We start from the raw sequence: 144,179 nt of genomic DNA on the forward strand, positions 1-144,179 counted from the left end.
ACAGACATTACAAAAATTGTGGAATTGTCTCATTTAAAGCCTAATTTTCATCTTAAACCTCTATATTTTTGTTTCAAAACTGTCCTGTGAAGCCATCTGAGCATTAATTGTAAAGTATGTTTATTAAAATGAATTATCTGTACCTTCCATTCATCTTGGTTTCTTATGCTTGTGATACTTTTTCAAGTGTGCCAGGTAGTGTATCAAAGAGGTTCATGCAGAGCCTTTTGGGATTCTTAGCTCCATCTCTCACAAATTACTTTGCCTTTGGTTTTCTCTCATTTCTGCTCTAAACTTGTTCCATATCAGTTGCTTGATCCATATAATTTCTTTTACATTTCTGTACCTCTCTAGAGGTATAGCAAGTCCAGTAATAAGAAACATGCCATTGCTTCATTTTCAGCATGGTGGTGCATGCAGTGTCCTCCATGCATCCCAGTTCCTGCTTATTTTGAACATTGCTTTATGCTTAAATCTTTACTTTATGTAGATTTTAAGTTTTTCCAAGTCTCATAGTCTTGTACCTTTCTCCTAGTACTATGCATTTGCTTATCTTTGTTACACTGATTTTTTTCTTTAAACTATAGAAAGGACTTCACTAGTTTCTGCAAACCCACATTTCTCTTCCATGCAGCAAGGTAGGGTGAATTATCCATTCATACAGCCATGCATTAGCCAACTCGCATCTTTGTCAACAATCTTTTTTGATATGCTGGTGATTTTCTTACTTTCATGATGCGTATTATTTTATGCCTCCATTTTCACTAAGATTATTTCCTAGTTGCAGTACTATAACCTGAACCTTTTCCATACTGCTACTCAATGAAATTTAGCACCTTTGATCCTTCAAACCCTTTACTTGCAAATGTAGCATTTGCTCACCTCATCCTCTTTTGTATCTGAAATTTCTTTAAATGTCTTGGTTCCTTTTTTGTTTCCAGTTATATGGGCATTATGTACATTCTCTCCTTCCATTCATATTCTTTCCCATTCTTTGCTCACAGTATCCTCATTTAAGATTCATAGAATTTTTCACAGATTATGCTTGCAACTTGAGTTACTTGATAACCATGGTTTATTTTTTCAAAACACTTAACCAGGGTGTGTGAAATACATTCCACATTCCCAAAACAACTTGCTTGTTCTTGAAACTTGTCTTACAGCTTACTCAAGTAACTTTCCCAACATTTTTGGTGTGGAATGTTATAAACAGCCTATTCCTTTAATTCTTTTATGAACTTTTTGTAGTCCATAAGTAGCTGTTGTGCATGCAAACACGTTTTGAACTCATTTTTGTAGCGGTTGCTAGATCCACACCACTATACCTTTCTTTTCTTTCAAACTATTTGCCATTTCCCGCATTAGCAAGGTAGCATTAAGAACAGAGGACTGGGCCTTTGAGGGAATATCCTCACCTGGCCCCCTTCTCTGTTCGTTCTTTTGGAAAATTAAAAAAAAAAAAAAAAAGAAAAAAAAAAAAAAAAAAAAAAATAAAAAAAAAAAAAAAAAAAAAAAAAAAAAAATAAAAAAAAAAAAAAAAGAAAAAAAAAAAAAAAATAAAAAAAAAAAAAAAAAAAAAGGAAAATATCCTATAAAACTGAAATGATGCCTTAGTGTTGTATGAAGTTGCTACATAAACTCTTATAATCCCATTTATTGCTTCTCAAGCTGTCATCACTAGATGTTTATAGTAACATACATAGCCAGCACTGATATATTTAACTGTTTTTAAGCCTTCTTTGTGACATTGTTATTTTTTTAAGTATTCTAGATTCTCCTTTCCTCTCTCCTCTCCTCTTCTCTCTCTCTCTTTTACCAAATACATGTTATATGTTAGATGAAGTTGATTATAATGGACTGAGGTTTGTCTCTTATTTATGAGAAATACAATTGTTAGATGGTTGATTCCTTTTGTACTCAGATATTAAGTACGTGTGCAAGTGTAATTGAAAGAAGCGTGTATGGTCGGATTTTTTATCTGGATATCCCCAACCAACCTAGGAGTGTTTTTTGGTTAGATATTTGGGTCTTTAACCATTCTTTGGGTTAAACCCTGAATTTCAATTTCCAGTCCCATACTCTTGGGTAAAATGTCTTTTCAACACTTAGGCATAGAGTGACAAGTAAATCATTCCATATTTAGTAACCTTGGAGTTTGGATGGCCTTTTTCACTACTTCATTGTCATTACCTGCGGCTGTAGCACATTTGTCGCACTGACCAATAAATATCACTCAGAAATTCTGTTTGTATTCCTTTGATTTTATACGAATTGTAAACAAATTACATTAAAGTTGTGTCTAATTAAAAGCTGTTTCATGCCTTGTGCTGTATAATCCATGTGTAACATAAATGATAAGTTTTGTATCACTTTGTGCTTTTCTTCAAACCTGTGCCTCCCACAGTTTGCTTAGTTTCTTTTCTTCTTTCTTCTTTCAAACTGTTCGCCATTTCCCGCATTAGCGAGGTAGCATTAAGAACAGAGGACTGGGCCTTTGAGGGAATACCCTCACCTGGCCCAATTCTCTGTTCCTTTTTTTTTTGGGGGGGGGGGGGGATTTAATTTCTTGCTTTCTTATAATTTCATTAACTCACATCATTTAATCCCATTGCACAGTTTCATAAGTGAACAGACATTACAAAAATTGTGGAATTGTCTCATTTAAAGCCTAATTTTCATCTTAAACCTCTATATTTTTGTTTCAAAACTGCTTTCTTATAATTTCATTAACTCACATCATTTAATCCCATTGCACAGTTTCATAAGTGAACAGACATTACAAAAATTGTGGAATTGTCTCATTTAAAGCCTAATTTTCATCTTAAACCTCTATATTTTTGTTTCAAAACTGTCCTGTGAAGCCATCTGAGCATTAATTGTAAAGTATGTTTATTAAAATGAATTATCTGTACCTTCCATTCATCTTGGTTTCTTATGCTTGTGATACTTTTTCAAGTGTGCCAGTTAGTGTATAAAAGAGGTTCATGCAGAGCCTTTTGGGATTCTTAGCTCCATCTCTCACAAATTACTTTGCCTTTGGTTTTCTCTCATTTCTGCTCTAAACTTGTTCCATATCAGTTGCTTGATCCATATAATTTCTTTTACATTTCTGTACCTCTCTAGAGGTATAGCAAGTCCAGTAATAAGAAACATGCCATTGCTTCATTTTCAGCATGGTGGTGCATGCAGTGTCCTCCATGCATCCCAGTTCCTGCTTATTTTGAACATTGCTTTATGCTTAAATCTTTACTTTATGTAGATTTTAAGTTTTTCCAAGTCTCATAGTCTTGTACCTTTCTCCTAGTACTATGCATTTGCTTATCTTTGTTACACTGATTTTTTTCTTTAAACTATAGAAAGGACTTCACTAGTTTCTGCAAACCCACATTTCTCTTCCATGCAGCAAGGTAGGGTGAATTATCCATTCATACAGCCATGCATTAGCCAACTCGCATCTTTGTCAACAATCTTTTTTGATATGCTGGTGATTTTCTTACTTTCATGATGCGTATTATTTTATGCCTCCATTTTCACTAAGATTATTTCCTAGTTGCAGTACTATAACCTGAACCTTTTCCATACTGCTACTCAATGAAATTTAGCACCTTTGATCCTTCAAACCCTTTACTTGCAAATGTAGCATTTGCTCACCTCATCCTCTTTTGTATCTGAAATTTCTTTAAATGTCTTGGTTCCTTTTTTGTTTCCAGTTATATGGGCATTATGTACATTCTCTCCTTCCATTCATATTCTTTCCCATTCTTTGCTCACAGTATCCTCATTTAAGATTCATAGAATTTTTCACAGATTATGCTTGCAACTTGAGTTACTTGATAACCATGGTTTATTTTTTCAAAACACTTAACCAGGGTGTGTGAAATACATTCCACATTCCCAAAACAACTTGCTTGTTCTTGAAACTTGTCTTACAGCTTACTCAAGTAACTTTCCCAACATTTTTGGTGTGGAATGTTATAAACAGCCTATTCCTTTAATTCTTTTATGAACTTTTTGTAGTCCATAAGTAGCTGTTGTGCATGCAAACACGTTTTGAACTCATTTTTGTAGCGGTTGCTAGATCCACACCACTATACCTTTCTTTTCTTTCAAACTATTTGCCATTTCCCGCATTAGCAAGGTAGCATTAAGAACAGAGGACTGGGCCTTTGAGGGAATATCCTCACCTGGCCCCCTTCTCTGTTCGTTCTTTTGGAAAATTAAAAAAAAAAAAAAAAGGGGAGGATTTCCAGCCCCACGCTCCCTCCCGTTTTAGTCGCCTTCTACGACACAGGGAATACGTGGGAAGTATTCTTTCTCCCCTATCCACACCACTATACCTACCCTGAAATATATTTGAATCTGATTTTAATCCAGGTGATTCTTACAATATCAAGCCATAACCAAGTTCTTATGAAAAATGATCATGTACATAGTATGCCATGACCATTAGACAAAGTCAATCCATCATGCAAATTCTTTGGTACCTAAAACCTCAATTAAACCTTTACAGTTAGTAACTGGGAAAGATTTGTATAGATCATGTTGCATTGTAAGCTTCTGTACTTAATTATATATTTGTCTCATTTTCAATATGATAAGTAATAGATCTTGAAGGTACAGTGATCATTTGCTAGTTTGTCACGATTTCAATATAATAAGTGATAGATCTTGAACATACAATGAATCGATCTCTAGTCAGGTCTTTATTAGATGCAATTTCCTAACCTACATCATCATTTTTAACTTTTGAAGTATTAACCAACTCAAACATACTCTGGTTTTGTACCATAGTCATAATTACCTATTCTAAGTATTTTGATACTTCTCATACGTTTATGTACAGATTCATTGAGGATTAATTTTTATATATACTTTTATTTGAATAGGGGCAGACAGTGTGAATTGGGTGCATGGGTATATATGTATGTGTCTGTGTGTGTATATATATGTGTACACTGAGATGTATAGGTATGTATATTTGCGTGTGTGTGTGTGTACATTGTGTATGGGGGTGGGTTGGGCCATTTCTTTCGTCTGTTTCCTTGCGCTACCTCGCAAACGCGGGAGACAGCAACAAAGCAAAATAAAAGAATATACTTTTTGCTCTAATTCGTACATATGCTATACTAAGGTTATTATTATTCACTTGCTTATATAAATCATCAGTAATGAGCCTTGTGTTTGTGATTGTCTTTCACCACTTGTATCACACCACAATTTAAACCTATATGTATAAGTATGTACACTGTTGTCCCTAAATATTTCCCAGAACATTTCACCCATGACCCAACATTATTTTATTCACTTCTGGTGCCTCTTTGTGCTCTTTATACAGTTTTGCCGACTTATCCTGAACTTAAAAATGTGGTTACTACTATATGTTCCTGACTTTTTGAAGCTTTCACTAAATAATAGTTATTTTCATGTGTATCACATCCTTGTGTTCACTTCTTGCATAATCCATAGATGATTGGTGATCAACATTTCCATTTGTATAATTGTGGTTTTCCCAACTAAAATAATGTTCACTTGTGCTAAGAAGTGTTCATTAATATTTACCCAGCTGTCACTCTTCTTACTCATTGTAAACCTAAAAAATTTTCCTTCCAAAACTGTTTTCATTTTGTAAGGTATACTTGCTCATGTTAGCTTCATAGAAATATATCTATACCCAGCTGACTTCACACACACAAAAGGGTAACCTGGTCCTACCCTTGTTGACATGAATAGTAATCAGTTTTCGTAGGTGAAGAGCAACACAATTGCTCGTTATCATGCATCAAGAATTTGTTTACAGTCATTACAATACCCACACCTAGTTGTATATATCTAATACTGTGATATTATTCATCTCCACAGGTACTCTTATTATTGGAATATGATTGTAAGCCATTGAAGAACAGAGACTAAAGTTATTTCAAGATGGATCGCAGTCCGGCATCCCCTTCAATGACCCAAGTTACGTTTGATCAATCATTTTTAAAAAATGAAATCACTATCTCTATGTACACATACAATGCTAACGAACTTCAGTTGCAAGTTACACCGTGTAAAAAGTCACCTTTGGCAAGGCTCTAAGCTTGGGAGACGAGCCATCAAAGAATTTCTCACTCCAAGGAGTCTTGCTTGTCCTTGCTACCGGAACTGTCTTGGCTGCAGGAACCTTAAAGGCCTTGGATTACACCATGATTCTTATAGAAATACTATTAGAGTAGTTGTAATAAACATGGTAGTCAAGTTTTTAATTTGACTTGGGGGGGGGGGGGGGGGGTGAATTGTGGTTGTGTGTTGCGTTTGCCTATTAACTGGTCGGCTGAGGCATAGGAGGTGACCTGTGAGCCTTGCATCCCGATTGTGGGGTCCTTTAGAAAGCCGGACATCGTGGCTTCTAAAAGCACAGAGGCTGTCGTGATTGACACACGTCTCGGGTTCATTTCGCACTTTCAGCTGAACACCAACGTAAGTGCAGATAATACGGCACCTGGGAAGTCCTTCAGGGCGTACGGGATCTCACTGTGCTTGCGACATGTGCCACATTGGCTTGGCGCATGGTGCCAAGAAAGTGCAAGTACTCTCAGAGGATTAGGGCTTACTTACCGGGACCTAGAGGTGTGCTCAGTAAAAGCCCTAACCTGGACCCCACTCCCTTCACAGGATGTGGTCCAAGAGCACAGATTGACAATCGGGCCTGCCTTGTCTATCTGATGTCGGCCATCGGGCTGGTGGAAGTGGTTCCCCCTATGTACACATGTGGTGAGCGGGATTAGACTGTTCTCCCGAAGCTACATGGGCAGGTACCAGTTCCTGAGGGCGGGTTGTAGCAAAGAGTGGACGGACGCCTTGGCATGGTTCGTCTGCTATGACAGGCCGCAATGGAAGGTGAGCGGTGCTTGGGTGTCTATTTAGAACCATCGTCTACCTGCCGCCTCTGTACTTATTTCTAACTATGCTATCAGCATTTTATTCTACCGTCTTCCTCTTGGTGTCTCCATACATTCCTTCATTCATTTAACAACTTCCTTCACTATCAACACGTAGTGAGTCAGTTACTGACCCCCTAAAATCCAAAGAAAATATGCAGAGTAGCTAGTTTTTCCAGCACCTCCCAACACTAACTGGGAATCTATGAAGAGAATGAGCTGAGGTCGAGTGTAGAGCATACTTGCATTTAGAGTGTGATGAGGTAGAGTATAGATCATTTCTCTATTTGGAGGATGTGTTGAGGAATTGCAGAGCATTTCTGCAAGTAGGTGAGCTGAGGTCGAATGGGGCATCTCTACATATAAACTCGAGAGGGGTTAATATGTCTGATACAACGTGTATTTACACGCTAGTATGATTTCCAGCTTTTCTTAAAACCTGTGCGAGGTCCTGGAAACGCCAATATTACCGCTAACGTCATCACCTCTTGTCCCTAAGTTGCTCTCATACAAGAAAACTGCATCAGGCCAATGTCAAGTATTACATGCCGTTACAAGAAGAGCTTCATTCCAAAAACTGTGTACAGGAATAATCGTGAGTGCCACCACCCTTGTGTTTAAGACTAACCTTCCCTTTTACATAGCCACATTGCCTATATTACTTCTGTTTGCAGTCTTCGGCTTCAGGTAAGTCCATATACGGATATTATAATCATTAGTGATACAAAAATTCCTAAGATATGTAATTTATTGTAATACAAAATATGATGGAGTGAAAAAGATTTTGTGTGATCGGGGCCTGAACATGCAGGAGGGTGAAAGGAGGGCAAGGAATAGAGTGAATTGGAGCGATGTGGTATACCGGGGTTGACGCGATGTCAGTGGATTGAATCGGGGCATGTGAAGCGTCTGGGGTAAACCATGGAAAGCTGTGTAGGTATGTATATTTTGCGTGTGTGGACGTATGTATATACATGTGTATGGGGGTGGGTTGGGCCATTTCTTTCGTCTGTTTCCTTGCGCTACCTCGCAAACGCGGGAGACAGCGACAAAGCAAAAAAAAAAAAAAAAAAAAAAATATGAAACCATTGTTTAGACTTCATAATATATAGTATTATAGTAATCGTTTTGGTTAGAGTATGCAACAAAGAATTGATTAGATGTTTACATTATAATTGTTGAATCGCAATATATATATATATATATATATATATATATATATATATATATATATATATATATATATATATTTATTTATTTAAGGTAATATCGGTTCGTGGATTTCCTGAAGAGATGACGCATGCGCCATATTGAGCCATGACGTCACGCATTCCAGTGTGACATTGGCAGGTGGAGCATCGTTGTCTAACGGTGTCGGGAAGTTTATTGTATTTACACCTGATTTTGCGGAGAGACTGGTCTTATTACTTTAAGTAAGTTAGCAAATTGCAATACTGTGGACAATAGGCAACATGTAATGAAGTGTAAAAGAAGTGTGTATCAAAGAAATCCAGAAACAACTAAGAAAGTAATATTTCATTATTTCACAATGTGATCACGGTAGACACCTGAGGCAAGCTTGGACAAGAAGTCCTGCATACAGTAAAGAATACTTTTATGTATGTATGATGGAGATGTAACCGGACTCCGCCGGCTCGAAGTGACACCGCAAGTGGAATTACGTTACCATAATTCTCTGTCGGTGTCAATTCTTATTCTATCAACCCTCCTTACACACATTGGTCTCACACTTAATTTTCAACACATTCACCGAGTCCTGTACATTTATGTGTAGGGCCCACGCCTCACATCCGACGGGACTACAGCAGCATCAAACATGCCTATGAGTACAGGTCCGGCGCTTCCTGTATGTTGAGAGGGGACGGCCCCCGGGGTTCCACGTTGTATGGCAGCTTGGAGAGAGAGTAGAAATGTTCTCCAAAAACCCAGATTTTTTTTTCGGGGCTTCCTAGAGCTAGCGATTTAGGGGTCGGGGGGCGGGCGAGTCTGAAGGGTGGAGAGACCCCCAGAAGACAGCTGAGGACCCCAAAGTATATCATTGTCACTAACGCGGCAAACCGCCTGACAACCAAATGTTTATCAGTTTAAATATCCTTCATGTTGAGGTGGTGTTGCGGTCACGTGATGCTATCTATACATGATGCTATGGCTCCTGCCTGACGTTGACCAGACCAGTGGTGGCTTACTGTAGCACTTAACGAATTTTGTGGATGGTGGTTCGAATCGCGCATAGGGTTGTAAAAAATATGTGATAGCAATAGTTAATCTAATAACACAGTGGTTACTTCAGTAGAATAGTATTTTCAGAGGCCCTTTCAACAAATCTTGATAAATTTATGAACTGGTTGGACAATTATATATATTGCAGAATTTTTAATGGTCATCAGTTATTCTTTTTGATTGATTGATATTCATGAAACCATTTTTGTTAATTCTGTATTTTATTTGTGTCATAACTGTTTACGGGATCTGTGAGTATTGTTTCTCCCTGATGGACATTATTTTATATATTTCATATATGTTGGTTCTCGACTCAAAAATGGTAAACATTAGTAAAATGTAAAATCACAACATATGTGTGCCATTTCTGGCCCCTGTTATCCCGTGTGTGTCTGTAGTTTATTGAACTCTGAATGTGTGTGGTGTAAAATGTTAGGAATCATTTTATATCAAATAATATGAAAGATTTACTTGTAAGTATCGGTTATGGGAGTCATTCCCTTCGCTATCAGCTGTGACGACTTGAGTCTTTTAACAGTTTACGTTTTTCATGCAGTTTTAACACTACACGGCCAAATCTTTCTTTATGTCCATGAAAATTAATAGAAACAATTATAGAATTGTTCTTAAAAAACTAGATATGTCTGGGAAGTTTTGTTAATCAAATAAAGTATAATGGCAGGTTGTCTCAAGAATGTTAGTTCAAAGAAAACGGTTTTATACCTTATAACAGGGTAACTCGTATAAGTGAATTGTGTCGTGTGTTAAAGAGCCACATATTTAGGAAGTGTTTAGGAAGATTTATCCTTGTTATGCGACAGTCGTAAAGGTTTTTTGGTTGACGTTTAAAGCCATAATTTCCATACAAGTTGATAGGCCTAATGCCCATGCAACCATCTTGTATGTTTACTTGAATACAAGTATACAAGATGTATTTTTATGGAATTTCGTTGTTGCATATGACTGGTTATAGGCAGAGATATATTTCGTACTTTTTAAAAAGAACGTGTTGCTTATGAATAGAGGTGTTGACGTAAATTATTTTAGATATTCAATCTTTTGTGCAGATTTTATGGGTAAACAGAGCGGGAGCCATCAGTCTTGTGTCCCGTGGCAGGCATACACCTGGCCAGTTTAACAGGAAGTCCATCAAACATTGTTTGGATCGCGTACGGTATTGATTCTTAATGAAGAGTACATGTGGCTATGAATTAGATCCAACAACATACTGACGTCTGATGAGAGGAGCAGCACCGAGTTCGGAACCAGATGCCTTGCCTAGCAAACATCTGGCCAGTTTAACTAAAGTTGGTGATTGATACTGCCCAAACAAATTGAGATATTGATATCGTCCAGAATAGCGGTGTAATTGAATCAGTTTAGAATAGCATGTCACTGATACCAGAGTAGCGGTGTGCTTGATACCAACCACAGTAGCTGTGATTGATACTGTCAATAGTTGCTGCGTAATTAATACCATCCAGAGTAGCTTTGTGTTTGATACCAGAGTAGCAGTGTGATTGATATCATCCAGATAAGCAGTGTGATTGATATCCAGAGCAGCAGTGTGACTGGTACCGGTCAAGAGTAGCATTGTGATAGATACCAGAGTAGCAGTTTGATTAATAATGTCCATAGTTGTGATGCGATTGTTACCATCCAGAGTGGTGGTGTGATTAATACCATCCACAGTAGTGGGTATGATGGGATAATGTGTAAGAAGACAGTAACAGTTTTTCACGTAAGGATATATCCTGCAGGATGGTGGTGGCTACATTAGGTGAGGCTCGGGTTCCTGCGCCACTTCCACGCATCCTGAAGGACTATACCAAAGCTGCCATCCGCACCCAGCCCAAGGACCTCCTTGCTTGGTCTGCCGCTTACTTCAGGTGCCATCATCTTGATGCAATCAATGATATCCATATTTAGTAATATTTTTTCATACTTAATCACCGTTTCCCCCATTTGCGAGATGGCGCCAACAGAAAAAGAAAGGCCACATCTGCTCATACATTCTCTATGTCATATGTAATGCATCGAAACCACAGCTCCCTGTGGACAACCAGGACCCACAAACCTTTCTATGGTTTACCCCGGATGCTTCTTAATAATAATCGGTTTTATTCTTATTATTAATATCATCATCATGAAGGATCCGAGTAAATTATGAAGCAGGGGTTAGCAATGCTGTTTCGTGTGGAGCAGGGTAGAGCCAGGAATGGATGAAGGCAAGCATGAATATGTACATAAGTATATACGTATATGTCTGTATGTGTGTATGTTATGTATGTGGATATATGTGAGTATGGGCGTTTATGTATATATAGATATATGTATACGAGTGGATGGGCTATTCGCCTGTTTCCTGGAGCTTCTTCGCTGAAGTGGGAAACGGCGATAAAGTATAATAAAATAGTTCAAAAATTTTACTTTTACTTGAGTAATGTTTCTTTGATGGATCATTAGACTTAAATTTTTGAATTTTATTTACCATCATATCTTTTACAACACACATGAATCTAAGAGCCCATATACAGACACAGGGCATGTGCGTGTAATGACACACCAAGAATGGGTGTCTTTCACAAGAGCCTTCACTTGGTAAACTGTCACACACTTGATTCACAGCATGCAGAGGTATGGCCAATTAATCATCAGATGATTGACATGACCATTAAGGGACAGGTCAAAGGTTAAGCAGTCATAATGGATGGTAGTACTAACATGCTCCATGGGTTAAGTTGAATAATGATAAGGGAAAAACATCAAAGAAATGGTAAATAGCAGACAACTTGAGTGCGTAAAGACGTCAACTAACCCTGGCATGGACTGTCATCTGTGACAGACCATTCTCGGGTGTGCTATTACTGGTGCAGGCTGGCTGTCTGAATATATGAACTGGTTCAGGTGAATGTGTATGTCTTGTTAAGGTTTGAGGGTTAATGTTTAATACTCCTAGCTGTATATGACTTACATTTTCATGGAACCTGTGCCACTGGTTACCATAACCATAAATACCCAAACATGAGTTGGATAGCAGTATATCTAACAAAAATATATTTTCATCTTTAAAACTACCAAAAATGAATTATGGTGAGTGGCACAGATAAACTTTACATTTAATTTGGCTTTCAGCTTACGTAAGAATAGTTTATGTATATCATTTGCTATATGATTCCCAATATGACATTCATCCTGTGGCTGCATTACTGATAGGTGCATGAGTAAGGGCACCGCACCGCCCGTGAAGGACCGTCTGGAGTTTCCCATCCCTGAGGCAGAGGGTGGCATGTCACCAGGCGTCCTCCGCGTCTTCCACCGCCAGGTTACCTTCTCTTTCACAAAACCACTTTGCATCTTAAACACATCAATTCTGTCTCATTAACTTTCAAGAAGTTCTGCATGCCAATAAATTTGTCTCACGATGACACAATGGTCACTGTGAACATAATTTCCTTAATTAGTACAACCAGACAAAATTTTCAAGTACCTGAGTATATTCCGTATTCATATTTTGTTTGACCTTTTGTTACTATACATGTGTAATAGTTTTCATTCTGCTCAGCTTAAGGGTGTAAGTGGGGGAGTGACATGGCGTCAGGTGGAGGAACTGTGTGCAGCCCTGGGTGTGGCGCAGGACCAGGCTCGAGATGCCTGGCGGCGAGCGGGCGGCAGCGCTGATGGTACCATTGAATGGCATGCTGTCCTCTCCCACCTGGCTGCTGTCTTCACCAGTGTAGGTACACCAGTTAACTACCAAATTTTTACCAGGTACACAATCACTTTACCACCAAAATATTCACCATGTCTACAGTAGGTACATATTAGCAGGAAGAGAAATCATGGCAGTCATGAGGTAGAGGATTCCTGTAGCTGTGAAATGTAAATAGCATTTTACTATGAAATGGCATCCATGGGTTGGGTGAGGCCTGCCCAATATGACACAGGTTATGGTGAATGTCCCCAAGATGATGGCAGAGGGCAAGGGGTCAAATTATTTAAGCATGAAGATTTGGAACAATTCTTTGAAGGAATATCTGCAATTTTCTCGCTTATTAATTCATATCAATATCAACCCTTCGATACAAAAACACTTTCCTTATGAAAGATGTTTCTTTCAACCATTACTACCTCATTAGTAAAAGACAAACTGAAAACTGGCAATCCTACCTCAACACAATAAACCACAAAACCTACAACATCCAACTCTGGTACATGTTAAGGAAGATCTAAGCATAACTGTACCTGTTCACTCCTTACCAATTCGTGACATCCCTTCTCCCAAAGAACACACAAACATACTCATGAGACTACTAAAATATAAAAAAAGACACACAAACAAAACAAGATTCATGAAAAACCTACATGAAATCCATTGAGAAACAACTGCCCCCCCTACACTTCACTGCCAGACACAAGCAGAGCAATTAACACAGAGAACTCTCCTGGAACATGCCCTGACAACATATCAGATTAACATAAAACACTATGGACTGTTTACAATCCAAATATCTAAAATCACTTGGCTAAACAGCAACATTTTAAACACCTGGAAACTTGCCAACAATTCTACAGTGTCCCTCGACATCCTCATACAAATGCTTGACACCACCCTCCGAAACAACGATAAAAGTGGCTGGCCAGGTTTACAGCTGATCGCAGTAGCAGTCACTCACAACAGCTTCACCTCTAAAACAATTGAACTCTACAAGGGAGTTCCCCCAAGGAGCAATTCTTTTCCTAACCCTCTTTGTACTCTTGCTACACAACCTTCCGTTACCTCTAGCAACATTTAACATAAAGATTCTTTCATATGCAGATGCTTAAAGGCACATCACAACACCCTGTCATCAGATTAGCAGCATCAAACATACAATACTACATTAAACTAACAGAACAATGGCTCATCCAGAATAGTTTTTGCTTCTCCAAAGTCTTCAATCACTGACAAAAATCCAGCTCACACCCTCCATTTTACATGAACATCACTCCGACCGATCAAAACATCAACCATTTTAGGCATCACATACAACACACATGACATGATTCCCCACACAAATAAAATCAGCACAGAAGCAACATGCAAGGCAAATGCCCTCACAACACTAACTGGCACCAAATTTGGACAAGAGTCCCCGAAGATCCTATACAAGCTATTCATTCACTTCACCTCACCTACCAGGTCTTCCATCCTCTTAAAAGCAAATATAAAACCAACTGTAACCACACAAAATAGTGCACTCAGAAAGATGATAAAAGATTATTCTTCCCAAAACAATCCCATCCCATCATGGTTACCACCCAGTTCTATGCAACAGCACTATACCTCTCTCACCCAAAGCACTCTATAACTAACCACCAATCCCTAGAAGAAAAGCTTATCCCTGATTCACACTTCAGCAACCTTTACTCACAGATACCCTACTCTAACAAAAATAACACTCGCAAACACACACACACTAAAATTACCCAACAAGCACTAATCAAACACTCCCAGCTCCATCTTAAACTCCAATTCACTATATACACACTTATCAGAAGGCCACTTCCTCAAACAAACACAAGTCATACTTTCCTTCCTTCATTCTGGACATCACCCACCCAGACAACTCTACAAACCTCATTTCATCACACCCCAAGACCCTACAGGCACACAATGTAACTACGACACTAAAGACACCAAGCACTCGCTACTGAACTCCCCTCCACACTCTGCACATCCCCTCCCTCGCACACATGAGGGGGGAGGGGGTTGTTATTTCATGTGTGGCGAGGTGGTGATGGGAATGAATAAAGGGAGACAGTATGAATTATGTACGTGTATATATGTATATGTCTGTGTGTATATATATATATGTATACGGTGAGATGTATAGGAATGTATATTTGCGTGTGTGGACGTGTATGTATATACGTGTGTGTGGGTGGATTGGGCCATTCTTTCGTCTGTTTCCTTGCGCTACCTCGCTAACACAGGAGACGGCGACAAAGCAAAATAATATATATATAATATCCACATCCACAAACAGGCCCTCGCAGACCTTTTTATAGTTTACCCTGACACTTCACATGCCCTGGTGCAGTCCACTGACAGTACATGCACCCCTGTATACTACATCGTTCCAATTCACTCTATCCCATGCACGCCTTTCATCCTCCAGCATGCTGAGGCTATGATTACTCATAATCTTCTTCACCCTATCCTTCAATCTTCAATTTTGTCTCCCCATTCTCCTGGTTCCCTCCACTTCTGACAATCCTCTCTGTCAACCTTTCCTCATTCATTGTCTCCTTATCTCCAAACCATTTCAGCTAAAATATATGTATGTATGAATTTGCCGATTACATATTTCTGAATAATTACAGACAATGGTGGAAGCCCTGCAGCTGGTGATGATGGCTGTGACAGAGGAGCCAGTTAGCCAGAGAGTTTCATGTGCCACTCTCCTTGATCACTACCACCGACTCTTTAAACACAGCAACACTACATCTGAAGACCAATATAATGAGGCAGTCAGTTACCTCAATGATATTGCTAACTATCAGGATGGATACTTAACCCCAAGTGACCTCACACGCTCTTCCTGTCCTTCCCTCCAGTAGCATACATATCAAAATTACATGTGAAATATATTCCAATAACCTCATTAGTCTTATCAAAGGGTGACCAAAAGCAGTGTTTTTAAATGAAGTCTGAAAACTTGATCAAAATCTTCACATTTGTATTTTCAACAAGCAGGATACATTATACTACCAAATAACATGAGAAATATATTCCAATGACTAAATAAATCATATCAAAAGGTAAACTAATTTGTGTTTGTGCATGACCCACAACAATTCAAATCCTATATATGTATTTACACAACCAGTTTTTTTAACAGATTTTGTCTATCTGTATCTCTTATGCCCACTCCTTTTGGGAATCCCTCAAGAGGGTGGCCACAGCAAAAGAGTTACCATAACTGTGAATTCCAGTGACACTTCTTAGCCTTAGTGCCTCACCTTTAACAGGCAACTGCGTTTTCTGAGGCTCCTACCTAATGTTCCAACTTACATTTATCTAATGCTCCCACCTAACGTTCCTACCTACTATATCTGCCTATTGTTACTGTCTAATTTTCTTTGAGAATAATCAAATATCCAATTTTCAGTATTTTTCTCATTCCTTCTTGCTATTAATTAATAAATGGTTACCACGCTAATTATATATATACATGAAGGCAGCATGTATGAATACGTGCATGTGTATATACGTATATGTCTGTGTATGTATGTTGAAATGTATAGGTATGTGCGTGTGTGGGCGTTTATGTATATACGTGTGTATGTGGGTGGGTTGGGCCATTCTTTCGTCTGTTTCCTTGTGATACCTCGCTAACGCAAGTGACAGCGACAAAGTATAATAAATAAAAAAAATAACATGTGTCAGAGGTGGAGGGAACAAGGAGAAGTGGGAGACCAAATTGGAGGTGGAAGGATGGAGTGAAAAAGATTTTGAGTGATCGGGGCCTGAACATGCAGGAGGGTGAAAGGCGTGCAAGGAATAGAGTGAATTGGAACGATGTGGTATACCAGGGTTGACGTGCTGTCAATGGATTGAACCAGGGTATGTGAAGCGTCTGGGGTAAACCATGGAAAGTTCAGTGGGGCCTGGATGTGGAAAGGGAGTTGTGGTTTCGGTGCATTATTACATGACAGCTAGAGACTGAGTGTGAACGAATGGGGCCTTTGTTGTCTTTTCCTAACGCTACCTCGCACACATGAGGGGGAGGGGGTTGTTATTTCATGTGTGGCGAGGTGGCGATGGGAATGAATAATGGCAGACAGTATGAATTATGTACATGTGTATATATATGTCTGTGTGTGTATATATGTGTATACGTTGAATGTATAGGTATGTATATTTGCGTGTGTGGACGTGTATGTATATAAATGTGTATGTGGGTGGGTTGGGCCATTCTTTCGTCTGTTTCCTTGTGCTACCTCGCTAACACGGGAGACCGACAAAGCAAAATAAATAAAATAATAAATATATACCTTCTGCTTTCTCAACCACGCTCTTTTTATTACCACACATCTCTTACCCTTTCTTTATTTAATCAAATTGGAATTTGATACAAAAAATAAAACACTTACTCATGATCATGATGAATGGAATTTACTGGGATATTCAAAACATAGTGAAGGAAAATCCACTGGAGACTCCTGATGTGAGCAGAAAGCTGGAAGTCTAGCCCAACCACAAAGGAGAGCTTTGTACAAGAGATGTGATCCATGTGCTATTATATACACTTGTTATGATGTCTGCCAAATGGCACACACTTTCACCTAACAACTGTTATGAACTTATCAATAAAGGATGAGATAAATGTAAAAATGATACAAATGATTAAGATTACAGTTGATTCTGCTAACAAAGGCAAAAAATTTCACCAGAATGAATTATACAACTGTCCATAGGACAGTATTAGTCCTACCTAACATTCCCTAAGCAGCACTGCCCATAATGTTTTCAACTCCCCCCAAAACCAAAGCTAAAAAATATATGTCAACCCTCCCTCAGTTCCTGTCCTTTCATCACAATCATTACGTTACAATGGTTTTGTCACCTTTCCTTACAAAGCTTCAATACATTGTCTCTGCACACGCTTTACCTCCCAAACCAACACAAATCTACAAACCTACCTATCTTATTGAATCCCCTTTGCACTCAGATTCTGAAACCTAAATGTGAATTTCAGCATTAACAAATGAAATAATAATCAATATATCCCATTGACAATAAACCAAATTCTATACAGAAACCCCTTCTAACTTTGTATGTAACCTTAATGTAAAAAGCCAGACACTAATGTCTTTGCACTGTTAACTTTCAAGAAACAAAATTCTGAATTACAGTAAAATAAACATGCAAGTACAAGGTATCTGGCCTTTCACTAGTATACTTGCTGTCAGAAACATTCATGCATAGGTGAAGTATTACTCCTGAAAAAAAAAGAGAAAAAATAAAAACTGTAACTAAACCTAAGCAAGTGTAGCCCTATAAACATAACAGCCCATGCAACTAGCTAATTTGCTCAAATTGAGAAGGAAATCTTAGGACGAGCATTATTTTTTCCGAGGATGATCTTTTGCTCCTCACGTGTCCGCTTTTCCTGCTCTCTCTTTATCCTCTGCCGCTCCTCATCAATCTTCCGCTGCTCCTCCACCATCTGCAGCTGCTGCTCAGCCTGGTAAATGATAAATCATCAGGACTGTCAAACCTAATCAGACTCTAATCACATACTGATATAAATTTTAATAAGAACCCAAACACAGCTTAAGATGCAATTTATTGTCATTAATGAATATACATTACTGCTTTTCTTGACTTCAAAATTGCACGATAAATCTTACGTGCTTCACCCAATTCTCTGTAGGTACTGCCCTGATACACAAGTGGATTGACTGAAATGTGCTGACTACAAAGATAACACAATTCTTATTACTTCATTTATAAACATAAATACATATTCATATGGGTCTTGGACAAATAAGACATACTGTTATGTCTAAAAGTTATGGAAGGGTTAGTTAAAGAAACTCTTTAAAGTAACTAAGTATATATAAACTCTGAACCTTAAAATTTCCGAGATGAATATTACATTAGAACATACCAGTTTCATCTGTGCAATTTCTATTTTTCGCTTATTCTCCTCCATGATACGTTCCAATTCCTCACGTTGTTTACGTTCCTCCTCCTAGAAAGCAGAATAAGGCGTCAGGCAAATGCCAGAAAATTTTAGGTATGGTGATCAAATCACTGAAAGCTAGTTACCAGAAATCTCAACACTTCTTTAAACACACTTCCAATCTTTACAATAATGGAAAACATTCTTCGCACTGATGTCACTTACAACATGATAGAAGTGGGTGAAATATCCCTTTTGTCAATAGAAAATTACATTTTCATAAAAAAATTGAGGAGGACCCTGGTCTATGAACAACAGGATATTCACATCTCATTAAACTGGTACACATACAGAGGTGAATCAACAACCTCGTTTTCAATAAATTTTGAAGCATAATTCTTTTTAATAAAGTGTACTATATTGAAATTTTACAACACTGTATGGTGGTACAGAAGTGTGAGATATCTAACAACCAGCAGAGAATCACTACCATAAACAAAATAAAATTCATATTGAACATCAATGGTAACTGGGTACAAAGGCAAAGGGTAATATATGACAATACAGACTTTGAAATAGCATTAATTCAGTTAAATAATTCTATTAGCAAGCATGTTGATATTACAACTGAACAATCAAGAAATGGTGTAAAGAAAGAATTTCTTCCATACAACATGCTTACTGCCAACACTAAGACACAAGACACAGTGTATCTCCCTGCAAAGGATCATTATCAACCTTTAATTTTACTATAGGTGAAAAACTCTAGAGAAACTGCAGATACTTTGCGAGAAGAATCTAGATACAACAAAACCCATTAAACTGGCAAGCTTCCAAAGCTTGATATGACAACCAACATACTTCTTTACGTGTATATATTTAAGAAGGTAAGTTGTTTTCACGTTTCACTACACATGATAAATCTAGGTGGAAACCTACCTGCTTAATGAATTATGCTGCATCCATTATAAAAATCACTATACCTGTTATATAGTTACCATAAGGATGCCGTCATATCCACTCCTAGAACTGCTCTGGCCTAAAATCCGCAGATGACAATCTTGGTTGCAAGCCGCCATTATTATGTCTACTCTGTTTAGAGTGGTTGTCCACTAAAGTGCCTCACTGCCACACTGCTATGTTTGTATGTTTCCAGACAGACATAAACAACGCATTCATCTACACAAACACACATACAATTACACAATTAGGAATATGAAGGTGAATATATATATATATATAAATATATATATATATATGTTATATATATATATATATATATAAATATATATATATATATATATATATATATATATATATATATATATATATATATATATATATATGGAAATACATGTGAAATACATGTATAAACTAGTAAAACGATGAACACAAATAGGAGACAGTGGAGAAAGACAGCATCCAGTCATATCACACTCAACTTGATAACTGTCTGGGGGCAATGTGGTCAAACTGCATCACATACCAGAGATTACAAAGTTTGTACAGCAGGTCTCTGGAATCTTTAATTGGCTCAAATTCACATTTCACTTTGAAAACACAGAGTTCAGCTGAAAGAGTTTAAGTTAGTCTTCATGCAGTATGGAAATTTATTGATTATCCTTATTTTTTTTACCTAGCTATGTATTTAAGAATATTCATCAGGAAATTTCATCATATCAATAATCTGCTCTTCTTTTCTGACAACCTACTGTACATACACATTGTATGAATAAGCTAATCCTGCACTTCTGACTCTATTCCTGAGTAGATTTTTCTACAATGACCATCGTGGATTTTCTGGCAAAGAAATGCGAAGACCGCAACAGGTAACTGAGCAATCATGTCATAAAAAGTTATTCTTTACTTCTCCACTGGTGAAAATGAAAAAAAAAAAAAAAAAAAAAATAATCATTTATCTTCCCAACCCAGTCTTTTCCAGTCTTGCATCACCCTCCCTTAAACTTACACAGATAAAAAGTCCTTAACCTTCCTGGTTCTGGTAAACTATCCACAACTGTAGCCCAAAGAAGTAACCCATTACAGCACCCCATACTGAAAGTTAAGTTTGGAGCACTATACAGCAATCCCTCCCTAAAAGTCTGCACACTAGAGCTCCTGCAAATCAGGCTCAACAAAGCCAGCAAAAAATCCCCGGTGAAGCCCAGGGAGGGAAGCTCTACCTCTTGCTTCCTCCGATCCTCCTCCTGCTGACGACGTTTTTCTTGTAATTCTTCTAGCATCTGCTGTTCCATGAGGCGCTTGGCCTCCTCCACTCTCCGCAACACCTCAGCTTCTATTTCATCCCTTCTCCGTTCCAACTCCTCCTCCACTCTTCGTGCCACTAACTCCTCCAGTCTTTTAGCTGCAACTTCTTCCACCATTTTTTGTTCTGCTTCTCTCTGTCTCCTACAAAAATCAATAAGTATAACTATAACTACCTCGCTGATGCGGGAAATGGCGAATAGTATTAAGGAAGATAACTAAAAGAGAACATATTACATGTAGCACAATGAAATTCATAATCATATTATTTCAAACCCACACAATCATCAGAAATTTTGCCTACCTATCTTTAACTCACTTGTCTTCTATATATCTACCCTACATAATCCAGTGCATTCTTCTTTCCCATATCCATTTTTATAAACTCCCACCAATATAATTTCCCTTTCTTTACTTATCTATCTTTACTTATGTATATTTCCTTTAACCCCATTCCCACTTACAAGGTGGGAGGATACAACCCATTCGTTCACTTCATGTAAAATCCCATTCCTAACATCAATAAATCACCATGGTTGACATTACATAGGCCAGACAAACTCATGCATTTACTTCAAATTCCTTTACCAACATTTACATAAATAGTTAATACTTGCACCACTTTCTTTCATACTCATTCATACTTGTTTGTCATTTCCTACATAGAGGTAGCAAAAGGAAGACAAAGAATGGCCTCACTTGCTCACATCCATTCTCTAACTGTCATGTACAATGCACTGAAACCAAACACCCCCTATACACAGCCAAGCCATGGTTTCCCATAACCACTTTTCATGCCCCTTCAGGATACTGATAGCACACTGACCCTGAATACCACATGGTATTCACTCTTATCGTATGCATGCCACTTACCCTCCTTCATGTTCACGTTCTAATCACTCAAACCATCTTTCACTTCATACTCCCACCCCAATAGAACCATCCCAGATATGAGAGCCATACTCCATACAAGGAGAGATCAATCTTTTGTATAAATGGACCTAACTGTTTGGAAAAAGAAATCAAACTTATAACAGGACTACCAATTTCTTATAGAGGCAGACTTAGCCACTTCTGTAATGTGGGGTTTCTATGATAATGTGGATGTTATAGTAATACCAAGTATGTTCATTGAGTCAAGAAGGGAATTACATATCAGTCAATGGAGAAGGGAAAGTTGTCCAGAATTTTTAAATGAGACATGAGCAAAAACTAGGTCTTAGAGGCATTAAACTTAACTAGATTTTGTCTACTATGCAGACACACCCTGTCCAAGACTGGTTCACTGAGGACACTGTGTCGAGAGGAGATGCAGATCAAATGAGGAGGAGGAGCAGATTTGAAGGATGTGGAGGAATGCAGTGTTGAGCCATCAGCATATGAATGCATCTGGTTATTTGGAAAAAAAAATATTGATAAGAGGGAGAAAAAGAGTATGAGACAGGACAAAACCTTGAGGGACACCAATGATGATGGAGAAAAGGGAAGAGACTGATCCATCAACAACCACAGAGACAGAACAGCCAGAGGAAGCTTGACACGAGGGAGTAAAGTGAAGGAGGGAAGCCAAAAGAGGAAAGCTTAGGAGATGCTACACTGTCAAAACCTTTGGATAGATCAGGCGCAACTACACAGATTCTCAAAACTCTCTGAGGAAATGGGAGTTGAGGAGGAAGGATTCAAAGACCTTGAAAATAGTACATGTAAAATCAACAGGACAATATTACATGGGAGGAGGGGGGGATTTCCAATTAAAGAATACACATAAATAGTGAGCTAACTTACCCTATTTGGTTGTGATATAACACAAAAGTTATCACACAGATTGCCCAGCAGATGTGGTAATGAGATGGTAGACAGTGCAAATTTAAGTATGAAATTTTTACAACTTAAGAATGTAATACATGTCAAAGCAAAGGACACATACCAAAAAGGGAGCTAAAGTAACATATCATCATAGTAAACAACTGAATTTATTGCAAAAATCATGGTGGAAGTGGTACTGGAGTAGTAGAAAAGGGAAGAGTAAGAAAAATGGGGTGATGAGCCTGTTAATGAAAATTCAGTAAATGACACCACTACCTATGGTTACTATTCATACACTAAATTTCCCCATACTAGTTTATGTTACTGATGGCTGCATACTGAGCATGCACTTCAGTGGTTGTCAAGTTAGGTAACAGTAGTAAACTGGTAAATTAGGTAGTCACAATAAGAAAAAGTAGTTGGTACGAACATTAGGTAAGAGCCTCTGAAAACAATGCATTAGAGTTGTTTTATGCCAGTGCCCTGTTAAAAGTGAGGCACTAAAGGCAACGGATTTCACCAGTCATGGTAACTCTTTTGCTGAGGCCACCCCCTTGATGGAGTTCCTAAAGGGTATGGGCATCAGAAATACAAATAGATGGATAGATGGATGGCCAGACAGATAGATAGTTTGCTATCTCCCACCCACAGAGCAAGGTGGAACCAAGAACAGATGATCAGTTTTATTTGTGACATCCATTGACATACTTACTTCCTGCCATAAGGAGTCCCTTCTATCTTTATGAAACTCCTGCTATGCTCAGGAAGCTGACCAATGGCCATCACTCGGAACCACTGGTCATAAAGTCTTATGATGTTGTGCATGTCTATGTGCAGAGACTGCAGAGTAAATGAGTAGTAAGAGCTCAGCATATTCTTTATAGTATTACATCATGGGCATGAAAGGTCTTGTGGTATGTTTACATGGTGTTTGTAGTGATGAGTGATGTCTAAAGCATAAGTGGGAGAAGGTAACTTGCATTTGTCTGAGGAGTGTAATTTCTGATTGGTGTATGTCTGAAGGGGACCTCCTCTCTTCTGTTCTTGTGGTACGAGGTCGGCCAGTCTGCCACTTCTTGCTTATATTTTCTATTGACTGTCAGGTCAGTCGACCAACTGACTGCCAAAGAAAATGGATTGATCTCTTCCCTAAGGAAACGCAGGACCCCAGCTCCTGAGGGATTGGAACGACCTCCTCGAGTTCTAAGGTTGACTTAGCCAAGTTATCTGCCTTCAATGGGATGAGACCAAGTGGAAGCACATGCAGTGGAGCAACAAAACCAAGTTTTTCGTGGCTGGGAACCAAGTTGTCATGTTTACTGGCAAACCGGGAGTGACCCACTCATTCCCAAATACCCTTTCAGTACTATTAAACACCCTAATTCTCTCATGGTTTGGGGTTGTTTTTCTTATTATGGAATTGTTAACCTTGTCCTACTGCCCAGATGTCAAACCATGAATTAGCAGAACTACCTCGAACTACTGATGGACTATGTACCAGACTGTTTTCTGAAGTGCCATGGGGATGTGTTCATGCAGGATGGTGCTCCTTGCCATACAGCAAAATCTGTGAAGCTGTGGCTCACTGACTGTGGAATCCACTTCATTAACGATTGGTCTGGAAACAGCCCAGATATTAATCTGATAGAAAATCTGTGAAGCATCATTGAACACCAACTTTCAGGGAAGGATATTAGCGGTGTCCCCAAGCTTGAGGCAGCCATTTGTGAAGAGTGGCATAATCTGGACCCACAGACTCTCAAGAACTGGCAGCATCAGTGCCTTCATGCCTTCAAGAATGTATAAAGAGGAAAGGGAAGCAAACTAGCCATCGGCTTCCCCATGCATAATGCAGTCGAGGTGTGTACGTCAAAATATTGACAAGGTTTTAAAAACAAATCATTCCCAAATACTGCTCTGAAAGTCTTCTTAGGAAGATTCCTGAAGGTCAATGGTTAATAAAAACCTGAATTTATCATTCGCTGGCCGATAAAGTCATGAAAATTTATAGGAAATCAACTGTGTTTACTACAAATAAAAAAAAATTGATCACATACATTATGTACTTTTTTACTAGTAATGAATTCTTGTACACCTACAATAAATCAATTCAGAAACCTTTGCCATCAACAATAAACCATTTCTATAATACATATACAAACAACTATGAATTTCATACTTTATATATGACAATATTAACACAACTTCTACAGCATATATAGTACCCTTCCAGGCTATCATTACATCCAAACATAGGTGGTTCCAAAACTGGATATCTGTTAAAACAAAACAAACCTGACTCTTTCCAATTCAGCCAATCTGTCAACTTCATCAATTTTCTTTTCTCTTGTCCTTGGTTCCTCATCACTGGTTGTTGATGATGAAGATGATCGAGACAATTTACGGCTGAAAGGAAAATTACGGTGGTTACTTCAATGACACAAAAAAATATTTCTGTTGGACAAATTTTATGATAATGACGTTTTTAAAAAATTAACAAATCTTGCCATCATTCAATACCATTAACTCAGTAATGGGATGAGAGGGATGCAGAAGTATGTCTATTCCAGAGTTAATGATATGCACAATACATACGATCCCTACTTTCCAATGAACCACTGTCTGGTGATCTACATATACAGTTCTCAAACAAAAAGAAAGAAAAAATCCTGTGACTCACTTCCGCTTCCATGATTCCATCTGCTGCCAAATCCACTCCCAGATATCTAAAACACTTTACTTCCTCCAGTTTTTCTCCAATCAAACTTACCTCCCACTTGACTTGTCCCTTCATCCTACTGTACCTAATAACCTTGCTCTTATTCACACTTACTCTTAGCTTTCTTTTTTCACACACTTTACCAAACTCAGTCACCAGCTTCTGCAGTTTCTCACATGAATCAGCCACCAGTGCAGTATCATCAGCGAACAACATCTGACTCACTTCCCAAGCTCTCTCATCCACAACAGACTGCATACTTGCCCCTCTCTCCAAAACTCTTGCATTCACCTCCCTAACCACCCCATCCATAAACAAATTAAACAACCATAGAGACATCACACACCCCTGCCGCATGTGTTACCTATTATATGCAACCTGTGTATCATGTTACATGTATCATGTGAAATCTCTTCAATAATTACATACCATCATAATTAAACATACAGACAAGTGCAGAATCACCTATCATCTTAAGTGTTAAAGCAACTAATAACTGAGTATTTCATCATAGAAAAACAGAAAATAGTAAGAGCTCCCGAGAGATATGGGGGCGTTTTTCTTAAATAAAGCACAGGAAAAATATCATTTTGTCCCAATGGAAATGATGCAGAACTAAACTTATACTAGAAAAACGTAATCACAGCCTTACTCAAAGTTAAAAGAGTCTGTATAATTGGTATAACGGTGTAAATCATCGAATACCGAGGGTCGCAAACGTAAATATCTTAGCGGTTAACATGGACAAAAATAATTTACCCCAGCAACACGGCTTTCAGACCCTTGTTGCATAACATTGCTGTGACTTCCACATCTACTCCGTAACCATACAGACACAATTTGATGTGATGGTAATGCTAGAATACTAACCTGGACTTGGTGGAACGCTCCTTGGACCTATCCCTTTCTCGATGTCTGCGCCGTTCCCTCTCTCGCGACCGAGACCTCCTCTTATGTGACCTCTTGCTCTTGTGCCTCTTGGGCGTCCTGCTTCTGGACCGTGACCTGCCCATGGTAAGGGTCTGATTGTGTTAAGGCTTAACACCGGGAGACACACATGCACACAACAATAAAGGTTACCGTGAGACACTTGATGGCAATTTACCAAACGCCATTTGCAGCTGCTTCTAAACAACTTTATGTTTCTATGCAACAATACCTTCTTTTAAAAGTATAAAGGGTGAGGTTAGCTGTCTTATCGGTAAATCCAAGCCATACAAAATAGCTTTTTATTATCAAATCATATACTTTTAACTTTATGGAACGGAAAAGTTTTCTAAATACAGGATTCAATTCAGAGAATAATAGCAAAAATTATTACTGGAACGCTTGCCAAGGAAGCTGCATTTTCATCCTTATAATTACACTGCCAAATTTTGTCATATGGCATTTAGGTTTTATTTTACTTGGAAATACTATCAAATCACTTAAACATTGTATATCACTTCCTTTGCGGTATCCTGTTTAGAAAATAATAATCTCAGCTAAATAGCTAACCTGTCAGTTGATTGAGCAACTGATAAGGCCTGAAACTAATTTACACAATAATTTAGATTCCCTGAGAATCATTGTTGATTGAAAAATATCCAATTAAAACCGACCATATCTGTTACAAGTGTGACTTCATTGAATTATGAAGCATAGTACTATTCTAAGGCGCTGATGAACAAGTCCTGACCTATGGCACCAGACCACGTTGATAGCCAGAGATACCTGAACTGAAGAAAATCAGAAAACTGGTCTACCCATTATTATGTTTGCATGCGCAAACTCAAAAGAAAGGTTTGGTTCATTGAATCTGCAATCAACTGTTAAGCAGTAGGTCGAAACAGCAACCGCCTAAGGAAGTATTACCTCTTAAGTGGTGCTCCAAACCATCTTACACCCTTTGTGTCAGTAGGTTATAAACGGCAGGGCTCAGGTAAGTGCTACCCTCTGGACTCAAGACTGCTGTGATGATGTCTGAAACCACATTATACTCTGAGTGTCAGGTGGTCGTAGAGAGAAGCCGCACAGTAAATTACTGATGTAAGTTAGGAGTATTGAAAGTGATACCCGGAACCATGTTACACCCTCAGTCAGGATTTTGTACGCAGCAGTGGCCCAGGGAAGTACTACCATTTTGGTACTAACTCTGTGTTCTGTTGGTGCAGTGACCAAACTTGAGAAACATTTTGTATCTCTGACCTTATGTAGGATATGAAAAGATTGCGAGGCATTTCCTTGCCCATATAAATTAAAACTATTCTAATATTTGTCATTTGTCACTTTAACTATTCTTGTTTGAGCAACGTTATCGACTCCCAAAGTCTTCACACACACACAACTCGGAAGCTTATTTTCTGTCACATAATCATACTGCGGCCTTCTTTCGCTTTTTGCCGTCCTCATTACTTTACATTCTCTTGAGTTGAATTTCATCCACCATTTGTGAGACCAACTTCGAAGCCTGTTTAGATCCTCTTGTAAATTGATGGAATATTTCTCACCTTGCACTTCCCTGATGACCCTGCGAATAATCTGCAAACATGTTAAGGTAGGAGTCCTTACTTTCAGGTAAGTCATTTACAAATATCAAAGTATGGTTCCAAAGTAGAAACCTATGGCACTCTTTTGGTGGCCTTGACCCATATTTACAAAACTCCTTTGACATGCATCTTTTATACTCTTCCACGAAAATAATCTATCCATTGAAGGTGTTTTCCCTTTATTACTGCCTGATAATCCAGCTTCTTAATCAGCCCCTTTCCTTATGAAGTATAGTGTCAAATGCTTTCTGACTGGCCAGACAAAACAATACGACCACAGTTCCTTTTTCTGAGACCGAGCTCACTTTCCTGTAGGAATCTATGAAGTTTGTTACACATTACCTCCTTTCCTCGTAACCGTGCTTCCCTCATACAGGTAATTTCTCCTCTACAAAGTCATCCATTTGTTTCCTAGTTAGCTTTTGCAGAACCTCACAGACCACACCCATGCCTGAGCCCGCTCAGCAATTCAGTGTGTCTTCCTGGTCTTCCCCATTGATACACAGGCAAGACGTCCGACCTTACCATTTCTTGGCACGTTGCCTCTCTTCACCAATATCCTGGACAGTATTTCAGGAGGTTTATCTCGCGATCTGCAAACATTTTCAGCCGTAATGGTGAAATTTTCATCAAGGACATGAGACTTGTAAGGGTGAAGACCTTTTGATATGCAAGTCTTTTCTAGATATATGGTTTTCTGAATCCTCCTTCCCACTCTGAATCCTTTAGTCTGATTAGCTGTTCTTCAACTTATAATTGATACTAATGAATTTATGGTAGTTTATTTTTTCCTGCCTTGGCCCCGGTAACCTTACTTCAGTTTCTCTTTTCTTCTCCTGGTTTACTCGTTCCGTGGTCTCTTTTGCCTTGCAAATGCTGTTAGTTTGTTGGGCTTAACGGCCAGCAACCTATGAGGAAAGTCATTTGGCGTGCAACCCTTTTTGCTGTTATATGTTCTTGTTCAAAATACTTACATGTGATGCTATAAGATAGTTATAAACTAAATCTGAATTATATGTAGTTAAATGATTAAAGCAGGAATTTCAGTTGAGGGGAATAACAGTTGTCCTAACAAGATAATAATACATTGTTATAGAGGTGACATAATATATGAATTAAATGTCATGCATCATAAATCACATCATCCAGATCAGAGAAAATAAATCACCGTAGGTTGAAATTATCTGTTTTTGTTAAAAATTTTTCCTATGTTGGTACAAAATTCGGATGATTTTTTTTCCTGTGTGTGTGTTGTATTTGGGGCATCTAATAGATATGTGTTATATAGTAAGAATTGTGTTGCAGTATGTGTATTGTGTGGAAAAATATTTGATGGTGTAAGGCTGAAGGTGTTAGGGACGTTGTGTTCGTACGCAGGCGGTCCAGGAGGTCATCCACTCGCCCTTTTCTGGTTTGAAATTATTTCGTAATCCTAGGTTGGTCCTATGACGTTGCCATAGAAGGACTTGGGATATTTTTTTTTTCTCAGGGAGACGTATGACAGCAGCTTTTGAGGATCCTCGTGTAACTCCTTAAGTTTTCTAGTCGAGTTAACTTGTTTGTCAGTGTTCATTATCGTGTGTTGCAATAACCAGTCATACATATCAACATAATGAACTTAAAGCATGTATGCATGTATGCAGCATGTATGCATGTATGAACTTAAAGCATGTATGCATGTATGCAGCTGTATCATCGGAAAACAACAGTTGACTCGCTTCCCAGGCCCTCATCCCAACAGACTGCACTTTAGCCCCTCTCTCCAAAACTCTTGCATTTACTTCTCTAATCACCCCATCCATAAACAAATTAAACAACCTTGGAGACATCACACACCCCTGCTGCAGACTGACCTTCACTTGGAACCAATCATTCTCTTCTCTTTCTATTCGTACACATGCCTTACACCCTTGTTTAAAACTTCTCTGCTTTTAGCAGCTCAACTTTCACAGCATATATTCTTATGAAATTCCACAAAGCATCTCTATCAACCCTATTACATGCCCTCTCAAGATCCATTAATGCTACATACAAATCCATCTGTTCTAAGTATTTCTCACACACATTATATGTCTGTGTATGTATATGTATGTATACGTTGAAATGTATAGGCATGTATATGTGCGTGTGTGGGCGTTTATGTATAAACATGTGTATGTAGGTGGGTTGGCCCATTCTTTCGTCTATTTTCTTGCGCTAACTCGCTAACGCGGGAGACAGCGAGAGTATAATAGATAAATGAATATATATATATATATATATATATATATATATATATATATATATATATATATATATATTATCCCTGGGGATAGGGGAGAAAGAATTCTTCCCATGTATTTCCTGCACATCGTAGAAGGCGACTAAAAGGGGATGGAACGGGGGGATGGAAATCTTCCCCTCTCGTTTAAATTTTTCAAAAGAAGGAACAGAGAAAGGGGCCAAGTGAGGATTTCCTTCGAAGGCTCAGTTCTCTGTTCTTAATGCTACCTCGTTAATGCTGGATATGGCAAATAGTATGAGTCAGTTGTTGTTCGCTGATGATACAGCGCTGGTGGCTGATTCATGTGAGAAACTGCAGAAGCTGGTGACTGAGTTTGGTAAAGTGTGTGGAAGAAGAAAGTTGAGAGTAAATGTGAATAAGAGCAAGGTTATTAGGTACAGTAGGGGTGAGGGTCAAGTCAATTGGGAGGTGAGTTTGAATGGAGAAAAACTGGAGGAAGTGAAGTGTTTTAGATATCTGGGAGTGGATCTGTCAGCGGATGGAACCATGGAAGCGGAAGTGGATCATAGGGTGGGGGAGGGGGCGAAAATTTTGGGAGCCTTGAAAAATGTGTGGAAGTCGAGAACACTATCTCGGAAAGCAAAAATGGGTATGTTTGAGGGAATAGTGGTTCCAACAATGTTGTATGGTTGCGAGGCGTGGGCTATGGATAGAGATGTGCGCAGGAGGATGGATGTGCTGGAAATGAGATGTTTGAGGACAATGTGTGGTGTGAGGTGGTTTGATCGAGTAAGTAACGTAAGGGTAAGAGAGATGTGTGGAAATAAAAAGAGCGTGGTTGAGAGAGCAGAAGAGGGTGTTTTGAAATGGTTTGGGCACATGGAGAGAATGAGTGAGGAGATATATATATATATATATATATATATATATATATATATATATATATCAACTGACTGTTATATTTCTCTCTTGTGACTCCCCTGATGATGTGATTATCACACGAAAGTGCACTTGGGAACTTTTCGTGTTTCATTTTCCCCGTGGACTCAGGAATATATATATATATATATATATATATATATATATATATATATATATATATATATATATATATATATAGGGATAGGGGAGAAAGAATACTTCCCACGTATTCCCTGCGTGTCGTAGAAGGCGACTAAAAGGGGGGGGGGGGGAGCGGGTGGCTGGAAATCCTCCCCTCTCATTTTTTTTAATTTTCCAAAAGAGGGAACAGAGAAGGGGGCCAGGTGAGGATATTCCCTCTAAGGCCCAGTCCTCTGTTCTTAACGCAACCTCGCTAATGCGGGAAATGGCGAATGATATGAAAAAAAAAAAATATATATATATATATATATATATATATATATATATATATATATATATATATATATGCATACCTATACATTTCACATATACATACATGTACAAAGACATATACATATATACACATATACATATTCATACTGCCTTCACCCATTCTCGTCGCCACCCCGCCACACATGAAATGGCACCCTCTTACATACACTGTATTGCTCGAAAAATTCAAAAAATAATATTAATAAAGTATGGCTCAGCACGATATATAAATCATAAAATGTGGATTATGACTCCATGTGCTAAAAGCCCGGACCTCAAGCTTATGTTATTCCTATCAATGGTAGAATGAAATAGTGTTTTATAGATATATTCTAAAGACTTTTTATTCATAATTTAATAGATTTTGAAAATGGCTGTTGGGCTTAAGATGAGAACATTCTATAGTTTGTACCAAAATTATCAGTAAACTGTATTCCTTTTAACATCAGTGGAAAATGCTATTAAACACGCGTGTATCCCTAACTATAGATATTTAATAGCAATTGTTGCTTGTTCTCTTAAGCAAAGTATCAACTTATCTTTGATATCATTATTAATTATCAATTTTTTAGTTGTAATTTGTCATAGCCACGGGACTGGCAACACTGCTTCCACCGATGTAAACAAAGCTGCAGTCTGGAAGTCGACTGGGTAAATGTTGTTGTATATATTGATATATATGTGGTAAGTCAGGATGGATTTATCCTGTGTCACACATTTACATGTCTTGTAGTGGTTGTAGACAAAGAAGGGCACGGTAGTAAGGTGGGTAAGTCGTTTCTTTGGTCATTCCGGAGTTGTTTAGGTAGATGCTTGTGTACACCCTCACTTATTCTGAATGTCGACAGTTGAGGTTTGTATCAAAACCAGGTATTTAGTTCACATCAGAAATTCATTTGAATATACTGCAAACTCATAGATTAGCCCCGCATTGGATATTCAGTGAATTTGATCTGTAATGTTACTATGTTCTATAAAGAATGCTATGCCAATATTGCGGAGCACGATGCTGAACATTTCGTTGTATTAAATACTAAGTATTGAAATTTATATTCACGAGGGAAAGAATCAATCTCCTGGATCGTACCTCTAAATTTCCTGGCCATCGGGATTTTTCTTACTATTAAGTTTTTAGTTGAAATATATCAGTCACATCCATGATTAACTTTCTTACAAATGCTATCAAATAGCAACAGATAGATGTTGAACAAGTTTAATGTTGATATATTTTAACTGTGCTTTGGTTAATGTTGATATGCTTTAATTATATTTTGTTACCAGGTTAGGTTTTCATAGTCTATTGATTATTTCATTTCTTTTTGCTTTTACATTATTTAACTCCACTTTTTCTCATATACATTACCCATACTTTAGTAACTTTATTATATATCATCTAATAAAAATCATTGCTTCAAATCATGCTCTACAACCATAATGGTATTCTCTAATCACTAGCATTGTAGAACAGAATCACAGTATTCAAAGCTGAGAGCATTGCTCGGGTAATTACACTTTATCTTCTGTCCTCAATGAAAGTAGAATTTTCATATTACTAAAGAAACTCTCATACTAAGCTAGACTACACTTTTGCCATTTTTTTTCATATGATTTTCCTCAATACTGATGGTGAAGATATAATGAATTTCAAATTCATTAAGTTTTATATTGAGCCAAACAAGAGATTACCCTTGTCCAGGTTTGCCTTTACTGAAGCTTTTGTTACATTCAAAACCATTTTATTGTCATTTAGCTACAATGTATGATAATTTGAGTAAAAACAAATGCTTGTAATTGACAATTTTTGCCATGTTAAAAGATAGATGAAAAAGACTTGGGGTAAGAATTTACAGAAACAGATGAATTTGTATGTGACATGTATGGATCTGGAGAGGGCATATGAGAGAGAGGATAGATGTTTTGTGGAAGGTCTTAAGAGTATACTGTTGATGTGTGTTTGTTACAAAGGTATATGTGGAACAGAAAACGCATGCAGATTGGTTTGGGGAAAGCTGAGGTGTACTGAATGCATTCCATAAGATGAATTAGGGCATAGTGGAAGAATGGGATCAGATTTCAGTTGAGTTTCTCATAAAAAGGGTATGACATTTTTCATTGGTTATACACCCTGTTCAACATTTGTATGGACTAAGGTGAGGCCTGGTGTAATGCCTGTATAATGCCCTTGTTTAAAAGCAAGGGGGACAAGTGAATTTACAAAATACAAAGTTATAGGTCTTAAGAAAAGCATGTACATTGTGGTTAGTAAAACCATTCCACACAGGTAATGTTAAGATTTGTTTTCTTGATTGGTAGTATCCTTTATACAGATACTCCTTGACTTGCAATGGGGTTATGTTCCAATAAATCCATTGTAAATTGAAAATATCTTAAGTGAAAAATACTTTTAATACTCTACATCAGACCTACTGAACATCGTATCTTAGCCTAGCTTACCTTAAACATTTTTAGAATGATATGTATGGGATGTATTAAATCACGTTCAAAAGAAGCCAGATTTATGCACAGACCATTTTGTGATAAAGGAAGCAATTTATCTTTTACTAGCGTTTATATGTTTAATGAAAATAAGATTATATTCTTTATTTTTTGTAAATGTTCTGTGAGTGGAAATGTAAATGCATAGATGTCATGTATTATATAAGAATAAATATTTATATATTTAATGAAAATAAGGTTAAATTTTTTATTTTTGTAAATGTTCTGTGCATGGAAATAGAACATGAATGCATAGAAAGTCATGTATTACATAAGAATAAGTATAATATCTAAAAGAATCTGTAAATGATATGTATGGGATGTATAAAATCACATACAAAAGAAGCCAGATTTATGCACAAACCATTTTGTGATAAAGCAATTTCTCTTTCACTAGCATTTATATATTTAATGAAAATAAGGTTATATTTTAGATTTTTTTGTAAATGCTCTTTGTGTGAAAATAAAATGTAAATGCATAAGTATCGTGTATTATATAAGAATAATATGTAAAAGAATCTGTAAATGATATGTATGGCATTTATAAGATCATGTACAAAAGATGTATAGTATGTTTAGATATGTGTACAAGATCTTACTTCAAAAGTACCCATAATCATCTTTCTTTCTTTCTTTCATACTATTCGCCATTTCCCGCGATAGCGAGGTAGCGTTAAGAACAGAGGACTGGGTCTTTGAGGGAATATCCTCACCTGGCCCTCTTCTCTGTTCCTTCTTTTGGAAGAAAAAAAAAAAAAAAAAAACGAGAGGGGAGGATTTCCAGCCTCCCGCTCCCTTCCCTTTTAGTCGCCTTCTACGACACGCAGGGAATACGTGGGAAGTATTCTTTCTCCCCTATCCCCAGGGATTACATTAATAAGGAGCATCCATGCCGCCAGCCAGGGCCTTTGTCAAACTCACATCCCATGCACCAATATAGAGGAGGGTACTGTATGCTTTATAACTTTGATTTTTTAGGTATTTTCTCCAGTAATACATGATTTTTTAGGTATTTTCTCCAGTAATACATGATGCAGAAACATATTGTAAGGGAAAAAGAATTTTGGGAATGTACATTATTTTTGCATATGCTGAGCATCATTTCATACCACAGTCGTGAGTTAAAGGTTAAAGTGATCTCTACACTAGAATAGAGTGATTGTAATTAGTCCATTGATAAGATATTTTGTCGATGTTGATAAGTCTTTCTGAGGTGTCACTGAACTTGAAAATTACCTTTTTATTTTATTTTCTATTTCAGGGAAAGTAGAAGCAATTCAGTAATTTTTCAAGTTTATCCAAGGGTGTCTATGTTTGATATTAATTCATGATAAGGTTATAGAGTATTAATGTGATGTTAGCTTACGGTATGTATGAGCCTGTAAAACCACCCTTTTTAAATATTTGTTCAAATTTCTGTATTTGTTCTTGTGGGGAAGTGTACTGTCATGGGCTAATCTGGCCTCCTTTTGTGTCTCTCTCATGTAATGTAGCTAAAAAAGGGGTAGGTTTTCCACAGAAAATTTCATTGGAATAAAACTCTGAAAATTTTAAGAGAATTTTACTTTTTGTGAAATAAATTTCCCATTTGTGTTTCTGGTTGTAGGGTGGATCAAGTAGTTTTATTATGAGATTGCATTATAAAGTTATTTTTCAGTTTCTTATTATATATTTGTGATCTTATATTATCAGTCATAATAATTGTATTATTATTATTATTATTATTTTTTTTTTTTTTTTATACTTTGTCGCTGTCTCCCGCGTTTGCGAGGTAGCGCAAGGAAACAGACAAAAGAAATGCCCCCCCCCATACACATGTATATACATACGTCCACACACGCAAATATACATACCTACACAGCTTTCCATGGTTTACCCCAGACGCTTCACATGCCTTGATTCAATCCACTGACAGCTCGTCAACCCCGGTATACCACATCGCTCCAAATCACTCTATTCCTTGCCCTCCTTTCACCCTCCTGCATGTTCAGGCCCCGATCACACAAAATCTTTTTCACTCCATCTTTCCACCTCCAATTTGGTCTCCCTCTTCTCCTCGTTCCCTCCACCTCCGACACATATATCCTCTTGGTCAATCTTTCCTCACTCATTCTCTCCATGTGCCCAAACCACTTCAAAACACCCTCTTCTGCTCTCTCAACCACGCTCTTTTTATTTCCACACATCTCTCTTACCCTTACGTTACTCACTCGATCAAACCACCTCACACCACACATTGTCCTCAAACATCTCATTTCCAGCACATCCATCCTCCTGCGCACAACTCTATCCATAGCCCACGCCTCGCAACCATACAACATTGTTGGAACCACTATTCCTTCAAACATACCCATTTTTGCTTTCCGAGATAATGTTCTCGACTTCCACACATTCTTCAAGGCCCCCAGAATTTTCGCCCCCTCCCCCACCCTATGATCCACTTCCGCTTCCATGGTTCCATCCGCTGCCAGATCCACTCCCAGATATCTAAAACACTTCACTTCCTCCAGTTTTTCTCCATTCAAACTCACCTCCCAATTGACTTGACCCTCAACCCTACTGTACCTAATAACCTTGCTCTTATTCACATTTACTCTTAACTTTCTTCTTCCACACACTTTACCAAACTCAGTCACCAGCTTCTGCAGTTTCTCACATGAATCAGCCACCAGCGCTGTATCATCAGCGAACAACAACTGACTCACTTCCCAAGCTCTCTCATCCCCAACAGACTTCATACTTGCCCCTCTTTCCAAAACTCTTGCATATACCTCCCTAACAACCCCATCCATAAACAAATTAAACAACCATGGAGACATCACACACCCCTGCCGCAAACCTACATTCACTGAGAACCAATCACTTTCCTCTCTTCCTACACGTACACATGCCTTACATTCGCCATTTCCCGCGTTAGCGAGGTAGCGTCAAGAACAGAGGACTGGGCCTTGTTTGGAATATCCTCACCTGGCCCCCTCTGTTCCTTCTTTTGGGAAAAAAAAAAAAATGAGAGGGGAGGATTTCCAGCCCCCCGCTCCCTCCCCTTTTAGTCGCCTTCTACGACACGCAGGGAATACGTGGGAAGTATTCTTAATCCCCTATCCCCAGGGATAAAATTATTATTATTATTATTATTATTATTATTATTATTATTATTATTATTATGTATGTACATGTGTATATAGGATTGTTGGGCCATACTTCGTCTGTCTCCTTGTGCTACTTCGCTAACGCAGGAGATGGTGATTAAGTATAATAGATAGATATTATTATTATGATTATTATTATTATTATTATTCACCAGTGCTCCTATTTGTTCTCTTGTCTTATGCACTTTATTTACCTCCTTCCAAAACATCTTTTTATTCTCCCTAAAATTTAATGATACTCTCTCATCCCAATTCTCATTTGCACTCTTTTTCACCTCTTGCACCTTTCTCTTGACCTGCCTCTATCTTTTATACATCTCCCAGTCATTTGCACTATTTCCCTGCAAAAATCGTCCAAATACCTCTCTCTTCTCTTTCACTAATAATCTTACTTCTTACCACTTACTACCCTTTCTAATCTGCTCACCTCCCAAGCTTCTCATGCCACAAGCATCTTTTCTGCATGCCATCACTGCTTCCCTTTTACATCCCATTCCTCCCCCACTCCCCTTACGTCCTTTGCTCTCACCTTTTTTCCATTCTGCACTCAGTCTCTCCTGGTACTTCCTCACACAAGAGAATAAATGGGAACATCACTGAAGAGGGCTAATCGGGAGGTAATTACAAGTAGCGGTGATGTGAGAAGGAGATGGAGTGAGTATTTTGAAGGTTTGTTGAGTGTGTTAGATGATAGAGTGGTAGATATAGGGTGTTTTGGTCGAGGTGGTATGCAAAGTGAGAATGATTTGGTAAACAGAGAAGAGGTAGTGAAAGCTTTGTGGCAGATGAAATCCAGCAAGGCGGCAGGTTTGGATGGTATTGCAGTGGAATTTATTAAAAAAGGGGGTGACTGTATTGTTGGCTGGTTGGTGAGGATATTCAGTGTATGTATGGCTCATGGTGAGGTGCCTGAGGATTGGTGGAATGCATGCATAGTGCCATTGTACAAAGGCAAAGAGGATAATGGTGAGTGTTCAAATTACAGAGGTATAAGCTTGGTGAGTATTCTTGGGAAATTATATGGGAGGGTATTGATTGAGAGGGTGAAGGCATGTACAGAGCATCAGATTGGGGAAGAGCAGTGTGGTTTCAGAAGTGGTAGAGGATGTTTGGATCAGGTGTTTGCTTTGAAGAATGTATGTGAGAAATACTTAGAAAAACAAATGGATTTGTATGTAGCATTTATGGACCTGGAGAAGACATATGATAGAGTTGATAGAGATGCTCTGTGGAAGGTATTAAGAATATATGGTTTGGGAGGCAAGTTGCTAGAAGCAGTGAAAAGTTTTTATCAAGGATGCAAGGCATGTGTATGAGTAGGAAGAGAGGAAAGTAAATGATTCTCAGTGAATGTTGTTTTGAGGCAGGGGTGTGTGATGTCTCCATGGTTGTTTAATTTGTTTATGGATGGGGCTGTTAGGGAGGTGAATGCATGAGTTTTGGAGAGAGGGGTGAGTATGCAGTCTGTTGTGGATGAGAGAGCTTGGGAAGTGAGTCAGTTGTTGTTCGCTGATGATACGGCACTGGTGGCTGATTCATGTGAGAAACTGCAGAAGCTGGTGACTGAGTTTGGTAAAGTGTGTGAAAGAATAAAGCTGAGAGTAAATGTGAATAAGAGCAAGGTTATTAGGTACAGTAGGGTTAAGGAAGAAGTCAATTGGGAGGTAAGTTTGAATGGAGAAAAACTGGAGGAAGTGAAGTGAGTGGATTTGGCAGTCACTTCCGCCTCCATGGAACCATGGAGGCGGAAGTGACTTACAGGATGGGGGAGGGGCGAAAGTTCTGGGAGCGTTGAAAAATGTGTGGAAGGTGAGAATGTTATCTCGGAGAACAACAATGGGTATGTTTGAAGGAATGGTGGTTCCAACAATGTTATATGGTTGCGAGGTGTGGGCTATAGATAGGGTTGTGCAGAGGAGGGTGGATGTGTTGGAAATGAGATGTTTGATGACAATATGTGGTGTGAGGTGGTTTGATCGAATAAGTAATGAAGGGGTAAGAGAGATGTGTGGAAATAAAAAGAGTGTGGTTGAGAGAGCAGAAGATGGTGTATTGAAATGGTTTGGTCATATGGAGAGAATAAGTGAGGAAAGATTGTCAAAGAGGATATATGTGTCAGAGGTGAAGGCAACGAGAAGTGGGAGGCCAAATTAGAGGTGGAAGGATGGAGTGAAAAAGATTTTGAGCGATTGTGGCCTAAACATGCAGGAGGTTGAAAAGTGTGCAAGGAATAGAGTGAATTGGAATAATGTGGTATACTGGGGTCGACATGCTGTCAGTGGATTGAATCAGGGCATGTTAAGCGTCTGGGATAAACCATGGAAAGTTTTGTAGGGCCTGGATGTGGAAAGGGAGCTGTGGTTTTGGTGCATTATACATGACAACTAGAGACTGAGTGTGAACGAGTGTGGCCTTTGTTTTTTCCTAGCCCTACCTCACGTGTGTGCAGGGGAAGGGGGTTGTCATTTCATGTGTGGCAGGATGGCGACAGGAATGAATAAAGGCAGCAAGTATGAATTATGTACGTGTATATATGTATGTGTCTATGTATGTATATATATGTATATGTTGAAATGTATAGGTATGTGTGCGTGTGTGGACATGTATGTATATACATGTGTATGTGCGTGGATTTGGCCATTCTTTCGTCTGTTTCCTTGCACTACCTCGCTAATTCGGGGGACTGACAAAATATAATGTATAAAAAATATTATTATTATTGTTATTTTTATATATTTTACTTTTTTAACAGAGAATTGAGGAAGATGGCTGAAACAGAACCTATTAATAGTGACATGGTTACACGTTCAGTTAACTTCCATGGTCACCAACTTCTAAAGGAACTTACCGCTGCATATCCCAGAGAGGTAGAAGGATTGAACCTCAAGGATGTCGACTACAAAGTTTACAAAGCTCGAGTTCCAGAAGTCATGTATGTAACTTATATGTTTTATTTCTCATCTGTGAATAGCGTCCTGTGAGCATCTAAGAGAACAGTTGGTTAATGGGGGAATTAGAATACTCCTTTCACCCAAAATGAGGTATATCCATGACTGTTCAGTTCCTTCAACCATCGAAAATTATAAAAGGCTCTTGGGTGCTTGTTCAAAGGGACTTATTCAGTATAGTAAGTAACCCAAGCTTGTATGGCACTGAGGTGAGATGTTATAAGGTAGCTAGCCTCCACCTTCATTCATCTGTCATCTCTGATGTAGTATGGTCTAGTTGTTGGTGTGGTTTGGAGTGTCTTCAGTATTGTTTTTGGTCTTCTGGTAGCAGAGAGGTGAGTATTCTATATTCTTAGGGGGTTTACTATTACATGAAACTTAAGCACTGTTTTGCATTTTGAGAACTAGAAAGACAATATTAGCTTTAGCTGACATAAGTTGTTTTTGATGTGAGTTTGTTTTGATGATCAGCCTAACAGTGCTTTATATTTTGAGTGGTGTCTAGGGTTTACTGGACCACCCAAGGACTTTCCCTGTCAAGTTTGATTTAGATTGGCTCATTAGTTTATGAGAATATTGATATGTGAAGAGTTAATAAATGGATTACGACATGAGATGCCAACTGACAGCAAAACCTGACATGGTTTTTAGTTAGGTGAGCTAAAAAGTGATGGTAAAAGCTTTTGTGGCCTATTACCAGGAGACCTAATGAAAAATGTAGAATGGAAGAAGGAACCTTTCTTAGGAATGCAGTATATTTTCAATGTTTTGCAATTTTCACAGAAAATTTCTCAGGAAAACATTGGATTATTCATCCAGTCTTGTTTGTCTGTATCAGCAAGTAGCATATCCATTTGGATGAAGTTGATACTGCTCTCACATTCTAGGCTATCCACCAGAACTGAGAAGTTGGTACCTACCTTGGCTTTTTTAAAACCTTTCAGTGGATGAACATAGTGTTAGAGTGTCTTTGGCAATCTGTATATCCATCTGTATCTCCCTTAAGGGTGTGGCCTTGGCAAGATAGTCTCTATAATTGTTGAACTTTGCCACTTCTTGTCTGTAGTGCCTCACCTTTGACAGGCCACTGGCAGGGGGTAACTCTTGTGCAGTGTTTTCAGAGGCTACTACCAAATGTTCATATCAACTACTTCTACCTAATGTGTCTACTTAATGTTCCTATCTATTACTTCTACCTAATGCTCCTACCTACTACTCCCTAATGTTCCTGTCTCATCTTCCTACCCACTATCATCAACTGGTCTTACCATTTTGCTAAAAGGCAGGGCTAACACATAGCACTCACCACAGGAAAATCTAGAGTTACAAAGAATGAGTTGTGTGAGTTAAGTGTTATTTGCGATGAGTAGAGAGTGTATGTTTGTGGACAGAATGCCAGCAGTCCACTAGTGGGTGAGGCAGAAAGAAAAGACAGCTACCAGGTCAGAGGTGCTGGCTCACAAAGCAGCCATTACTAACTCTCAAAGTGCTCAGGTGGATGGTACCAGTAATATACCTCCTTAGTCAGGGGCTGCCTGCCTACTACAGCCATTCAACAAGTCCTTTGTTCAGCAATTATTTTTTACTGGTTACCCTTCCTTGTGTCTCTGAATATGCCACTTTTAGAAGGGATGGTCTAAAATAGGTTGCGAATCATCATTAGGGATAAGGTTTTCTCAATTTTTCATCAACTTTATCTTTAAATTCCTCCTCTTAGATGAGGGTATGCTCTCAACTGCTCAAAAGGCTCTCTCCTTTAGTGAGAAATGTTGGTTTTAAGGAATGAAAACCATTTTTCTACCATTGACAGAGCCTTATGAGCATTCGTTGATCTCCCTTTGCTTCATTTCCCCTTGCTCTTTGAAAAATGATTTCTTGATTCTTAACTGTAAAAAGTCTAAGACATATTTGCCATTGAATAATGGTGCCAGTTATCTGTCATGTTACTTCACCTTTGCACCATAGTGTCACATGCCTAGACAGGTAGTGTATAGTTTTTGAGAATGTGGATTTGCCAGCCTTGTTTGACTTATGCTTAGAGTAATTGAATGCAAATGGATATGCCTCATTTTATGGGATATAATGGTGTTGTAGCCATTAACACGCAAGTGCTCTCTTAAGTGCTCATGGGACTCTACCTATGGTAAAATTTTCCCTTCAGAACGTACATTTAGGATCCCGCTTTCAGTGTTGTGCTGAGAGAGTATCATTAAATTTTAGGGAGAATGAAAAGATGTTTTGGAAGGAGGTAAATAAAGTGCGTAAGACAAGTGAAGGTGGCTAATAGGGAGGTGATAACAAGTAGTGGTGATATGAGAAGGAGATGGAGTGAGTATTTTGAAGGTTTGTTGAATGTGTTTGATGATAGAGTGGCAGATATAGGGTGTTTTGGTCGAGGTGGTGTGCAAAGTGAGAGGGTTAGGAAGAATGATTTGGTAAACAGAGAAGAGGTAGTAAAAGCTTTGCAGAAGATGAAAGCCGGCAAGGCAGCAGGTTTGGATGGTATTGCAGTGGAATTGATTAAAAAAGGGGGTGACTGTATTGTTGACTGGTTGGTAAGGTTATTTAATGTATGTATGACTCATGGTGAGGTGCCTGAGGATTGGCGGAATGCTTGCATAGTGCCATTGTACAAAGGCAAAGGGGATAAAAGTGAGTGCTCAAACTACAGAGTATAGGTTTGTTGAGTATTCCTGGTAAATTATATGGGAGGGTATTGATTGAGAGGGTGAGGGCATGTACAGAGCATCAGACTGGGGAAGAGCAGTGTGGTTTCAGAAGTGGTAGAAGATGTGTGGATCAGGTGTTTACTTTGAAGAGTGTATGTGAGAAATACTTAGAATAACAAATGGATCTGCATGTAGCATTTATGGATCTGGAGAAAGCATATGATAGAGTTGATAGAGATGCTCTGTGGAAGGTATTAAGAATATATGGTGTGGGAGGCAAGTTGTTAGAAGCAGTGAAAAGTTTTTATCGAGGATGCAAGGCATGTGTACGTGTAGGAAGAGAGGAAAGTGATTGGTTCTCAGTGAATGTTGGTTTGCGGCAGGGATGCGTGATGTCTCCATGGTTGTTTAATTTGTTTATGGATGGGGTTGTAAGGGATTTGAATGCCAAAGTTTTGGAAAGAGGGGCAAGTATGCAGTCTGTTGTGGATGAGAGAGCTTGGGAAGTGAGTCAGTTGTTGTTCGCTGATGATACAGCCCTGGAGGCTGTTTCAGGTGAGAAACTGCAGAAGCTGGTGACTGAGTTTGGTAAAGTGTGTGAAAGAAGAAAGCTGAGAGTAAATGTGAATAAGAGCAAGGTTATGAGGTACAGTAGGGTTGAGGGTCAAGTCAATTGGGAGGTAAGTTTGAATGGAGAAAAACTGGAGGAAATGAAGTGTTTTAGATATCTGGGAGTGGATTTGGCAGCGGATGGAACCATGGAAGCAGAAGTGAATCATAGGGTGGGGGAGGGGGCAAAAGTTCTGGGAGCATTGAAAAATGTTTGGGAATCGAGAATGTTATCTTGGAAAGCAAAAATAGGTATGTTTGAAGGAATAGTTGTTCCAACAATGTTGTATGGTTGCAAGGTGTGGGCTATACATGGAGTTGTGCGGAGGAGGGTGGATGTGCTGGAAATGAGATGTTTAAGGACAATATATGGTGTGAGGTGGTTTGATCGAGTAAGTAATGAAAGGGTAAGAGAGATGTATGGTTGAGAGAGCAGAAGAAGGTGTTTTGAAATGGTTTGGGCACATGGAGAGAATGAGCGAGGAAAGATTGACAAAGAGGATATATGTGTCAGAAGTGGAGGGAACGAGGAGAAGTGGGAGACCAAATTGGAGGTGGAAAGATGGATTGAAAAAGATTTTGAGTGATCAGGGCCTGAACATGCAGGAGGGTGAAAGGCATGCAAGGAATAGAGTGAATTGGGATGATGTGGTATACCGGGGTTGACGTGCTGTCAATGGATTGAACCAGGGCATATAAAGCGTCTAGGGTTAAACATGGAAAGTTTAGTGGGGCCTGGATGTGGAAAGGGAGCTGTGGTTCCAGTGCATTATACATGATAGCTAGAGTCTGAGTTTGAACAAATGTGGCCTTTGTTGTCTTTTTCTAGCACCACTTCGTGCACATCCGGGGGGAGGGGGTTGTCATTTCACGTGTGGCGGGGTGGCGACGGGAATGAATAAGGGCAGACAGTATGAATTATGTACATGTGTATATATGTATATGTCTGTGTTTGTATATATATGTATACATTGAGATGTATAGGTGTGTATATGTGCGTATGTGTACGTGTATATATATACATGTATATGTAGGTGGGTTGGGCCATTCTTTCATCTGTTTCCTTGCGCTACCTCGCTAACGCGGGAGACAGTGACAAAGTATGATAAATAGATAAATATAAGGTTGACAAATGTGGGTATATGATCGATGTCTAGTCATCAGTGACATGAATGATATGTCTGAATACTAGTGACACACAATAAAATCAGTATTATACTTACAGTGTTTCATATGCATTTTGAGTATAAAAAAAAACAAATGGGTAGATTTGATAATGCTCATGATTGTGTAAAAAAAAAACACTTTTAGAGTTAATATGGGTGTTTTTAGTGTTTTCAAAACCTTAATTTCATCCATTTTATATCATTCACATTAGCTGTTACAGTGCAGTTACACAAATGTTCTGTGGAACACTCTTGAAATTCCTTATTTTGTATTTTTTGTCATTTCAGGAAACAGAGTAATTATAGACGTCATGAGCTACTTAATTTTATCACCAATAAATGTATGAGTTTGTTTCTTCCACGGGAAGTGAATCCATTGGCTGAAGAAGGTGAAGATGATTATGGCACAAAAAGTAAGTTTTCCTTTGTTGCTAGGTGGCTCTCCTGTGTTATATAGTAGGTCTCTCCTGTGTCTCATATGTTACGTCTAATGTTTTTCTGATTGTATTATACTGTAGCGTCCTTATATGTAAACATACATTTAACTAAATTGGTAGGTTGCAGTTGTGTTATGGGAGAAATTATTGAGACTGTCTGATTTTTCTTTTGGGAACACCTATATGTTTGTACTTTGACACCAGTGATGACAAAAATCATATCAACTTGATAGTGAAGTGAGCTACATTATGCTGTCATTGGTAAAAAAAAATTCACAATTTTTTAGTAGAGTTTTTGATTTAGAGAAGCTGTTGTCTTTCTTATTATATTTGTTTCAACAGTATGACTTACAGTGATATATTACTCTCATGCAAACCTATTCACTCTGAAGAGATATGTTCATTTTACCTTTTTTTATGTCTTACAATGAGATATGATTCATATGCAAACCTTTTCACTCACAAGAAATGTACAAGAAATGTGTTCTTTTTACCTTGTTTTTATTGCGTAACTTTTGACATTTTTTAAGTATGTTATGTGATTAGACAGGGAATGCCAAGTAGACTGAGTGTTGGATGGTATTTGGGAAACAAACAAGAATATCAGGTGTGAGAGTGTGGATTAGTGAATGGCATTGTAGCATAGCATAACTTAAAAGTTTGAACAGTACTTCTTTCACATAATAGGCAGTTTTGTTGAACAGATACAGTAAACTAATTTTGCCAATTGATATTATTTCAGATAGACGTGATCATCTTCCTCCTCTTGAGTATTTCTTGAAAGCAGATCCTCATATCAGAGAAAATATGTTCTTTAAGGTATGGGAAACTATCTACCTTTCTATCAGTGTGTCTATCTGAAAGGAGAAAGTTGAGAGCAAATGTGAATAAGAGCAAGGTTATTAGGTTTAGCAGGGTTGAGGGCATGTTAAGCTTCTGGGGTAAACCATGGAAAGGTCTGTGGGGCCTGGATGTGGATTGGGAGCTGTGGTTTCGGTGCATTATACATGACAGCTAGAGACTGATTGTGAACGAATGTGGCCTTTCTGTCTGTTTTCCTGGTGCTACCTTGCTGAAGGGGGGGGTAACAATGCTGCTTCCTGTGGGGTGGAATAATGACAGGAATGGATGAAGGCAAGGAAGTATGAATATATACATGTGTATATATTTATATATCTGTGTAACTGTTTAATTGAACATACAGGAGGGTGAAAGGCGTGCAAGAAATAGAGTGAATTGGAACGATGTGGTATACCAGGGTTTACATGTAGTCAGTGCATTGAACTAGGGCATGTGAAGTGTTTGGGGTAAACCATGGATAGTTTTGTGGGGCCTGGATATGGAAAGGGAGCTTTGTTTCAATGCCTTACGCATGACAGCTAGAGACTGAGTGTAAACAAATGTGGCCTTTGTTATCTTTTCCTGGCGCTTCCTCGCACACGTGTGGGGGAAGGGGGGTGCCATTTTATGTGTGGCTGGATGGTGACGGGAATAGATGAAGGCAGCAAGTATGAATATGTACATTTGTATATATGTATATGTCTGTATGTATATGTATGTATACGTTGAAATGTATAGATATGTATATGTGCATGTGTGGGCGTTTATGTGTGTGTATGTGGGTGGGTTGGGCCATTCTTTCATCTGTTTCCTTGCGCTACCTCGCTAACGCGGGAGACAGCGGCAAAGTATAATATAATGTGATATAAAACATTGATTTGCATATGTATGTTCTTTCTTTTTTTTCAAACTATTCGCCATTTCCTGCGTTAGCAAGGTAGCGTTATGAACAGAGGACTGGGCTTTTGAGGGAATATACTCATCTGGCCCCCTTCTCTGTTCCTTCTTTTGGAAAAAAAAAAAAGAAGAATCATATGTATGTATATGTGCATATATGGGCATTAATGTGTATATGAGTGGATGGTCCATTCTTCGTCTGTTTCCAGGTGCAATCTTGCTGACGCGGGAAACAGCAATAAAGTATTATAAATGAATATATGAATAAGGTTAAATGGAGAAAAAGTAGTGGAAGTGAAGTGTTTTAGTTGTCTGGAAAACTCATTACTGCTTGGCTGCCACCAACACTTAGAATTGGCCATTCTGGTAAACAATATGTTTCTCATAGACTTGGAATATTGTACTAAATTCATAAGAGAAAGTAATGGTTTTGATAGTTTTTTATATAAAGAAAAATTGAAGTTTTTTATGTACTTAGGATTTGTTGATAATATGTTTTTCCTAAACAAGGAAGGATTAAGTAAGTCATAAGAATAAGTAATGGATTTTATATTTCTGTTCCCCATTCATAGACAGGAAAATTTGTTTCACTCCCTTTGCTGACTGGGGAGGCTTAAAAGATATACTGTGTTCAGAAAGGCTTAAGTTAACAAAAGAAAAAATAGACAGCCACACTTATTTTTGAAGCCTCTGAATTGTTGATTCGTAGCATCATCTTATGCTGTTTTAAGTCAGGATGTTAGTACAGTACTTCCCCAGCAGTTGTTGTCTAGAACCAACCACTGTTTGAGGGATTATTTGATTGTGTGAAGCCTGCCAGCTGACACCATAGGACCTTAAATTTTTTTTGAGCATGTGATGTTAGTGCCACTGCTTGACATTTTTACGGAACTAACTTGCTTCCTTAGGATTACTTCTTAATCCCTGCTCTTTCCTTCACAAGTTACTCATCAGATGTCTTATATGCAATTTGCCTTTGTGGAACATGGTATTTGATGTGAAACTAAAGCTTCAGATATCAAAGGCCAAAACTTTGAAATATGGAAAGGGACTAGGAATGGGCTCGAGTTGGACTAAAGTCCAACTCGAGTCACGTTCAGTGAAAATTTGCAATCAGAAATAAGTTGTACATCTCGTTTACATATCATATTGATTGGTTGCATCATTTCAGCTTTAACTTACTTTAGGGAAAGCTTGGGAGTAAGTTCAGCCATAACACACTTATTCTGGATTATGTTTCAGACAGTGAAACGTGGAGATATACTTTTTGTACGAGTGGTTACTTATGTCCGTAAGGTTCTCCATTTAGTGAAGGTGTATGCAACAATGGGAAGCAGTGTTCGTGATCTTAGCTGTACAGATATCAAGGTAAGTCACTCATAACCAGAGAGAGAATGTTATATATCCTCTGTGTTTATCATCTGCTTGTTGATATTCTTTCATTGTATTCTTTCAAGTAGAGTGACTGAAACTGAACATGATATTCAAGGTGGGGATGCACCAATGAGAAAAATTTCCCTTGGCCATTCCTGTTCTGAGGCCATTTAGACAAGAGATTAGGATATCAATCTTGAAAAAATTCATCTTTCTCAGACTTCCATTCAGCTTTTATTGTTGCCTGTAATCATTGCAAGTAAGTTACCTGAGAGGCAAAGTGTTCCCTTATTCAGAGGAAGTGCGATAACCTCTCCTTGTCATCCACAGATAGGTCTTTCTGGTCTTTTATCCAAAGGCTTTGCTGATAACTTATGTCACTCTACCTTTTGTTCACCTTTCTGTTCTGACGGTACTATGGCTGTCTTCCTCGGAGACAAAGCAACTCTGGTTTCTGTTTCTTTTCCCACCCCACCTTGGATGACTCTAACATTCCTTCACCACCTGATGTTCCTCTTTGTAATCCTATTCTCTTTCCTGTAATCTATTTTTAGACTGTTCAAAAAGCACTTTTCTCTGTGAACACATGCTAGGTTTATGTACGGCTTTTGCTATCAAAGAATTTGACAAATACAAGTAGCACTCATTCCTTTTTCATCAGTTTCAGTTGCATTTTTACATAAGATTCACAGTTTTGGGGTGGCCATCAGTGACTGTTAATGACTGTATCTTTTAGAATTATGCTAGTATGGGCAAAAATTATCTCTTTAGATTTCCTACTACTGTTACAGTAATTCATACTGTGTTTAAGTGTTGTTCAGAATGATCATGTAGGAATACAAATTGGTAAGCTCTTTACTCATTGGAGCTGTTTCTCTTTCCACTTGATTAAATGCAGTACTTCTTGGTACATTTGAAGCCACAAACATAGCTAGTTGTTTGGTTAGTTATATGGGATTTAGGCCTATGAAGTGTTAGGGTTATAAAGGCCATCATCATAAAGTTACAACACTACCTGAAAAATCTTTGACACATTCTTTGGGTATCCAAGATATTTTTAAGATCGCACATGCCCATATCGCATGTATGACCCTTCAGCAAACATGACTGGTTGTTTGGTGGATTGACTGATCATTTGGCTTATCAACTGCCAGGGTCTTTAAGCCTGCTAGTATCAACTAACAGCAATTACAAGAAAATCTTTTAACACCTTCAGGTGTTAAAGATAATTGTAAGGCCACATACACTCTAACTGCATTTTCTTTTTATATTGAAGGCTCCAGCCATAGACAAAAGTCCACTTCAAGGCCAGGCCTTAGTTGAAATAAAAGAGAATTATGAAACAGAAAAAGAAAAGACAAGGGAGAGTATTTACAAATTTTGGAAGTGAAAAACCTGTCTTTTACAGTGTGCCAGGTCATAGTTATGGGAAAGACATGAGAAGGTAGAGAGTTCCAAAGCTTTGATGCGTAGGGAAATAAGCAGTTGTCAAAACAGCCCACCCTTGAGTTGCCGATGGCCACACAGTAATCATGTGATGCAGCAGCTTGCCAAGTATTGCATGGTTTAGCTGGTGGTGTGGGTACACAAGCAGCCAGTTTTCAGGAGCAAAAACCTAAGTAATACCTATCGAAGAGGGAAGGTGAACCAACATTGCAGCGTAGGGCAAGAGGGTCAAGTTGGAAGTTAGCCTGAGACAGTTTATACATTGCACCACTTTCAACTTAACTCTGTTAAGTAAGGATGCAGAGCTGAACCACCCCACATGTGAGTGCAGTACTCAATACAAGGACAAATGAAGACTGTAGAAAGGGAGCAACTGTTCAGAAGAAAAGAAGTTTAGACTGAAACAGGACACCCAGTTTCTTAGAAGCAGACTTAGGTATTCCTGTAATGTGGGGTTTCCAAGAAAGAGTGGATGTTACAGTAATATCAAGTATGTTCATTAGGTCAAGAGGTGCAATTACAGAACCATCAAAGGAGAGATGAGAGTTGTGAGGAGTTTTCGATTGAGAGATGTTTAGAAACTGGGTCTTGGAGGCATTACACTTAACAAGATGTTGTCTACCCCGTTGAGATATCCTGTTGAAGTCTGAGCTTATTGAGGGAGCTGTGTCATGATGAGATCCAGATCGATTGAGAGAAGAGGGAGCAGAATTGAAGGATGTGGATGGATGCATTGTTGAGTCATCAGCATATGAGTGCATTGGATTATTTTTGAGGGAGAGGAAATAGTTGGGAAAAAGGAGAAAAAGTGTAGGGGACAGAACAGAACTTTGAGGGATACCACTGTTGATGGAGAAAAGGAGGGAGGCTGATTCATCAACAGCCACAGGGATAGATTAGCTAGATAGGAAGCTTGATATGAAGGAGCCAAGTGAGGGAGGGAGGTTAGAGATGAGATCCTGATGCCACACCCTGTCAAAAGCTTTGATATGTCAGGGCAACTACGCATGACTCCCCCAAATCTTTCAGGGATGATGACCAGACATTAATAAGAGAGGAAAGAATATCACCAATGGATCTTGCCTTATGAAAGCCATACTGGTGACCAGAGAGAAGACTGATTTTTGAGGATATGGAATTTGAGGAGGGATTCGAAGACTTTGGAATTGGTAGATGCCAAAGCAATAGGATGATGGTTAGAGAGATCACAATGGTCCCCCTTTTTAGGGATGGGATGTATCGGTGCATGCTCCCAAGGAGAAGGGAAAGTTTTTTTTTTTTTAAATAGAAACAGAACAGATAAGTGAGCACAGGAGCAAGTTCAGAGGCAAACTCTTTCAGTGCATGGGGATGGATGTCATCAGGACCATAATCCTTGCTTGCCTCCAGAGAAAGAAGAGCTTTTTGGACAGTGCAAAAGAGATTACAGGAAGGAGCATAGGGTTAGTAGAAGGAGCATCAGGGGCTGATGGAATGTTAGAGTCATCCAAGGGTGTAGTTAGGGAAGGAATTGGAACCAGAGTTGCTTTGTCTTCAGGAGAGACAGCTATAGTACTGATAGAACAGAAAAGTCCAGGATAGGTAGAGTGACAGAAGTTGTTAGAGATGCCCATAGCTAAAGACAGAAAGACATATTGGTGGATGTCAAGGAGAAGTTATCATACTTCCTTTGAATAAAGGAACGCTCTATTTCATGGATAATGTACTTGATTATGGGCAGTGATAAAGCTGAATGGGAGTTAGAGGAAAGAGAGTTTTTCCAAGCCCATTATGCCTGATCTCTTAACTGAATAGCTTCAGAACAGGAACAGTTGAACCATGGATTGGATGAAGAATTCTTTTTGGGAGAAGTGGAGATAAATGCTTCCATTCCCTCAAGAATAACCTCTGCTTTGTGTTTAGCGGAGCCAGAAGCATCACTACATAAGAGACAGTACTATACCCAAGGAAAGTCAGAAAAGAAGTTAAGTTATTCCTGTCAGCTTTGTTGAGGTGCCAGTATTTACACTTAGAAGAGTCTGCTGGAGGGGTAGGTGCCATTAGAATAGATATATTTATGAGAGTGTGATCAGATGAACCAATTTGGGAGCAAGATTGTGTATTTACAGTGGGATGGACAAGATGTGAAAAACAAATACAGAATATTAGGAGAGTGGTCTTAGCAGTCAGGAATATGGGTGTGATGGAAGATGATTTGCTCTAAATCATTGTGGATGGAGAACATGAGAGCTTCATTCCCTCTGTCATCAGTATGGGAGGAATTCATCCATTCCCTATCATGAACCTTGAAATCCCTGAGGAAGAAGATCACCTTGCTGGTGAGAGGCTGTCAGTCTCATGGCAGGAGTTTAGATAGTGGATGAAAGATATAGAATTTGTAGAATTAGTAGAGCAAAAGGCAAAACAGGAAAAGTGTGGTATACAGACCTTGGGCCACATAACATCAAAGACTGGGGACTCAGGGTCCTTGGGGCATGCATCAGGCATGTTGATTTTGGAATCTGATTTGAACTTTTAAAAGTGGCCTTCTGGACACTTGATGGTTTTCTCATATCAGCAGTTTTCATTAGGCCTTCCAGCTGCTGTCAACATGAATATGGGTTTAACCACTCCCTCTATTCTTTAAGAACTTGTATTTTTTCATATCAGCTTAATGCGATTTTTAATCTGAGAAGAATGCTATGCACTTTAATTGCTGTATATGTTAAACCAAAGTATAAAACAGTTAGTCTTCCAAATTAACAATCCTTTAATGTTAATAGAAGTAGCCACTGATAGGTTGAGTTTGTATTTTGATGTCACAATCATGATCTGATAGTTGAAATTGGCACTCCATATTCATGAATAGATCTTATTTGTTTGTGGAAGTAAGGCCATTTGGAACCTTTGCTTTATTGTCTTGAGCATGGAACTTCATTTGGGTCCAAAATTCTAGCTGTTTCTTCTTTCATCGATTGAAATATTGTTTGCGTTGGCAAACATTGTATACGATGGGAAGAGTACATTGTAGATTAAGAGCATGTCAGTGTGATGGGCTGTGTATTTGGGTATTTGAATTTCATGGCAGCAGATGAAGATACACAGAGGTAGAGGACAATTCATACTCATTTCAAAGTTTCAGTCATATTTTCAAAAACTCGCACACCTGGTTTTTTTACCATTTCATATAAGGCCTCATCAGCTGAACCTTACAACATATCTGCAGTATTCTTTTGTTGGCAACCCCAATTTACTTTTAAAAGTGGAACCCTTTGTAAGAATGTTTTTTACTGTCATCAGGCACACTATTTTTTTCTCTTCTGATTTTCAAGTACTCTTCTCACATTGTGTTTTACTTCCTTTTTTTTTCTATCCTTTTCTAACAGAGTTTTTGCATTAAGAAAATGATTAACTCTTGATTTGGTAGTCATTCTATGAGATGTATTTAAGTGGGAAAATATTGTTTTGGGAGATGACTGTGAATTATGATTTTTTCATTATATGTGTGCCAGTGTAACAGATTAAGCTAGAATATGAAGGCCAAATACAGTACAGACAAAATTGAACTTGTGGTCGTACCTTTGCATCCCCCTTGTGGTCATCTGTGGTCATACTCCCTTAACTCCCCACCTCTAGTAGTGACATTTTGATTATTAAATGACCTCTTAAAGACCACTTCATAATTTTTTGGGAATCACTGAGTCATGTGTTATTGTCTTTGCTGTGTGATTTATTAGCCCTAGCTTAGAATTGATAAGAACTAGCAAAGGCAAAGTTTATTTTGTTTTATTTGCCAGGCTCATCTCCGCATTGAAGATACTGAACCAACACCAGCAGATAAGGATGATCATGGACGATGGCTTATGCGAACTAGGTTGTGTGTAGAGGTGCTAGCAGTAGATGCTAGTGATAAGTACCTGCTTGTGGGGACAAATGGAGTCACTCTTGAACCACATCTTAAGGATGTCATCAAACTTGGCAAGGTTACTTTGAATGATCGACCACCCATAATCAGGTAAAGGGGCTTTGGATTGCAGAATAACTGATTTATACTTTTTTTTTTAAGTCATAGACGTTATGTCGAATTTTTTGAGCTGCGCCATAATTTTTTTTAAGTTCAGTATATGATTTAGTGTATGACATTTGAGGATTTTAGGTAGAAATTTCCTTAATGTCATTAACATTAAAGATTCACAAATATATCAGTGAGAATAGTGTCAGAATTAATGTTGTTGTTTGTAGATGACCTTTTTGACTGGAGTACTGATTTACTGATGTAATAATGAGACTAATTGTACCATTTATTTGATATTCATTTCATTGAAATATTTCTAATATGCTTCATTAAGACCTTTGAAATGTCTTTGCCTTTGCATCATAATAGAATTATTAAGAATATGTATTTCTGGTAGTGCAATGGAAGAGCAGAGTATCCAGTCCTATGCTCAAACTTTGGAAGAACTGACTGCCTTCAAAAATCCACGAAGTATTAGGCATCTTGCTAGCAAGTTTGACATTGACTTGTTTTCACATTCATCACTAATGGAGACACTGAAGTAAGTAAGATTTATTCTATATGGTATAGGTGCTCTTTGCAGGTAGAATAGATAAAAAAAATTAAAATTTTCTGTAGAAATAGTGATCCCAGTTATTGATTTGAGAATTGATAACTATTGTGGACTCAGTTTGCATATCATTATGAAAGAGAAAATATATGAAATGTGAAAGTGTCAGTTGTAGTTCTTTAAAAGTTTCTGCCTTTAGATGATACATTCTCTTTAAGGACCAGGTGACCAGTAATACATTTATCATTACATGAATTTAGATTGGGTGGAAGATATTGGAAATATATTGTGCTACTGTACAGATTCAAATGAAATTTAGATTTTTTTTTAGCAAGAAGCAACAGATCTTGATTAAATGTTTTGACATTTTTTTTAATGGTGATCAACATTATGGGGAAAAAACATGCCATAGTCAGAGGCCATCTAGGTTGAAAGGAAGAAAGTTAGAGAAAAAGAATATAGAAATTAATTAGGTCTGAGCAGGTTTTTGTTCACCTGACTTTTAAAAGTAGAAGAGTAAAGATGAAAGGATGAAGAGAATTCCATAGCTTAACTGTTTCAGGGAAGGAAGTATCATGACATTCAGTCCTTGAGTGGCTGGTTTCCTTACAGAAACTGTAGGAAGCAGTGACCAGGCGTATGCCTTGGGTTCAAGCCTCAGTAGCAAGTACACATGCAGACAGCTCATGAGATATTGGCCAAAATAAACCTGCAAAACAAGGAAAGCAGGAACAGTGTGGTGTACAGAAAGGGATGATTGGAGAGAGGTGGTGCCAGGAGAAGTTATAAGATGTAAGACTTTTGATTCCACCCTTGTTAATATAGAGGCAGTGGAGGAGTCACCTCAGCTATGTGAACAGCATTCTTTGCTAGGATGAATAACCCCCATGTAGTTAAGACATAGCTTATTACAAGAAAAATTATTATGGCACTTGTTCGACACCTCCAGCTTCAAGGAAGCAAACTTTCTGATGTTGATCATGTGGGGTTTCCAGGATAGGGTGGATGATGTGGTTATGCCCAGCATCTTTGATATTGCAAGGTTAAATTGTTTTTTTTAACACTGTACATAAGTAAACGTGTGACTCTTAGAAAAAATGTAGGGAGAAATTGCATTTTATCACTGTTATAGTAGATTTAACGAGGCTCAGAGATGTTGCAGAGATCCCAGTTCAGAGAGGATGTATGCTCAGTATGATAAAGAGAATGAGTACTAGAAGGAGGGAAGGTAAGATGAGTTGAAGTGTGTAAAGGGGAATCATCAGTGTGAGAGTGAATATGGTTACAAGTTGAAGAGAGATCATTTATGGAGACAAGAAAGAGAGTAAGCATTAGGACATAACTCAAATGAACACCATTGTTGATAGGGTAAGAGAGGCAAGTTACTCTTTACTCTTAAGACATTTGCAAACCATTCTTTCTCTTTACCCTTGAATTTAGTTTTACTTGGAGTCAGATCATCCAAGTTTCTCTCCTCAAACATACTACCTACCTCTCATCTTGGTTTCATCCACACTTATTTAGACACCTTAGCCTGAACCTTTAGGGAGGATGAGCCTCCCTGCCTGGCTCCTTCTTCTGTTTCCCTTTTAAGAAATTGAAATACATGGGAGGGGGTTCCAGCCACCTGCTCGTGCTCTCTTTAGTCACCTTCTATGAAATATGGAGGTAGAATTCTTTCTTACCTACCCCAGGGAGAAGGCTGTAAAGGTGCCTTTCATAAATGATGCATACACTTCCTTTTATTGGGAACTTATTTAGGTGCCTGCTGAAATGTAAGAATCTTGTATATACACTATCCCCACTTGTTGAGTCTCTCTTCATAAAACTTTATGTTGTCATTGTTTTACAAAAAAAATTTTGTGACTGCAAAAGTTTTTAATATTTTTGTTTTGATATCCTGATTTCTTTACATGATTGATAAAGACTTTTATTCTGCATGTACAATTAGGTACAAGTTTGCGGATCAAGAGATGTACCAATCCTTATGGAAGTCCCAGATGTCTCGCTGGGCCCACAAGTCAGTGGCAGATGGCGTAGTTTTCTTCAAGCAAGGCCGGCATGAGGAAGCTTTTCAGCATCTCAACAAGGCACTTCAGATTGATCCTGAGAATGTTGAGGCGTTTGTGGCAAAGGGTGCTTTGTAAGTTTGGTCATATTTCATGATTTTTAAGCCCTTTTATTAATGGTGAGCATTTATGGAAATTGTTTTAGACATTATCTCCTTTATGTTGTTATCTCACAGTATCCAGTGTGGAAGGTATGTGTTTATGGTATGTGTGGGCATAGGATTGAGGAGCTTGAGTGGTTCCTGAAGGGAGTTCAAAGATGTGCAATGTCTCCATGGTTGTTTAATCCGTTCATAGATAGGATGATGGGGGAGATGAATGCATGGCTCTTATATCAAGGGCATTTCTTCTGTATGCTGTGAGATGGGATGCTTGTTTACAGTTGACATGGCTCAGGTGGCAGACTTCAGAAAGAAACTTCCAAAGTTGGTGACAGATTTTGGGAGAGTGTCAGAAGTAAGAATAAGTGAACCTCTGAAGAAAAGCAAGATAATGAAATGCAGCAGGAGGATAAGAGAGGATAGTTTGAGCATAAGTTTTGATGGCAAGGACCCAGAGGAAGTGGAAGGCTTTAGATAACTGGGAGTGGTCATGACGGTAGATGGAACCATAGTAGCTTAAGTGAGTCACTGGGTGGGAGAGGATGCTAACGTCCTGGGTACATTAAGAGCATATGGAAAGATAGAGGCCATTGTCTGTATTGGCAAAGATAGGTGTGTTTGAAGGCATATTAGTCTTAACAATGTTGTATGGATGTGAAACTTAGGCCTTTAATATTGAAGAAAGGAAGAGATTTGTTGTGTTGGAAATGAAATCCCTGTGGATGATATGTGGTGATAGGCTGAATAATCATATAAGGAATAGAAGCATAAGAGAAAGTAGTGTTCGCAATTGTAATCTTATTGAGATAGCTGAGCAAAGGAGGACTGATTTAGAGGACCTGTATATCAGAGTGGAGGGAGCAAGGGGTATTGGAAGACTGAGAAGTGGATAGAAGGATGGAGTGAAGGGGGCTATGGGGTATTGGGTGTCTAAACTTTCTGAATTTTGAGAGGTAGACATAGGGTGGAATTGATGGGATCCATGTGGTATATGAGGGGCCTATGAAGTAATTACGATAAACCATGGAGTAGTACTTGGTTGCTAAAAGAAGGCTCTTTTTTTTTTATGCATTATACATTACAATTAGAGATTAGAAATGGGCAAATGACATTTTTTTTTTTAACGCTGCCTCATTAAGGTTAAAAAAACATACAGTATCCCAATAAAGGGAAAAGAAACATTCAGTTGGGTGATAAAGACAGGCAACAGGAGGCCTGAAAGGCCCATGACTGTGTTGTGTGAAAAAGAATTATTTAACGACAAAAAAATTTAATTCCGCTCAGTACTTTTTTAAGCTATCACCAACTCCCCGCTGCTGCACATTAGCCTTCTAATGTGCCCATTACTGCTGTTGTTTATACTTTTATTTCTGGCATTTTTCTCAAAGCATACCTGAATTTATAAGATATTTGTCTAAACTACTTTTGAAGATGTTTATAGTTTTGGCATTCGCTATGTCTGATGGTAACTTATAGTGCTCAACACTTCTATAGGAAAAGAAGCTTTTTCCCACATCCCTATAACATCTTTTGGCTTTGAGTTTTATTCCATTTGTCTTGGTAAATGTATTTTCTTGTATTTCGGAAATATGCATGTGGTTTACTGTATTGAACTTGTTCAGAATTTTGAACACTTGGATTAAGTCGCCACGAAGTCTAGGTTTTTAAGGGAGAAGAGATCCAGTCATTTTAGCCTCTCTTTTGTATGCCAGACTTCTAAAGGATGGGATCAATTTTGTCGTGTGTCATTGTACTTGTTCTAATTTTTCTTGTCTTTCTTATATAGTTGGGGACCAAAACTGTACTGCATATTCAAGGTGTGGTCGTACTAGAGAATTATTTATTGTGAGAATCATTTCTTGTGTCATATAATTTATGTTCCTGGCTATGACTCCTAACATTTGGTTACCCTTTTTACTTGCTGCTTGACACTTTTTAGTATATTTCAATTTGTTGCTTATGACAACTCCAAGGTCCTTTTCTTCATTTGCTTTAGTTGAGAGTTTCCGAATAGTTTGTAGATGTAACATATGTTCTAGTCTCCAAAGTGCATAACTTTACACTTATCTACATTAAACTTTATTTGCCATCTGTCTGACCACTCTTCTAGTAAGTTTAGATCTCTTTTAATCATTTCACAGTCCCACCTGTTTACAGCTGTACCTCCTAGTATAATATCATCAACAGATTTGGAGATCTTGAATATGAGACCGAGATGTAGGTCATTGATGTATATTATGAAAAGAATTGGGCCTAGGACCAACCCTAGTGGCACACCACTCGTTATGTCTAGCCAGTCTAAGGCTTCGCCATTTAATACTACATGCTGCTTTCTTCTAGTAATCTAATCTCTGATCCACAAACAGAGTTCTTCACCAATTCTGTGTGCTTTGAGTTTATGTAAAAGTCTCTTGTGAGGTGCCTTATTAAATGCCTTTTGGAAATCTAAACATACTAGATCAGATGATAATTTTTCATCCCAGTTCAGATAAATAACATTAGAAAATACCAGCAAATTCATCAGGCAGGATCTTCTATAGAGGAAATTTTTCATCCCAGTTCAGATAAATAACATTAAAAGATACCAGCAAATTCATCAGGCAGGATCTTCTATAGTGGAAACCATGTTGGTTGTTCGATATAATTATGTGTTCTAGAAATGTGACAGTTTTATCTTATATTATTTTTTCCATCATTTTACTTAACACTGATGTAAGGCTAATTGGATGGTAGTTCAAGGCACACTTTTTGTCTCCTTTTTTATATATAGGAGTAATATTTGCTAGTTTCCTGACCATCCGATAGAGATTTGTTGAACATTTTTGTTATGGGGTATATCAGCTGTCTCCTGACCTTCTTTAAGTTATCAGGGCAGTTGGGTTTGTTAGGATTTAATTGGTCCTGGTGTTTAAGTACCTCAGAGCTCTGTGTTTCTCTGACCTTCAACTCTTCTTCATCAGATCCGTGAAACATTTTCATTGGTTGCGGTATTTGAGATGTTTCTTCAATTGTGAATCCGGAGTTAAAAGAATGATTAAGTATGGTAATCATTTCCTTTTCAGCAGTCGGTTTCATATTTGTTTTGTAATGGTCCAATTCCTTCTTTTATTGTCTTCCTTTGTGTTATATATTTGAAGAAGAATTCCTTAGGATTATTCTTAACTTTGAAGGATATGATATGATTTACAGTTGTATGTGTAGGTTCCATTGATCTCCGTAGTGTAGCGGTTAACTCTGCTGATCCTGAAGCAGTTACAGATCACCTAGGGCTGAGTATTTAGGTTCAAGTCCTAGTTGTGGCATTTGGTCACTGTCCACCCACTTGTGCATTTTTCCTTAAAGGTTGGTTATTGAATTGAGTGCTTGACTGGTTTATATATATTATAGAATATGTGAGGAAAGATTGACCAAGAGGATATATGTGTCGGAGGTGGAGGGAACGAGGAGAAGTGGGAGACCAAATTGGAGGTGGAAAGATGGAGTGAAAAAGATTTTGTGTGATCGGGGCCTGAACATGCAGGAGGGTGAAAGGAGGGCAAGGAATAAAGTGAATTGGATTGATGTGGTATACCGGGGTTGACGTGCTGTCAGTGGATTGAATCAGGGCATGTGAATCGTCTGGGGTAAACCATGGAAAGTTGTGTGGGGCCTGGATGTGGAAAGGGAGCTGTGGTTTCGGGCATTATTGCATGACAGCTAGAGACTGAGTGTGGACGAATGGGGCCTTTGTTGTGTTTTCCTAGTGCTACCTCGCACACATGAGGGGGGAGGGGGATGGTATTCCATGTGTGGCGAGGTGGCGATGGGAATGAATAAAGGCAGACAGTGTGAATTGTGTGCATGGGTATATATGTATGTGTCTGTGTGTGTATATATATGTGTGCATTGAGATGTATAGGTATGTATATTTGCGTGTGTGGACGTGTATGTATATACATTGTGTATGGGGGTGGGTTGGGCCATTTCTTTCGTCTGTTTCCTTGCGCTACCTCGCAAACGCGGGAGACAGCGACAAAGCAAAATTATGATAATAAAAAAAATGTATTTATTATACTTGACTGCTGCTTCCCCCACCAGCAAGGTAGCACCAGGAAACAGACGAAGAAAGATCCATCCACCCATATACACACACACGTATATACATACATGCTCATGCACATACATATACGTATCAGTATATACACATACATACGCATATACACACTTGACATCATCCATTCCTGGTTCCACCTCATCCTACAGTGGGGTAATGTGAGGAAATCAGACAAAAAAGGCCACATTCTTTTACACTCGGTCTCTAGCTGTCATATGTAATGCACTGAAATCACAACTCCCTATCCACATCCAAGCCCCACAGACCTTTCCATAGTTTACCCCAGACATATCACATGCCCTGGTTCAGTCCATTGACAGCACATCAACCCCATTATACCACATTGTTCTAATTCACTCTTTTCCATGCACACGTATCACCCTCCTTCACGTTGAGGCCCCGATTGCTCAAAATCTTTTTCACTCCATCCTTCCACCTCCAATTGGGTTTCCTGCTTCTCCTTGTTCCATCCACCTCAGACACATATATCCTCTTTGTCAGCCTTTCCTCATTTATTCTCTCCAAATGTCCAAACCATATCAACACACCCTCTTCTGCTCTCTCTACCACGCTCTTTTTATTACCACACATCTCCCTTACCCTTTTGTTACTTGATTAAACCACTTCACCCCACATATTGTCCTCAAATAAGCTGTGTGTTCTTAATCCATCCCACTTGAATTGGGAAGGGCATAGTTGTGATATGTACATAGTATGACTATAACTTCGTATTTGAGAGCAAATGAGAGATGGTTCAAGGAAGACAAAAGACGAAGTAGAAAGACAGGTTAATGTTGATGGTAAATGGTTATTGATATGGAATGTCTTGATTTGCATTGGTCATGGTTTATGCAAAAACTTATGCTTGAATTATTATCTTTTATTGGAAGAATCACCATATCTGATATTGGCTGACATAGATGGTATGATAAAGTATGTTGAGATGGTATGATAAAGTATGTTCTTGGAAGAGGAAAACCTCAGTAGAAATGTGTTATTCATGAGCTCAGGGACAAGTACTTCGAATATCCTCCATTCTGAAATTGAATGCCTTGAGTCTTTTCATGATATAATGATATTCTCTTTGTTAGAGTAATTTGATTTTAAGAATATATTATGCTTTCATACTGTATAATATAGTATGCTATTTCTTTTTACTCTTTGATTCAAAGATGCTCTTCAAAGCTATGCTAGCATTTACTTTGAAATTATTTCAGGTTGGCTAACTTGGGAAGGTTTGAGAAGGCTGTTGAAGACTTTGAGCAGGCTCTGAAGTACAATCCATCACATAGTAATGCTCGCAAATATATGTGTGAGACACTTGTTGAGCTCGGAAGGCAGTGAGTGCCATTGTTTTTTCACAAATTATCACATTTTTATTATGTTTGGTTGCTTTAGTAATATCTAATTTCATCAGCTGAACTTTTTCCCTCATCTGTATATTTATTTCATATTTTATTTATTTATTATATTTGATTGCTGTTTCCTGTGTCAGCAAGGTAGTGCCAGGAAACAGATGAAGAAAGGCCTATCCACTCATATACACACATATATACATACATGCTCATACAGGTACATATATACGTATCACCATATACACATATACTTACGTACACATACACAACCATATATATATACAACCGTTCATATTTGCTTGCCTTCATCTATTCCTGGTGCCATAGCAATAGTCTCCATAACTAGTGAACTCCTGTGTTACTTTTAAGCCTTAACAGGCATTGGCCTTAATAGGCACAATGTTTACAGAGGCTCCTACCCAATATTCCTACTGACTACTTTTACCTGTTTCTGCCTAATGCTTATACCTAAATGTTCCTACCAACTACTTCTATCTACTCCTACCATTTTGCCAAAAGGCAGGGCAAGCACATAGTGCTTACCACAGGAAAATCTAGGGTTACGAAGAATGGACTGTGTGAGTTTAGGGTTGTCAAGTGTTATGTGTGACAAGGAGAGGTTCTGTGTTTGTAAAAAGAATGCCAGCAGTTTATGTGTGGGTGAGGCATAGAGAAAGGACAGCTGCATGGGTTAGAGGAGTGCAACTTGACAACCAATGAAGTGCTGGTTCACCACACAGCTGTCACTATCCCTCCCAGTATCCAGGCTGGTAGTATTGTAGTATACCTTCCTGGTTGTTGGCTGACTGCCAACTACCACCTACCTTCTTTTCACTGCTATCTGATATTCAGTCTTGTAAAGGAATAGGAAATTTCCATTTTTAACTTCATTGTTTCCTCCTGCCTCCTGTTTTAACAGCCTTTGTTTGCCTCTCTTCTTTCATCATCACAATCATAATACCAGTGTCCTTGAAAAAATCTCTCAGAAAATTTTAATTTGTGTCTCTTGAAGTCTGATGACTGTAGACAGAGAAAATACAGTCATCCACAATTTTTTTTTTTTCAATGATGTGTTCATTGTCCAGAAAGTTTATGCCGGATGTGATCATTGAGAGAATCAAAAATGATTTGTGGGCAGCTTTGATAATAAATGTTAGAAATTACTGGGGTACGAATTTTTTTTTCATATATGGTCTGTGTATTTCACTGAATATTCCAATCACCAAAGATATAATCTTGAGCTTTTATGGTAAGATTATGATACCAGTCATCCCGTTTTTGTGCCTCAATGTGTTCTTTTTTCATTCAGGCCCTTCTGAAATAATAGCGTATTACATTGGTAAGCCTACCGCCCTAACTGTTTAGTAAATATATTCTGTCACAGCTCATTCTTTTTCATTTGCTGTGTATCATGTTTCTTTTAGAAAAAATTTGCTTGTTTCTTTAGGCTAGAAGAAGACAGGAAGTTGGAAGAAGCAGAAAAGAAATATAAAAAATGCTTGGAGATCAACCCCAAACACACAGCTGGTCTAGAAGCAATGAATGCTCTTGACAGGTATGTCCTTCAACCATGCCTAAGTGTTCCCCTCAGTCTTCATGAGTGATTTTTTATCTGATTTATTTCTGTCATATATCATAACGTTGTAAAGGTGTGTGGAGACTAAGGGATAGAAAAGATGAGTATCAGCAGGCTTTGGAGGAGTCAAATATATTGAAAGGTAATTTTCATATGTGATTTATTTCAAGGCTTGGTGACATGCAGTATGTTTAATGAGGCAGAAGTTGTTTTTATTGCACATGGCTAAAAGAGAGGTGTAAGAATATTAATCCCAGATATGTTAGGAGAGCTCCATACTTGGGCCATTGAGACTTCTATAGATATGGAATAGAAGCTTATAGGAAAAATTATTGTGGCAAGGACACAACAGTGTTGTGTGGATGCGAGTCTTGGTGATTTAATGCAAAAGGAAGGAAAAGGATGGGCTTATTGGAAATGAAATGCCTGAGGGCAGTATGTGATATAAGGAGGGTGGATCATGCAAATAATAACATTCTCAAAAAGAGGTTTGGAAGTAAGCTCAGTCTGATTGAGAGAGCCAACATGAAAGGACTCAGACATACGGAAAGAATGAGGCAGTGAAAGACACTATGTCAGATGTGTAGAGGGCAAGGGAGATAGGGAAACTGAGGAGCCGCAAAGCTATGGGTTACATTCAAGGGAGTGAAAGGTATGCATGGGATATAATGAATTGGATTGCTGTGGTAGGAGGCAGGGTGAGACATGCTCTCAAGGGGCTGAACCAGAGCATGTGAAGTGGTCATGGTAAACTATGGCATAGTCTTTTGGGTTTGGGTATGGTTGGTAAGCCTTGGTTTTAGTGCATTATATGACAGTTAGAGAGATGATGTATGCAAATGAAGTCATTGATAATTTGTTGCAGATGTTGCCTTGCTAAGGCGGGAAAGGCAGTAGTTATGAAAAAGTTACAGCAATTCTTTTTGTGGAAGCAGAGTTTTGGATGTTCATGATATAGGGTTTCTAGGATAAAGTGGAGGATATGGTGATGCCAAGCATGTTAATGTTGTTGCTGAGCTGAATTGTAATGTTTTGAAATTTGGTACTGTATTCTGAGTTGGGATACTTCACTTTGTTTATGTTGGAAATTGGCATAACTGTCCCCCTCTCTTTTAGTGAAAGAAAAAAGTTTTAGAAATTGTTTAAATGCCTATTTCTTCCAAGCTTCTTCACTCCAGAGAGTATGCAAGGTCTCAGCATTTGCCAAGAGGAAATCAAACACAGTCCCGACATAATTGTGTATAGATATGGACGCATTCAAGTTTAGGAGTGGAACTGTTGGTGGATTTCTGTGCCATAAAGGCCGATGTGTTATGCTGACATATGTCTGTTCACTTTGGGAATTATTACAACCAAATTTATCTTTTTTCCTAAGTAATCTTCAGGCAAATGAGTGTTATCCAAAGAGACAAATGGGTAATAGGTAGCAAAAAATGAAAGCAAGAGATAGAATTTTTTCATATAGTTTTGATAAAGTTGTCTTCCTTAGAATTACAATACAACATGGCGAGTGCTTAAGCTTATATACAAAACTGGTGGATCAAGGCACTGGATGCTAAAAAGTGTTTCTTCGTGAGTGGTCCATTAATGGCTCTTATTTATTGTTAACTGGCCACTTACAGAGCACTATTTCTGCCATTGCTTTTACCCAGGATTAGCTACCTGGTTTGGTATTTTATTGCCTATAATGGCATTATGGACTGTTTCTAATGCAGTACAATCTAGATCTCATAGTTAGTAAAATACATGGTGCCCATACAAGGACGGTGTTCTTTTTTTATGGTAATGTATGCATTAAAATAAACCAAACCCTAGACTTTTGATTAATTTCTTTCATGCTTGCTTGACCTTTTTCAGTGTTACCTAGGTATCATCAGGAGCAGATAAAGAAAAGGCCTCATTTGCTCATATCCATTTTCTAGGTTTCCTATGCCGAAACCACAGCCCACTATCTACAACCAGGCCCCACAGACCTTTCTGTGGTTTTCCCTGGTTTCTTCATTTGCCCTGGTTCAATCCATTGACAACATGCCACCCCTTGTATACCACAATGCTTCAATTCACTCCCATCTCGTGTATTCATTTCACCCTCCTGTATGTTCAGGACCCTAATTCTCAAAATTGTATTGATATCATTTCCCTTTTGCAATTCAATCTCCTTTCACTTTGGCCCCTTCAGTTCTAAAACATTCATCCTCTTTGTCAGCCTCTCCTTGCTCATTCTTTCTATATGTGCAAACCATTTCAGTACACCCTCCTCATCTCTGTCAAACATACTCTTCTTATTACCACACCTCTCTCTCTTACCCCACTGTTGCTTAATCAATCCTCCTCACACCATATACTGTCCTCAAACATTTCTTATCCAACACATTCACCCTCTTTTGTATGTTCTCATCTGTACAACACTGTCAGGACTACTGTACCTTCAAACATGCCCACTTTCACCCTCCCAGATAATGACCTTTCTGCACATCCCTCAATGCCTCTTGAACCTTACCCTCTTCACTCACTCTGTGACTTACCTCTGCCTTCATAGTTCCATTTGATGCCATGTCCATTTCCAGGTTTCAGAAACATTTCACTTCCTTCAGTCTTACTCCACTCAAACTCACTCTCCAGCTAACCATTCTTTTTTGCACTGCTAAACCTAATAACTTGCTTTTATTCACATTCAACTTTCTCCTTTCACACACTCTCCCCTACTCAAACACCAGCTTCTCCAGTTTGTTACTCAAATCTGCTACCAGCATTGTGTCATCAGGAAACAGCAACTGACTTCTCTCACAAGCCCACCCATCCTCAACAGGCTGCATACCCACCCCTTTCTCCAATTATTGAGTAAGAAAACTATTAAATGTAAATCATAGTTTTTTGAGAGGAAGATTTATTTGTTTGCCAAGAGATCTATGAAACACCTTTCAGGAAAGAACATCTATCCTTGGATTAAGAAACTTGTCATACTGTCTCAGCTTTGTTTTTACACTGTAACCCTTTCACCTCCAATTTGGTATCCTGCTTCATGTTCCCTCCACCTCTGACACATATATTCTCTTTGTCAATCTTTCCTCATTCATTTTCTCCATGTCCAAACCATTTCAGCACACTCCATCCATATATATATATATATATATATATATATATATATATATATATATATATATATATATATATATATATATATATATATTTTTTTTTTTTTTTTTTTTTTTTTTTTTTTTGCCGCTGTCTCCCGCGTTTGTGAGGTAGCGCAAGGAAACAGACGAAAGAAATGGCCCAACCCACCCCCATACACATGCCTTGATTCAATCCACTGACAGCACGTCAACCCCGGTATACCACATCGCTCCAATTCACTCTATTCTTTGCCCTGCTTTCATGCAGGATATTCTTTGCCCTGCTTTCACCCTCCTGCATGTTCAGGCCCCGATCACACAAAATCCTTTTCACTCCATCTTTCCACCTCCAATTTGGTCTCCCTCTTCTCCTCGTTCCCTCCACCTCCGACACATATATCCTCTTGGTCAATCTTTCCTCACTCATTCTCTCCATGTGACCAAACCATTTCAAAACACCCTCTTCTGCTCTCTCAACCACGCTCTTTTTATTTCCACACATCTCTCTTACCCTTACGTTACTTACTTGATCAAACCACCTCACACCACACATTGTCCTCAAACATCTCATTTCCAGCACATCCATCCTCCTGCGCAAAACTCTATCCATAGCCCACGCCACGCAACCATACAACATTGTTGGGACCACTATTCCTTCAAACACACCCATTTTTGCTTTCCGAGATAATGTTCTCGACTTCCACACATTCTTCAAGGCTCCCAGGATTTTCGCCCCCTCCCCCACCCTATGATCCACTTCCGCTTCCATGGTTCCATCCGCTGCCAGATCCACTCCCAGATATCTAAAACACTTTACTTCCTCCAGTTTTGCTCCATTCAAACTTACCTCCCAATTGACTTGACCCTCAACCCTACTGTTGCTCTTATTCACATTTACTCTTAATTTTCTTTCTTTCACTCACTTTACCAAACTCAGTCACCAGCTTCTGCAGTTTCACACCTGAATCAGCCACCAGCGCTGTATCATCAGCGAACAACAACTGACTCACTTCCCAAGCTCTCTCATCCCCAACAGACTTCATACTTGCCCCTCTTTCCAAAACTCTTGCATTCACCTCCCTAACAACCCCATCCATAAACAAATTAAACAACCATGTAGACATCACACACCCCTGCCGCAAGGAAACAGATGAAAGAATGGCCCAACCCACCCACATACACATGTATATACTTACACGTCCACACACGCAAATATACATACCTATACATCTCAATGTATACATGTATATACACACACAGACATATACATATATACACATGTACATAATTCATACTGTCTGCCTTTATTAATTCCCATCGCCACCTCGCCACACATGGAATAACAACCCCCTCCCCCCTCATGTGTGTGAGGTAGTGCTAGGAAAAGACAACAAAGGCCCCATTCGTTCACACACTGTCTCTAGCTGTCATGTAATAATGCACCGAAACCACAGCTCCCTTTCCACATTCAGGCCCCACAGAACTTTCCATGGTTTACCCCAGACGCTTCACATGCCCTGATTCAATCCATTGACAGCACGTCGACCCTGGTATACCACATCATTCCAATTCACTCTATTCCTTGCACGCTTTTCACCCTCCTACATGTTCAGGCCCCGATCACTCAAAATCTTTTTCACTCCATCTTTCCACCTCCAATTTGGTCTCCCACTTCTCCTCGTTCCCTCCACTTCTGACACATATATCCTCTTGGTCAATCTTTCCTCACTCATTCTCTCCATGTGACCAAACCATTTCAAAACACCCTCTTCTGCTATCTCAACCACACTCTTTTTATTACCACACATCTCTCTTACCCTATTATTACTTACTCGATCAAACCACCTCACACCACATATTGTTCTCAAATATCTCATTTCCAGCTTATCCACCATCCTGCGCACAACTCAATCCATAGCCCATGCCTTGCAACCATACAACATTGTTGGAACCACTATTCCTTGAAACATACCCATTTTTGTTTTCTGAGATAATGTTCTCGACTTCCACACATTCTTCAAGGCTCCCAGAATTTTCGCCCCCTCCCCCACCTATGATTCACTTCCGCTAACATGGTTCCATCCGCTGCCAAATCCACTCCCAGATATCTAAAACACTTCACTTCCAGTTTTTCTCCATTCAAACTTACCTCCCAATTGACGTGACCCTCAACCCTACTGTACCTAATAACCTTGCTCTTATTCAACATTTACTCTCAACTTTCGTCTTTCACACACTTTACCAAACTCAGTCACCAGCTTCTGCAGTTTCTCACATGAATCAGCGACCAGCGCTGTATCATCAGTGAACAACAACTGACTCACTTCCCACGCTCTCTCATCCACAACAGACTGCATACTTGCCCCTCTTTCCAAAACTCTTGCATTCGTCTCCCTAACAACCCCATCCATAAACAAATTAAACAACCATGGAGACATCACACACCCATGCCGCAAACCTACATTCACTGAGAACCAATCACTTTCCTCTCTTCCTACACGTACACATGCCTTGCATCCTCGATAAAAACTTTTCACTGCTTCTAACAACTTGCCTCCTACACCATATATTCTTGATACCTTCCACAGAGCATCTCTATCAACTCTATCATATGCCTTCTCCAGATCCATAAATGCTACATACAAATCCATTTGCTTTTCTAATATTTCTCACATACAGTCTTCAAAGCAAACACCTGATCCACACATCCTCTACCACTTCTAAAACCACACTGCTTTTCCCCAGACTGATGCTCTGTACATGCCTTCACCCTCTCAATCAATATCCTCCCATATAATTTACCAGGAATACTCAACAAACTTATACCTCTGTACTTTGAGCACTCACTCTTATCCCCTTTGCCTTTGTACAGTGGCACTATGCAAGCATTCCACCAATCCTCAGGCACCTCACCATGAATCATTTTTTTTTTTTTTATACTTTGTCGCTGTCTCCCGCGTTTGCGAGGTAGCGCAAGGAAACAGACGAAAGAAATGGCCCAACCCCCCCCATACACATGTACATACACACGTCCACACACACAAATATACATACCTACACAGCTTTCCATGGTTTACCCCGGACGCTTCACATGCCTTGATTCAATCCACTGACAGCACGTCAACCCCTGTATACCACATCGCTCCAATTCACTCTATTCCTTGCCCTCCTTTCACCCTCCTGCATGTTCAGTCCCCGATCACACAAAATCTTTTTCACTCCATCTTTCCACCTCCAATTTGGTCTCCCTCTTCTCCTCGTTCCCTCCACCTCCGACACATATATCCTCTTGGTCAATCTTTCCTCACTCATTCTCTCCATGTGCCCAAACCATTTTAAAACACCCTCTTCTGCTCTCTCAACCACGCTCTTTTTATTTCCACACATCTCTCTTACCCTTACGTTACTTACTCGATCAAACCACCTCACACCACACATTGTCCTCAAACATCTCATTTCCAGCACATCCATCCTCCTGCGCACAACTCTATCCATAGCCCACGCCTCGCAACCATACAACATTGTTGGAACTACTATTCCTTCAAACATACCCATTTTTGCTTTCCGGGATAATGTTCTCGACTTCCACACATTTTTCAAGGCTCCCAAAATTTTCGCCCCCTCCCCCACCCTATGATCCACTTCCGCTTCCATGGTTCCATCCGCTGACAGATCCACTCCCAGATATCTAAAACACTTCACTTCCTCCAGTTTTTCACCATTCAAACTCACCTCCCAATTGACTTGACCCTCAACCCTACTGTACCTAATAACCTTGCTCTTATTCACATTTACTCTTAACTTTCTTCTTCCACACACTTTACCAAACTCCGTCACCAGCTTCTGCAGTTTCTCACATGAATCCGCCACCAGCGCTGTATCATCAGCGAACAACAACTGACTCACTTCCCAAGCTCTCTCATCCCCAACAGACTTCATACTTGCCCCTCTTTCCAAGACTCTTGCATTTACCTCCCTAACAACCCCATCCATAAACAAATTAAACAACCATGGAGACATCACACACCCCTGCCGCAAACCTACATTCACTGAGAACCAATCACTTTCCTCTCTTCCTACACGTACACATGCCTTACATCCTCGATAAAAACTTTTCACTGCTTCTAACAACTTGCCTCCCACACCATATATTCTTAATACCTTCCACAGAGCATCTCTATCAACCATGAATCATACATACATTAAATAACCTTACCAACCAGTCAATAATACAGTCACCCCCTTTTTTAATAAATTCCACTGCAATACCATCCAAACCCACTGCCTTGCCAGCTTTCATCTTCCGCAAAGCTTTTACTACCTCTTCTCTGTTTACCAAATCATTTTCCCTAACCCTCTCACTTTGCACACCGCCTCAACCAAAACACCGTATATCTGCCACTCTATCATCAAACACATTCAACAAACCTTCAAAATACTCACTCCATCTTCTCACATCACCACTACTTGTTATCACCTCTCCATTAGCCCCCTTCACTGAAATTCCCATTTGTTCCCTTGTCTCACGCACTTTATATACCTCCTTCCAAAACATCTTTTTATTCTCCCTAAAATTAAATGATACTCTCTCACCCCAACTCTCATTTGCCCGCTTTTTCACCTCTTGCACCTTTCTTTTGACTTCCTGCCTCTTTCTTTTATACATCTCCCACTCATTTGCATTATTTCCCTGCAAAAATCGTCCAAATGCCTCTCTCTTCTCTTTCTTTAATAATCTTACTTCTTCATCCCACCACTCACTACCCTTTCTAATCTGCCCACCTCCCATGCTTCTCATGCCACAAGCATCTTTTGCGCAAGCCATCACTGCTTCCCTAAATACATCCCAGTCCTCCCCCACTCCCCTTACCTCCTTTGTTCTCACCTTTTTCCATTCTGTATTCAGCCTCTCCTGGTACTTCCTCACACAAGTCTCCTTCCCAAGCTCATTTACTCTCACCATTCTCTTCACCCCAACATTCTCTCTTCTTTTCTGAAAACCTCTACAAATCTTCACCTTCGCCTCCACAAGATAATGATCAGACATCCCTCCAGTTGCACCTCTTAGCACATTAACATCCAAAAGTCTCTCTTTCACCCGCCTATCAATTAACACTTAATCCAATAACGCTCTCTGGCCATCTCTCCTACTTACATATGTATACTTATGTATACCTCTTTTTAAACCAGGTATTCCCAATCACCAGTCCTTTTTCAGCACATAAATCTGCAAGCTCTTCACCATTTCCATTTACAACACTGAACACCCCATGTATACCAATTATTCCCTCAACTGCCACATTACTCACCTTTGCATTCAAATCCCCCATCACTATAACCCGGTCTCGTGCATCAAAACTACTAACACATTCATTCAGCTGCTCCCAAAACACTTGCCTCTCATGATCTTTCTTCTCATGCCCAGGTGCATATGCACCAATAATCACCCATCTCTCTCCATCAACTTTCAATTTTACCCATATCAATTTAGAGTTTACTTTCTTACACTCTGTCACATACTCCCACCACTCCTGTTTCAGGAGTAGTGCTACTCCTTCCCTTGCTCTTGTCCTCTCACTAACCCCTGACTTTACTCCCAAGACATTCCCAAACCACTCTTCCCCTTTACCCTTGAGCTTCGTTTCACTCAGAGCCAAAACATCCAGGTTCCTTTCCACAAACATACTACCTATCTCTCCTTTTTTCTCATCTTGGTTACATCCACACACATTTAGACACCCCAGTCTGAGACTTCGAGGAGGATGAGCACTCCCCGTGTGACTCCTTCTTCTGTTTCCCCTTTTAGAAAGTTAAAATACAAGGAGAGGAGGGTTTCTAGCCCCCCACTCCCGTCCCCTTTAGTCGCCTTCTACGACACGTGAGGAATGCGTGGGAAGTATTCTTTCTCCCCTATCCCCAGGGATATATATATATATATATATATATATATATATATATATATATATATATATATATATATATATATATATTCTTACACACACATTTGCTCCTCTATAGAAGGCTTTCACACCATCTAATTGTTGTTCCCCTGTCACATATATCCTTAACACATCCCACAAAGCATTCCATTTGACTCTGTCATACACGTTCTCCAGCTCCACAAAAGCTTCATACAGCTTACCTTTCACTAAATACTGTTCCACAGTCATCTTTACTAAAAAGAATCTGATCCACACATCCCCTACCTTTCCCAAAACCTCCTTGCTTTTCACTTACTCTGCATTCAGTCTCTTCCATTTCTCTGTTAATTAATATTCTTGCATACACTTTTCCTGGTATACTTAAGAGGCTTACTTTTTTATTATACTTAATTGCTGTTTCCCATGTCAAGCGAGGTGGTGCCAGGAAACAGACGAAGAATGGCCCATACATCCTTCTCATCATATCCTTTGAATAAAGGAATGATGATAGCTTTCTCCCAGTCCGCAGGCACAACCTTCAGTTTCCACGCTAAATTACATATTTGATGCATCCATTCTGTCACTCTTTCTCCTTCATACTTGAGCATTTCATCTGTAATCCCATCCACTCCAGGTGCCTTTCCTACCATCAACCTCATTATTGCCCTTCTTACCTCCCCTTTTGCTGTAGGCCCTTGCACTTGTATCCTCTTCCTTCCATCCTCCATACAGAGTGTTATATCTTAGAAGAGCTGAATGATGGGAAGTCCAAATTTATTTCTTATTTATTAGGCAAAAACGAATTGGCAAAGTTTTGGTAATTAATGAGCTCATTAGTATAATTATTTTTGTGGATTTTATTTGCCTCTTGGTGAGACAATGGGTATTGCAAGTGCCTTATGTTTTATATCTGTGTCAGGGTTGCTGTTCTTTCTCTGTTAAGTTAAAACATAGATGCTTATATGGGCTGTTTTACTTTAGGGGGAAATTCATTGTAGTAAACTCCCAGTTTTGGACTTGGAGCAGTTTTTATAATTACCATTTTCCATATAGAGAAAATTATTAAAAAGTTTGTTTGCAGGTAATTGTTTAGGGTAGGTTTTGATGGAATACTTTACATATTGAATACAGGTGAGGGGACAGTAAAGTGAAACCTTTGCCTTTCAGAAATGATAAATGTATTACTTCTGATCCAAAAAGTAGCCCGCAGTCGAATTCAGAGGTTCATTCTTCAGTGTCTCAGTCAAGAGGCCGTTCAAAGAGTAGCAACCAGTCAAGATCCAGGTCACGAAGTATATCCTTATCTCCACTGTCACAGAAAATGGCGTTACAGGAAGGAAAATGGCAGCCGCCATCTAGTATTAATACTTCATCATCCTTTATGAACACTGCTGTTCCACCCACCATTGGTGTTGCCCCTGTAGGTCAAAGTTATGCTTACCCCATGACTGGATGGCCTCCTACCACAGCAGCTGCAATGGTCACTGATGCACAAGTACCAATTTCTGCATTGTACACACAGCCACCCCCTGGATACCCCACGTTACCAGCTCCAGGTTAGACACTAAACTTCAAATTCTTGTTTTCATCCAAATAGTCTTGGTTTAATTAGATTGTATGCTGATGACAGGATCTCTTACCGAAATCCTCTCCCTCTAAAGACTCATCAATTTCTCATCATAATTCAGTTGGCTTAAGTTATTCTTATCCCCCTGCTGGGTTTGTGCCTCAGGTGGTAGATGGGGGATCCAAGGTTATTTTAGGGGAGCTCCATTAGGAGCCATGAATCAAACTGGTGCTGACATGCCCTGCTTGCCAAGCATTGTCACTCCTGGACATATTCTCTAGATAAGCCTTGTAACTGGCATCAGTGATGCTTTTCACTGACAGGTTGAAATTCTACTTTGGGGCGGAAGGAAGATATAATTCTTTTGAGGTACCACAGGGTGGCTATCACTGAACTAGTTCCCTACACTATACTCTTAACTATCGATGCCCTCTTGCAATGACCCTTACATTGTCCATCCACCTGTGTTTCTTGAGTGTCTGATGCATCTCCCCACAGTTATCTGATTTTTATCCAACTGTTCTCACATCATTAAGTTTAATCTGTGGCTGTTGAGACACAGGGACTTACTTCACTCAAACATTCTCATGTTTATTGCACCAAAGTGAATCATGAACTTTCATGCTGATATAAGTGCCTCTTACTTATTCACTCTTTAAGCTTAGTTAACTGTATTATTATTATTTATCATACTTGATTGCTGTTTCCTGTGTCAGTGAGGTAGTGCCAGGAAACAGGTGAAGAATGGCCCATCCACTCATATATACACACACACACATACATATATAATTTTTTTTTATAATACTTAGTCACTGTCTCCTGCGTTAGCGAGGTACTGCAAGGAAGTAGACGAAAGAATGGCCCAATCCACCCACATACACATGCATATACATAAACGCCCACACATGCACATATACATACCTATACATTTCAATGTATACATACGTATACATACACAGACATATACATATATACACATGTGCATATTCATACTTGCTGTCTTCATACATTCCCATTGCCACCTCACCACACATGAAACAGCACCCCCCTTCCCCCACATGTACACGAGTTTGCGCTAGGAAAAGACAACAAAGGCCTCATTAATTCACACCCAGTCTCTAGCTGTCATGTGTAATGTACCAAAACCATAGCTCCCATTCCACATCCAGGCCCCACAAAACTTTCCATGGTTTACTCCAGATGCTTCACATGTCCTGATTCAATCCATTGACAATACGTTGACCCCTGTATACAACATTGTTCCAGTTCACTCTACTTCTTGCACACCTTACACCTTCCTGTATGTTCAGGCCCTGATCGCTCAAAATCTTTTTCACTCCATCCTTCCACCTCCAATTTGGTCTCCCACTTCTCCTCGTTTCCTCCACCTCTGACACATACATCTTCTTTGTCAGTCTTTCCTCACTCATTCTCTCCATGTGACCAAACCATTTCAGTACACCCTTTTCTGCTTTTTCAACCACACTCTTTTTTATTACCACACATCTCTCTTACCCTTTCATTACTTATTCAGTCAAACCACCTCACATCACATATTGCCCTCAAACATTTCATTTCCAACACATCCACCCTCCTCCACACAACCTTATCTATAGCACATGCCTGGTAACCATATAACATTGTTGGAACCACTATTCCTTTAAACATACCCATTTTTGCTCTCCGAGATAACATTCTCGCCTTCCACATATTCTTCAACACTCCCAGAACCTTTGCCCCCCGACCCCACCCTGTGACTCACTTCCACTTCCATGGCTCCATCTGCTGCTAAATCCAATCTCAGATATCTGAAACACTTCACTTCCTCCAGTTTTTCTCCATTCATACTTATCCTCCCAGTTAACTTGTCCCTCAACCCCACTGACCCTAATAACCTTGCTCTTATTCACATTTACTCTCAGTTTTCTTCTTTCACACACTTTACCAAACTCAGTCACCAGCTTCTGCAGTTCTCACCCAAATCAGCCACCAGCGCTATATCATCTGCGAACAACAACTGACTCACTTCCCAATATAAGTTGCTAGAAGCAGTGAAAAGTTTTTATCAAGGATGTAAGGCATGTGTATGAGTAACAAGAGAGGAAAGTGATTGGTTCCCAGTGAATGTCGGTTTGCGGCAGAGGTGCATGATGTCTCCATGGTTGTTTAATTTGTTTATGGATGGGGTTGTAAGGGAGGTGAATGCAAGAGTTTTGGAAAGAGGGGCAAGTATGAAGTCTGGTGGGGATGAGAGAGCTTGGGAAGTGAGTCAGTTGTTGTTCGCTGATGATACAGCGCTGGTGGCTGATTCATGTGAGAAACTGCAGAGGCTGGTGACTGAGTTTGGTAAAGTGTGTGAAAGAAGAAAGTTAAGAGTAAATGTGAATAAGAGCAAGGTAATTAGGTACAGTAGGGTTGAGGGTCAAGTCAATTGGGAGGTAAGTTTGAATGGAGAAAAACTGGAGGAAGTAAAGTGTTTTAGATATCTGGGAGTGGATCTGGCAGCGGATGGAACCATGGAAGCGGAAGTGGATCATAGGGTGGGGGAGGGGGCGAAAATCCTGGGAGCCTTGAAGAATGTGTGGAAGTCGAGAACATTATCTCGGAAAGGAAAAATGGGTATGTTTGAAGGAATAGTGGTTCCAACAATGTTGTATGGTTGCGAGGCGTGGGCTATGGATAGAATTGTACACAGGAGGATGGATGTGCTGGAAATGAGATGTTTGAGGACAATGTGTGGTGTGAGGTGGTTTGATCGAGTGAGTAACGTAAGGGTAAGAGAGATGTGTGGAAATAAAAAGAGCGTGGTTGAGAGAGCAGAAGAGGGTGTTTTGAAGTGGTTTGGGCACATGGAGAGAATGAGTGAGGAAAGATTGACCAAGAGGATATATGTGTCGGAGGTGGAGGGAACGAGGAGGAGAGGGAGACCAAATTGGAGGTGGAAAGATGGAGTGAAAAAGAATTTGTGTGATCGGGGCCTGAACATGCAGGAGGGTGAAAGGAGGGCAAGGAATAGAATGAATTGGAGCGATGTGGTATACCGGGGTTGACGTGTTGTCAGTGGATTGAATCAAGGCATGTGAAGCGTCTGGGGTAAACCATGGAAAGCTGTGTAGGTATGTATATTTGCGTGTGTGGACGTATGTATATACATGTGTATGGGGGGGGTTGGGCCATTTCTTTCGTCTGTTTCCTTGCGCTACCTCGCAAACGCGGGAGACAGCGACAAAGTATAATAAAAAAAAATATATATATATTTTTTTTATTATACTTTATATATATATATATATATATATATATATATATATATATATATATATATATATATATATATATAAACATGTACATATTCATACTTGCTGCTTTCATCCATCCCATTGCCAATCTGTCACACATGAAACAGCTCCCCCGTCCCCTTGCGTGTGCGCGAGGTAGCGCTAGGAAAAGACAGTAAAGGCCAAATTTATTTGCATTCAGTCTGTAGCTGTCATGTGTAATGCACCCACACATGCACATATACATACATATACATATACACAGACATATACATATACACAGACATATACATATATACACTTGTACATATTCATACTTGCTTGCCTTCATCCAGATACATATATACATACATACATATACATACACATACACTGGTGCCACCCTGCCTCACAAGTAACAGCATCACCTCCCCTTGCATCAACGAGGCAGCACCAGGAAACAGACAATAATAGGCTACATCCACTTACACTCATTCTCTAGCTGTATAATACACCAAAACCACATACATTATCCCTGAGGTTAATGGAGAAACAATACTTCCCATGTATTCTCTGCCAATTGTTGAGGGTGACTAAAAGGGATGGGAGCAGGGGGATGGAAATACTCCCCCCCCCAGTCTTTACTTTTCCAGAAGGAACAGAGGAGTGGGCTAATTGAGGATTTTCCCTCTAAGGTTCTGTCCTTTGTTCTTGTTGCTTGCTGTCAATTTTACCATGTTTTATGGAAACATGGCTTATTAGTGCTATTGATGGAAAACTGTACTTCAGGAAAACAGCAGGCCCATAGGTGTGGAGAAAGCAGTGTTTCTTTGCGGGTAGTTAAGGTGGTTTGCTTTGCCCCTCATACAGTGAGTGTGTTTGATGTCTGATGCATAAGGTAATATGTACCATGATGTGTGAGTAATGTGGTGAATGAGGTGGTTATGGTATTGCTGACAAAACACAGCCTGCATTTATCTTTGAAAGCTTATTGATAATTTTACTGTAATGGTATTGTAACATTGCTTATTTGGTTTATTTATGGAGATTGTACTTCAGGAAAACAATGAGGAGGAAGCAGTGTTCCTTTGGAGGTAGCTGTGTTCCTTGGCAGAAAGTGAAGTTGGTGCAGATTGTACCACAAACAGCAAGTGTGTGCAATGACTGATGCATGAGTTAATGTGTATTGTATGAAGTGATTACAGCATTGTTGACAAAGTGTAGCCATATTTATCCTCAAAAGCTTACTAATGATTTTAACGAAGTATTATCGAAATATCGCTTATTTGAGTTATTAATGGAGAACTAGTTGAACTGGCACCAGTGGAACCACCGGAAGATGATATAGTTTTTTGTACTAACCATGCTTATCTACACATTTGAAGATATTGTTGCTTTTTCACCATAATGCAGGTAAGATATGGTTATTATTTTATTCATATCGGAATTACAGATATGTATTGTATCTGTAACTGTAGTAGGCAGTGAGTTTTACTGAATGACACTTTATACCCCCTTGAAAAATCCTGGATATGGGCCCATAACATACCATATATGAATGCAAGGAATATGTAGAGATTTCTGTCTATCACTATACTTATATCTCTGATGCCTGTTCCAATTGGAACTCCCTTAAGGGGATGGCCATGGCAACAGTCTCGACAAATGTATCAACTAATATGATTCATTTACAATCGTAGATGCTTTAATTTTGTTGTGTCTAAGTGTGTTTATCATTTGATTAGTAAGCATCTCACTTTCAGTCACTTCAGCACTCTTTGGCCTTAGAGAAACTGACGACTATTATATGAGTTATATAATGAATGAAGGATATTTTGGCCGAAAATTTTTGTTTGACTTATGTGATATTGCCAGTTACTTGAGTGTATGCAGTACTGCTTGCACATTAATTTGATGGCCTCTTTGCAGACATCTTGAGGGGAAATATATTGCATAATATGAAGAATTCAGGGAAGAACAACTGCTGGACAAGTTGGGGACTAACAGACATATTAGATGATTCAGAGTCAAGCCTACGTCATTGATGTACACATATACACACACATATACACCAACAAATGCAATTAAAATTTGTATAAAAGAAATGCAATTTTGCTTGAATTATTTTTAATGTATGAAAAATTTTAACACTTTAAGTAAATTTTCATGAGGTCAAATTTACATTCTGTACCATGAATTTAGTGGTAGTGATTTACAATTTCCATAAGAGTGAATTTCCCTAACCCAAACATCCATGATGCAGGGGACTTGTGCTTATGTGTATATGCATACCTTTACCCTTCAGACCCAAAGGCTCCTTCTATATATGTAAATGCAAGAGGAAAAGCACATGATAAGGCTAATAGAGATGCCATGTGGAAGGTGCAGTGAAAATGTGATGTGAAAGGGTAGCCACTAGAAATAACGATCTTTTATTGAGAAAGAAAGAGAGGAAGGTGCATGTGTGCAGGTGAAGGTTGGTCTGCATTAGGTGTGTCAATGTCATCTTCATATGGTTTAGGGAGGTAAATGTGAGGGTCTTGGAGGGAGTACCTACATCCGAGTACTTATGACAAGCTTTTTCCTTGGTGGCAGGGCTAGTGCATAAAACGACTTTTCTGTTGGATGTTGTTATATCTCTCTACTACCACTCTTCCATCCATCATATATCATGCTTGCTGTATAATGCTGCTTTAGATGCATCTGGTATTTTCATCCTTGAGTTTAGCCATCTTTTGAATGTTTAGTATACTTGGTGAAGATTACTTAGTTCATCTGGTATTGTATTAAATAAGTGCTCTAGATTCCTCACTGGGCATTCATATGTGTATGTTTGGTGACCTTTTTGATGCATTTCCGAGTATTATTTTTGATTTGGTGATTTTGTAGTTATGTGGCTGAGTTACTTTAAGGTTTAAGATGTTAGTCATCATACCATCTATTTGTTGCTGGGCATATATTAACATACACTTTCGCAACATCACCATAAATCATGGAGTTAAGGCTCTTTCAGTTTCTCATTGTAGTTCATATGCCCAAGTTCACTTACTGTATTTGAAAAGTATTTTCATATTCTCTTATATTTATTTGACTTTGCATAAATGGTAACCATGCAACACAGCAGTGTTTAGTTATTACTTATTATGTATGTATCAACCATTTTTGTCCTTAGTTTTCTTTCTCCTGTCATAAAGGATTTTGATATCATACAACTCATTATCTTATCAATGTGCTTCTTACTTATTATTATTATTAGTAGTAGTAGTATTATTTATATTTATTATACTTTGTCGCTGTCTCCCGCGTTTGCGAGGTAGCGCAAGGAAACAGACGAAAGAAATGGCCCAACCCCCCCCATACACATGTATATACATACGTCCACACACGCAAATATACATACCTACACAGCTTTCCATGGTTTACCCCAGACGCTTCACATGCCTTGCTTCAATCCACTGACAGCACGTCAACCCCGGTATACCACATCGCTCCAATTCACTCTATTCCTTGCCCTCCTTTCACCCTCCTGCATGTTCAGGCCCCGATCACACAAAATCTTTTTCACTCCATCTTTCCACCTCCAATTTGGTCTCCCTCTTCTCCTTGTTCCCTCCACCTCCGACACATATATCCTCTTGGTCAATCTTTCCTCACTCATCCTCTCCATGTGCCCAAACCACTTCAAAACACCCTCTTCTTAGTAGTAGTAGTATGATAATAATGAAGAGAGAATGTTGGGGTGAAGAGAGTGGTGAGAGTAAGTGAGCTTGGGAAGGAGACTTGTTTGAGGAAGTACCAGGAGAGACTGAGTACAGAATGGAAAAAGGTGAGAACAAAGGAGGTAAGGGGAGTGGGGGAGGAATGGGATGTATTTAGGGAAGCAGTGATGGCTTGCGCAAAAGATGCTTGTGGCATGAGAAGCGTGGGAGGTGGGTTGATTAGAAAAGGTAGTGAGTGGTGGGATGAAGAAGTAAGATTATTAGTGAAAGAGAAGAGAGAGGCATTTGGATGATTTTTGCAGTGAAAAAATGCAAATGAGTGGGAGAGGTATAAAAGAAAGAGGCAGAAGGTCAAGAGAAAGGTGCAAGAGGTGAAAAAGAGGGCAAATGAGAGTTGGGGTGAGAGAGTATCATTAAATTTCAGGGAGAATAAAAAGATGTTTTGGAAGGAGGTAAATAAAGTGTGTAAGACAAGGGAGCAAATGGGAACTTCAGTGAAGGGGGCTAATGGGGAGGTGATAACAAGTAGTGGTAATGTGAGAAGGAGATGGAGTGAGTATTTTGAAGGTTTGTTGAATGTGTTTGATGATAGAGTGGCAGATATAAGGTGTTTTGGTCGAGGTGGTGTGCAAAGTGAGAGGGTTAGGGAAAATGATTTGGTAAATAGAGAAGAGGTAGTAAAAGCTTTACGGAAGATGAAAGCTGGCAAGGCTGCAGGTTTGGATGGTATTGCAGTGGAATTGATTAAAAAAGGGGGTGACTGTATTGTTGACTGGTTGGTAAGGTTATTTAATGTATGTATGACTCATGGTGAGGTGCCTGAGGGTTGGCGGAATGCTTGCATAGTGCCATTGTACAAAGGCAAAGGGGATCAGAGTGAGTGCTCAAATTACAGAGGTATAAATTTGTTGAGTATTCCTGATAAATTATATGGGAGGGTATTGATTGAGAGGGTGAAGGCATGTACAGAGCATCAGATTGGGGAAGAGCAGTGTGGTTTCAGAAGTGGTTGAGGATGTGTGGATCAGGTGTTTGCTTTGAAGAATGTATGTGAGAAATACTTAGAAAAACAAATGGATTTGTATGTTGCATTTATGGATCTGGAGAAGGCATATGATAGAGTTGATAGAGATGCTATGTGGAAGGTTTTAAGAATATATGGTGTGGGAGGCAAGTTGTTAGAAGCAGTGAAAAGTTTTTATCGAGGATGTAAGGCATGTGTACGTGTAGGAAGAGAGGAAAGTGATTGGTTCTCAGTGAATGTAGGTTTGCGGCAGGGGTGTGTGATGTCTCCATGGTTGTTTAATTTGTTTATGGATGGGGTTGTTTGGGAGGTGAATGCAAGAGTTTTGGAAAGAGGGGCAAGTATGCAGTCTGTTGGGGATGAGAGAGCTTGGGAAGTGAGTCAGTTGTTGTTTGCTGATGATACAGCGCTGGTGGCTGATTCATGTGAGAAACTGCAGAAGCTGGTGACTGAGTTTGGTAAAGTGTGTGAAAGAAGAAAGTTAAGAGTAAATGTGAATAAGAGCAAGGTTATTAGGTACAGTAGGGTTGAGGGTCAAGTCAGTTGGCAGGTAAGTTTGAATGGAGAAAAACTGGAGGAAGTAAAGTGTTTTAGATATCTGGGAGTGGATCTGGCAGCGGATGGAACCATGGAAGCGGAAGTGAATCATAGGGTGGGGGAGGGGGTGAAAATTCTGGGAGCCTTGAAGAATGTGTGGAAGTCGAGAACATTATCTCGGAAAGGAAAAATGGGTATGTTTGAAGGAATAGTGGTTCCAACAATGTTGTATGGTTGCGAGGCGTGGGCTATGGATAGAGTTGTGCGCAGGAGGGTGGATGTGCTGGAAATGAGATGTTTGAGGACAATATGTGGTGTGAGGTGGTTTGATCGAGTAAGTAATAATAGGGTAAGAGAGATGTGTGGAAATAAAAAGAGTGTGGTTGAGAGAGCAGAAGAGAGTGTTTTGAAATGGTTTGGTCACATGGAGAGAATGAGTGAGGAAAGATTGACAAAGAGGATATATGTGTCAGAGGTGGAGGGAACGAGGAGAAGTGGGAGACCAAATTGGAGGTGGAAAGATGGAGTGAAAAAGATTTTGAGTGATCGGGGCCTGAACATGCAGGAGGGTGAAAAGGCGTGCAAGGAATAGAGTGAATTGGAATGATGTGGTATACCGAGGTCGACGTGCTGTCAATGGATTGAACCAGGGCATGTGAAGCGTCTGGGGTAAACCATGGAAAGCTGTGTGGGGCCTGGATGTGGAAAGGGAGCTGTGGTTTCGGTGCATTATTACATGACAGCTAGAGACTTAGTGTGAACGAATGGGGCCTTTGGTGTTTTTTCCTAGCGCTACCTCGCACACATGAGGGGGGAGGGGGTTGTTATTCCATGTGTGGCAGGGTGGCGATGGGAACAAATAAAGGCAGACTATGAATTATGTACATGTGTATATATGTATATGTCTGTGTGTGTATATATATGTGTACATTGAGATGTATAAGTATGCATATTTGTGTGTGTGGACATGTATGTATATACATGTGTATGTGGGCAGGTTGGGCCATTCTTTCGTCTGTTTCCTTGCGCTACCTCTCTAACTCGGGAGACAGCGACAAAGCAAAATGAATAAATAAATATAAGAAGCACATTGATAAGATAATACTCTCAGTAATGATTATTATTGTTATGCTATTTTTTTTTTTTTTTCCATAGTTGCTGTCTCCCACATTAGCGAGGTAGCGCAAGGGAACAGACGAAAGAATGGACCAACCCACCCACATACTCATGTATATACATAAATGCCCACACAAGCACATATACATACCTATACAATTCAACATATACATACAGAGACATGTACATATTTATACTTGCTACATTCATCCATTCCCATTGCCACCCCGCCACACATGAAATGGCACCCCCCCCTTCCCCCCACGCATGCGCGAGGTAGCTCTAGGAAAAGACAATAAAGGCCACATTCGTTTACACCCAGTCTTTAGCTGTCATGTGTAATACACCAAAACCACAGCTCCCTTTCCACATTTAGGCTCCACAAAACTTTCCATGGTTTACCCCAGACGCTTTACACGCCCTGGTTCAATCCATTGACAGCACCTTGACCCCAGTATACCACATCGTTCCAATTCACTCTATTCCTTGCACGCCTTTCACCTTCCTGTACGTTCAGGCCCCAGTCACTCAAAATCTTTTTAACTCCATCTTTCCACCTCAAGTTTGGTTTCCCACTTCTTGTTCTCTCCACCTCTGACATATACATCCTCTTTGTCAATCTTTCCTCACTCATTCTGTCCTTGTGACCAAACCATTTCAGTACACCCTCATGTGCTCTCTCACAATTATTATTATTTTTTTTTTTATTATTATACTTTGTCGCTGTCTCCTGCATTAGCGAGGTAGCGCAAGGAAACAGACGAAAGAATGGCCCAACCCACCCACATACACATGTATATACATACATGTCCACACACGCACCTATACATACCTATACATCTCAACGTATACATATGTATACACGCACAGACATATGCATGTATACACATGTACATAATTCATACTGTCTGCCCTTATTCATTCCTGTCGCCACCCCGCCATATAATGAAATTATTATTATTATTTGTATGTAGGCACTGAAATGCTGTACATTTTTCCGTAGCTTTCCTGGGGAATTCCAGTAGATTCTCTCCCATCCATTTGTATGTACTATTGTGTCCAAATCACCCTTCATCTTTTTTAGTTCTCTTCATTTCCCTCTGCTTACTTGCTCTTATGTCATTAGCAAAGCTCATTATCTGTGTGGTATATCATGATTGCTAAGTGTATTGAAGCTAATACCGTTTCTTGTGGAACACTGAAAGCATGTCTTTGTCAGACATATTTCCATTTGGGACTATCTTGAACCTTTTAGAGTACAGTCTTTTAGAGATGGAGGTGCCTGGGAGAAGAATGAGTTGCTGTTTGTGGATGACACTTGTGTGGTGGCTGACTTGAGTGAGAAGTTGATGAAACTGGTATGGGGAAAGTGTGTGAAAGGAGGAGGAAGTTGAGAGTTAATGTGAATAATAGTAAGTTTAGGAGGAGGGAATGATAAGTTGGTTTGAGTAGGAGTGGAGAGAACCTGGAGGAAGTTGGGTGTTTTAGATGCCTGGGAATGGATATGGTAGGAGTTGGAACTGTGGGAACTGAAGTGAACCATATGATGATTGGGTTAGGTGCTTAGGTTTTGGGTGCAATGAGGAGTGTGTGGAAAGTGAGGTCAGTGTCTGTACGGGCAAAGATGGGTATGTTTAATGCCATACTGTTCAGCAGTGCTATATGGATTTAGAGTGGTGGGCCATAAATTCAAAAGAACAGAAGATGATGGAATTGTTGGAAATTAAATGCCAGAGGACAATATTTGGTGTAAGGAGTGTTGATCATGTCAGGTATGACATTATAAGAGAAAATTGTATTAATAAGCTTAGTATGATTAAGAGTGGTGAACAGGATGTGTTGAAATGGTTTGGTCATGTGGAGAGGATGAGTAAAGAAAGACTGACGTAGAATATGTACGTCAGAAATGGAGAGATCAAGGGTGATGGTAGCCAGAGAAGGAATTAGAAGGTTGGGTGGGTGAGAGGCATGTATTGGTCAGAGCGAATTTGAATGATATGGGTTATTGGTGATGATTTGCTGTAAGTTGGCTGAAGCAAGGCATGTGTAGTGGTCAGGAAAAACCATGGAAAGGCTTGTTTGGCTTAGTTGTGGATAAGTGGTTCTGGTGTTGATACATTTTACATTACAGCTGGAGAATGGATGTAAACAAATGAGGTTATCCTTTATCTGTTCCTGTTGCTACCTCATTATTGTGGGAGATGGTTAACAAATATCAGAAAAAATATGGTTAGAAGGTGTGTGGATCAGGTGTTTGTTTTGAAGAGTTTGTATGAAAAATAATTGGAGAAAGAAAAAGTGTGGCATTAATTAATCTAGAAAAGTGTTTGATAGGGTTGAATGAAAGGCTTGTGGAAGATGTGGTGAATAAGTAGGATAAATGGGAACGCATTATATGCGGTGAAGAGGGTTAATCTGTTTATGGAAGGGCTGGTGAGGAAGTTGATTATCAGTGTCTTAGATTAAGGGGCCCTGTCTGTTACATACTGTGGGTTAGGAGGCATGAAAGGTGCAAATCAGCTGCTGTGTTGGTGACAGTTCTGGTGTCAGACTTTGTATAGAAAATCCAGAATCTTTGTGATATATTTGGGAAAGTGTGTTATAGGAGGAAGTTGAGAGTAAATTTTGAATGAAATTATGGTGATGAGACATGGCAGGGAGATGAGACAGGATGGCTTGAGAGTATGTTTGAATGGGCAAAATGTGGAGGAAGTGGTTGCAGGGGGAATACTGGATTGAGTGGTAAATTGGTCATGAAGATACATTATAATAAATTTACAAGATACAAAGAGGAGAGATAGACCAGGAGAGAGATTGATGGATGCAGTGTGAGAATTGATTACAGGTTGGGATGTTTCAGACTGTGCCAGAAGAATAACGGAATCAGATATAATGGAAATATGTTTGTATAGAGATGATGTAAATGGAGGTGTTGGTCACACTTACAAGATCAGCTTACAAGACAAAGTGATAAAGAAAGAAGCACTTATATAAATTTGGAAGTTCATGTTCCATTTTAACACATTGGACATGAAATGAGGATGTGTTTAATGATCTGAGAAGCTGTATGTACCCCATGACTGAGTTGGATAGATTGGTAGAGAAAGAGGAGAGTGAAAGGCAGACTTTTATATGTGCAGTTGATATTCTTTCTCTCTTGTGGTAATACTTGATTAACTAGTCTTGTGATTAGCATGCAAAGGCATTTGATATCAAGGAAGAAAGTGAGGATAGGAAAGGACCATCGGTGAGAAAGAGTATTAGTCCATTTCTTTTATTGTTGTTCTATCCTGGGTAACCAAGGTGAAGTACTTCATTAATTCACAATCAGAAGAATGTAATGTAAATGGTTTTGATATTATTCTAAAGTCAAATTTATATCATTGCTAGTCTTCAAGGTTGGCGACTTTATTGGTGTAAAATTGACCCCTGCAAATGTTGCATGCTTGTATGTACCAATATGTATTTGTATCTAGGAATTGAGATAATGATTATAGATGATGTAATTGGTAAATTCAAGATGATCTTAGGTAAAGAAAGTTTTTGTGATAATTTCAGGAATTGTGACAAACTCAAGTTATACAAGTCGTGAAGATGAGGAGTACAAAGCTCGTGTTTATAAGTTCTTGAAGGACTTAGAAGGATTCAGGTAATGTCTATCCAGTTATAAGGTTATATAATTTGGTATTTTCCTTTTATTAAACTCAGACACTAAACCCACATTTGATTAAACATATCAGTGGATGGGAATTCCTCATCATTAGTGTGGGATAATTTTTTTTCATCTTGTATATGTTTTGATATATCATGTGGACACATCTAAGGTTATGATTTTTAAGTTTCCATTAACCCATGATATTTTGGATTTCTTGATTGTCCTAATCCACTACTGCTTAGGCCCAGTCACAAGAAGGACCGAGGTAAAAAGAGTCATACAAGAGAAAGGGAATCCAGGAAGCGAAGGAAGCACAACAGAGGTAATAAAGGATGTATTACATCTTGCTTGTTATTTGGTTTTACATTAATTGTCAAGTTCATGCTCAATTACTGAAGGTCTGTGATGTGGCAGAAAAAGTGTTTTAAGTTTAAAGTTGCCATGAAGGCTTTTATGAGTAGTTTTGTTTTTTCTTGTAGGTGAGATATGGTTAGAGAGTGGGAGTAATCTTGTCCAATAAGTGTGAAGCTGCTTTGAGTAGTTGAATGAGTTGGTGGTATGACGCAAAATGAGAAAATGGTTTGGGATGAAGGACATGCTGAGGTGCAACACTGGGAAGGCAGATAACAAATGAGGGAATTTTTGGAGTTGTATGAACTGGTGGAAAGAAAAGTGTGCATTAAGTTACAGAAAAAGCTAAGTGGATACTGTAAGAAGCCCAGTTTAGATGGAAACATCCTGAGTAGTTATGTTGCGGAGAGAGAGAGAGAAAGAGAGAGAGAGAGAGAGAGAGAGAGAGAGAGAGAGAGAGAGAGAGAGAGAGAGAGATGTATGACTGTGGGTGATTTCAAGAAGGTATACTGATGATTTTATATAGATATCTATATTTTTCTTTCAATAGGCCTATGGAAAAATTAAATCAAACTGTGGTAGTGCTACAAATATTATCACTGCCGATTTTGGCAATAATTAATCCTTCTTGCTTCATAGAACTGTATTTTGTAGATTTCTTTGCTAGTCTTCTTTAACCTGATAGAAAATGAAGATGGCATTACTTATCATTGCTGTTATATTTGATATGCAAACATTAGATTTTGTAGATAGTCCTCATATAGAAATGTGTTAATATTTTCTTGACATTGCTCCAATTTTCCAAAATGATCTCTTAGATTCCCACAAGAGAAGAAGCAGAAGCAAAAAATCAAGCAGTAGAAGTAGAAGCAGCAGCAGTTACAGCAGTACCAGCAGAAGTAGCAGTAGCACCAGCAGCAGTTCTAGTAGTAGTGAGAGCTCAGATCACAGTGGCAGAAAGAAATACAAAAAGAGAAAAAAATATGAGAAAAATGAGAAGAAAGACAAAAAAGTTAGTAAGGTGGATAGATCACAGAAAAGAGCCAAAACTGATGAGAAGTTAATACACAAGACATCAACAAAAATGTAAGTTCACATATTTCAAGTTTTTTTATGATATGATTTTTCATTTTCCTTGAAATTAGTCGTAATAATTACACTGTGAAAAAGCCCTGAAACTTTTCTCTTTTAATTGATTGATCCATTTCAGCATTTGAATATGGAATTGAGCTTCTAGCCAGAGTATGGAAGATCATCAGCCTAACCTGAACCATAATAAGGAATGGATGGTCATGTAGAATGCAACATTCTTTAAACACAGTATTGCCTTCTACCCTGGCATTTGATTGAATTTGCAAATTCATGTTGCCATCATATTTTTGCATAGTAAAACAGTTGTGTAAAAAAAAAAATTGTAGATAGAAGGTTCTGTTTATATATAAGGTTAGAGACAAATTTGGACATCATTGTAAGCTATTTATGTGTAGCAACAAAGCTGTGTCAACAAAGACAAACAGAAATCATTAAGTGCAGAACAAGATGCTAATAAAATTATGTTCCAATGAGTTCACTGATTTTTTTATATGACACCATTAGAAATATACCAATTAGAAGATAGATATATTGTTGGTAATGTTCATGCAAAATGTTCCAAAGACAGTTTTCTTAGACCCAGGATAGTCATACAAATTTTCATCATCCATGTGTGTTTTTGATGTATTTGTAATTATTATTGTATCCATGAATTGATGTCCAGAATTATTATTTGCAAAGTCCTGTTGCTGTCTTAAGGTAAGTGTTATTATTATTATTTTTTTTGCTATTGATTACTAACAAATTGTTGGTAGTTATACATTCATACTTTTGTAGATAAAAGAAAGTAGTCATAAGGATCAATTTATTTTTACAGAGAAGAGGACCCTATCCCAGAACTGGAAAGTTTAAATGAAAAATTATCAGCATATTACAAGAAAGTAGAAGCCAGCAAGAGGGAACCTCAGGCAAAGTAAGTATTAGAAGAGAAATAGTAGAATTATTGTCCTTATAACCAGGTCTGCAGTGCAAAAGTTCCCCCCCCAAAAAAATTTTTTATTCATGTCTTTGCTTCTTTGCAAATGTAAGGAAAAGCAAACAAGAAAGAAAGAAGAAATTTTATATATACCGTTAACCCTTGAAGTAATGCCCTATTATAATGGATTTTTTATTTAATGTACTGGACAAATCATAATATTACCGGTATGTTAATTGATAATGATTTTAAAAATTGTTTTCCAACTTCTAAAACATCTGTATATTCTCCCTGAAGTTTAATGATACACTCTTACCCCAAACTCTCATTTGCCCTCTTTTTCAACCCCTGCGCTTTCCTCTTGATCTGCTGTTATCTCTTATACATCTCCCAATCATTTGCACTCCTCCCTTGTAAGTATTGCCCAAATGCTTCTCTTTTCTCTTTCTCTAAAAACTTTTCTTCTTCAGCTACTCTTCAGCGAGGTTACATTTGATTTCACGGACTTTCAACATTAACGGACACTCCTTCCCCCCAGTTAGTCCGTTAAGTCAAGGGTTTATTGAACCAGGGCATGTGAAATGCTTGGGGTAAACTATTAAAGGATCTGTGGGGCATAGATGTGGATAAGGAGACTGAGTATGAACGAATATAGCCTTTTTTGTCTGTTTTCTTGGCGCTACCTCACTGACACAGGGTATCAATGCTGTTTTCCTGTTGGATGGGATGGCCCCAGGAATGGATGAAGGCAAGCATGAATATGTACATGTGTATATACAGGGTATCCAAAAAAAAATTACTGACTTTTTGACACCCTATAACTCACTGAATTTTTTTCTTATTTCAGATCTGAAAAAAGAAAAAAATTCAGTAAGTTACAGTGTCAAAAAGTGAGTACATTTTTTCGTACTCACTTTTTGACACCCTATAACTCATTGAATTTTTTTCTTTTTTCAGATTTAAAAAAGAAAAAAAATCAATTGAGTTTTAGGGTATCAAAAAGTGAGTACATTTTTTTGGGACACCCTGTACGTGTAAGTCTGTGTATATGTATATATGTCGATATGTATGTGTACATGTATGTGCGTTTATGTATACATATGTATATATGAGTGGATGGGTCATTCCTCATCTGTTTCTTGGCACTACCTCACTGACAGGGGAAACGGCGATCAAGTATAGTGAATATGATAATTAATAGAAATTTATAAATTTTTTTCATGCATATCCGCCATTTCCCATGTTAGTGAGGTAGTGTTAAGAACAGAGGACAGAGCATTAGAGGGAATATCCTCACTTGGCCTCCTTCTCTGTTCCTTCTTTTGGAAAGTGAAAAAGGAAACAGGAGAGGAGGATTTCCAGTCCCCCGCTCCCTCCTGGTTTAGTTGCTTTCTACGACATGCAGGGAATATGTGGAAAGTGTTCTTTCTTCTTTATCCTCAGAGATGAGAAGTACATATATACATTGAATATGTGGGAATATGTATTCCCTGTGTGTCATGAAAGGTGACTAAAAGGGATGGGAGGAGGGGGCTGGAAATTCCCTCTTTCAGTTTTCACTTTTCCAAAAGGAAGAACAGAGAAGGGGGCCAAGTACAGATTTTCTTATTAAGGCTCAGTCCTCTGTTCTTGATGCCACCTCGTTAAAGTGGTAAATGATGAATGTGTGAAAATTTTTTCATACATATTCGCCATTTCCTGTATTTGCAAGGTAGCATTAAGAACAGAGGACTGAACCTTAGAGGGAATACCCTCGCTTGTCCCCGTTCTCTGTTCCTTTTTTTTGAAAAGTGAAAAATGGGAGGGGAGGATTTCCAGCCCTCCACTTCCTCCCCTTTTAGTCACCTTCCATGACATGCAGGGAATACATGGGAAGTATTCTTTATCCCCTATCCCCAGGGAGATGTACAAAAGAAAGTGGCAGGAGGTCAAGAGAAAGGTGCAGGGGTTGAAAAAGAGGGTAAATGAGAGTTGGGTTGAGAGAGTATCATTAAACTTTAGGGAGAATAAAAAGATGCTTTTGAAGGAGGCAAATAACATGCATAAGACAAGAGAACAAATGGGAACATCTGTGAAGGGGGAAGTGGGGAAGTAATAACATGTAGTGATGAAGTGAGAAGGAGTGAGTATTTTGAAGGTTTGTTGAATATGTTTGATGATAGAGTGGCAAATATAGGGTGTTTTGGTCGGGCTGGTGTGTGAAATGAGAGGGGTCAGGGAAATTGGCTTGGTTAAGAGAGAAGTAGTGAAAGCTTTGTGGAAGATGAAAGCTGGCAGGCATAGGGTTTGGATGGTATTGCTGTGGAATTTATTGAGAAAGGTGGTGACTGTGTTGTTGATTGGTTGTTAATGACTTTCGATTTATGTATGGATCATGGTGAAATGGCTAAGGATTGGTGGAATGCATGCATAGTGTCCTTGTACAAAGGCAAAGGGGTTAAAGGTGAGAGTTCAAATTACAGAGGCATATGTTTGTTGAGTATTCCTGGGAAATTGTATAGGAGGGTATTGATTGAGAGGGTAAAGGGATGTACAGAGTATCAGATTGGGGAAGAGCAGTGTGGTTTCAGAAGTGGTAGAGGATGTGTGGATCAGGTGTTTGCTTTCATGAATGTATGTGAGAAATACCTTGAAAAACAGATGGATTTGTATGTAGCATTTATGGATCTGGAGAATGCATATGATAGGGTGGATAGAAAGGCTTTGTGGAAGGTTTTAAGAGTATATGGTGTGGGAGGTAAGCTGCTAGAAGCAGTGAAAAGTTTTTATCAAGGATGTAAGGCGTAAGCTGCTAGAAGGAGTGAAAAGTTTTTATCAAGGATGTAAGGCAATATGTATGAGTAGGAAGAGAGGAAAGTGATTGGTTTGTGGCAGGGGTGTGTGATGTCTCCATGGTTGTTTAATTTGTTTATGGATGGGGTTGTTAGGGGGGTGAATGCAAGAGTTTTGGAGAGAGGGGCAAGTATACAGTCTGTTCTGGATGAGAGGGCTTGGGAAGTAAGTCAGCTGATGATACAGCACTGGTGGCTGATTTAGGTGAGAAACTGCAGAAGTTGGTGACTAAGTTTGGTGAAGTGTGTGAAAGAAGAAAGTTGAGAGTAAATGTGAATAAGAGCAAGGTTATTTGGTTCGGTAGGAATGAGAGACAAGTCAATTGGGAAATAAGTTTGAATGGAGAAAAACTGGAGGAAGTGAAATGTTTTAGATATCTGGAAGTGGACTTAGCAGCGGATGGAACCATGGAAGTGGAAGTGAGTCACAGGGTGGGGAATGGAGGGAAGGTTCTGGGAGTGTTGAAGAATGTGTGGAGGGCAACAACATTATCTCGGAGAGCAAAAATGGGTATGTTTGAAGGAATAGTGGTTCCAACAATGTTATATGGTTGTGGAGGGGGTGGATGTGTTGGAAATGAAATGTTTGAGGACTATATGTGGTGTGAGGTGGTTTGACTAAGTAATGAAAGTGTAATAGATAAGTGGTAATAAAAAAGAGTGTGGTTGAGAGAGCAGAAGAGGGTGTGTTGAAATGGTTTGGACACATGGAGAGAATGAGTGAGGAAAGGTTGACAAAGAGGATATATGTGTAAGAGGTGGAGGGAAGAAGGAGAAGCAGGAGACCAAATTGGAGGCGGAAGGATGGAGTGAAAGAGATTTTGAGCGATCGGGGCCTGAACATACAGGAGGGTGAAAGGTGTGCAAGGAATAGAGTGAATTGGAACGATTTGGTATACCAGGGTCAACATGCTGTCAGTGGATTGAACCAGGGCATGTGAAGTGTCTGGGGTAAGCCATGGAAAGGTCTGTGGACCTGGATATGGAAAAGGAGCTCTGGTTTCGGTGCATTACACATGACAGCTAGAGACTGAGTGTGAATGAATGTGGCCTTTTTGTCTTTTCCTGGCACTACCTCACTGAAGGGAGGGATGCTATTTCCTTTGTGGCAGGAAATAGCATCCCTCCCCTTCATTGAGGTAGCACCAGGAAAAGACAAAAAAGGCCACATTCATTCACATTTATTTGCATACTTTTGTACAGTTTTCTGACCTTTGTTTAAAAGCTTTGATGCTAAGCTTGTGGTTAAGAAAAGGAAACAGGATGAAAGTTGTACCTGCTCTTAGAAAAGCAGAATGATTATAACTTTTTGTAAGTTTTTGGCTTTTTATTATTGCTTTCCTCTTCTTGAGATCCAGAAGGCTTTGAAATGGAGTAAATCTATGCTTGTACAGATTAACAGAATTTTAGTCAGTAGGGTTTGAAGAAAGTAAGGAATGGAAGTAAGGACCTGTAAAGAAATCATCTTTAATACAAGTTTTTTTAGTTAAAGATTTGGAGGAGAGTTTTTTCAAGGTCCTAGAGGAGTTCATTTAATGCTAAGCATCTATTACTGCCTAAAGGAGCCCCTTATTAGGAAAAGGTGATTCTGAAGCAGTTCTGGCTGATCACTGTGGTACCACTAATTCATAGGGAACCACTTCAGAGTAGTTCAGTGAGAATTGATGTTTTTTTTTAAGAATTCTTAGTTTTAGAGAGTGAACTAATGAACCTTTTCACATTTTTAATGAGGTCTGACATGGGTTTGTCTTTTGGCCCTCTTGAAAATTGGAAGACCAAACCATGACTTCCCTTTAAAAAGACTATATGTTTTATTATTTGTTTGTCTTGTTTTATAACCATTTCGTGGTGAAGGTATTTTTTACAGACCTGGGTTTAGATGGTCTCCATTGTGGCAAGGTCGATTTGGAACTGGATTGTAATAGGGTGGACACTCGTTTAGCCAGTCAAGAAATTTATCTTCCTGTTCCCTTTTCTAATTTAGTTGTTTATTTTGCCATCAGTGGTGTGATCACTTAGTCACTTAGTACTTTTGCCATTACTGTTGTTATCACTTAGTCGCTTAGAAGTCATTTGTCAAGATCAGCATCATACCCAGTTTCATTGATAGGGGACATGAAGACAGACCTTGGGGCCAAAAGTTACATGCCTCAGCTGATTTACAAGTTATGAATAGAGTTAAAGGTATTCTATGTGGATATTACCCTTTGTCATTGGTAGGGAAGGTAGTGATAGACCACAAGGCCTAGACTAGTATGCTGATCATTTATGAGGGACAAGTTAAAGAGTGTCTATCTGGAGGAAGTCCTTGCAATATGTTATGGGATTGTCACATATCCTCAATAAGGATTTGATTGCTTTCAGTATATGAAACCTTAGTTGTTGGTGATGTACTCATCAATTTGTAACCCATTCAGTGATATAGGAACTTGACATTCCAAGGCCTTAGATCCCATTACTTGACTAGTGTATTGATGATACCCAAATGGAAACCATGTTGGAGGGGATCCTTCTCATACCTCACTGGAGTATTCCTTTCCAGCAGCTTCAGAGGGCTTCAGTTTTCCTCAGGACTCCAAATCCTAAATGTTGTGTGACCTTAGAGTAAGTCAAGGTTATCCAATAACCCTTTTGTCATTGGTGAGGGGAAGCAATGACAGACTTCATAGTCTTAGGTCCCCATACTTCTGGTGTACTGCTGATACACTTGAGGAACCATCTTGATGGATGTTTACCCGGGAAGAATCTCTATCATTCCTCATGGGACTGAATCTTTTGGAAACTTAATAGAGTAGATCCCTTGGTGTGTGCATTAAAACCTTAACCATTCTACAACACTTTTGTACATTTTTTTTTGCTTTATGGCATGGTACTTAGGAGCTTTAAGGGTATACTGATTAAAGAGCACTGCTTTAGGTCATGTTATTGGCAAGATGTAACCGATCTTTGAATTAGAATATCTAAGTCATGGGGCATAGACCTTCTCACAAATCTTTGTGGTTGAAAATCCTTAAACTTCTGAGAATTACTTAGCTGAAAAACAGAATCATAGGCAAAAGAATTTAGAAATTATTTTGCCTCAGGTGTATTATGTGGCTGGCTGTACTGGAATCATTATGATTAACATTCCTTATAACAGTGTACTTCCCATGGCAGTTGTACTTAAACCCTGAGAAATGTCCTGTTTCCTGAAGGTATTTTATGGCCATCATGTCTGTTTCCTGGAAGTTCTTTACCTCCTTCAAGTTTATGGGAATGTGATATGAACAGTTTCTTTTACTGAAGTTTGCCCTTTAGATGAATTAGATGAATAGAGTTATGTCATAGGAATTTGCACTTTAGATGAATTAGATGAATAGAGTTATGTCATAGGAAGAGTATCTTTTTACTGAAGTTTGCACTTTAGATGAATTAGATGAATAGAGTTATGTCATAGGAAGAGTATCTTTTACTGAAGTTTGCACTTTAGATGAATAGAGTAATGTTACAGGAAGTCTATGTTCTAGTGAAACTTGGAGTTTAGGTGCATAAAGTATATATATCTTATATTGAAATAAGAAAGAAAGTCCTTTTCTTGTCTTGGATTGGCGATGGTTTATGTAGGGTTTTCAGAGTGGGGTGAAACCTTGACATCAATGACTGGGAAGGGTTCAAGTAGGAACCTGAGGGAGGGGAAGGCCATAACACTGATGATTGGCAAGGGTTGATCTAGGAACCTTTGGATAGGGGAAGGTCTTGATATCAGTGCAATGTCTCCCAGAGATCTGAAATCCCAGAAACTGAGTTGGACAGCATCTTTTTTTATTGTTTACAAGCAGGAAACATTAAATACTGTTATTTGATTTTATGCATTGAAAGGATGTTGAGCATCTGTTGGCAAAACCTTTAGATTTATGGCATGATATCAGCATATAAGTGTCTACTAAGAAATTCATTTGTAGGAGTATTCAACAAGTTAGCAAAGTTATAAGCCGACAGAATGTATTTTATGGGTAAACAAGTTCTTGAAAATTCACTTCTGTTTATTATAAGTCTGTTCCTATGTTCAGGAGATTAAATCTTATAAACCAGTCCTTATTTTTCTTTGTTTGAGTTTTGATGAAACTAAGTCTGTCTCAGACAACATAGTCTGTTGTATCTTCAAATTGACTAGTGTTGCACTATAGGGATGAGAAAACTTTAACAAGATAGAAGTAGAGTATGTAAAGGTCCCATAAAGCAATGATTTTAATTTTACTATTCTGTAAAGTGTTTTCATGGTTAGGATAACAGCTGAGAGAGGGAGTGAAAGCAAATGTATGAAAAAGATTTTATTGCATCATATTCTGGCAGTGAAGTTGGAAGTATGGAGGAAGATAAGACAATTCTATCTTGCAGAACATTACTAAATTTAAAACAGGTAAGGTGCGTGAAGAGCATTATCTCAAGCAACCAGATCTTTTAGATATTGATATAACTGATCAGATAAATGAATAAAGTACATTATAGAAGTTGCACTGTACTCTTCTGTAAAGATTGATTTTTATTAGATTATATTTATTTGCAAGGAATGTAATAATATAGATTGTATCAAAATATTCTTGCCCTTATTCCTCTGTATTATATTTGATTATATATATATATATATATATATATATATATATATATATATATATATATATATATATATATATATATATATATATATATATATATATATATATATATATATATATTTATACAGTATTTTTGTATATATATATATATATATATATATATATATATATATATATATATATATATATAAATATCACATGAAATGGTACATTACAGAGAGAAGAAAACTGGAGAAAATGACCCATCAGAGAGTAAAGGGTGAGTTAGATGTGGTGTGAATCTTTGGACACTTTATCATCAGTTATGGTCATACGTCTTGTAAGAAGGAATGGTAAATTACTGGTAAAACATTTTTATTTCTAATCATTATTTATATGTTACTGTGCATGTCATGGATAGAAAACATAAACTGAGACGAAATAGTTTCCTGGATAACTTTTTTTATAAAATCCATTGATGACTATATTTACACCTTCTGTATAAGTGAATCTTTATAGAAGATCTGTGTTCATTACTTTTTCTATTCCAGAATATTAGAGGAGTCTGATTGCATAACTGAGATGGTGAATGTGCTGAAGAAATATGAACAAGGCTTTCGTCTACCTTCAAAGAATGAAGTAGCAAGTAACTCTGCTTCCAGTATAAAAGTTCATCCCACATTTAGAGAAAGTGATGAAGAAGATATTCTTGATCAGCCAGCCTCAAGTTGTCTTAATGAAGAGTCTCCTATGAATGCAAACAAAGATTTTGGCAGTAGCACAAGAAATGGCTCTGAAACCATTGCTAAGGGTCATGCAATGTTAGGTTCCAGAGACTGCTCAGAGACACTCGGGGACCATTCAAGGTCTCATTCTAGGGGCCACTCAAAGTCTCATCCTAGGGGCTACTCAGAGTCTAGTTCTAAAGGCCACTCAGATTCTGTTTCTAGGATCCGTTCAGGGTCTGATTGTAGGGGTCACTTAAGGTCTCGTTCTAGGGGCCATTCGAGGTCAAGGTCCAAATCAAGAACTCAGTCTTATTCAAGAGGAAGAAGCAGGGAGAAAGCCAACAATAGTAATCAGAGATGGAATAGTTCTTTTGATAGATCACAATCTCGCACACGGTACCAACATCATTCCCAAGGTCAAGGCCAGTGTAAATGGCAAAAAGGAGGAAATTTTAGGGAAGAACGAAAAGAAGAATTCTGGTACAGAAGGTGCTCATATAAAGGAAGTACATCTCCAAAGCCACTTGACAGACATGAACGTGAAATGATGATTGAAGCTGCAAAACAAAATCTTGAGGCCCAGATCAAGTATGGGACTTCTGATCCCACTGTCCTCGAAAACAAGTGGGAATCCCATCACTGGGAGACCTCACAAAGTAAAACACCTGGTCATTGGGAATATTCAAGGCAGAAAACCCCAAGTAGATGGAACTCTTCTCATCCTAGAACCCCAAGTAGGTGGGATTCCTCTCGTCCTAAAACCCCAAGTAGGTGGGATTCTTCTCGTCCTAAAACGCCAAGTAAGTGGGATTCTCCTCGTCCCAAAACCCCAAGTAGATGGAAGCCACTTCATCCCAGAACCCCAAGTAGGTGGGAGTCATCTCATCCCAAAACCCCAAGTAGGTGGGAGTCATCTCTTCCCAAAACCCCAAGTAGATGGGACTCATCTCATCCCAAAACCCCAAGTAGGTGGGAGTCATCTCGTCCCAAAACTCCAAGTAGGTGGGAGTCATCTCGTCCCAAAACTCCAAGTAGGTGGGATTCTCCTCATAGTAGAAGTCAGACTTGTATGGAGGATGACAAATCATTTAGAAAAGCTTCTCCAGACAGCCATGTTAGATTTGGAAGGTGGGATAAAGAAGAAAGTTGCAGAAATGGTGAACCCAAAATAGGAAACTCCCTCAGAGAGATGGAAAGTTTTGTTGAAGCTGCAAAGCAAAAAAAAATGGAGGAAATGAAGGAAAGGAATAAAGAGTTTCTTAAGCCTATTATTGACTAGAATGTCATGGAATGTGAAAGAAACATGTGCTTGATATCTAACCATACACAACTTTAAGATATAAAACAATTTAGACAGGGTTTGTTTACCTTTGCAGAATGAATTCATATAATTCATAAAATTGTAGGTTTGTTCTACATTTCAGTTTTTCACAAGAAGTGCTTAAAGATATTCAGAGGTATGTCGAATATTTTTGCTTGTTTTATCATCCAAAATTATATTTACAGCTTTTCTTCTTGACCTACAAGAATTTAGACTGGTATTTTCCTTATGAATTTTTGTTTTGTTTATAATTATTGATACTTGTTGATACACGAAGTTGAGAACCACTGTGGTTGATCTTTGTAAAAGAAATTACCCTTTTTGAAAATTTAACCAGTGAAAAGGATTCATGCAAGTGTTGATCATTGAAACTAAGGAGATGTTGAGATAGATCCTGGACATAAATTACTTGTGTAAACATACGGGAATCTTCAGTGGATTTTGCTTTCTTAGATTTTTTTTTTTTTTTTTTTTTTTTTTTATACTTTGTCGCTGTCTCCCGCGTTTGCGAGGTAGCGCAAGGAAACAGACGAAAGAAATGGCCCAACCCCCCCCCCCCCCCATACACATGTACATACACACGTCCACACACGCAAATATACATACCTACACAGCTTTCCATGGTTTACCCCAGACGCTTCACATGCCTTGCTTCAATCCACTGACAGCACGTCAACCCCTGTATACCACATGACTCCAATTCACTCTATTTCTTGCCCTCCTTTCACCCTCCTGCATGTTCAGGCCCCGATCACACAAAATCTTTTTCACTCCATCTTTCCACCTCCAATTTGGTCTCCCTCTTCTCCTCGTTCCCTCCACCTCCGACACATATATCCTCTTGGTCAATCTCTCCTCACTCATTCTCTCCATGTGCCCAAACCATTTCAAAACACCCTCTTCTGCTCTCTCGACCACGCTCTTTTTATTTCCACACATCTCTCTTACCCTTACGTTACTTACTCGATCAAACCACCTCACACCACACATTGTCCTCAAACATCTCATTTCCAGCACATCCATCCTCCTGCGCACATCTCTATCCATAGCCCACGCCTCGCAACCATACAGCATTGTTGGAACCACTATTCTTAGATATCTATAGGAATTGATTAACATATCCTGACTAGTTTATAAACAAACGTATTTTCAAGAAGTCTCGTATGTTTCTTGTTATGGAACTCTAGTGCTAATAAAGCATTCAGATATACGTTTTTTAATTCACCTGGAATATATTTTTTGTCATGTTCAGGTTAGCTCGTTTTGTATGTTCACTTCAGATTTCATTGCTGTTCATTGCCCCTATTTAGACCTTCTGTGAGCAACTAGCTCTTTTCCTTTATGTCTCTCTCCATAATTATGTGTACCAGTTACCACCACTATCAACGACAAAGTCTGGCTATGAGTTTTCCTTAAAATGCCCTTTGGAAGAGATTTATATGCCACAACAAATACTTGGTTTATTCATTATGTACTATTCTCCTGTGTCAGTGATTGGGCTATAAACATATACCATGTTTTACAGTATATTTTGAGTTTTCTTAGGTGTGTGTTTATTCTACAGCACTTACCAGTCGTGTTTTATATTTTAACTGGTATCTTATTTGGTTTTCTTATCATTTTCACTTTAAGGAACACGTCTCTTTCATTTTTATGAATGCTTATCATTGATATAGCAACTCATTCATTTATATTATGTACTGTATAGGTCAACAGTTGCAGCTTTCACCACTCTCTCTCTCTCTCTCTCTCTCTCTCTCTCTCTCTCTCTCTATATATATATATATATTTTATTTATTTATTTATTATACTTTGTCGCTGTCTCCTGAGTTAACGAGGTAGCGCAAGGAAACAGACAAAAGAATGGCCCAGCCCTACCCACATACACATGTATATACATACACATCCACACATGCACATATACATACCTATACATCTCAACGTATACATATATATACACACACAGACATATACATGTATACACATGTACATAGTTCATACTATCTGCCTTTATTCATTCCCGTTGCCACCCCGCCACACATGAAATGACAGCCCCCTCCCCCGCATGTGTGCGAGGTAGCACTAGGAAAAGACAACAAAGACCACATTCGTTCACACTCAGTCTCTAGCTGTCATGTATGATGCACCGAAAACCACTGGAGGGCATTTTGGTGAATTTTTTTGCTGACTAAACTCAAAGTTTGCTTTGCATCTTCTTTTGCCTGTGCTGGCAAACACCACAAAGGAGAGAATCAGGATCATTTTGAATGAGTAATGATATTCATTAATTACTAGAATTTCTATAATCAACTTCAGTTGTACTTACATGCAGGAAATACATACATTTATAATTCCAAATATGTTGCTCATTGTAATTTTGATGGTTTACATCCGATTGCTCAAAGCCACAAGAGATGCTTCATCAGTAGAACACACTCCATGAACTTTTAGCTAGCCACTTACTCTTTTTGTCCTTCTTTTGCTTAAGTATAAAATACCAAATAAAGCAAGTGCCTCCTCATCCAGGTTGGAAGCATTACTGTTTCTCATGTTTTAATGGAAGTGGCAGATCAAAGGCCAAGTAAATCTGCTTGTGTGACTGACTTCACATTTGTTCAGCCAATACCAAGTCATCAGAAATCAGTTCTTAGAAAAAAAATTACCTGCAAAAGTGCCTTTGCGGCACCACCTTTATATGTTAAATGTGTTTCTAATATTTCATCTTGTAACACTTCAATTTTTGATGTTTTACATTTTTTGGCAAAAACAGAACTTGTGCATCCCAGGAACACATTTTATAACTAAACCTGTGCCACATTCATTGATTTTTTGTTTTTTCAGCTTGGTCAGAGTCTGGGAAACATCTTATTTTTGCAAAGAACTGCATGCAACCCATTTCCAGATGGAATAATCTTTAATAGGGTTGAGTTCTCTGTGAGTAGATACATGTTACAGACAGCCACTTGAGTTAGCTGTTTTGATAAGAACATTAATTAATTTTTCAAAGATTCAGACTGTTTTGGCAATGATCCATGCTGTGATGTGTACAAAAGGACTGTGGATGATTGTATGCTAGGGTAAGTGAATTGTTATTCTGTTTCCAAAGTAGACAGTGAGATTGTTAAAGGGTCTGTCAATAAGTGAAAAAAGTTTTTAAAAAGAACTTTGAAAATTTATATAGCTGAGGGGCTAACTGGAACAACTTGTAGAAATGAGTAAATGAGATAATGGAAAAATGTACTGTATGATGAAATGAAAAAGTCATATCTAAAAAGTTAATGACTGAAATAGTGAAGGTGCAAGATTGTAATACAAGCTGATTTAGCGAATAAAGAACATGGAAGTGAGTACTGTAACTAATGGGATGCATCAGGAGCTTGTAGAAAAAGTTTTGGAGTGCATATGTAAGTCACATGATTTTTTCCCCAAGTTGGTTAAGGTGAATGGAGAGGGAAATAGCACACATCACAAGGTACGGAAATCATGAATGTAGAGAAAATTGTTAAATGCAAATTTGTTCTTTTGTTTTTCTGAGTATTTCCATACTCAGGTAGGGTTAGTATGTATTAGGAAGAAGTATTTAACTGAGGGAAGTTTCACTGTGTAAACAAGCATGTGGATATGGACTGTACATGTACAATATGAATAAATAAATATTTAGATGATGCTAACATTTTTTTTCATTTTATAGGATGTTATACAGATGGTTATTATGGATCAAGTGTTTCCCACTATTATTCCCTGAAATTCTTTAACTTTGCAGATTGCCAGCAAAGACAGTCCCTTTGATGTGAAATGATAATGGAAATATGAAAAATTGTGTCCATACAAGAAGTATACACTTTATAATGGAAACTAGAAGAGAGGAGGGAGAAGTTTGCTGTGCAGTATAAACACTGAAAGGTAATACAAACTTTCTTGCACAAAACTCTAGATTGTGAAATTCCCTAATTCATACAGTGAAAGATGGCTGAAAACTTTTACTTTATAGAAAGTTGTAAAGAAAGTACTAGAATTGATGCCTATTATGGAAAAAAAAAATTAGAGTTGCTACATATTTTCATGCAGATAGTAGGAGAAATGGTATGAGTATTTAAGGATATGAAAGGGCATTTGATTGACAATTCTCTTGCATTTGCATGATATATTTTCATCAGAGGCAGGTACTCATTCTCAAGACAAGACTGAATAACAACTAATGTCCAGTACATTAACAGTAAACTTTATAGTATTAGGTGTTGCAAATAAAGTAAACTGTATTTTATGAATTAACATTGTTACACTTATAGTCCATTTATACATATCTGAATTAGTAGTAGTTGCATCTGGGAAATGTGAAAATAAGGTCACTGAAGTGATGGGTGTAGAGAGCTCAAAATTTTAGACACATGGTCTTTAGTTACCAAGTTCACAGAGAAGAGGTTATAAAAAAACTTTGCGGAAGATGAAATCCAGCTAGGCGGCAGGTCTGGGTGGTATTACGGTGGAATTTATTAAAAAGGGGGTGACTGTGTTGTTGACTGGTTGGTAACGATATTCACTGTATGTATGGACCATGGTGAAGTGCCTGAGGATTGGCAGAATGCATGCATAGTGCCAATGTACAAAGCCAAAGGGATAAAGGGGAGTGCTCAAACCACAGAGGCATAAGTCAATTGAGTATTCCTGGGCAATTATATGGGAAGATATTGACTGTGTAAAGGCATGCACAGAGCATCAGATTGAGGAAGAGCAGTGTGGTTTCAGAAGAGGTAGAGGATGTATGGATCAGGTGTTTGCTTTGAAGAATGTATGTGAGAAATACTTAGAAAAACAGATAGATTTGTATGCAGCATTTTGGATCTGGAAAAGGCATATTTTAGGGTTAATAGAGATGCTTTGTGGAAGGTATTAAGAATTTATGGTGTGGGAGGCAAGTTGCTAGAAGCAATGAAAAGTTTTTACCAAGGATGTAAGGCATGTGTACGAGTAGGAAGAGGAGAGCGAGTGGTTCCTAGAGTGTGTGATGCCCCCTTGGTTGTTTAATTTGTTTATGAATGGGGTTGTTGGGGAAGTAAATGCCAGAGTTTTGGAGAGAGGGGTGAGTATGCAGTCTGTTGGGGATGAGAGGGCTTAGGAAGCGAGTCAGTTGTTGTTTGCCAATGATACAGCTCTAGTGGCTGATTCAAGTGAGAAACTGCAAAGTTGGTGACTGAGTTTGGAAAAGTGTTTGAAAGAAAGTCGAGAGTAAATGTGAATAAAAGCAAGGTTCAGTAGGGTTGAGGGACAAGTTAATTGGGATGTAAGTTTGAATGGAGAAAAATTGGAGGAAGTGAGGCGTTTTAGATACCTGGGAGTGAATTTAGCAGCAGTGGAACCATGGAAGTGGGAGCAAGTCGCAGGGTGGGGGAGGGGGCAAACGTTCTGGGAGCAGTGAAGTGTGTGGAAGGAGAGAACGATATCTCAGAGAGCAAAAATGGGTATGTTTGAAGGAATAGTAGTTCCAACAATGTTTATGGTTGTGAGGCATGGGCTATAGATAGGGCTGTATGGAGGAGGGTGGATGTGTTGGAAATGAAATGTTTGAGGACAACATGTGGTGTGAGGTGGTTTGATAGAGTAAATAATGAAAGGGTAAGAGAGATGTGTGGTAATAAAAAGAGTGTGGTTAAGAGAGCAGAAGAGGGTGTGTTGAAATGGTTTGCACCCATGGAGAGAATGAGTAAGGAAAGATTGGCAAAGGGGATACATGTGTCAGAGGTGGAGAAAAGATTTTGAGTAATCGGGGCCTGAACATATAGGAGGGTGAGAGGTGTGCAAGGAATAGAGTGAATTGGTAGTATACCAGGTTGACGTGCTGTCAGTGGATTGAACCAGGGCGTGTAAAGCATCTGAGGTAAACCATGGAAAAGTCTGTGGGGCCTGGATGTGGATAGGGAGCTTTGGTTTCAGTGCATTACACATGACAGCTAGACACTGAGTGTGAACAAATGTGGCCTTTTTGTCTGTTTTCCTGGCGCTACCTCGCTGAAGGGGGGGGGGGGGGGGGGTGACGATGCTGCTTCCTGTGAGGTGGGGTAGCGACAGGAATGAATGAAGGCAAGCAAGTATGAAGATGTGCATGTGTATATATGTATATGTCTGTGTATGTGTATGTATATGTTGATATGCTCTTTCTCTCATACTATTTGCCATTTCCCGCATTAGAAAGGTAGCTTTAAGAACAGAGGACTGGGCCTTTGAGGGAATATCCTCGCCTGGTCCCCTTCTCTGTTCCTTCTTTTGGAAAATAATGGTAATAAAAAAAAAAAATGGGAGGATTTCAGCCCCCATTCCCTCCCCTTTTAGTCGCTTTCTACGACATGCAGGGAATACTTGGGAAGTATTCTTTCTCCCCTATCCCTAGGGACAATGATGATATATATATGTATGTATAGGGGCATGTATGAGCATCTATGTATATATACATGTATATGAATGGATGGGCCATTCTTTGTTTCCTGGTGCTACCTCTGATGCGGGAATCAGCAATAAAGTATAAAAAAATATAAATAAATATACAGTGCTGGCGGCTGATTTGGGTGAGAAACCGCAGAAGTTGATGACTGAGTTTGGTAAAAAGTGTGAAAGAAGAAAGTTGAAAGATGCTCTTATTCACATTTTCTCTCCTTCCACACTTTTCCAAACTCAGTCACCAACTTCTGCAGTTTCTCACTCGGATGAGCCACTAGAGCTGTATCATCAGTGAACAATGACTCACTTCTCAGGCTCTCTCATTCCCAGTAGACAGCATACTCACCCCTCTCTCCAAAACTCCTGGATTTACCTTCCTAACCACCCCATCCATAAACAAATTAAACAACCTTGGGGACATCACACATCTCTGCCACGGGCCATTCTTTGTCTGTTTCCTGGCGCTACCTCTGATGCGGGAATCAGCAATAAAGTATAATAAAAAATATAAATAAATGTACAGCGCTGGCGGCTGATATGGGTGAGAAACCGCAGAAGTTGGTGACTGAGTTTGGTAAAGTGTGTGAAAGAAGAAAGTTGAGAGTTGCTCTTATTCACATTTTCTCTCTCCTTCCACACTTTTCCAAACTCAGTCACCAACTTCTGCAGTTTCTCACTCGAATGAGCCACTAGAGCTGTATCATCGGTGAACAGGGACTCACTTCTCAGGCGCTCTCATTCCCAGTAGACAGCATACTCACCCCTCTCTCCAAAACTCCTGGATTTACCTTCCTAACCACCCCATCCATAAACAATTTAAACAACCTTGGGGACATCACACATCTCTGCCACGGACCAACATTACTGCGAACCAATCACTCTCCTCTCTTCCTACTCATGCACATGCCTTACATCCATGGTAAAAAAAATTCTTTGCTTCTAGCAGCTTAGCTCCCACACCATATACTCTTAAGACCTTCCACAAAGCGTCTCTATCAACCTTATCATTTGCCTTCTCCAGATCCATAAATGCTATACACAAATCCATCTATTTTATTTTTCCAAGTATTTCTCACAAACATTCTTCAAAGCAAACACCTGATCCACACATCCTCTACCACTTCTGAAACCACACTGCTCCTCCCCAATCTGATGCTATGTGCATGCCTTCACCCTCTCAGTCAATAACCTCCCCTACAATTTCCAAGGAATACTCAACAATCTTATGCCCCTGTAGTTTGAACACTCACCTTTATCCTCCTTGCCTGTGTACAATGGCACTATGCATACATTGCACCAATCCTCAGGCACTTCACCATGATCGTACATACATTGAATATCCTTACCAACCAATCAACAATAGTCATCCCTTTTCTTAATCAATTCAACTGCAATACCATCGAACCCACTGCCTTGCTGGATTTCATCTTCAATAAAGCTTTCGCTACCTCTTCTCTCTTAACCAAACCATTCTCCCTGACCCTCTCATTTTGCACACCACCTCGACCAAAACACCCTAAATCTGCCACTATCGTCAAACACATTCAATAAACCTTCAAAATACCCACTCCATCTCCTCACTTCATCATTATCTGTTATCACAGCCCTCTTTCACTGATGTTCTCTTGTACATTATTTACCTCCTTCCAGAACATCTTTTTATTCTCCTTAAAGTCTGATTATACTCTCGCACCCCAACTCTCATTTGCCCTTTTTTTCAACCCTTGCACCTTCCTCTTGACCTCCTGCTGCTTTCTTTCATACATCTTCCAGTTGTTTGCAAAGGGGCTATGGGCTACGTGTGGGCTAAACCAGGGCGTACGAAGCAATCACGGTAAACCATGGAGTAGTTTGTGTGACTCTGCTTTGGATGCTATGTATGGGTTTCAGCACATTATCCATGACAGCAAGGGAGTGGACTTTTGCAAAGTAAGCCGTCATTATTTGTGCTTCACCGAGATTTGAGAGTTAGTTATAGATAGGTCTAAATTAATATTTGCTCAGAAAAATTTGGGTAAATGAGTTTAATGTTTTAGCATATGGATTTACACTAAACGAAAATTTATGGTTACTTGGCGGCCAGTCATAAGCCCCTTTTAGAGTGTTTGCAGCTTTGTCATATTTGCTTTTAAGGAGATGGAAGACCTATTGAGTGAGGTGTAGTTTAGAATGGAGTGGATGAATTATAGTATAGGTGTTAAGGGATTGATTTTCATGTCCCAATCTGGTTCCATTTAGTGTTCTGAAGGCATTTAGTTTGTGTGTTGGTCATGTGTTGATGCTATTGATGTGGTGAGTGAATGTAACATGTATGTCTTACGTGATGCCTGGAATCGTTGATGTTTTGTTCAGTGGGAGTGACTGTCTCTAAAAGGTGACTGGGTGGTGTGAGGTGGACTTATCTTTCTGGGGTCACAAGAGTAATTTGAAGACTTCTGTGGAGATGCAAACATTCTGTTCTTGGTCAGCCATTGTTCCAGTTGTGTAATGAAGTGCTGCACATTTGATGTTACTAATGAATTGTCAGGGTGTGACGTGACTGTGAGGTCATCTGCATATAAAAGGACTTTCTCACTAAGGTTTGGCTGAGGTAGTGAGGGGATCATGTAGGAAGAAATAGAAGAGTTGGAGAAAGAACTGCTCCTTAAGAGCTGAAATCATTGCGAGTAATTTTGGCACGTTAGCTGGCTTTGAAATTGGAATTACCAAACTCAACTTACATGAGGTGAAGTCCTGTTGTTGGAAAACTTGTCTGTGAAAGAATGTATCATTGTACTACATTCATTGTTCATATATCTCCATGTGTGACAGTGGTTTTGTTAAAACATTAACCACTGGTTAATGTTTTAACAAAACCACTGAAAGAAAAATGACCCATAGAGATCTCGTTGCTCAAATGCATGAGATTAAGGGTATTCAGTTAGTAATAAAAGTAATTTATATATAATGGGCTTCATAGCCAAGTGGCAAACATACCCAGCTTTCATGCTAGAGGCAGCAGGTCGAATCCTGCAGCAAGAGAATTTATGTCATTGAACAAGGATTTTGAGGACTCATCACTTTTATGTGGTTTTGAAGATATGGATCTAACATTTTCTTTTTCAGTTCCAGAAGAATGCTTCATTTTTATGCCTAATCATCTCATTCATCATTCAAACACCCGACTAGATTCCAGATTCCCAGCAAATATGGCACTCGCATCTAGTATAGAAAGTTAACTCTTTCTTTGCACTTAAAGGCTACTTTTGACCTCAATACAAAGTTCCTAGATGGTTTCATCTAAATAGTAATTTCTCTTTAGATACTACCATACGATCTAGGATAATCCATAAGCTGCAAGCTTCAAAGAGGTTTTGTAAATGCTCAATTTCTATTTTCATATCTGTAGTCTCCTACAAGGCAGATATTTATAAGATTCTCTCTGGAGATGATGTGTAATCCAGAAAATTTTGTTCCAAAAGCTACTAACATGAAATGAAGGCCATACAGAAACTACATAAATTTTACATGTATTTTTATTTATATAAAAGTTACCATTACAAACCAATGGTACACCATAGACTATAGACAAAATTTATATCAGTACTTCTACAGAACCTGTTGTAACAAACTGCAGACCCCAGCATCAGCATCAACAGTCAATGCTGAGGAACTGCAGAGTGGAGGAGATGCATAATTTAAATTTACATTTATAATACACATCACAGATTGAACAGTCTGACAATGGGATGTCAGACATCAGACCATTTGTTCCAGGACAGCAGTCACGTCCTCAAGACACTAAGGTCAACACTGCTTAAGCTCACTCATCAACCATTACAAACATATTGTCATTCTGGTTTAGTAAATATGAAATGTGAAGGCTTCATGGAATGTTTGACGATTAACTCCTGTAAATACAGGAAAGAAGTCCATGTCATCCACCCACTGACCTGCTGTCCATTTCTTTTTGTCCACTTGGAAATATGCTGCAGTAACTGCTATCATCCACTGGTATTATTATTATTCACAATCATACTTCCTGAATGCCCATATGGGGTAGTAGCCTGAAGAAGCCACTATTCCAAAAGACTCTACCACTCCTAGGCTGTGAGTGGCACTGATATTTGTGTCACAACACACCTGGATATGGGTGGGGTAGTTAAGGAACAAGGCTGACTGCAGGAACACCTGAGCACCCCACACCATACTCATTCCCAAGTAACACTGCCAACCTTTGTATTGAGAAAGGAAAGATAATCAATTAGTTTTACATACATTTGCAATCAGTTGTCTACAATTCATTTTATTTCTATATACTTTATCATCACTTCCCATGTTAAAGAGGTAGTGCCAGGAACAGAAGAAGAAAGGCCACATCCACTCACATACAGAGAAGGGAGCCAAGTGAAGATATTCCCTCTAAGACTCAGTCCTCTGTTCTTGGTGCTACCTCACTAATCTGAGAAGTGGCAAATATGTATAGAAAAGAAAAATCAATCACCATTTCCCATGTTAGCAAAGTAGCATTAAGAACAGACGTCTGAGCTTTTGAGGGAATATCCTCCCCTGGCCCCCTTCTCTGTTCCCTCTTTTGGAAAATTTAAAGCATGAGGGTTGGATTTCCAGCCTCCCACTCCCTCCCCTTTTAGTTGCCTTCTACGGCACGCTACAAATATGTGGGAAGTATTCTTTCTCCCCTATCCCTAGGATTAAACAGCAATAAAGTATTCCCTGCATGTTGTAAAAGGCAACTAAAAGGGGATGGAGCAGGTGGCTTGAAATCCTTCCCTCCCATTTTTACTTTTCCAAAAGAAGGAACAGAGAAGGGGGCCAAGTGAGGATATTCCCTCTAAGGCTCAGTCCTCTGTTCTTAATGCTACCTTACTAATGTGGGAAATGGTGATTATGTATCACTATACATTTATATTTATATATATTTTTATTATTATTCTTTGTCTGTCTCCCACATTAGCAAGGTAGCGCAAGGAAACAGACAAAGGAATGGACCAACCCACCCATACACACATACATACATTTATTTATTTATCTATTTTGCTTTGTCGCTGTCTACCGCGTTAGCGAGGTAGTGCAAGAAAACAGACAAAAGAAATGGCCAAACCAACCCACATACACATGTATATACATACACGTCCACACACGCAAATAATCATACCTATACATCTCAACATATATATACACACACAGACATATACATATACACACATGTATATAATTCATAATCTGCCTTTATTCATTCCCATCGCCACCCCGCCACATACATACATACACGGACATATACATACCTATACATTTCAACATGTACATACACAGACATACATATATACACATGTATATATTCATACATGCTGCCTTCTTCCATTCCTGCCACCATCCCGCCACACATGAAATGACACCCCCCCCTCCCCCTGCATGGTAGTGCTAGGAAAAGACAACAATGGCCACATTTGTTCACACTCATTCTCTAGCTGTCATGTGTAATGCACCTAAATCGCAGCTTCCTTTCCACATCCAGGCCCCACAAAACTTTCCATTGTTCTTTATTACACTTTGTTGCTGTCTCCCACGTTAGCGAGGTAGCACAAGGAAAAAGATGAAAGAATGGCCCAACCCACCCACATACACATGTATATACATAAATGCCCACATATGCACATATACATACATATGAACAAAGTGCATATGAATGCACACCTTCATAGAACATACAAACCTCCAACATCCAGGATCGAACCCAGGACCCCTGTGCAACAGGTGGGAGCGCTACCACTAGGCTATGATCGCCCCTATAGGGAAATAACTTCAAATACTATGTACTCGAATAAACTTCGTCTCACATTGGTTAGCAACGGGGTGTACACCGATCATTTCCCATCCGGCTCACACAGCCAGCAGATAGCAGGGGCAATCATAGCCTAGCAGTAGCGCTCCCTGGTTCGATCCTGGCTGTTGGAGGTTTGTATGTTCTATGAAGGTGCGCATTCATATGCACTTTGTTCGTATTCATATACCTCTGCGTAGTACAGTTAGGTTCGGTAAAATACTATCTGCTGGCTGTGTGAGCCTGATGGGAAATAACCAGTGTAGACACCTTTGCTCACCAACATGAGAAGGGTATTCGAGTACATAGTATTCGAAGTCATTTCCCTATAGGAGCGATCATACCCTAGCAGTAGCAATCCCGCCTGTTGCACAGGGGCCCCGGGTTCAATCCCGGCTGTTGGAGGTTTGTATGAGGTACACATACATATACACACAAGTACATATTCATCCATGTTGCCTTCATCCATTCACCCCGCCACATATTTTTTTATTTATTTTACTTAATCGCCATCTCATGCGTTAGTGAGGTATTGAGAGGAAATAGATGAAAGAATGGCCCAAACCCAACCACATACACATGTATTTATTATACTTAATCGCTGTTTCCTACATCAGCAAGGTACTGCTAGGAAACAGACGAAGAACAGCCCATCCACTTATGTGCATGAACATAGAAAGGAGACTTGTGTGCAGAATGGAAAAAGGTGAGAGCAAATGACGTAAGGGGAGTGGGGGAGGAATGGAATGTATTTAGGGAAGCAGTGATAGCTTGTGCAAAAGATGGCTGCAGCATGAGAAAGGTGGGAGGTGGGCAGATCAGAAAGGGTAGTGTGTGGTGGGATAAAGAGGTAAGATTGTTAGTGAAAGAGAAGGGAAGTGTTTGGACGATTTTTGCAGGGAAGTAGAGCGAATGAGTGGGAAATGTATAAAAGAAAGAGGCAGGAGGTCAAAAAGGTGCAAGAGGTGAAAAAGAGGGCATATGAGAGTTGGGGTGAGAGTATCATTAATTTTTTGGGAAGTTAAATAGATGTTTTGGAAGGAGGTAAATAAAGTGCATAAGACAAGAGAACAGATGGAAACATCAGTGAAGGGGGGGTAATGGGGAGGTAATAACAATTAGTGGTGAAGTGAGAAGACAGAGTGAGAATTTTGAAGGTTTGTTGAATGTGTTTGGTGACAGAGAGGAAGATATAGGGAGTTTTGGTCAAGGTGGTGTGCGAAGTGAAGGGTCAGGGAGAATGGTTTGGTAAACAGAGAGGAGGTAGTGAAAGCTTTACAGATGATGAAAGCCGGCAAGGCAGCGGGTTTGGATGGTATTGCTGAGGAATTTATGAAAAAAGGGGTGAGTGTGTTGTTGACTGACTGGTAAGAATATTCAATGTATGTATGGTTCATGGTGAAGTGCCCGAGGATTAGTGGAATGCATGCATAGTGCCACTGTACAAAGGCAAAGGGGATAAAGGTGAGTGTTCATATTACTGAGGTATAAGTTTGTTGAGTATTCCTGGGAAGTTATATGGGAGGGTATTGATTGAGAGGGTAAAGGCATTTACAGATCATCAGATTGGGGAAGAGCAGTGTGGTTTCAGAAGTGGTAGAGGATGTGTGAATCAGGTGTTTGCTTTGAAGAATGTATGTGAGAAATACTTAAAAAACAGATGGATTTGTATGTAGCATTTATGGATCTGGAGAAAGCATATGATAGTTGCTCTGTGGAAGGTACTAAGAGTGTGGGAGATAAGTTGCTAGAAGCAGTGAAAAGTTTTTATCGAGGATGTAAGGCACGTGTACGAGTAGGAAGAGAGGTAAAGGATTGGTTCCCAGAGGTGTGTGAAGTCTCAATGGTTGTTTGTTTATGGATGGGGTTGTTAGGGAGGTGAATGTGAGTTTTGGAGACAGGGGCAAGTATGCAGTCTGTTGTGCGTTGAAGAATGTGTGGAAGGTAATCTCGGAGCAGAAATGGGCATGTTTAAAAGAATGGTAGTTCCAACAATGTTATATGGTTGCGAAGGATGGGCCATAGATAGGGTTGTGCGGAGGAGGTTGGATGTGATGGGAATGAAATGTTTGAGGACAATATGTGAGGTGGTTCGATCAAGTAAGTAATGAAAGGGTAAGAGAGATGTGTGGTAATAAAAAGTGTGTGGTTGAGAGAGCAGAAGAGGGTGTATTGAAATGGTTTAGTCACATGGAGAGGGTGAAAGAGGAAAAAGTGACAAAGAGGATACATGTGTCAGAGGTGGAGGGAACGAGAAGTAGGAGACCAAATTGGAGGTGGAAGGATGGAGTGAAGGGGATTTTGAGAAATTGGGGCCTGAACACACAGGAGGGTGAAAGGCATGCAAAGAATAGAGTGAACTGGAACAATGTGGTATACTGGGGTCAACATGCTGTCAATGGACTGAACCAGGGCATGTGAAGCGTCTGAGTTAAACCATGGAAAGTTTTGTGGGGCCTGGATGTGGAAAGGGAGCTGTGTTTTTGGTGCATTACATATGACAGCTAGAAACTTAGTGTGAACAAATGTGACCTTTGTTGTCTTTTCCCAGCGCTACCTCATGCGCACATGGGGGGAGGGGGATGCCTTTTCATGTGTGGCAGGGTGGTGACGGGAATGGATGAAGGCAGCAAGTATGAATATGTACATGTGTATATATGTATATGTCTGTGTATGTATATGAATGTATATGTTGAAATGTATAGGTATGTATATATATGTGCGTGTGTGGATGTTTATGTATATACACGTGTATGTGGGAGGGTTGGGCCATCCTTTCGTCTGTTTCCTTGTGCTACCTCACCAATGTGGGAGACAGCTATATAAAGTATAATAAGTGAATAAATATAAAAATAACTTAAAACAAATAAGCCATTAAGAAAACTTTAGAAATTCAACTTACTATGGTGTTGATGAAAGTGGTCATGTAACACGACCAGTGTTGTTGTATCGGTGGGCATGGTCAATATGGGGAACCATTAGACCTCTAGTAGATGGAACAGATCCTGGAGTTAACCCAGATACAGAAAGATTGAACAGACCAAACAGCTGTGACAGAGCTTCTCGAACACCATCTGACAGTAACCCTTTGTCACCTTCGCTATTACCATACAGAGCTGTAAAATGAAAATTGTTTATTTTCTCTTCTTTTTAAAATGCTTGATTACCTTCCCTTCCCTATCAGGGTAGCATCAGGAAAATAATGGTGATATTTGCACAAATCCAGTCTCTAACTTTCCTGTATATTGTACTGACTACCAACCATACCAAGTTTATAGGCCACTCTATGATTCATTTTGACCAATTAATATGATCTAGTTCAGTGCATAGACATCACTTCCCCAACCTTACCCCACTTCTAACATGAGACTCACATACAGTTTAGCTAATGAACTAAAATTACTTTATAATATAGTTTGTTCCAGTATCATCAAACAATAAACTTTCACATAAACTACAACCTCTTCAGAAAGAGAGATATGTAAAAAAGACACATCAAATCATGTAAAAGAATGGTTTTGTACTTCATAATGCTTCTCAATTTTAGGCCTGCTGGCCACTTGAGAAGGAAATTCACAGGATGATTGTGATGAACTGATACCATGAGTTTGTCACCAACTAATGCACCAAGTGAGAACACATGGAAAAGCAATGTGGTATACATGTGGGGAGCATAAGATGTCAATGGGCCAAGTCAGGGCATATCAAGTAACCAAGGTAAACTATGGAGTAGTCTTAAGGATAGGAGTACCTGATACTGGTACAATATACATGGCAGCTAAAGACTGGATGTATGCAAGACAGGAATTAGGCCCCAAAGACCTTTCCATGGACTCCCCTGACTGCTTTGTATGCACTGCTTTAGCCCACTGACAGCACATTGACCCCTGTATACCACACTGCTCCAATTCACAGATTCACTTTCTCCCTTTCACACCTCACATGCTCTTGCAAGTTTTGGCCATAAACACTTCAAGGAATCTTTCACTTCATCCATCCATCTCCTTGGTTTCCCCTTTCCCTTGCTCCCTCCACTTATAAAATGTATACCCTCTAAATTACCCTCTTCTCACTTATACTTTCTATAAGTGCAAACCATTTCAGCACACCCTCTTCATATATATATACCACACATCTCTTTTACCCTTTCATTACTTACTCGATCAAACCACCTCACACCACATATTGTCCTCAACCATTTTATTTCAAACACATCCATCCTCTATACAACCCTATCTACAGCCCATGCCTCACAACAACATAACATTGTTGGAACCACTATTCCTTCAAACATACCCATTTTTGCTCTCTGAGATAACGTTCTTGCCTTCCACACATTCTTCAACACTCCCAGACCATTCACCCCCTCCCCCACCCTGTGACTCACTTCCACTTCCATGGTTCCATCTGCTGCCCAATCCACTCCTAGACATCTAAAACACTTCACTCCCTCCAGTTTATCTCCATTCAAACTTCCCTCTCAATTTACTTGTCCCTCAATCCTACCAAACCTAATAACGTTGCTCTTATTCACATTTCCTCTCAGCTTTCTTCTTTCTCACACTTTACCAAACTTAGTCACCAACTTCTACATTTTCTCACCCAAATCAGCCACCAGCTCTGTATCATCAGTGAACAACTGACTTACTTTCCAAGCCCTCTCATCAACAACATACTTGCCCCTCTCTCCAAAACTCTTGCATTCACCTCCCTAACAACCCCATCCATAAACAAATTAAACAACTATGGAGATATCTCGCACCCCTGCCGCAAACCAACATTCAGTGGGAACCAATCACTTTCCTCTCTTTACATCCTTGGTAAAAACATTTCACTGCTTCTAGCAACTTACCTCCCACACTATATACTCTTAATACCTTCCACAAAGCAATCCCTATTAACCCTATCATATGCCTTCTGCAGATCCATAAATGCACATACAAATCCATCTGTTTTTCTAAGTATTTCTCACATATATTCTCTAAGGCACTCTACCACTTCTGAAACAACACTTGTATTTAGCATAAAAGTAGGACAGGCAGTACACAAACCAGATGGGGTAACGATGGGCTCATTTGGCTCAATTGTTACTTCGCTCACATCAACCACTGCCGAGTCACCACGCATCCGTTGCTCTCGTGCTGTGGCTGCTAAAAGTATAGCAGCATTAAATCGCTCTAGCAGTCGACGTATACCTAAATCCATCTGTAAATAACACAGTTAGGTCAGTTCTGGTTTGCTTTTAATGACGAAAATCTCTCTTGGTTGGGAAATGTTCTAATAATGCCCTAAAAGCTCACATGCTGTTTACAGCAACACTTCTATCTGAGATCTTCAATTCTGTTCCAAATTAAGTAAGTGGATCAACCACATAGCCTCTCACTTCAACCACACACATACTCAAACTATGTCAAGTTTTCATCCACTGATGATGATAATGATAATATAACCTTATCTTCAGCAGATGGAGTTCAGTCATATATAAACAAAAAAGATAAAATGATAAACCTACATTCTGCTGAAATGATGGTGAGCACATTTTTGAACGAGGAATGCCAACATTCATGAATAAATTCAGAATGTTTCCTTTTTCCTTTTCATTCATCACCATGTTCACTTTACAGAAGACAAGACAAACTTATCTTCCATACACTAAAATCAATCCCAAATTTACTTAAAAGGCCATCTTCACTACATCCTTCACTTCACATGTCAAAGACAATATTTTCATTATCCTCATCTTCAATTAACCCTTATCTTCTGGGCATCCTCATCTTCAAAACACCCTGACACCATTGGCCTTTGACTGGAAACTGATAACTCTGGTTATTCAATTTAGTCCATATTGGTCAGGTCAAACACTATCTTCACTACACCCTTAACACCAACGGACTTTAGAGAACATGCATTTCCCCCTGACCCCTGTGGTTCAAGTCAAATGCATCTTCAATACATAACAAGATTAGGGTGCTGTTGGGAATAAAAAAGAAAAAATTATGTTTTCCTTTTACAGAAGCAGATATGAGAAATATGTTCAAATTTGTAAAAGTACTTGCCTGTTCACTCATCAGAGCAGCTAGCTGACCAAAAACTACAGTCTGGCGAGTATTAATCTGGTGTGCTAGATGATAAAGCGGGCGGTAGATTGGGTGTGACTCATCATGAGTTACAGGTGGGGTGTTATATCGATGAGCAGCCTGGGGTGGGGTAAGGCTGTCCCCAGCTGCTACACCTGGGGGCGTGTGTGAGCTTGGACCTCGGTAATGTAATGCTGATGGCCTGGGCGAGTTACTAGTTGAAGTTGGCAGGCTATTGCTTACATAACCTTCCCCTGTATTAACCTCATGACGTCGTCCATCAAGACTCCCTTCATCAAGCCCAGCTCTGTACACTGGGCGTTGATCTTTATGAGGGCCTGTAAAACCTTGTGGGCCACCTATAGGTCCCAACTGTTTCCCAGGAAGAACCTGGGGGCCTAAAACACCAATTGCTGCTTCTTGCTGCTCCTTAAGCTGACGTCTTCTCCTTTTACTCCACAATTCATGACAATCTTGATACTTTGGTAAAGGAGGTGGTTCCATTCTGTAACACAAAATAATACAAGAAAAGCATCATAAGACTATACTTATATTCTATATCTCTGATGCCTGTTCCACCTGGAACTCCCTTATTGGGATGAAATGCAAATGATTGGGAGAAAAATGAAGGGTACAAGGGTAAGTATGGAAGTGATGACAAGATTAAAGGACAGCACAGTTCTCCTGACCCTGACCTACGCAGCCAAAACATGCACATGGAATGAGTCACAAAGGTCTGGAATCCATGCCGTGAAAATGAGCTACTTGAGAGGAGCATGCGATATGACTTCATGAAATGAAGAAAGAAATGAATAGGTGTACGAGAGATGAGGTATGGCAGGGAATGCTAAGATAATGAACTGTGGAATTGTAAAGTGGGTAGCATGTAGTACTTTACAGTGGTCTGGGTATGTGGAAAGAATCCAAAATGGAGAGTTTACAAGGAAAGTGTAGGACAGTATGATTAAAGGGGTTAGTATGAGAGGACGACTACACCTAACATGGGGAAATAGAAAGGAAGATTACGAGGAGAGAAACGGAGAATGAATGCATAGGACAGTGTATGTGAGGGAGGCTTGTAAGGATAGGAATAAAAGGAGACTTTTTTGCCATGGCCATCCCCCTTGACTGGGGTTCCCTGATGGAACGGCCATCAGAGAAAAAGATAAACAGCAGGGAAAGAATGAGAACAAGGATCTGTCAAAAGTGGTGGGAGCAAGGGACAGGAGAAGACTGTAAAGATGGAAGGAATGACTGAAGAGTCTCTGAGATGTCAAGGCCTGGACATGCAGTACGATTTGGAGTATCCATGTGACTGAATAATTGGATCAATATGATATACAGAAAGTAAATGACATACTTTTAATGGGCTAATATTTTGAGGGTAATCACAAGACAGTTTGTGGGGCTTCGTTGTGGATAGTGGGCAGCAGTTTCAGTGTAATATACATAACACTAGAAGACTGAATGAGGATAAATGTTAGCACTGTTCATCTATTCCAGGTTCTACAATGATGAAGCAGGACACTGCACACCATGTATAAAGTACCAATGATAATAAACATGTGATAATATCTGATTAAGAATAAAAAGTGTGAAAATTACAAAATTTAAAAACATAAATACTTACATGTCTGGATCAACATTCTTCAGCCAGGTACTATTGAGGGCATTCTCTGCACAGATACGCTTGGATGGATCTAATTTCAGCATCTGATCTAAGAGCTCCAAAGCAGGTTGAGGCATTTTGTCTTTAAAATCTTCCATTATCCTCCGACGGTATGTCTTTTTGGGCTTCATAGTTCCCCAGCCAGGTAACTTTACTATATCTGGCCAATCATTTGGTGAAGGTGTACCACAAACTCGAGATATTACATCCAACTGCATGGCTTCAGTACTAGCCTATAAATACATCAACAGCAAAAATAACAATCATGTTTTACAGTATTTGAAAGCTTGTATTGCTATACTATACTACAATCAAAATGATTCAGCTCATGTCTTTCCCAATAACTTTTTAATACTTAATTGCTGCTTCCAGCATCAGCTAGGTGGCACAAGGAAACAGAAGAAGAATGGCCCAACCACCCACATATACATTTTTTTTTTTCATACTATTCGCCATTACCCGCATTAGCGAGGTAGCGCTAAGAGCAGAGGACTGGGCCTTTGAGGGAATCCTCACCTGGTCCCCTCCTCTGTTCCTTCTTTTGGAAAATTAAAAAAAAAAAAAAATGAGAGGGGAGGATTTCAAGCCCCCGCTCCCTTCCCTTTTAGTCGCCTTCTACGACACGCAGGGAATATGTGGGAAGTATTCTTTCTCCCCTATCCCCAGGGATACATACACATACACATATATATACATAATCATGACCTGTCATATTTTAAAAAACAGGATTTTCACTTCCCTCTAGAATTCATAAATACTTTCCCTTCTCTTTTTTTCTCCCCTTTCATTACCCTCTCTATATTGCAATTAACACCCAGCTTTGATAAAAACTTCAGAGGGAGAGAGTCAAGTCCTTGACTGTAATTTTTCAATACATCACTTTCTACAAGGACAGTTACAATGGATATTATTCCATTGAGATTTTGCTAATGTTGCACTGATATTCAAAACAGGTAACAAGCCCCTGCCCTGAATTGCTGCCCAATCAGGTTCACATCTGTAGTAGGTAAACTTACTGAAACTATCAGTTGTGGCAAAACTGTAAATCATTCAAAGGATCATCACTTCATAAATGATTCTCAGACTGGATTTTGATGATATTGTTCACTTCAGAAAAATCTGCTTCATTTCTTTGAACATAATAACATGTATGGCAAAAGTAAAGATGATGTTATCCACTTGATTTTCAAAAAGCATTCAATAAAGTTCCACATCAAGGGTTACTAGCAAAAGTTAAGCTCCGTAGTATAAAGGTGGTTATACTTAGCTGCTTAGGTAACTTGTAAACCGACCATAAACAAAGAGCTGTGATTAACAATCAAGCCTCAGAATGGTTAAATATATCAAGAGGTGTAACACATGGATCAGTCTTGAGACCAGTTCTCTTTCTCAAATATATTAATGATAATGGGCCGTACTGTAATACAACAAAATTAGCAGATATTAAGCTTGGACATGAATGTAAAACATAAGTTGCATGTCTGCAGCTTCAAACTGACACAAAATAGTGCAACCATAACAATCACTGACTGTCTAGGAAACACACACACACACACTTACAACACCTTCAAAGTGAAACAAAGATCCTCCCAGTACAGTCCCACCTTAACATGCTCAGCAATCAATTCTATGCAAAACCACGACCCCCCTCCGACCAAACTACTCTGTAACTAATCACCAACCTCAAAGTAGAAGTTAAAAGCTTACCACTGTCTCACACTAAGTAACCTTTACTTACTGATCCCTCATCCATAACACATACAATTCGCTCACACTCAGACTCTAGCTGTCATGTAATAATGCACTGAAACCACAGCTCCCTTTCCACATCCAGGCCCCATACAACTTTCCATGGTTTACCCCAGACACTTCACATGCCCTGGTTCAATCCACTGACAGCACGTCAACCCCGGTATACCACATCGTTCCAATTCACTCTATTCCTTGCACGCCTTTCACCCTCCTGCATGTTCAGGCCCCGATCACGCAAAATCTTTTTCACTCCATCTTTCCACCTCCAATTTGGTCTCCCACTTCTCGTTCCCTCCATCTCTGACACATATATCCTCTTGGTCAATCTTTCCTCACTCATTCTCTCCACGTGACCAAACCATTTCAAAACACCCTCTTCTACTCTCTCAACCACACTCTTTTTACTTCCACACATCTCTCTTACCCTTACATTACTTACTCGATCACACCATCTCACACCACATATTGTCCTCAAACATCTCATTTCCAGTACATCCACCCTCCTGTACATAACTCTATCCATAGCCCATGCCTCGCAACCATACAACATTGATGGAACCACTATTCCTTCAAACATACCTATTTTTGCTTTCCGAGATAATGTTCTCGACTTCCACACATTCTTCAAGGCTCCCAGAATTTTCGCCCCCTCCCCCACCCTATGATTCACTTCCGCTTCCATGGTTCCATCTGCTGCCAGATCCACTCCCAGATATCTAAAACACTTTACTTCCTCCAGTTTTTCTCCATTCAAACTTACATCCCAATTGACTTGACCCTCAATCCTACTGTACCTAATAACCTTGCTCTTATTCACATTTACTCTCAACTTTCTTCTTTCACACACTTTACCAAACTCAGTCACCAGTTTCTGCAGTTTCTCACATGAATCAGCCACCAGCACTGTATCATCAGCAAACAACAACTGACTCACTTCCCAAGCTCTCTCATCCACAACAGACTGCATACTTGCCCATCTTTCCAAAACTCTTGCATTCACCTCCCTAACAACCCCATCCATAAACAAATTAAACAACCATGGAGACATCACACACCCCTGCCGCAAACCTACATTCACTGAGAACCAATCACTTTCCTCTCTTCCTACACGTACCCATGCCTTACATCCTCAATAAAAACTTTTCACTGCTTCTAACAACTTGCCTCCCACACCATATATTCTTAATACCTTCCAAAGAGCATCTCTATCAACTCTTATCATATATGCCTTCTCCAGATCCATAAATGCTACATACAAATCCATTTGCTTTTCTAAGTATTTCTCACATACACTCTTCAAAGCAAACACCTGATCAACACATCCTCTACCACTTCTGAAACCACACTGCTCTTCCCCAATCTGATGCTCTGTACATGCCTTCACCCTCTCAATCAATACCCTCCCGTATAATTTACCAGAATACTCAACAATCTTATACCTCTGTAATTTGAGCACTCACTCTTATCCCCTTTGCCTTTGTACAATGGCAATATGCAAGCATTCTGCCAATCCTCAAGCACCTCACCATGAATCATACATACATTAAATAACCTTACCAACCACTCAACAATATAGTCACCCCCTCTTTTTATAAATTCCACTGCAATACCATCCAAACCTGCTGCCTTGCCGGCTTTCATCTTCCGCAAAGCTTTCACTACCTCTTCTCTGTTTACCAAATCATTTTCCCTAACCCTCTCACTTTGCACACCACCTCGACCAAAACACCCTATATCTGCCACTCTATCATCAAACACATTCAATAAACCTTCAAAATACTCACTCCATCTCCTTCTCACATCATCACTACTTGTTATCCCCTCCCCATTAGCCCCCTTCACTGAAGTTCCCATTTGCTCCCTTGTCTTACGCACTTTATTTACCTCCTTCCAAAACATCTTTTTATTCTCCCTAAAATTTAATGATACTCTCTCACCCCAACTCTCATTTGCCCTCTTTTTCACCTCTTGCACCTTTTTCACCTCTTCCACCTTTCTCTTGACCTCCTGCCTCTTTCTTTTATACATCTCCCACTCATTTGCATTTTTTCCCTGCAAAATCGTCCAAATGCCTTTCTCTTCTCTTTCACTAATAATCTTACTTCTTTATCCCACCACTCACTACCCTTTCTAATCAACCCACCTCCCACGCTTCTCATGCCACAAGCATCTTTTGCGCAAGCCATCACTGCTTCCCTAAATACATCCCATTCCTCCCCCACTGGATTAGGCCATTCTTTTGTCTGTTTCCTTGCACTACCTCGCTAACGCGGGAGACAGCGACAAAGTATAATAAATAAATAAATATATATATATGGTTCATGGTGAAGTGCCTGAGGATTGGCAGAATGCATGCATAGTGCCAATGTATAAAGACAAAGGGGAGAAAGGCGAGTGTTCAAATTACTGAGTATGTTCGAGTATTCCTGGGAAATTATAGGGGGGGTATTGATTGAGAGGGTAAAGGCATGTACAGAGCATCAGACTGGGGAAGAGCAGTGTGGTTTCAGAAGTGGTGGAGGATGTGTGGCTCAGGTGTCTGCTTTGAAATATGTACGTGAGAAAAGCTTAGAAAAACAAATGGATTTGTATGTAGCATTTATGGATCTGGAGAAGGCATATGATAAGAGTTGATAGAGATGCTTTGTGGAAGGTATTAAGAGTATATGGAGTGGAGGTAAGTTCCTAGAAGCAGTGAAAAGTTTTTATCAAGGATGTAAGGCATTTGTACAAGAAGGAAGAGAGGAAAGTGATGGGTTTCCAGTGAATGTCTGTTTGTGGCAGGGGTGCGTGATGTCTCCATGGTTGTTTAATTTGTATATGAATGGGGTTGTTAGGGCTGTGAATCCAAGAGTTTTGGAGAGAGAAGCAAGTATGCAGTCTGCTGTGAATGAGAGGGCTTAGGAAGTGAATCAGTTGTTGTTCACTGGTGATATAGTGCTGGCGATTGATTCAGGTGAGAAAATGCATAAGTTGGTGACTGAGTTTGGTTATGTGTGAAAGAAGAGAACTGAGAGTGAATGTGAATAAGAGCAAGGTTATTAGGTTCAGTAGGGTTGAGGGACTAGTTAATTGGGAGGTAAGTTTGAATGGAGAAAAACTGGAGGAAGTGACATGTTTTAGATATCTGGTAGATATCTGGGAGTGGAATTAGCAGCAGATGGAACCATGGAGGCGGAAGTGACTTACAGAGTGGGGAAGGGAGTGAAGATTCTGGGAGTATTGAAGAATGTGTGGAAGGTGAGAACATTATATCGGAGAGCAAAAATGGGTATGTTTGAAGGAATAGTGGATCCAACAATGTTATATGGTTGTGAGGCATGGGCTATATTTAGGGTTGTGCCAAGTTGGGTGGATGTGTTGGAAATAAGATGTTCGAGGACAATATGTGGTGTGAGGTGGTTTGATCGAGTAAGTAATGAAAGGGTAAGATAGATGTGTGGTAATAAAAAGTGTGTGGTTGAGAGAGTAGAAGAGAGCGTATTGAAATGGTTTGGTCACATGGAGAGAAAGAGCGAGGAAATATTGGCAAAGAGGATATATATGTGTCATAGGTGGAGGGAATGAGAAGTGGGAGACCAAATTGGAGGTGGAATGATGGAGTGAAAAAGATTTTGAGCAATCGGGGCCTGAACATACAGGAGGGTGAAAGGCGTGCAAGGAATACAGTGAATTGGAACGATGTGGTATACCAGGGTCGACGTGCTGTCAATGGATTGAACCAGGGCATGTGAAGCATCTGGGGTAAACCATGGAAAGTTTTGTGGGACTTGGATGTGGAAAGGGAGCTGTGGTTTCAGTGCATTACACGTGACAGCTAGAGACTGAGTGTGAATGAATGTGGCCTTTATTGTCTTTTCCTAGTGCTACCTTGCGCGTGCAGGGGAAGGGGGGTGCCATTTCATGTATGGCAGGATGGTGATGGGAATGGATGAAGGCAGCAAGTATGATTTTTTTTTCATACTATTCACCATTTCCCACATTAGCGAGGTAGCATCATGAACAGAGGACTGGGCCTTTGAGGGAATATCCTCACCCGGCCCCCTTCTCTGTTCTTTCTTTTGGAAAATTAAAAAAAAAAGTATGAATATTTACATGTGTATATATGTATGTGTCTGTGTATGTATATGTATGTATACGTTGAAATGTATAGGTATGTATATGTGCATGTGTGGGCGTTTATATATACACGTTTATGTGGATGAGTTAGGCCATTCTTTCATCTGTTTCCTTGCACTACCTCACTAACGCGGGAGACAGCGACAAAGTATAAATAAGATTAAATATATATGTGTGTGTATATGAGAGGATGGGCAATTCTTTGTCTGTTTCCTGGAAAGGTGACTCTTTAGTAAAAATCTCTCAGGCTGGTTTGAATGTGTCCTCCCTCGGTGTAGTCTCTACTTATGTTGTATGTACACAACAAAGGTACCACTTTTCATGACATACAAGCACATACTGCCAGTGAATTAGCTATTACATGCTCCACTTCTGAGGCATCTATCATTTAACTCTTTACACTTTTTATTCAAGATGTAAATCCTCGAATTTATGGCTGAAAGATGATATGTAACCAACCTGAAAAAGTGGCCGCTTCTGGAAGAGTTCCCCAAGGATACATCCACAGGACCACACATCAATGGCTGGTCCATATCGTTCTTCCCCAAGTAACAGCTCAGGAGGACGATACCAAAGTGTGATGACCTTGTTGGTATATGGACGCTCCTTGTTAGAACTAAATAATCGAGCCAGACCAAAATCACCAAGCTTAATCTGGCCTCTGAAAAAACAGAAGAATAATGAGGTAACACATGCACTAACAACAAACCACACCACTTAAATCTAAAACATTCTCCTGTATTAACTGTGTTAAAACTTGCAATTACAAGGTCAGGGAAGTTTTGTGTGGGATGTAACCTTCACAACCAAAAATGTCTCCATTAGCCACTCTATCTTGATCAAAAATATCAAACATCTACTACACAAAGGTTTTGTTGATATAATCTCTACAAAATGATATGCTTTACCCATACTCAATGCTGTCACATTGGTGGAAAATTCACTAAATGAAGTAAATTTAATGATTTCGTAAATCTTTGAGTTCGTGTCAAGGAATTCATGGAATTTCAAGGAGCATACTGCATATCATCCTCACACTCCAACAAATACCTCAACACCAACTTTTGTACTGTTTTCATACAGTAGAAACAGAAATCATTGGACACTATAATTAGGTGTACTGTATTTGACCTTGCCTCAAATAAATGTCATGAACTAGTACTAAAAATGGTTTGGGGTCAGCTGGGGTGGGAAGGCCAACACTCAGAATCATATCCTTATCTCTTACAAATCAAAGTGAAGAACAATACACATAACATGCTTAAATACAATATTATGTTATCTATTATGTTCAGGTAGATTGGTAATGCATCTGTACCATATCATAAGCTCCTTGTCATTTCATTCACATTTTGGCATGAAAACCTAGTTGAGAAATCTCCTTCAAGAAAATAACCCCTATTTATCCCAGTTAGTTCTATGACAGAATAGGTTCTACTATTCATGATGTTTCTGCTAAGCTGGTATTTCCAAGAATTCATCTCCAAAGTGGAAATTCAGAGTATCTTCCTGCAATATATACATAATTACTTACCATATATGTTGTAAAGTTCTTTCTAAAATTTCCAGTACTTAGTAGAAAATAAACTTCTGATGTAGTCTCCTTAACTTACAGTATATATATATATATATATATATATATATATATATATATATATATATGTATATATATATATATATATATATATATATATATATATATATATATATATATATATATATATATATATATATATATATATATTTCATACTATTCGCCATTTCCCATGTGAGAAACTGCAGAAGCTGGTGACTGAGTTTGGTAAAGTGTGTGAAAGAAGAAAGTTAAGAGTAAATGTGAATAAGAGCAAGGTTATTAGGTACAGTAGGGTTGAGGGTCAAGTCAACTGGGAGGTGAGTTTGAATGGAGAAAAACTGGAGGAAGTGAAGTGTTTTAGATATCTGGGAGTGGATCTGGCAGCGGATGGAACCATGGAAGCGGAAGTGGATCATAGGGTGGGGGAGGGGGCGAAAACTCTGGGAGCCTTGAAGAATGTGTGGAAGTCGAGAACATTATCTCGGAAAGCAAAAATGGGTATGTTTGAAGGAATAGTGGTTCCAACAATGTTGTATGGTTGCGAGGCGTGGGCTATGGATAGAGTTGTGCATAGGAGGATGGATGTGCTGGAAATGAGATGTTTGAGGAAAATGTGTGGTGTGAGGTGGTTTGATCGAGTAAGTAACGTAAGGGTAAGAGAGATCTTTTCTTTCTTTCAAACTATTCGCCATTTCCCGCGTTAGCGAGGTAGCGTTAAGAACAGAGAACTGGGCCTTTTAGGGAATATCCTCACCTGGCCCCCTTCTCTGTTCCTTCTTTTGGAAAATTAAAAAAAAAAAAACAAGAGGAGAGGATTTCCAGCCCCCCGCTCCCTCCCCTTTTAGTCGCCTTCTACGACACGCAGGGAATACGTGGGAAGTATTCTTTCTCCCCTATCCCCAGGGATAACTAGTTATTACAACTCAGTATTGTAATTCAAACAATCCTCTCATGCCATTTTTTTACTTTTTCCTAACTCTACATCCATTTAAGAAATTCATCTCATTTGCTTGTTGTCTACTGACCATTCTGATGATGTGGGAACATATTTCACCCATACAGATTAATGTGGGATGCTCCAATCTTTCTGGCAAACTTTAAGCAGACGGTTTAAAGTATTCTTTCATCCCTTCATTTCAAGTTCCTACATATAAAACCTAAATGAATCAGGAAAAAATTATCACCTCTCTACCCTCATCATTTCATGTCTTCCTACCTTAAAATAAGAGGCATTAGCAAAATTTTTATGAAACACTATGGCTGCCAATTGTATTTATAATCTGTCAAAAATTCTGCACATCAGTCTAACTGTTGTAGAGAGCAAGTACCTCTTTCTAGCACTGGCATTCTCCTATCTTAAATAAAACTTATAAATATGAATGTCCCTACTTCTATACAGTTCATGTTGCTCTTTTGGAGGTACTTTGTATTTCCTAAAATGTTCCTCCATTAATTCAAAAAACCTACACTGTAGCCAAGGTTTGTCTCCCGTAGTGCGCTCCTCATAGCTCACGATGATTGTTGTATCACTCCCACAGAGGCTTCTCAATGTTGACACTAAAGGCTCCAGTGACTCTTCATAATAAATACAATCAGCAAGCACAATTGTATCTGGAGTGCTGACAGCAGAGCCTTGTTCCATGTTGCCCCAAGTTAGCTCCCTGACCTCTACCACACACTGAAGGCTATCTTGATTTTGAATGATATTTTTCTCCATAAGGGAAATAAACTGTGGCAGATCAGTGATGGTTACATGAGAAGCCCCCAGAAGAGCAGCAGCAAGGCCTACACGACCAGTCCCAGCTCCCAACTCTACCACATGGCAGCCAAAGAGTAAAGGTTTCTTCATATCTGAATTCTGAGGTTTCTGTAGAAAACATTGGTTCTCCAGGTACTTGGCCAGGACGATGGCTGCATCCCACACCACACAGCCCACGTCCCCTTCGTTTTCTTGACTGAGCAATAAACTTTTACCTACAGATGGAAATTCTATTTCCCTCGTGAACATCTTTATGCTTCTTTGCCGTCCAGCAGTGACCCACTTGCCCTACTACGAGATGTGTGGAAATAAAAAGAGCGTGGTTGAGAGAGCAGAAGAGGGTGTTTTGAAATGGTTTGGGCACATGGAGAGAATGAGTGAGGAAAGATTGACCAAGAGGATATATGTGTCGGAGGTGGAGGGAACGAGGAGAAGAGGGAGACCAAATTGGAGGTGGAAAGATGGAGTGAAAAAGATTTTGTGTGATCGGGGCCTGAACATGCAGGAGGGTGAAAGGAGGGCAAGGAATAGAGTGAATTGGAGCGATGTGGTATACCGGGGTTGACGTGCTGTCAGTGGATTGAATTGGGGCATGTGAAGCGTCTGGGGTAAACCATGGAAAGCTGTGTAGGTATGTATATTTGCGTGTGTGGACGTATGTATATACATGTGTATGGGGGTGGGTTGGGCCATTTCTTTCGTCTGTTTCCTTGCGCTACCTCGCAAACGCGGGAGACAGCGACAAAAAAAAAAAAATAATATATATATATATATATATATATATATATATATATATATATATATTTCTTTCTTTTCTTTCAAACTATTCGCCATTTCCCGCATTAGCGAGGTAGCGTTAAGAACAGAGGACTGGGCCTTTGAGGGAATACCCTCACCTGGCCCAATTCTCTGTTCCTTCTTTTGGAAAATTAAAAATATATATATATATATATATATATTCCCTGGGGATAGGGGAGAAAGAATACTTCCCACGTATTCCCTGCGTGTCGTAGAAGGCGACTAAAAGGGGAGGGAGCGGGGGGCTGGAAATCCTCCCCTCTCGTTTTTTTTTAATTTTCCAAAAGAAGGAACAGAGAATTGGGCCAGGTGAGGGTATTCCCTCAAAGGCCCAGTCCTCTGTTCTTAACGCTACCTCGCTAATGCGGGAAATGGCAAATAGTTTGAAAAGAAAAATATATATATATATATATATTTTTTTTTTTTTTTTTTTTCATACGATTCGCCATTTCCCGCATTTGCGAGGTAGCATTAAGAACAGAGGACTGGGCCTTAGAGGGAAAATCCTCACCTGGCCCCCTTCTCTGTTCCTTCTTTTGGAAAATTAAAAAAAAACGAGAGGGGAGGATTTCCAGCCACCCGCTCCCTCCCCTTTTAGTCGCCTTCTACGACACGCAGGGAATACGTGGGAAGTATTCTTTCTCCCCTATCCCCAGGGATACATATATATATATATATATATATATACCACATCGTTCCAATTCACTCTTTTCCTTGCACACCTTTCACCCTCCTGTATGTTCAGGCCCCGATCGCTCAAAATCTCTTTCACTCCATCCTTCAACCTCCAATTTGGTCTCCCACTTCTCCTCGTTACCTCCACCTCTGACACATATATCCTCTTGGTCAATCTTTCCTCACTCATTCTCTCCATGTGACCAAACCATTTCAAAACACCCTCTTCTGCTCTCTCAACCACACTCTTTATTACCACACATCTCTCTTACCCTTACATTACTTACTCGATCAAACCACCTCACACCACATATCGTCCTCACACAATTTCATTTCCAACACATCCACCCTCCTCCATACAATTACATCAATAGCCCATGCCTCACAACCATATTTCATTGTTGGAATCACTATTCCTTCAAACATACCCATTTTTTGCTCTCCAAGATAATGTTCTTTCCTTCCACACATTCTTCATCACTTCCAGAACCTTTGCCCCCTCCCCACCCTTTGACCCACTTCTGCTTCCATGGTGTCATCCGCTGCTAAGTCCACTCCCAGATATCTAGAACACTTCACTTCCTCCAATTTTTCTCCATTCAAAATTACATCCCAATTAACTTGTCCCTCAACCCTACTGAATCTAATAACCTTGCTCTTATTCACATTTAATCTCAACTTTCTCCTTTCCCACACTTTTCCAAACTTGGTCACCAGCCTTTGCAGTTTGTCACACGAATCAGCCACTAGAGCTATATCATCGGCGAACAAATGACTCACTTTCCAGGCCCTCTCATCCCTAACAGACTGCATACTCATCCCTCTCTCTGAAACTCTTGCATTAACCTCCCTAACCACCCCATCCATAAACAAATTAAACAACCATGGGGACACCACACACCCCTTCCGCAGTCCGACATTCACTGAGAACCAGTCACTCTCCTCTCTTCCTATTTGTACACATACCTTACATTCTTGGTAAAAACTTTTATATATATATATATATATATATATATATATATATATATATATATATATAAAAGGTAAATATCATAGGTTAAAAGTTTTTGTATCCATGTATTGTTAACAAAACCCAGTAAAAAATAAAAACTGACAAAGGGCCTAACAATCTAAACTTGAGGCGAATGCAGGAAAGCACATATAATGCTGTAGTTCTAACACTACATATATCAAAGGTTTATAGGTTTGGTGTGATAAGATATCTACATCAAATACTAACAGGCATATGAACCCCAAAAGATTGGCAATTACGAATGCAGTAATATCCATTTCTTACTTCCTTACTGCTGCTTCTACATTTATATTTGTAGTGATATTTGATATTACTAATGAAATACAAAACATTCAAATGACTGGAAAATAATTCAGTTCTCAGAAGCACAGTAAAACTTTGAAGTAAAATTAGGAAACACTGTAAATAAGGTAAGAGCAGCTATGAGGTACATGACAAGCCACCTGACATCCATCACCACCATCAAACATTCCCTTTTAGCTGCTGTATTTAAACTAGGATTACTAAACAATATTATAATTCCTAAGCAAATTACATTAAATCATAATCGTCCAGAGGAGCAAATAATTCTAGCCTACTCGCTTCCACAAAATGTTGTGCAGTATTATTCAAACACATACTGCAGCCACGAGGAGAGTGGACGTGTTGGAAATGAGATGTTTGAGGACAATATGTGGTGTGAGGTGGTTTGATCAAGTAAGTAATGAAAGGGTGAGAGAGATGTGTGGTAATAAAAAGTGTGGTTGAGAGAACAGAGGAGGGTGTTTTGAAATGGTTTGGTCACATGGAGAAAATGAGTGAGGAAAGAATGACAAAGAGGATATATGTGTCAGAGGTGGAGGGGACGAGAAGTGGGAGACCAAATTGGAGGGGGAAGGACAGAGTGAAAAAGATTTTGAGCAATAAGGGCCTGACCATGCAGGAGGGTGAAAGGCTTGCAAGGAATAGAGTGAACTGGAACGATGTGGTATACCGGGGTCGACATGCTGTCAATGGACCGAACCAGGGCATGTGAAGTGTCTGGGGTAGACCATGGAAAGTTTTGTGGGGCCTAGATGTGGAAAGGGAGCTGTGGTTTCGGTGCATTACAAATGACAGCCAGAGACTGAGTGTGAACGAATGTGGCCTTTGTTGTTTTTCCTAACGCTACCTCACGTGCGTGCAGGGGGAGGGGGGTGCCATTTCATGTGTGGCAGGGTGGAGACGGGAATGGCTGAGGGCAGCAAGTATGCATATGTACATGTATATGTATTTGTCTGTGTATGCGTGGCAGGGTGGAGACGGGAATGGCTGAGGGCAGCAAGTATGAATATGTACATGTGTATATATGTATTTGTCTGTGTATGTGTGGCAGGGTGGAGACGGGATTAGCTGAGGGCAGCAAGTATGAATATGTACATGTGCATATATGTATTTGTCTGTGTATGTATATGTATACAATGAGATGTATAGGTATGTATATGTGTGTTGTGGGCATGTATGTATATACATGTGTATGTGGGAGGGTTAGGCCATTCTTTCATTTGTTTCCTTGCGCTACATCACTAACGCAGGAGATTGAGCAAGAGGATATATGTGTCAGAGGTGGAGGGAACGAGGAGAAGTGGGAGACCAAATTGGAGGCAGAAGGATGGAGTGAAAAAGATTTTGAGTGATCAGGAGGGTGAAAGGCATGCAAGGAATAGAGTGAATTGGAACGATGTGGTATACCGGGGTTGACGTGCTGTCAATGGATTGAACCAGGGCATGTGAAGTGTCTGGGGTAAACCATGGAAAGCTCTGTGTGGCCTGGATGTGGAAAGGGAGCTGTGGTTTCGGTGCATTATCACATGACAGCTAGAGACTGAGTGTGAACAAATGTGGCCTTTGTTGTCTTTTCCTAGCGCTACCTCGCACACAGGAGGGGGGAGGGCGGTTGTTATTTCATGTGTGGTGGAGTGGCGATGGGAATGAATAAAGGCAGACAGTGTGAATTATGTACATGTGTATATATATGTATATGTCTGTGTGTGTATATATATGAATACGTTGAGATGCATAGGTATGTATATTTGCGTGTCTGGATGTGTATGTATATACATGTGTATGTGGGTGGGTTGGGCCATCCTTTCGTCTGTTTCCTTGCACTACCTCGCTAACGCGGGAGACAGTGACAAAGCAAAATAAATAAATAAATAAATCAATATAAATACTGCATCCAGTTATGCACACCTACAACACTCCTCTGGGGGTGTATACATTAATTTCAGCATTTTTCCAGTGACATATAAGTAGTATTAACTAATTATTTTACACACCCTTTACTTTACATATATTTCTGGTGGCTGATTCCAGTGAGAAACTGCAGAACTTAGTGATTCGAGTTTGGAAGTGTGTGTGTGTGAAAGGAGAAAGTTGACAGTAAATGTGAATAAAAGCCAGGTTATTAAGTTTAGCAGGGTTGAGGAACATATTAGTTGGGACGCAAGTTTGAATGGATAAAAACTGATGGAATTGAATTGTTGTAGATATCTGGGAGTGGACTTGGGAGCAAATGATACCATGGTAGTAGAAGCAAGTCATTCGGTGGGGGAGAGGGTGAAGGCTCTGGAAGCAATGAAGAATGTGTGAAGAGAGAGATTGTTACCTCGGTAGGCAAAAACGGGTATGTTTGAAGGAATGATAGTTCCAACAATGTTATATGGTTGTGAAGCATGGGATATTGAATGGGTTGTGAAAAGGAAGGTAGATGTCTTGAAAATGAAATGTTTGAGGACAATATGTGATGTGAGATGGTTTGACTAAGTAATAAAGGTACAGGGTCACAATTTGCAATGATCAGCACAGCTGTATGGTTCTTCATTGAAAGATGATCAAGTAAGCCATTCCTATGCAATGTTGTTTACCAAGCCAAGGATCTAAAAATACCCCAGACCACAAACAACACTTTTGTAGTCAAGTGCCAGAAGCAGCAAGGGCCATATAAGTAGTCAATGGGTTAAATTCAAAGATTTCGTCGATGAGTGCTTACATCTCCATAACACCAAAATAACAGCTTTTCTGAAAAATTAATATATGTAACAAAACCATATCATTCAAGTTTATAAGTGACCTGCTAAATAAGAAGAACACTTCTAAAGTGTTAAGCACCTTTGTATATTCTTCAATACTTATTACCTGCTGAGTGGAGCAGCTCATAAAGTGTCTATGAAACAACACATCTTATTTCATGTTAGCTCTTGATTTTTTTTGTTTTACAATCATGTTAACTCTTGATTTTTTCTGTTTTACAATAGCAACCTGTATGGAATACACAAATGCATGCCCTAATCATGGCCTTCTTAAATCAATGGAGAAAAAGTACAGAAAGGTATAATTTGAGCCCCTCAGTTGTTATTAGACCTAATTTTTGAAAGTGGATACATCACTGAAAAGAAAGAAAAATGATGGAAGAGAATTCTACACTGGAACTACCATAAGCAAGGAAAGGATAAAGTAATCATAACAGTAAATCCTCATGAGGTTGGTATCCATAAGAAAATAAGGGAAGCAGCAACCAGTTCTGTGCCATGATTTGTGAGATTAATACTAAGCCACAATTGAGATGACACAATTGATAATCATATACTAGTTAATACTCACTTGTTATTCATAAGGATATTACTGCACTTAATGTCCCTATGAAGGAAGTTCTTTTTATGGCAATAACTAAGGCCATTAAGTAACTGCTTCATGATGGAAGCATTGTGCTGCTCCGAGAATTCAACCATGCCAGATTCAAGCAACCCCATCAGGTCATGGTCCATGTACTCAAATACCAGGTAGAATGAACCTTTGTCCTGTAATAAACATATGAAAAGTGAATAGTTACAAAAGTACAAAGTACTTATAACTAAGGCATTACAAGAAATTAAATTGATCATGTGCAGTAATTGTAATCAATGTTCATCTGTAACTGATCAAACATTATGATATACCTGCACAGTCAGTAATAAAATACATTTCTCATTACAAGTAATTACACTGCAATTACTTACAAACAAAAAGAGATATAATCAATCTAAAATTTCTTTATGATTACTTAAATTATCATAAACTCATTGGTTTTAGAGGATGAGTTAATTCACTTTACGAACAATAAATAGTAAAGTGAACAATAAATAATGTTACTTACAAGAGATAACAAATGTCTACCTCCCATGGCATATGGAAGAAAAAAAATCTATACTGGTACAAGACATCCAGTTCAGCCGCCACACAGTTAAAGGGAGAAAATGGTGGGATGCAGTGATTTAGATATTTTTTGGTTCTATCAGTGACCAGAGAAGAGATACTGTGGTGTCAATGAACTCCCAAAAAGATGCAATCTTCATCAAGTCCAGACAGCTGTGAATCTGTGCAGCCAAATTCACTGTATGTGACAGGACACCTTTCAGAAACTTAAACCGATTCAGTGCATAATATCTACTGGTGGTTCCAAGTCTTCATGATGTATTAGCAAGAACAAACTTGTCCAAGTGATGCCTAATTTGTAAAAAATGAAACTAAAATTATGCAAAGATAAGGCCTTTATGTACATTAATTACAGAATAATAAATCAAGAGAAAATCAACTGCATTCATAAACTTCCGTAATCTTACTATTTTTGGTGAGTAATGATAATCAATTACAAAGACAAGCTAAGTCTAGACATATACTTAATCAACTATGGAATTTTTGTAACAAGCTGGAATTAATGACTTCCTTATACTTTCTAAACATCAACTACATAATAAAAATACAGGGTAATGAGAAATACTGTAAACATATGGTGAGGTTAAGGATAAGTATGCTGAATGAGGATACATTTCAAGGTTCAGCTTTGAGTGTCTGGATAAGAAAAAATCCATAAAGAGTATGCTGAAGGATACAGTGGGGTTAGGGTGAAGGTAAAAACAAGATTTAAAGTGGAACTGAATATCAAAAAATACCACTAGAAAATAAGAACAAACTTGCTAAATAAAAGCATAAACAGGTGTGGTATAAATGACAAACTCGTTCTGTGAGCAAAACCACCATCAGGTGTGATAAAAATAAAACAAGCCTGCTATATGAGCATAACCATAAAAAAATGTGGTGTTCAAGTGCAACAAAATCAGGGGGTGTAAAAGTTTGTTCGGAAAGCAAAACTAAATCCTGGTGTTCTAAACAAGCTTATCATGAGCAAAACTGTAACAAAGTATGTTACAAGAGCAAATTCATAACCAGGTGTAGTATACAAGCATGTGGAGAGCAAAACTATAACTAGGTGTATTAGGAGCAAAAACATAGTCAGGAGGTTACAAGCTTGTGAGATGAGATAAACCATAAGTAGGTTTATTACATGAGCAAAAATATAACTAGGTGTGTTACATGACCAGAACCAGGACCTGGTGTTATGTGAGCAATGCTTTGAGCAAAGCCATAAGCAGGTGTGTTATGAGTAAAATTATAACCATGCATTACATGATTAAAACCATAACCAGGTGCATTAACTGAGCAACAACACAAACAAGTGTGTTACATAAACAGGACCATAGCCAGGTGTGTTATGCAAAAAAAAACATAATGAAGTGTGTTGCATAAGCAGAACCATAACCAGGAGTGTTACCTGAGCAAAACCATAATGAAGTGTATTACATGATCATAACCATAACCAAGTGTGTTATATGAGTAAAGCCATAACCATTTGTGTTACCTGAGCAAAACCATAATCAAGTGCATTATGAGCAAAACCATAACCAGGTGTGGTACATAAGCAAAACTATAACCAGGTGTCATATGTGAGCAAAACCATAACTAGGTGCGTTATGAAGCAAACTATAAACAACTGTGTTATGTTAAACTTTAAACAGGTGTGTTATGAGAAAAACCATAACCTGGTGTGTTATGTGAGCAGATTAATTAACCGGTGTGTTATCTGGGAAAACCATGATCATGTGTGATGAAATGATAAGCATCAGGATAGAGAAAGCCAAAAATCCATTGTGACCTTAGGAAATTATGAATGCATATATAATCAAGATAGAGGGCTCACAGCTGATGGACACTTCACATTCTTCAACCATGGACCACTACATAACTAAACGAGTGATAGCCAGAATGGGGGAAAATGGTTTGTTTGCACGAAAACTGTCTTATCATTCTGTGATGGACAATACATGGTTGATGCAACTAGAGTGGTTAAGTACAAGGCCAATAAGGATAAAAATGTTGAGGAATAAGCAAAACTTTGGTCAAAATGATGAGGGAGAATGGTTATACTGAGGCACTTAACTTATGGCATACTAATTTTCCATACAAAAATTACAGAAAATTATCAGTCAACTTCCCACATGCCTTTCCTCAATATATAGCAAAAAGGTTTACTCAGAATATCCTCCATAAACAACAATGCACATTAAACTTCCACAAGCACAGTATCTCTTCTTGCATACAATTCCTCATTTTACCTTTTCACCATGGCCTTGGTAATCCTTTACATCTGCAAAGATTTTTTCCTCACTTAAAGGTAAATTTTGGTCATCCTACCCACACAAATCCATTACTTACATATCTTTATAACGCAATCTTCTATCAACCATTCCCAACCACATCCCACATATGGGCCTATCTATATTCATTATTTCTACATAACCCCAGGACCCCTTATTCAGGGACTCAATTCATACAGCTTCAAGGTTGTGTTTAACTAAGCAGCAGGGACAGGATAGACTCCTTAGAGGAGAAATTCTTATAAAGGAATGTATTCTGTTACTACCCACCTGTGCATTTGGAGAATTAGCAACGGCTGCATAGTGAGCCAGCACTTCAGTGGTTGTCATGTTACATTCCTCTGACCCAGGTAGCAAGCTGTCTTTTCTTTCTGCCTCATCCACACATAGACTGCTGGCATTCTGTCCACAAACATACAATCTCTCCTTGTCACACCATAACACCTGACAACATATAACTCACACAACTCAATCTTCATTACACTAATTTTCCCTGTGATGTCAGCTATGCGCTAATCCTAGCCCTGCCTTTTGGTAAAATGGCAGGAGCATCAGGAAAGAGTATTAATCCAAAACATTAGTTGTTGTAGGTAGGAATGTTAGGCAGGAGCATTAGGTAAAAGCACTAGCTTGAAATATTAGGTAAAAGTAGCAGAAAGGAACACTAGGCAGGAGCCTCTAGAAACACTGCACAATAGTTGCCCTCTGCCAGTGGCCTGTTAAGGGTGAGGTACAAGATATGAAGCAGCACTGGAAATCACAAGTTATGTTGATGCTTTTGCCGTGGCCAACCCTTGAGGGAGTTCCCAAAGGGAATGCATCAGAGATATAGTTAGATAGACTGATACACATGTGTAACCTTAAAGAGGAAGAGTTCAGTAACACCTGGCCCATCAACAAAAACATTAGCCAAACATGAGACAATGCATACCCTTGACCTACTCTCTTATTCACTCTAAACCACTAACATATACGGTGCTCCAAGTGACTCTCAAACTGGCACTACTAACAATGCATTAAAAGGGTGTTTCATGGAACACTTGCATTACCTCAAATGCATAAGTTTTTTGTGAGGGGAAACAATTAGTGAAAACATAATTGTTGGTGTAACAAAAGAATGGGTGGAAGTATTCATATACATATATATATATACATATACCCACATATATACATACATAGAAATACATCTAAATATACATACATATACACATCAACAAATACATAGACATACACATGTACATATTCATACTTGCTTTCCTTCATCCATTAAAAAAAAAAAAAAAATAAAAGGCCACAATCGTTCACCCACAGTCTTTTGCTTTTAAGTGTGATGCACCTAAACCACAACTCCCTATCCACATCCAGGCCCCACACACCTCAAACATTTCACATGCCCTGGTTCAGTCCATTGACAGCACATCGACCCTGGTATACCACATTGTTCCAATTCACTCTATTCCTTGTAAGCCTCTCACCTTCTAGCATGTTCAGGCCCTGATTGTTCAAAATCTTTTTCACTCCATCCTTCCACTTCCAATTTTGTTCCGTTTCTCCTTGCTCCCTCCGCCTCCAACACATATATCCTCCTTGTCAACCTTTCCTCACTCATTCTCTCCAAATGTCCAAACCACTTTGATACACCCCCCTCTGCTCTCTTGACCACACTCCCTTTATTACCACACATACCTCTTACCCTTTCACCACTTACTCAATCACTCCACTTCACACCACATATCATCCTCAAATGCCTCATCTCAAACTCATCCCCCCTTCTCCATACAACCCAATCTACAGTCCATGCCTCACAAACATAAAATATTGTTGGAACTTCAAACTTACCAATTTTTGCTCTCCAGGATAAGTTCTCTCTTTCCACACATTCTTCATTGCTCCCAGAACCTTTGCCCCCTCCACCATTCTATGACTCACTTCCGCTTCTATGGTTCCATTTGTGCTAAGTCCACTCCTAGATATCTAAAACGCTTCACTTCCATCAATTTTTCTCCATTCAAACTTACATCCCAACTAACTTGTCCCTCAACCCTAATGAACCTAATAACCTTGCTTTTATTTACATATACTCTCAACTTTCTCCTTTCACACACTTTTGTTGCTACAAGTGGATATATCCACTTACAAATTTACACCCATTAACAATGACAATCTCCAGATATCACATTCTGCTACAAGTGGATATATCCACTTACAAATTTACACCCATTAACAATGACAATCTCCAGATATCACATTCATATTCTGACAGACCAAATGATGGCGGTAAAGTTATTCAAGAATAGAAACACCAAAACCAAAACAAAATTTGACAGATGGCTTAATGGCTATCAGCAAAGCCTAGGACAGACAAACATAACCTGGGCAACAAGAAAGATAAATATTCAGAAAAAAAAATGTGAGATGAGCTCTACACATTAGCCAAGCCTCTGGCAAGTTTTTGTCATAAGTACTTGCATGTATGAAGAGTAGGAACTTCCCTTGTTCTCTCCACATCTCATAAATAGATCCTTTTTATCATCCTTTCTATACAACCAAACCATTTCAGCACACCTTGGTCAGCTCTCTCAATCACATCTCTATTACTTTCACTCCCTACAGTCAACCCACCTTACACATTATCATCCTTTCTCATGAGTTTAAAGCCTAAAATCCAAGCAATAATGGTGAGGCTACTATTCTTCAAGCATATTCATCTTAGCCTTAATAGACAACAGGTATGGAGAAAGTTAACATACAATTTAAAGAAGTTACAAGATATCTAACATTAACAGAGAAGATGGCTTTAAATTCAATCCACAAAGCAGACTCTTGTACAACTTACATGTCGAAAGTCAACAGCATCCTGCTTGTCTGTGACAATCTCCTTGAGGTTAACAATGTTTTTGTGATGAAGCTGCTTCAGGATTTTAATTTCCCTCACTGCTGTAATTGGAAACCCTTCTTTCTCATTTTCTAAACGTACCTTCTTTAGAGCTACCATTTCATCATCTGAAAACAAAAAAGGTAAGCAGTTTTTGGACAACTATACATTTCAAAATTTCTTTTTACCTATCCCACCTCTTCCTCCATTCACAGCAGGGTGGCACAAGCACCTACTGGTGGTAAGATTAATTTAAATACATGTTTAACATAAAAAAATTGCTCATTAAAAATATACATTACAAAGGTAAAGGTCCATTTGCTCCATCTATTAATCTACATAAATAAACACAATCTTTTCAGTAAATCATTCGTGCTGTACAAAATCAATAAATCATTTGTGCTACTTCAAAAAGCTTTGGCTACTGAAAACCAAAAATGAAAGCTATAAACAATATAGACATTATCTTACTTTTCTTATCCTTAGATCTTGCTTTATACACCTGTCCATATGTCCCCTCTCCAATTTGTGCAATGATGTCAAAAACTTCAACACATCGTTCACTCCAGTCTTCCAAAGATGTGCGGTCATGTCTCTTTGCATTTAGAATTCTTGGTCTCACTGTGGTTGATCTTAGTTTTGGAGGAGCTGATCGAGTCAAAGGTGGCGTACTTAGAGCATCCTCATCTGGTGAAAGTTCTTCTGTCCCTGCTATCACTGAAAAGAGAACAATGAATTTAGAAAAATATATAGGAAAATGGCTTATATTCACAATTATCACCAATCTGTAAAAAGAGCCAAGTATGACAGAAAAATCACTACTCTTACTTGGAGGCATAGGGAGGTCAGTGATAATACTTCTCCTTGTGGGCTTGGACTCTGGAGGTGTACTAGGAGATGTTGGGGAGTCTATGTCTTCCAGGTTAATCCCTGGTGGCATTGGCAATTTTGTCAAACTGGTTGGTACTGAAACTTTCTTAAAGTCTATCTTACTTCTTTCTGGAGTCTGTGAGGTATTTACTGTCTGCTCCTCTGAATGGCAAGACTGATTAGAAGTTTCCTCCTGTTCCACTGCAACAATATTTTCAACTTTGGCTGCTCCATTTGGAATAGCAGATGGAACTGGAGTGGGACCAGGGGTGTCTGGTCCTGAGGTAGAACCACCACCACCTTCAGGCTCTACATTTTCTTTTCCCTTCTCTGACTTTTCTCCTTCCTTAGTCATCAAAGCCATGATACGTTCTCTGTTTTTTCTGCTCTTAACAAGTTCTGCAAATAAGCTAGTTGAACTCATGTTATTATCATGTGCCAAACCACCAGTCGCTGGAGCACGACGAGGTGAGGTATGACGGGCACGAGCTGGAGATGATCGCCGGTGAACACGTTCTCCTCGTCTACGACTTGGACTGCGGCTTCCACTTCTTCGTTTCCGTCTACAAGAAAAATTCATAAACAGAAAATGATGATCTCTAATATTTCTAAACTATACAGTGTATGTGATCAAAAATAAACTACAATCACTAAGTAAAAATGACAGGTTTCTGCCTGGATGCAATTAGTCATAAATAATGGCTTTCAACAGCCAAGATGACCCTACTGGAGTGACAAATATCAATTACACTTCATGGTATTAACATGATGCTATATTAAGCATTTGCAAAAATCTATCAATATCATCACCTACTACCTAGCAAGATGGCTTGTACAAAATCACTCATGTGCTTGCAAAATTTCACATACTTCGGCAAGTTAACAAACCCTCACCTGGGAACTCCATATACTTCTAAAAGTTAACAAACCCTCACCTAGGTATGCCACATACTTTTTCAAGTTAACAAACCCTCATCTGGGAACTCCATCATATGCTAGGTCTCTCTCTTTCCCTTCTTTCTTTCATCCCACTCAGACCATCATCAATCTTTCAAAATTCCTCTCTCCACATACCTACTGTTTCCCTAAACTTTATTATCCCTATCTGCCTGTGGGTGTACAGATACATTCTACCATGTAATTGATGTAGCTACAATTAGACATCAAACTTTCCATTAGCAAATGAAAAAGCTGGTGCTATGTAAGTGCATAAATAGATGCTGTGTCACCCACAACCCTGATTAAGTGCTGCATATACACATTTTGCTATGAAAGTGGTAAGGCACTTATATATACCTAATATCTTCCTGATCCAGGAAACCCTACAATCTTTATGAGGCTTCTGCAGTGCTCAGGATGCCAGCCAAATCCAATGGTCAGGATCAAAGGTCAAAAATGTAGTGATGCTGCATGTGCATCTACGTGCACTGAGTGCAGGAGAGTTGAGCAGGCAGTAAGTGCTCAATGTCTTTGTTGTGCCAGTTGTATAATCAGCATGAAGGGTCCTGAGATACACTGAAATAATGTTTGTAGAATTTTTGGGATGGGTGATGTCCTGATCATACATGGGAAAGTGTGACATGTCTGTCTGGGGAGTGTTGTTTCTGATGGATATATGTCTGATGAGGTGGAGTTTAAGACTGAAATGGTTGTGCCATAGTTTAGTGCTTGATGGGTCTTTTCTCTGTGTATGTTTTTTTTTTTTTTTTTTTTTTTTTTTTATACTTTGTCGCTGTCTCCCGCGTTTGCGAGGTAGCGCAAGGAAACAGACGAAAGAAATGGCCCAACCCCCCCCCCCCATACACATGTACATACACACGTCCACACACGCAAATATACATACCTACACAGCTTTCCATGGTTTACCCCAGACGCTTCACATGCCTTGATTCAATCCACTGACAGCACGTCAAACCCTGTATACCACATCGCTCCAATTCACTCTATTCCTTGCCCTCCTTTCACCCTCCTGCATGTTCAGGCCCCGATCACACAAAATCTTTTTCACTCCATCTTTCCACCTCCAATTTGGTCTCCCTCTTCTCCTCGTTCCCTCCACCTCCGACACATATATCCTCTTGGTCAATCTTTCCTCACTCATTCTCTCCATGTGCCCAAACCATTTCAAAACACCCTCTTCTGCTCTCTCAACCACGCTCTTTTTATTTCCACACATCTCTCTTACCCTTACGTTACTTACTCGATCAAACCACCTCACACCACACATTGTCCTCAAACATCTCATTTCCAGCACATCCATCCTCCTGCGCACAACTCTATCCATAGCCCACGCCTCGCAACCATACAACATTGTTGGAACCACTATTCCTTCAAACATACCCATTTTTGCTTTCCGAGATAATGTTCTCGACTTCCACACATTTTTCAAGGCTCCCAAAATTTTCGCCCCCTCCCCCACCCTATGATCCACTTCCGCTTCCATGGTTCCATCCGCTGACAGATCCACTCCCAGATATCTAAAACACTTCACTTCCTCCAGTTTTTCTCCATTCAAACTCACCTCCCAATTGACTTGACCCTCAACCCTACTGTACCTAATAACCTTGCTCTTATTCACATTTACTCTTAACTTTCTTCTTCCACACACTTTACCAAACTCAGTCACCAGCTTCTGCAGTTTCTCACATGAATCAGCCACCAGCGCTGTATCATCAGCGAACAACAACTGACTCACTTCCCAAGCTCTCTCATCCCCAACAGACTTCATACTTGCCCCTCTTTCCAGGACTCTTGCATTTACCTCCCTAACAACCCCATCCATAAACAAATTAAACAACCATGGAGACATCACACACCCCTGCCGCAAACCTACATTCACTGAGAACCAATCACTTTCCTCTCTTCCTACACGTACACATGCCTTACATCCTCGATAAAAACTTTTCACTGCTTCTAACAACTTGCCTCCCACACCATATATTCTTAATACATTAGTATGTGTTTTGTTAGTGTTATATTCTTTGGGGTAT

General features: G+C 39.2%; 5 protein-coding genes across 11 annotated transcripts in view; 2 read left to right on the top strand and 3 right to left on the bottom strand.

Moving 5' to 3' along the window:
- The first annotated feature begins 6,844 nt into the window (after window positions 1-6,844).
- LOC139766400 (ropporin-1-like protein) lies at window positions 6,845-15,974 on the top strand. 2 transcript variants are annotated; one of them, XM_071694997.1, is made up of 5 exons: window positions 6,845-6,879; window positions 10,922-11,050; window positions 12,378-12,486; window positions 12,727-12,897; window positions 15,528-15,974. In XM_071694997.1, the coding sequence occupies exons 1-5, from the start codon at window positions 6,860-6,862 to the stop codon at window positions 15,762-15,764; spliced, it is 666 nt and encodes a 221-aa protein (XP_071551098.1). In that variant the 5' UTR covers window positions 6,845-6,859; the 3' UTR covers window positions 15,765-15,974. The 2 variants fall into 2 exon arrangements, with proteins under 2 accessions (XP_071551098.1, XP_071551100.1); XM_071694999.1 differs by lacking the exon at window positions 6,845-6,879 and adding an exon at window positions 8,204-8,353.
- Window positions 15,975-17,300: 1,326 nt separating this feature from the next.
- On the bottom strand, window positions 17,301-26,767 carry LOC139766399 (uncharacterized). Its single transcript, XM_071694996.1, has 5 exons — window positions 26,496-26,767; window positions 25,202-25,312; window positions 21,019-21,244; window positions 18,821-18,904; window positions 17,301-18,394 (listed from the first exon to the last, which is right to left on the bottom strand). The coding sequence occupies exons 1-5, from the start codon at window positions 26,636-26,638 to the stop codon at window positions 18,242-18,244; spliced, it is 717 nt and encodes a 238-aa protein (XP_071551097.1). The 5' UTR covers window positions 26,639-26,767; the 3' UTR covers window positions 17,301-18,241.
- Window positions 26,768-27,258: 491 nt separating this feature from the next.
- LOC139766398 (uncharacterized) lies at window positions 27,259-99,731 on the top strand. Of its 5 annotated transcripts, none has more exons than XM_071694990.1 (17): window positions 27,259-27,407; window positions 40,149-40,328; window positions 45,077-45,201; window positions 45,968-46,044; window positions 48,205-48,330; window positions 53,559-53,776; window positions 54,174-54,317; window positions 56,278-56,469; window positions 61,807-61,929; window positions 63,392-63,499; window positions 73,725-74,113; window positions 87,333-87,423; window positions 87,672-87,751; window positions 88,599-88,866; window positions 89,690-89,785; window positions 97,432-97,473; window positions 97,745-99,731. In XM_071694990.1, the coding sequence occupies exons 1-17, from the start codon at window positions 27,379-27,381 to the stop codon at window positions 99,198-99,200; spliced, it is 3,744 nt and encodes a 1,247-aa protein (XP_071551091.1). In that variant the 5' UTR covers window positions 27,259-27,378; the 3' UTR covers window positions 99,201-99,731. The 5 variants fall into 5 exon arrangements, with proteins under 5 accessions (XP_071551091.1, XP_071551095.1, XP_071551093.1 ...); XM_071694992.1 differs by lacking the exon at window positions 27,259-27,407 and adding an exon at window positions 32,326-32,435; XM_071694995.1 differs by lacking the exon at window positions 27,259-27,407 and adding an exon at window positions 32,335-32,402.
- A 9,442-nt stretch (window positions 99,732-109,173) lies between these two features.
- Window positions 109,174-144,179, bottom strand: part of Cdk12 (Cyclin-dependent kinase 12) — a 65,171-nt gene continuing 30,165 nt past the window's right edge. For both annotated transcript variants that reach the window (XM_071695012.1, XM_071695013.1), the window contains exons 3-12: window positions 141,148-141,752; window positions 140,791-141,036; window positions 140,281-140,447; window positions 134,575-134,771; window positions 125,572-125,773; window positions 119,203-119,474; window positions 117,552-118,077; window positions 116,547-116,700; window positions 114,398-114,611; window positions 109,174-109,888 (exon numbers count right to left, since the gene is read on the bottom strand). In XM_071695012.1, the coding sequence (XP_071551113.1) occupies window positions 114,418-114,611; window positions 116,547-116,700; window positions 117,552-118,077; window positions 119,203-119,474; window positions 125,572-125,773; window positions 134,575-134,771; window positions 140,281-140,447; window positions 140,791-141,036; window positions 141,148-141,752 (2,563 nt within the window). In that variant the 3' untranslated portion in view covers window positions 109,174-109,888; window positions 114,398-114,417. The remainder of the gene's footprint in view (window positions 109,889-114,397; window positions 114,612-116,546; window positions 116,701-117,551; window positions 118,078-119,202; window positions 119,475-125,571; window positions 125,774-134,574; window positions 134,772-140,280; window positions 140,448-140,790; window positions 141,037-141,147; window positions 141,753-144,179) is intronic.
- LOC139766410 (protein N-lysine methyltransferase METTL21D-like) lies at window positions 126,891-128,832 on the bottom strand. Its single transcript, XM_071695046.1, has one exon. The coding sequence runs from the start codon at window positions 128,694-128,696 to the stop codon at window positions 128,040-128,042; it is 657 nt and encodes a 218-aa protein (XP_071551147.1). The 5' UTR covers window positions 128,697-128,832; the 3' UTR covers window positions 126,891-128,039.

This window comes from Panulirus ornatus, chromosome 57 (assembly GCF_036320965.1).
Source record: "Panulirus ornatus isolate Po-2019 chromosome 57, ASM3632096v1, whole genome shotgun sequence".
Classification (NCBI taxonomy): Eukaryota; Metazoa; Arthropoda; class Malacostraca; order Decapoda; family Palinuridae; genus Panulirus; species Panulirus ornatus.

Bases quoted from the DNA above. Each gene is read 5' to 3' on its own strand.
- LOC139766400 (XM_071694997.1), top strand. From the start codon at position 6,860: ATGACAGGCCGCAATGGAAG. The intron at 6,880-10,921 runs GTGAGCGGTGCT...TATATCCTGCAG, and splicing joins ATGACAGGCCGCAATGGAAG to GATGGTGGTGGCTACATTAG. The intron at 12,898-15,527 runs GTAGGTACACCA...GAATAATTACAG, and splicing joins TGGCTGCTGTCTTCACCAGT to ACAATGGTGGAAGCCCTGCA.
- LOC139766399 (XM_071694996.1), bottom strand. From the start codon at position 26,638: ATGGGCAGGTCACGGTCCAGAAGCAGGACGCCCAAGAGGCACAAGAGC. The intron at 25,313-26,495 runs GTTAGTATTCTA...TTTTCCTTTCAG, and splicing joins GAGCGTTCCACCAAGTCCAG to CCGTAAATTGTCTCGATCAT. The intron at 21,245-25,201 runs GTTTGTTTTGTT...TGATTTTTGTAG, and splicing joins GCTGAATTGGAAAGAGTCAG to GAGACAGAGAGAAGCAGAAC.
- LOC139766398 (XM_071694990.1), top strand. From the start codon at position 27,379: ATGTTTGCATGCGCAAACTCAAAAGAAAG. The intron at 45,202-45,967 runs GTAAGTTTTCCT...ATATTATTTCAG, and splicing joins AGATGATTATGGCACAAAAA to ATAGACGTGATCATCTTCCT. The intron at 97,474-97,744 runs GTGAGTTAGATG...TTTCTATTCCAG, and splicing joins GACCCATCAGAGAGTAAAGG to AATATTAGAGGAGTCTGATT.
- LOC139766410 (XM_071695046.1), bottom strand. From the start codon at position 128,696: ATGTTCACGAGGGAAATAGAATTTCCATCTGTAGGTAAAAGTTTATTG.